Source organism: Arachis stenosperma, chromosome 7 (genome assembly GCF_014773155.1).
Source record: "Arachis stenosperma cultivar V10309 chromosome 7, arast.V10309.gnm1.PFL2, whole genome shotgun sequence".
NCBI lineage: Eukaryota > Viridiplantae > Streptophyta > Magnoliopsida > Fabales > Fabaceae > Arachis > Arachis stenosperma.
Window position 1 is genome coordinate 75,103,553 of NC_080383.1, and position 144,179 is coordinate 75,247,731.

The 144,179-nt window shown below is 34.4% G+C and overlaps 4 protein-coding genes across 6 annotated transcripts; 1 reads left to right on the plus strand and 3 right to left on the minus strand.

The window, feature by feature from the left end:
- Window positions 1-13,164: 13,164 nt before the first annotated feature.
- Window positions 13,165-17,622, minus strand: LOC130940944 (probable pre-mRNA-splicing factor ATP-dependent RNA helicase DEAH2). Of its 3 annotated transcripts, XM_057869240.1 has the most exons (7): window positions 17,058-17,618; window positions 16,331-16,533; window positions 15,120-16,204; window positions 14,587-14,712; window positions 14,259-14,497; window positions 14,013-14,131; window positions 13,165-13,689 (listed from the first exon to the last, which is right to left on the minus strand). In XM_057869240.1, exons 1-7 carry the CDS (start codon window positions 17,334-17,336, stop codon window positions 13,563-13,565), a joined length of 2,178 nt encoding a protein of 725 aa, XP_057725223.1. In that variant the 5' UTR covers window positions 17,337-17,618; the 3' UTR covers window positions 13,165-13,562. The 3 variants fall into 3 exon arrangements, 1 of the variants encoding a protein (XP_057725223.1); XR_009070463.1 differs by lacking the exons at window positions 13,165-13,689; window positions 14,013-14,131 and having other exon boundaries at window positions 14,375-14,497; window positions 14,587-14,813; window positions 17,058-17,622; XR_009070464.1 differs by lacking the exons at window positions 13,165-13,689; window positions 14,013-14,131 and having other exon boundaries at window positions 14,375-14,497; window positions 14,587-14,823; window positions 17,058-17,621.
- A 1,573-nt stretch (window positions 17,623-19,195) lies between these two features.
- On the plus strand, window positions 19,196-20,002 carry LOC130939945 (uncharacterized). The gene has a single exon (XM_057868005.1). It carries the CDS (start codon window positions 19,196-19,198, stop codon window positions 20,000-20,002), a length of 807 nt encoding a protein of 268 aa, XP_057723988.1.
- Window positions 20,003-35,849: 15,847 nt separating this feature from the next.
- On the minus strand, window positions 35,850-71,954 carry LOC130941843 (protein KINKY POLLEN-like). The gene is given in 24 exon segments (XM_057870459.1): window positions 35,850-36,239; window positions 36,423-36,777; window positions 42,992-43,159; window positions 43,248-43,394; window positions 43,868-43,954; window positions 44,041-44,145; window positions 46,632-46,704; window positions 47,595-47,734; window positions 48,698-48,925; window positions 49,421-49,673; window positions 50,639-50,757; window positions 51,696-52,046; window positions 57,588-57,685; window positions 57,765-59,754; window positions 61,210-63,309; window positions 64,121-64,387; window positions 66,009-66,086; window positions 66,190-66,360; window positions 68,380-68,593; window positions 69,414-69,676; window positions 69,920-69,985; window positions 69,987-70,211; window positions 70,654-70,765; window positions 71,688-71,954. Coding segments are annotated over 24 exon segments (7,833 nt in total). The 5' UTR covers window positions 71,759-71,954; the 3' UTR covers window positions 35,850-36,087.
- Window positions 71,955-84,234: 12,280 nt separating this feature from the next.
- Window positions 84,235-100,488, minus strand: LOC130940214 (E3 ubiquitin-protein ligase UPL1-like). Its single transcript, XM_057868288.1, has 17 exons — window positions 100,274-100,488; window positions 99,857-99,983; window positions 97,237-97,332; window positions 96,942-97,145; window positions 90,238-96,796; window positions 89,010-90,070; window positions 88,638-88,937; window positions 88,352-88,556; window positions 87,870-88,135; window positions 87,489-87,784; window positions 86,076-87,177; window positions 85,847-85,993; window positions 85,671-85,751; window positions 85,367-85,592; window positions 85,096-85,235; window positions 84,648-84,754; window positions 84,235-84,529 (listed from the first exon to the last, which is right to left on the minus strand). The coding sequence occupies exons 2-17, from the start codon at window positions 99,950-99,952 to the stop codon at window positions 84,427-84,429; spliced, it is 10,989 nt and encodes a 3,662-aa protein (XP_057724271.1). The 5' UTR covers window positions 99,953-99,983; window positions 100,274-100,488; the 3' UTR covers window positions 84,235-84,426.
- Window positions 100,489-144,179: the final 43,691 nt, after the last annotated feature.

Below are 144,179 nucleotides of genomic sequence, written 5' to 3' on the forward strand. Positions count from 1 at the left end.
TTGTTGAGCTTGGTTTGTAAATATAAAAGGTTCATCACTCTCTTGATTACCGATATGTATTAAATGTGAAAAGTTTACTAGTGTGAAACTCAAGTCATCTTTCTCAACTCCTCTACCTTTAGTTATGTCAACCCAATTATGTCAACCCAGTCACATTTAAATAAGACAACCTTAAATTCTTCAAAGTATTTTAACTCTATAATATATCAGTCAATCTTCCATAATAATTGATATTTCTCGACTTGGGAGCATTGCCACTTGCACTTGCATAGCTAATCACCTTTGAGACAACCATGACACCAGAATTTTATGTTGCCTTACACTCTTCATACTTCTTTGTTCGAAATCGATACCCATTGTTCAAATCAGAACCTTTGAATTGTCTTGCAATGTAACTTGGACCTCGTGAAAGGATTCTTATATCACTTTGGGTACCAAATGTGAGATCCAACTTGTTAATCTAACCAAAAAATAATATAGAAGCTATAAACTTTTGATAAAGTAACATGATATTAACAAAAAAATAATAATTAAATCCTTTTCTTACTTCATCCTTGAACCATTCATGAAATGAATTAAAATGCAAACGATCAAGTTGATGTGGAGAAAGGCGACGCTTGTGATATGTTCTCTTGATCTCATTAATATGTTCACTATACATGTAACCCATATATATGTCACTAATAATGTTATATATGGTAAACAATAAAGAGTGCTAGATGATCACTCACTTTCTATAATCTTCAACTACTTTAAAATCACAATTGAAGAACACATATCGATATATTTGCAACCATGTTTTATCATCCATTAGAAATGCTTCTTCTTTGCCACGTTTCTCAATAGAAGGAAAAAAGCATCCTTCTTGATCAACCTCATGCTCAATCTCCATTTTATTTTCTAGTGACCAATAAGATCTTGAATCCCCACCTTTCATATATAATGAGCAAAATGCCAAACACTCGTTTAAAATATATCCCTCTGTTATAGAATTTTTTGGACATGCTTGATTTTGAACATATGATTTTAAAGTGTTTAAGTACCTATAACATAAGTTAATGTTATTCTAATATATATGAAAATGGACTGAACCTGCAATTTAAATATAGTATATATAATTATTTGCACCTTTCTATTGGATACATCCAGCGATAATGGACTGGACCTACAATTTTAGCTTCAGTTGCTAAATGAATAACCAAATGTACCATAACTGTGAAAAATGATGGGAGAAAGAGCTTATCCATGTCACACAATATTAAGGCAATTTTCTCCTCAAGTGGTGTTAATTTTTTCACTTCAAGATTTTTACTGCATACTCCTCGAAAGAATGTGCACAATTCGATCAAAATAGAGCTCATCTTTTTATCTATTGTTCCTCGTAAAGCAAGTAGAAGAAGTTTTTGCATTATAACATGGAAATCATGATATTTTTGCCTTGATATTTTTTGTTTTCGAATGCAACGAGAGACGTTATATGCATAGCCATGTGGAAGCTTAACATTTTCTAGTACTTCATAAAACAACTTCTTTTCAACGGAAGACATTGAGAAATAAGGAGGAAGAAATGTCTTTTCATTAGCTCGTTGTTGAGGCCATAAGTTATGTCTTATATTCATCTCTTTTAAGTCCAATTGAGCCTTCAAGTTATCTTTTGACTTTTTACCAAGACCTAACAATGTATATATCAAGTTATCACACACATTTTTTTCTATGTGTATCACGTAAGGTTATGTCACACCAAATTTGTTTTCCAATAAGGGAGATTGAAAAAAAATGCTCCTCTTTCTCCATGTATTTTTTATCACCCCACTAACATCTTCACCAAGCTTACCAAGGAAAAAATATATGCCTTTAGTTTGTTCCAAAATTGATGACCCTGATATTGGATTAGGCGCAACTCTTGATTCTTTAGTCCCATCGAAAGATCTTGAATCATTTCGATATTTAGGATTAGACTTCAAGAAGCGTCAATGACCCATGTAGCAATACTTTTGACTTTTTGTGAGTCTTATAGAATGAGTGTTTATATTGCAAGAAGGTCAAGCAAATTCACCATAAGTGCACCAACCACATAAGTTATCATATGCTAGAAAATTATTTATTATCCACATGAGTGCTACTTTCATATTAAATGTCTTCTTATCAAAGGCATCATAGATTTCCACCCCAACATCCCATAATTCATTTAACTCTTCTATCAAAGATTGCAAGAAAACATCAAATATTATTTCTAGGCGTTGTTGGTCCAAGAATGAGTAACAACAAAATAAAAACTCTTGCTTCATGTACAACCATGGTGGAAGGTTATATGACATTAAAATTACTAGCCATGTGCTATATTTACTTTGCATTTTACTATATGGATTAAATTCATCAGCAGCTAATCCTAAACAAACATTGCGAAGATCTTTAGAAAATTCTTCATAAGAATTGTCTAAACTTTTTCACGCTTCAGAATCTGCAGGATGTCGCAAAGTTTCATCTTTATTGCGTTCGCCATGATGCCATCTCATCAATTTAGAAGTTCTTGAAGACATAAATAGTCTCTGCAACCTTGGTTTAAGGGAAAAATACCTTAGAACCTTAGCAGGAATTTTTTCTTATTGTTTTTTCACCTAGAAGCTCCACAAACTAAGCATTCGGTGATATTCTTATTAGCTAATTCATTCCTAAAAAATATACAATCGTTGGGACAAGCATGGATCATTTCATACTTCAAGCTCAATCCCTTAATAATCTTTTTAGTATTATAATAAGAACTAGGTAACTTCTCTCCATCGGGTAATACTTCCTTTAATAATCTTAACAACGCATTAAAAGACTTATTGCTCCATTTGAATAATTGCTTTAGATGGTAAAGTTGTAATAGAAAAGAAAGCTTGTTAAATTTCTTGCATGCAGGATATAATTCTTCATCTGTATCTTTTAGTAACTTGTCAAACATTTTTATTTCTGGATGAGATTCATTTCTTGACGCATGTCTGGTTCCAAAGTTTGGCTCCTCATCACCACTTTCTGAAGGGTCATTATCTATGCTCTGGGTAAAGCCATTATAAACATCCTCTATCATTTTTACCATATCATCATCCCTAAAAATTGCTTTTATACAATTAGTTTCTCCAATAGGAATAGGTGAGTTTAATAATTTTCCATGACAAAACCAAGTTTCATATGATGGCATAATACCATTAACCACAAGGTGACCATATGCCATTATCTGATTCACTAAATAGTTTAATACACATTTCTTGCAAAGACAAACAATTGATTCTCTATTACTATGATGAAAGGCATAGTCTAAAAATTTTTCTAATCCCTCTAGATACTCTTCACTAATTCTATCACATTGCATCTATCTTCTATTTCTAGAATTGTCCATGATCCTTCAATAGATATTTTATATCCTTATTAAAATAAATAAATTAAAAATATATAAGCATCAAACATCAAAGACTAGGAAATAAGGTAACCGATTCTAACATAGGTAAATAGAAAAGTTAGTTAATTATCACTGACCTTAAAATTGGTAAAAATCTGAATTGTGACTACTCAACTTTGACATAAGCTGTAGGTACAATAGCTGGTTTTTCTTTTTAATTAAGCTAGGGATTTCATCTCTTTTCTTTCTTTTTCTTTTACTCTTCAATCTGCAGAGTGTATATTAAAAATAATTATTGGTTTGTTTTGAATTCTAATGTGTATTTTGTTGCAACTATTAAAAATAATTATTGGTTTGTTTTGAATTCTAATGTGTATTTTGTTACAACACTAAGCTTTAGAATTGATAAAAAAAATAGTACATATATCTAAATGGAATGATATGGTATGAATGATGCATGATGTGATGATTTATATCTAAATACATATTACATATACATATACATATAATTATATAAAGGGTATGTGGATGAGAAAGACAAGATAAAAATGGAGTGAATACTTTACTGAATAGAGAGAGGGTTTGGATCTTCTTAGTGGAATCAGAATCTAAATTTCCAGCAAGTATTTTAAGTTCCTTAATGGATTCAATGAAAGAATTAGAGAAATAGAACAAGTGGCAGTTGCTAAGGAGAAAATATTATAAAGTATATGCACACATCAACACATAAGAAAAGTATGTATATTTATAATAACAATATGGTACACTTTTGAGTCAATATGGTGGCTTGTTCTTTTTGTGTTGACTATAACAGTTGTATTATTTTTATATTCTCCAATTTTTATTTAGGAAAAAACAGGACTAGTAGTGGTATCTGAGAAATTGCCCACTCATAAACCATAATCATAAAGCTAACAATTTTTCGAAGCACGCATCTATCTTGACCTTACCAAATTCATACATATTGAGAAGAATTTGTATTACATAATGCTATTTAATAATGTAATAAGGACTAGTTAAAATCTAATTGATATGAATTTGTGCTATGATAATAACTTGACACTTTGCCAAAGAATAGTAAAGTGACATAATTCATAGTGCAAATTAATGGAATTTATTTAGTCAATACGAGATGAAATATTATATATCACCTAGAAAGTTATGATCGTGTCTTTTAATTGAACAAAGAATGAAGGATATGTCTATTTTCCGATTTTCATTTTGCAGAAAGAAATTTATGGAGCTATTTATCATAGAAAGTATATAGAATCATGACTAAATAAATATATTATTTACTATTTTTTATTTTTTTCTATAAGAAAGAAAAAAAAGAAACCGCACAATCAGAATTTAGGAACATGCATGAACCTTTTATGAGCTAGGTATTATTTTTTCCTTTTCCAAAAAAAAGGGAAAAACAACAGGGAAAAAGTCCCAAACAATTTGCCCCTTTGGACTAAGAAAAATCTAGCATGGAATAGTATTAATCTAATTTGGAAGTAGTACAGGAAGGATGAAAAGTACTCAATTCAAAGCTACGACCTCAAATGTAATAATGCAATACCAAAACTAAAGCAATGATAATTTAATTCCCCTCCTTCGATGAATAAAACCAAAAGAAACACTTAATGAATAACTAATCCCAATAGAACACCTCAAAATACATCAGATCCAGCAATGAAATAAAACATGCAGTAAATAACCACGCTAATTATCAAAAATTGTAACTCAAAAGCAATACAAAAGGAATAATTATATTCAAGTAACAACATTTAGAAGCCAATAATAGTTGGAAGATCTCAAATATGTGCATGCACTTAAATGATTCTGATTAAGAATTCATGTTGTAGGGTTTAAAAAACTATGTAAACCTCATTGTACATATTACAATGAGTTAGGCACCAGAAAATCAATAGCAGATTAAGAGCAATAATTTGATCATAGATTAAAGTGGTGGCCAAATCGCAATCAAATTATGAACAACAAAATTGATTGACACAAGACATTAAAAAGAAAGAAAAAAACCACGTTAGTAACTCAAATAAAAAAATCTTGTATCTCAGACAGGTATTGATTTAATTTACCTATCTATCTATCATCGTCTATGATAAATAATATGAACTTATCATAGAAAAATGCTACTGACAAAACTATCACCATGAATACGCCAAATTCAAACATCACAATATAGTGGTAGTGTATCTAAAACCACAAATTCAAACAATAATTATATTAATCAAAACACAATATTCAAGCAATTAAACAAATGCAGAGACACAAATGAAGAGAAATTATGAAATTAGACTGAACTAATGAAGCAATTAAATACATTATCAATTTGAATAGTGAGAACAAAGAGAGTGTGCATTTTCACTTCAAACAAATGCAGAGACAAAAATAAAATCATAGGTAAAAGTAAAATAAAATTAAAAAGAGATGGATCAAAGTAAAGAGATGGAGTCAATGAAGGGCAAATGTGACATCAGAAGCAATAAAGGTTGGCAACTATGACGGCGAGGGAAACAACGACTACGACTGCGATGGCGAGGATAACAATGACTGCAACAGCAACGACAACACTGTTCGGTGTCTAGAACAGCGACGTAGATCTGAGTGGATCTAGCGCGGATTTGACCTATATTTGAGGCAGAGCATTAAAACAGGAAGAAAGATGCGCGTGTAGGATGATAGGCGGTGATCGTTGGCGATGGCAAGGACTGTGACGGCGGTGGTGGGTGGTTGTCAGTGCAAAAAGTTGAGATGGAGTGGATTTTCAGAGAGTGGGTTATTGGAGACAAGGGTTCTCTCTTTCTTCAATAGATTTGCAATTTAAGAAATTAAATAAAATATTATGATAAAATTTTAGTGGCAATTAAATAATTGTCAGTATTAATTAAAAAAATTAAAACTAAAAATAAAATAAATAATAATTTAGTAGCAATAATAATTATTGTCATTATAATATATAATAATAGTGTCAAATATAAATTGCCACTAAAATTTGTTTTTAAATATATGTAAAATGTCACCTAATGTTACTCTGTGGTACGACATTATTTAGTAACAAATCCGAAGTCACCACGAACTCGAAGTTTTTGCCGTTATTTCTCCAATTTTTTAAGATTAAGAACTATAGTTGGAGTTCAGCATGCCTTATACATATGTATCGTTCATTATCTCGGGCATCAATGTATGATTGCAAGAACATAGACGGTCTTCTGGCATTTCTCCTTGTGTAGGCCTGGATACGTATGCCATCAACTGGCTCATGATAAGCAGTATGAGCTTAAGGTTGACCTGACCCATAAGTCGAAATAGAAGAGGATGCTCCAAGATGGCTCAAAACGTGGAAAAAATTAATCTTAAATGAATTATTATACAATTTATCTAGTGTACTTGTGTAATATAATTTTGTATGCATTGTGTTATTTTATAGATGACTTTTATTGTTCTTTAATTTATGCGCAATATGAACATTGAAATAAATTTTTCAAAAAAACTACCTTTTTAATCCACAAATGTTTAAAACGCTGACAAAACTATCTATAAAATAATTACATTAATATATGTACTCATGAAAGATGAGATTTGTTTGACAAAAATATTCAAACAATACCATCCATTTTTATTCAAAGCTATAAATCTCTTCCCCTCACTTAAATTTCTAAAACTATACCATCCATTTTTATTCAAAGCTATAAATCTTAAAAATCTTCCATTTTCATCACCTTAATCAATTTTAACACCATAACAGCTACCATAACACCGTCATCACCATTATCATCATTGTTAGTTGTCACCGAAGAAAAAAAAGAGAAGTCTTCAAGTAAAAAACATTTTCCCAATTTGCAGAAAGCATAAGAATATGCTGCTCCCTGGCCCATTAGTTGAATTTCCAAATTCAATGCCAAATTGCTCCTTTAACTTAAAGAGGAAGGAAGGTCGAAGAATATGCTGCAAATCCAAAATTCGTGCTTCGATATGGTTCAAGCCAAAGAAGAAGGAGAGCGAGGAGAAATCATATCCGCGATGACCGTACGTCCAACTGGAGCAACAAAATTCTTGCTTCGATGGGGTTGAAGCCATAGAAGAAAGAGGACAAGGAGCCATCATCTCTGCCACTATACGTCCAAGTGGAGCAGATGCAACCATCCAATGACGATGGTGATGATAGTATTGGCGGTGGTGGTGTGATTATTGTTGTTATGGTGCTGATGATGAAAGGTTATTAAAGATTAAATTTACGATCTGGCAAAAAATGGGCGCAATAGTTTTAGAGATTGAAGTTGATGAAAGAGGTAAAGAATAATTTGGAAATTTTTTGTATTTTTTTAAAGGAGTCAAGGAAAATTTATTGTGAGTATTTTTGTCAAACAAATCTCATTTTTCATGGGTACAACACTGATTTCATTTTTTTATGGGTAGTTTTATTAGCATTCTAAACATTTGTGGATACAAAAGATAGTTTTTTCTTTTAGCAAAGCCGCATAACATGAATTAATACAACTAAGAGAATTGAACTACATGACTGAGAATACAACTAAACAAAAGGACTAAGAATACTGCTAAAACAACTAAAGAACTGAATATAAGACTAAATAAAGCGTTGTATATAATTGAAATGACAAATTTTCCTAATATAACAACAACAACAACAACAACAACAACAACAACAGATCAACGACCACAATAATAATAATATTTACAATAATCATAACAACATTGCCTATATTGGCAAACTCAGAAAACTCCGGTGTATGCATGACATCAAGATTCAAAGTATGCATGAAAGATGGCTCATTAGATGGATCCTGGCCTGCTATTGCATTTGCATTATCTGTTACATCTCCCTCAACCATTATATCATTATCTTCATCATCATCTTTAGTTGAGCCAACAATTTGATAATTGCCTTCAAACTCTTTATCGCTTTTAGTATTATAACCCGTCCAGTCTACGTTGGGTTCTGGAAAATCAATGTCAACGATTTTCTCGAACTCAACATATAACTCGATAATTGAGGCTTGTGCTCTAGTTTGATGGTAGATCGAAAATATTTGTTACATACTTGCTTCATCAACCATATGCATTATTTGAAATTGAACGAAACCACCAAATACTAACACACGTTGTTTGTACATGATATTTGTCATTCTGTTCAACGCTTAATGATCTACACTTTGAGAAGTACATTCTTAAATACTTCATATGTTATTACAAGAGGAATAACAATAACACATGGATCCTAATATAAAAGTTCACACCCTCACATGTATTAGGCAAAATTTGACAATTATAGTATATTTTTAAACTAACATAATCTTTCATTTTATACAGTAACCCACTCAAAAAATAAAAAAATAAAAAAATTCCTCATTCAAAATGTAGACCAAGACCTAGGGATGGCAATACTACTCGAACTCGTAGGTACCCACCCCCGCCCCTACCCGCTTGGGGCGGATTTTTAGCGGAGCGGGTTCTTGGGAGGGGAGGGGCGGGTCGGGTTTAGGTAATACCCGCACCTACCCGCCCCGCTATATATATAATTTTAATATATAATATGTATAATATATGTAAAATAATTAGTAAATGATTAATAATATTGTATCATATTTAAATTTTTACTTTAATTTATGTTATGTATGTGATGATAGTTATATAAATTTTGAAATTTAATTTTATTTATTGAATTTTAATAATTATAGGGGCGGGTAAGGGCGGGGCAGGTTAGGGTTCTACGTTTTAGTAGCCGCGGATAGAAGTGGGGCGGATTTTATGCGGGTTGTTGTACGGCAGGGCGGGGTCGGGTAAAGCAAAAACGCGCCCCTACCCGCCCCGTTGCCACCCCTACCAAGACCTTTCTCATTCTCAAAATGCAGAACAACACTGTCCTTCTTCTAAACGTGTTTAAGCACTAACACTATCATTCTTTTTATTTAGTTTTATATTTTTTATTTCTACGAAGACAAAACATCACTAATATTTTCACAAAATGTCATTACCTTTTTCACTTTTACTTTAATACGTCAATGACGTTTTGACTGGTTCTAATTTTTTAAATATTTTTAATTACAAAATGACAACACTGTTTTATTAACATATGATTTAAAAATATTTCACACAATATTTTTTCGGCACTGAACCATTAATGACATACTGAGATGGGTTGACAGCTGATAGCTGCCACACTAGACTCTTTTTCTGAAGCATACCTAAAACGGACTGTTAAGTGATTTGGACTTGGTAAAAGATGTTAGAGGTAGCGATGAGGGTGCTGAGGGGGCCTTCACATCAGCTCCGAAATAGTGGTGAGGGTGCTTGCAAAGATTTCTGGTATTTAAGTTAGTAAGAGTTTTAGACATGTTTAAGTAAATTAGAAAAATACATGGTTTAATTGGAGTATTTATATATGAGAGTGATGTCTCGTTCATCACTCCTGAATCTTCCATGTATGAGTAGTGGGTGATTTCTTCCTTTATTATTTAGAAATATGTTCCATGTTGAGGTATTAATGATCTGTAGCTAATACTTGGGATAGTGGTGGGAAACAAGGAGCCTTCTACGGTGAGGAAAGTATATTATGGTTCTTAAAGGACCAAGATTACTTTTTTAATTTAGAAAAAAAATTGGGGTCAATTTGAGACATAATAATATTGCTGGAGGGGCCTTTCGCTAACATTTTTTTTAAATGTTATCATTGTTATATACACGAAACTGAATTGAATTGTAGTGCGGGGACAAAAATATAGATATTAAAATCAATTTCGTTAAACATCATTAATTAAACTAAAAATATAACTCAGATTAAAAAATAAAAGGAATTAGTAAAAAGTTTTATTATTAAAATATTATTCACTATATTTAATTTATCAAAAACAAAATTTTTATTTTTCATAGTTCAAGTTAAAATATTTTGATTAGTTTATGGATAAATTATTATTCTAACTAATTTTACATTGATTAATTTTTATACACATTTAATAATAAAATTAATGACCATTGATAATACACTTACATTTATAATTTGAAACTAGAATTTTATATAAATATCAAAAAAATTAAACAATTATATCAAAAATATGTTCGTATGAAATAATAGAAATTTAATTTAAAAATTTTGTTCTTTCTTTTTCATTAAAATAATTACATTTTTTATGGTTTTTAAATAAATTTTAACACATGTTCAGAAACAATATTTTATGCATATATTTAACCGTGTATTATACAAAAAATATTTTTTTATTGCTAGTTCTAAGAATAAAAAATATACTCTAAATCAGTGAATTTATTAATTTATTTTAAAAATTTATATACAATATCTTTACATATAATATAATAAAAGTTTAAAAAATTAAACAGTAAAAATCATTAAATTGATGACAAAATAAACATATAACGTCATGGAGAAATAAAAAGTTAGATTAACACGTAAACTATAATTGTTTGAAGTAAAATTTACATTCGACAACCATAAAAAGATAGATAATAAAATTAGAAGATACATAGTGTCATAGAAAATTGTATAAAAAAAATAATGAGCTTATAATTGACATTTGGTTGTTTAGAAGATGATCATTATTGTGACAGTTCGTTATTTGTTCACCTAAACTTGAACAAATTAAATTTTAGAAATTAAATAAAAATAAATACTAATAAAAATATATAATCCACGTGATAAATTTTTATTCGTCCATCTTTTATATCGTACCAGTACATATAAATTAATAATCGTAACGAAATAATCACCTAATTTAAATAGTACCTTTCATATGGTAGTGACACATAATTTGCATTTGAATCATTTTTGAAAAATTATATTAATATTTTATATTGAGTCATTTATGATACTAGTTTTTATTTTTATTTATTGTATTTATACTTAAAATTAATTTTATTCTTATAATTAGACCCAATTCAAGTATATTCATTAGATAAATAAAAAAATAATATAATGTAATTGAATTATTTATTTCAAAATTTTAAATAATTAAATACATATAGCTGATTGTATATCTAATATATAAATCATATAAACCTATATTAATTATAATAACTTATTTAGAGCATTACATTGATAATAGTATTTTTGTATTATTTTATATTAAAGCATTAGTGCCGGACTTTTCCTATCACATAAAATCTACTGTATTATACCAGCCTCAGCCCAGTCCATTTTTAAATAGAAGTCCAAAATCTAACGGCATTTTACAAAGCCAACTCAGCACTCATTCATCTAATCCAATAGGCATGAATTGCAAATATAAGAAATTTCGGGACAGATTCTCTTATAAAAAACTTCACTGTACGGATGCAAGGAGGGCCACTAATTTCGAATATTCTCATGGGTGCTTAAAGAACCAGGATTAAGTTTCCTCACCATAGACAATTCCGGGAAACAATGACTTATTCTCCAAGTAGGATCCGCCACAGGTTGTGTGATACTCATTTTCTGATCAAGTCGAATAAATTAACTCGTCTTTTCTTGGACACTTCTTAGTTATATTGGGCCAACATATTGGTCTGAATAAGCTCATAAATAGTGGATCAGTTTGTCGTGGGCCATGATTTTAATATTTATGTCATGGTATGAACAATCATCTAACAGCTATTTGACGTAACAATTATAACTTTTGTTTTATCTCAATTTGCTTCCTACAAATCATCTAAAACCGTAATTCTAATTTTAATTGCCACCTCAGGTAGCTGTTAGAGAATTTAATTTGGTAGTCGTCAGTCTGTTACAACACGGCGTTAACAATTCTTTGATGGAAGCAGAGTCAGGAAGTAAAATGAGTCACAAATACCAAGTTAGAGGACCAAATTGAATAAATTAAATTTTTTAAAAGACCAAATTAAAGCGTAAGTATAATCTCACCATAAAAAAAAAAAAAAAAGAAAAAAGAAAAAATGGGAGGAAGATATTCTCCTCACCTTTAACACCATAAAATCTCGAGATTTAAAATTTCCAAACCGAAGCTAAACTTCCCCTCACTCGAACAATACAAGAAAAATACGAAGAGAGTAAAATTTTATTGAATTTTCTTCTAAAGAAATTGATATGATTGCGTAAAAGAGAATTAGATTTTTTTTTTAATCATAATGAAATCTTAATCGGAGGATGGATCACAAATTTGAGTCAGAAGAGGATGGTGAATAATGTGTTTTCTTACTATATTCTCTCTCTTCGTATCTTTCTGAGAAAAGAGAATGGAAGGGTGAAACATTTTTTTTCCTTTCACTTCTCCACGGGTCAATTAAAACATTCTGTTTTGATTTTTGTACAAAATGTTTATCCAATTCATTTCCCTTTTCTTTGTATCATTGGCAATATCTGTTCTTCAAACAATTTACTAAATGCAAATTTTCAGTTAATCCTCTGATTGTACTTATCAAATTAGACTGGTTAAACTAGATCTATGGATTTATGTTCTTAAGTTAAATTTAGTTTGAAAAGTAGCTCAAATAAATTAGCACGATTAATGGAGGTATAATAGCTATCTTAGCAAATTTTTTTAACTAAAACTTTCTCGGACAGCTAAAACTCCAGACATCTTGAAAGCACCATAACATTCAACAGGAAACATGAACTAATGTTTTCAACTCGTGCTCATCTTACAAGCTCAATTTATAATTTATGAAACTACTGGTAAAGTTAAAGATAACTTAAGCAGACTCGACTCACTTTTGGTTCTAGTACCAAAAGCATTTTGGATGGCTAAACAATCGGAATATCAAAACAAGATAAAAGACGAAAGAACGAACCTACGTGCTACAAGGGAACATTCAAATAAAACATGGCCATTTGAAATGGTACCTTTGGATCTACTTGCTTTTTCTGTACTTACTATAATATGAGTACCATTATGCAGGGTATTGGCATCGCATCCGAATTCAGACCTTTATCGGAATCTAACATCCAAAAAGAACAAAAATTGCAAATTTCAAAATACTGCTCAGGGTACAAACAAAACAAACACGACGAATACATATTACTACTCTAGCAAATAAATAATACAAGGAACTTGGGCAATTCTTCAACTTCTAACTCGTGAATGTGATAATGACAATAATTTCATTCCTCAGTAGTATTCGCCAACTTTTGCACAATGAAATCGATGTCAAATTGAAGGAGACAAAAAATCCAAATCCATGGTTAAAACGGTGTGGATGGGATAGGACTTCATTTCCTACTCCTGGCTTCATCTCTTTCTTTCTCTCGTTTCTTGTAAAGCCTCTCGAGAACACGCTTCGCTTCGCATTGAGGAAAATTTGACAAATCATAATAATGTGGGGCTACATCAACTAACCTGTCAGATAGCAATCCATCGTCGGGTTAAGTACATGTCAATGACATCAAACATAGTCTGACTGGAAGGTCAAAACACCATACAAGACAAACCAAATTCTTAGTTCCAATTTAGAAAAACAAACTGCAACTATCTTTGTCAGCTTCATAATTCAAAACCTTGAATTCTGACTTATGAAAGAATGTTAGTTCATGTAATTAATAGAAAAACTATTCTGCAAATTAGGATTTTTATCTAAGATAACACCCCCCCTTTCTCTTTCCCAAAAATAAAAGATGAAATGGCAGTACAAGAATAAAATTCAGAAACAGGAAAATTCTTACCATTCACCACGTATGTCTGTAACAGTTCTAATAAAATTCCGACTTGTAAGAACAAACTCATTATAGATGACCCATTCAGGTTTGTGATCCAGACAATTTGATGGGTGCAAGTGAACCACCTACAACAAGAACAAGTTATGTAATGAGTACAATCCACCAAGGTACTTCTAGCTATTTTGAAGACACAAAATTTAAGATGGTGAAAGAAAAACGTAAATGGAAAAATAGCAGGTCGTCTTTCCAAACCTGGTTGTCTTTCACAGTCAAGTAGTGTCCAGTTCGCTCCAGATGAGCTACCTGCATAAAATATCCCGCCAGCATAGCCTTTCTGATGTTGACGTAGTAGTCCCGACTATTGAAATCAGTGCTGCATAACTTCAGGTTAAACCTGGCCATGATACGGACTAGCTGTTGTCTAACGTTGTCGGCTGCTTTCAGTGCCCTATGATTAACGAAATTATCATAGCACCATGAAGGATCCTCATCTGAAAAGCCAATTTCGGTTATCACATCAGAGCATGTAACAAGCAAGAAATTGAAAACGAAACAGAACGCTAGCACATATAGCACTTACTGTTTTGTTTGTAGGCATGATATACATTCAATAGCGTGAGATGATCTCCATCAATGTGCCCAAATCTAGCTTTCGCTTCATCAGCAGCTTTCTGTGCCTCTCTAGGCCGGACAAAGCAATTGGGTACTAAAGAAAGAAATTGATTATCACAGAGGAGGCCCACGGAAGGTCAGCAGATGCATAGAGGCGAGACCACACGATTTTCTTCATGAGAGAATACTGAGAAACTGCAACTATCTGCATCAGCACTTACTTAGAATCCTATGGAGCATGCCAACCGGGGGCATGGAACCCAGAGAAGACAGTTGCTGATGGCTACCTAACAGGACACACTACCGACAGCTTTCATGTGCAAACTAAGCACACACGTAAGCAGTCAAACATCCCATCATATGCACAATATTATCACTGTGCATGAATGCTGGGCGTCCATTTCATAATGGAGCCCAACGCAGATACATTCCCTTTAACATTACGCGGGAGACTCTGGACAGACATGAAATAAGAAGTATATGTTAATATAAAAACAATACCTGATAGCATGGCAGAAACTGAAAGTATCTCATTTGAACAGTTGAATTCTGGACTGACAACGAGCATCTTTGACATCTGTGGGTCCAATGGAAATTCACTCATAATCTCACCCAGCTTTGTTAAGTTACCATCATCATCCAGTGCACCCAAGTAATTTAACACTTCCAGTGCCCGCATTAAGGTCTCTGGAGCAGGAGGGTCCATGAAATCAAAATGCACTAAATCATCTATGCCAAGTTTCTTCAAGGTGAGAACTGTGTTGGCAAGATTCGATCTCAAAATTTCAGGATATGTTTGTGGCTGAAGATCATTATGGAAACTTTTCTCAGTATAAAGTCTAAAACATTTCCCTGGTTGAGTTCTTCCAGCACGCCCAGACCTCTGGTGTGCACTAGCCTTTGATATTGGAGATACCAAGAGAGACTCAACACGGATGCGAGGGTTATAAACCTTCTGCTTAGCAAAGCCAGGGTCAATTACATAGACTATACCATCTATTGTTAGTGATGTTTCAGCTATGTTTGTTGACACCACAATCTTCCTTCCAGGGGGCCCACCCTCATTTACTGGAGGAGGAGCTGGCTCAAAAATCTTCTGCTGCATTGCTGGCGGAAGAGTAGAATACAGTGGAACCACTTTCACAGGGCCCACCTGATCTCCCATATTTGAAACTTCTTTCGTAATTTTGCGGCATGCATCCTCTATTTCTTCCTCACCGGTAAGGAAGACAAGTATATCTCCAGGAGGTTCACACATGTGTATCTGCACCACCGTCCTAATAGCAGCCTCCAAGTAGTCCCTTTCAGGTTCCTGGGTATAGAAAATCTCCACTGGATGTAACCTTCCAGGAACTTTCATAAGTGGAGCACCATTAAAATATCCCTGAAACTTTTCAGCTTCAAGAGTCGCACTCATCACGACCAACTTCAAGTCAGGTCTATTTTTAAGCACTTCCTTTAGAAGGCCAAATAGCACATCTGTGGCCAAAGTCCTTTCGTGTGCTTCATCAAGAACAATTACTTTATATCGTTCCAAAAGCGGATCAGCCATTGCCTCCCTCAGAAGCATACCATCTGTGAGATACCTGTAGGGTAACAAAAAGGCATAAACTTTTAGACTACACAAGTAACAAAAATAGCAGCATGATTAAAAAAAACTTTATATTCATATGAAGAAGAACAATAATTTCCTAGATATAAATAGAACATACTTCAAAACAGTTCTTGCGCTACTGCAATCTTCGAATCTGATGCTGTAACCAACCTCTTCTCCAATATTCACATCCATCTCTTCCGCCACACGCCGGGAGACAGACATTGCAGCCACCCTACGTGGCTGTGTGCATGCAACCATCATCTTTCTGCGTTTATCAGGGCTTTCTATATCAACAGCCTCCAAAACAAACTGGGGGATCTGCAAGCCAGAACAAAACAAAATAAAATAAAATAAAAAGAAAAAACTCATGCCAACAAGTAATGTAATAATGCTTTTAGTAATTGCACCTTGTCAAATTTTGTTCAGTTATATTTTTCAAACCTTTACCCAATTTCATAGCATATCATGAAAACTCGCTAAACAGTTGCTCCATATAGCGCCTGCAATTGCTAATAGCCTAATAATAACTTAGGAATCACCAATACTTCCAAATAGTCACCGTCTGTCAAAGAAGCAATACTTCCAAACGTGCCATAGATGCAATCTTCAAAAATCCTAATGCCTCTTAAATCCTAACTTAGTTTTGCCCCCTAAGATTTAAGTTCGTAATGACTACATAGTAATGCTTAAATATTATACAAGGCGCTCAAACAGGATTTTAATGTTAAGTACTAATTATTTATTACTAAATTATATGCTTAACCAATCATTTTGCTTTTATTTCCTCAACTACAATATATATTATATATGTAAACATTGAAAATCAAGAGAAAGCAACTAACCTGGGTGGTTTTACCACTGCCAGTTTCACCAACGAGGATGAGTGTCTGATTATTCTTCAACGCCTGCAGGAATTCCTCCTTCTGGTGCCATACTGGAAGCGTCTTCCTCTTCTCCAAGATCTCATAGTACCTCTGCGAGTAAGCCCTCCCATTCCACCGGTTTATGAGGCTGTTTCCTCCGACGGCGTTGGCGGCGCCGCCGTTCGGTTTCGCCATCTTAACGGCACCGTCATCAACCACATCGAACAGGCTCACCTTCCTCTTCCTCTCCGTACCCATCAAAACCCTAATCCTCTCAAAAACAAGGTGTATAATCTCTTCAGCAGCTATCACGAGTTACGGAATAATAATAATAACAACAATAGTAGTAAGTAGTGAAAATGGTTGATTTGGGAGCCGAATCGAAGGCTCTTGAAAGTTGAAACGGGATACCCTGCTAGAGAGCCCTCTACTAGAGTGTTCTTGGCCTTTTGCCCCCTCTTCGGTGCAGGGAAAAAGAATTAGGGTTTCAAGGTGGTTGTTCTTTTTATTTTGTTTCTGTTATGGGGAAAGTGAGGGGGAAAAAGAAAAAAAAAAGAAATTAAAATTAGAAATCACAGCAACTGAATGTTTTTTATTATTATTATTTTTGGTCAAGAATAAACCTATCAATCTGAATCGAAGCTTCGAGGGTTCCTTTTCGGTCATTAAACTTCGAGGTTGTTTAGATTTTGATGGAATGGGTTATGGACTCATGGAGTCTTGGGCTTGATGAATCGAAGCCAGCCCTCTATTTTTCCAAACCCTCCGCTAAGTTCTCGTCAAAAAAAAAAAAAAAAAACAAAAGAAAACGTCAAGTTCTATTTGTTACTACCCTGAAAAAAGAACTAATTTCGTAGGGAATTGTTTTTCTTTTTTTCCCCCTCTTTTGGTATCATAAAAGTATTTTTTATATAAATTAAATAAATGTTTTATTTACGATTATGTGTAATGTGTACTGTGTTTATCATTTTTTGCAATGTATATCTGACCATCCAAAATAAATAGAGAACTTAGTTGAATTGATCTCGGATGTATCCGAGATATTTTAAAAAAATGAACACAGGAGTTGTGCACAATTTCTTGTATCCTCAGCACTTAAAATATGAATGGAGGGCGTTTATATAAAGCGTGCATACGAGATCTCTTTTGCATTTGAAATTTTTCTAAAAATTCTTGCATATTTTGAGCATTTTTCTTCAACTCTTAAAAGTATTATGGTAGATTGTCATAGTACATTTGGGAGACATTAAATGAGACAGGACACATATGGTTTTTAAAAGCATAAACACCTTTTGAAAAAGTTTTTTCAGATTATTGAATTTTGAAGTTGGTATTTTTATCTTTTTTTTATCGAGTAAAAATTATTTTATTGTTTAGTTAGATTTACGTAAAATATTGATTAAAAATTTTAAATCAACTTGCATAGATTAGAATTTTCATGAAGCATGGTTAAAGAATTGAAGAAGCAAAGTTTTAGTTGAATACAATAATCATCAATTTGCTAGATGTTGCTAGAAGCTAACATATTGGAAGATTGAAGAACATTCAAGAGAGTAGTATAACTACAACATTCTACAACATTGAAGAAGTTCAAAATCAAATTGAATTGGAATTGAATGGAAGTTGCACTCATCACCTCCACACTAGAAGAATCATGAAGTGCATTGGAAGTTTCAAGATTGATGACTAAGCTTAATAAAGAATTTTCAAGATGTGCTAGAAATTACAAGAAGATTACTTATTTGAATAGTCAAAGTAAGAAGCAAAGTTGGATAAGTATATGTATCAAGAAGCTAGTAGAATCAAGAACTTTTAGTATAAAACTTTGCCTATATAAAGGCACATATGCCTTATGTATTTTGTGTGTTCCATGAAATGAAAAAAGATATGATTATGTGAAGTTCTTCTTTGTTCTATTATTTCATATGAGTGTTGGTGAAGTTGAGAGATGAAAAATATGATAGCGTCATTTATACGAGTGAGTGATCCTAGGGCCAATTGAAGTGTGGGTATTATACTTACATTTGGTATCAGAGCTGGTTAATCCAGCGTCTGGTGTTGGAGATTTTGTGAGGTGTGAGAGAGTTCTCACATAGTTGTTTATTCATAGAGTCGGTATGGCAAACACTTTTAACATTGTGTGGTCCGGTCCTAAGTTAGATGGAAAACTTGATTATAGTTATTGGGAGACTTTGATGTCTACCCATTTGAAGGCCCAGAACCTATGGAATTTCATTGAACCAGGATTGCAAGAAGGAGCAGATGCTGCCCAACAAAGGAGAGATCAATTGGCGCTATCTCAAATTCATCAAGGAGTAGATTATATGGTGTTTGACAAAATAGCAAATGCCAAAAGTGCAAAGGAAGCATGGAACACGTTGAAGCTGTCATACAAAGGCGTAGATAAAGCTCAAAAAGCAAAGCTACAGTCTTTGAGAAGAGAATATGAAAAGTATGAGATGTCTAGTTCAGAAACTGTTGAGCAATATTTTACTCGTGTTACAGACCTTGTCAATAAGATGAGAGTCTATGGAGAAGATATGCCCGATAGCAAAGTGGTGGAGAAAATTTTTCGCACCATGCCGATGAAGTATGACCATGTGGTGACTACGATACTAGAGTCCCATGATATGGATACTATGACGATTGCAGAGTTGCAAGGAACCATGGAAAGCCACATCAGTAGAATACTAGAGAAGTCAGAAAAATCAACCGATGAAGGCTTGAAAAGCCGAGTGAATTTCAACAACGTTGTAGAATCAAGCCGTACACAAGAAAGACGAGGTCGTGGTTTTAATTTTCAAAGTAGAGGTAGAGGAAGCTTCAGAGGTAGAGGTCGTGGCAATTACAACCAAGGAAGTTACAATAATTTTACACCACCTAATCAAGGAAGAGGTGGAACGAGTTTTAGGCCTATCAACTGAGGAAGAGGTCGAGGCAATTTTTATCAAGAAAGAACCAACTTCAATTGCTTTCATTGTGGAAAGTATGGACACAAAGCAGCAGATTGCAGATTCAAAATGGTGAATAACAATCAAGCACACGTTGCAGAAAATCAGCATCAAAATACTGATGACAATCCGGGTACTCAGACTTTATTTTTTACAAGTAATTCATGTGCTGAAGATGAAAATATATGGTACTTGGATAATGCTTGCAGTAATCATATGTCTGGTAGAAAAGAGTTATTTTCTTCATTAGATAATTCAGTTAAACTATTATTGAAGTTTGGTAATAGTACAAAGATCCCTATTGAAGGAAAAGGGAACATACCAGTTAGATTGAAAGATGGTTCTTTGAGTTATATTTCTGATGTTTTTTATGCTCCTGAACTCGATTACAATTTACTGAGTATGGGGCAATTATCTGAGAAGGGATATAAGATGATAACTTATCATGGATATTGCACTGTGTTTGACAACAACGGAAGGTTCATAGATAAAGCAAAGATGACTTCAAACAGAATGTTTCCATTAAAAATTCAACATGTTAATCCCTCTTACATGAGTTCTGTGATACTTGATGATAATTGGTTGTGGCATATGCGGTTTGGACATTTTCATTTTTCTGGCCTAAACTACCTGTCAAGAAAAGGACTTGTTTCTGGCCTACCATGGATTCATATTCCCAATTGTGTTTGTGAGATTTGTCAAATGGGAAAGAAGCACATAGATCCATTCCCTACAGGAAAGTCATGGAGAGCTAGAAGATTACTTGAAATTGTGCATTCAGATCTCTGTTCTGTAGAAGTTCCAAGTAATGGTGGTAGCAGGTACTTTATCACTTTTATTGATGAGTTTAGTAGATATACATCGGTATACTTTCTGAAGCAGAAATCAGAAGCATGTGATACCTTCAAGACATTCAAGGCGTTTGTCGAAAAACAAAGTGGCTATAAAATCTAAATTCTCATAACAGACAGAGGAACAGAATATCTTGCATGTTCAGAATACTTTAAGCAACACGGAATTCAACACCAACTAACAACTAGATATACTCCTCAACAAAATGGAGTTGCTAAAAGAAAAAATAGAACCATCATGGATATGGTCAGATGCATGCTCAAATCAAAACGAATGCCTAAAGAGTTTTGGGCAGAAGCAGTTGCAACAGCAGTACATATTTTAAATAGGTGTCCAACAAAGAGTGTTTGTGATAAAACACCAGAGGAAGCTTGGAGTGGAAAGCGGCCTTCCATCCATCATTTCAGAGTCTTTGGGTGTATTGCTTATGCCCACGTACCAGATCAATTAAGGAAGAAGTTAGATGACAAAGGCGAGAAGTGTATCTTTATTGGCTATAGCACAGACTCAAAAGCATACAAGTTGTACAATCCAGTATCAAAGAAAGTGATCATCAGCAGAGACGTGACATTCGACGAGAAAGACATATGGGACTGGAACACAAAGACAGAAAAGCATCCGATTATAATTTCAAATACATGTGATGATGAAGAAGAAAGACAACCTAATGCAACCGAGCAACCAGAATCATCTAGAAGACCTCAAAGAGAGAAGAGACTACCAGCTAGATTAGCAGATTATGAGGTTGGCAATGACAACGATCCATCCGATGAAGAAATCATAAATTTTGCTCTATTTTCATATTGTGAGCCGTTAAACTTTGAAGAAGCCTCTAGAGATAACAATTGGAAGAAAGTAATGGATGAGAAGATTCATGCCATTGAAAAGAATGACACATGGGAGCTTACAGATTTACCAGCAGATAAGAAGCCGATTGGAGTAAAGTGGGTTTACAAGACTAAGTACAAACCCAGTGGTGAAGTTGATCGTTTCAAAGCAAGATTAGTTGCTAAGGGATACAAACAAAAGCCAGGTATTGATTATTTTGAAGTATTTGCTCCTGTTGCTAGATTAGACACTATTCGTATAATTATTTCACTCTCGGCTCAAAACAAGTGGAAGATACATCAAATGGATGTTAAGTCTGCATTTCTAAATGGCACTTTAGAAGAAGAAGTATATGTTGAGTAACCTGCAGGATATGAAGTTCTTGGAAAGGAAGATAAAGTTTATAAATTGAAGAAAGCTTTGTACGGGTTAAAGCAAGCACCAAGAGTATGGTACAAGAAGATTGATTCTTATTTTACTCAGAATGGTTTCAAAAGATGTCCATTTGAACATACTCTTTATATCAAGTTCGTTGAACCTGGAGATATCTTGATCGTGTGTCTTTATGTTGATGATTTAATCTTTACTGGCAACAATTTGAAGATAATTGCAGAATTCAGGGAGGCTATGATAAAGCACTTTGAAATGACAGATATGGGTTTGATGTCTTACTTTCTTAGCATTGAAGTGGTTCAAAGAGATGATGATATTTTCATTTCTCAGAAGGAATATGCAAATGATATTTTGAAGAAATTTCAAATGGAACATTCAAAGCCAGTTTCTACTCCAGTCGAAGAGAAGTTCAAATTACTGAGAGAAGATAAAGGAGGAGCAGTAAATCATACATATTACAAAAGCTTGATTGGAAGTCTAAGGTACTTGACTGCGACTAGACCAGATATTGTGTTTGGAGTTGGTTTGCTTAGCAGATTCATGGAAGAACCTTGTACCAACCATTTGCAAGCGGCAAAAAGAATTCTTCGATATATCAAAGGTACTTTAAATGATGGAATTTATTATGAGAATACTAATGAAGTAAACCTTGTTGGCTACACTGATAGTGATTGGGCCGGAGATATAGAAACAAGAAAAAGTACTTCACGGTTTGTATTTCATCTTGGTTCTGGTGCAATTTCATAGTCGTCAAAGAAACAACCAGTAGTAGCACTATCTACAGCATAAGCAGAATATATAGCAGCAGCAAGTTGTGCAACACAAGCAGTTTGGCTAAGAAGAATTCTTGAGGAATTGAACGAGAAACAAAATACTCCAACAACAATATTTTGCGATAACAAGTCAGCTATTGCACTTTGCAAAAATTCAGTATTCCATGGAAGATCGAAGCATATTGATATTCGGGTTCATAAAATCAGAGAGTTGGTAAATGAGAAAGAAGTTGTGATCGAGTACTGTCCAACTGAAGAACAAGTTGCAGATATATTTACAAAGCCATTGAAGACTGAATTATTTTACAAATTGAAGAAGATGCTTGGAATGATTAATTCTGCAAGTTTGATTTAAGGGAGGCAATGTTGATTAAAAATTTTAAATCAACTTGCATAGATTAGAATTTTCATGAAGCATGGTTAAAGAATTGAAGAAGCAAAGTTTTAGTTGAATACAATAATCATCAATTTGCTAGATGTTGCTAGAAGCTAACATATTGGAAGATTGAAGATTTTTGAAGAACATTCAAGAGAGTAGTATAACTACAACATTCTACAACATTGAAGAAGTTCAAAATCAAATTGAATTGGAATTGAATGGAAGTTGCACTCATCACCTCCATACTAGAAGAATCATGAAGTGCATTGGAAGCTTCAACATTGATGACTAAGCTTAATAAAGAATTTTCAAGATGTGCTAGAAATTACAAGAAGATTACTTATTTGAATAGTCAAAGTAAGAAGCAAAGTTGGATAAGTATATGTATCAAGAAGCTAGTAGAATCATGAACTTTTAGTATAAAACTTTGCCTATATAAAGGCACATATGCCTTATGTATTTTGTGTGTTTCATGAAATGAAAAAAGATATGATTATGTGAAGTTCTTTTTTGTTCTATTATTTCATATGAGTGTTGGTGAAGTTGAGAGATGAAAAATATGATAGCGTCATTTATATGAGTGAGTGATCCTAAGGCCAATTGAAGTGTGAGTATTATACTTACATAAAATTTATTTAAAAGATTGTTAAATTAATTTATATATTTAGACCATAGAGTAAGTAACAATGACATTCAGGATATTTTTATTTAATTATTTAAAAACTATTAAATTAATATTTTTATTTAATTATATTTTAATTTACATTAAATAAGACCCATTAATAACTTAAATAACTTGGATATTTTGACTTAAATCATTTTAGTTGAAACACTTTAATATTATGACTTAGATCAAGATAATTTATTTAAATTAGTAAATTTTAGACATGTAATACTTAATAAAAAATTATTAAAATGTATTCTTACAGACATTTCAAATGCTCATGTCTTATTGTGTGAGCTTGTCCGTGTTAGTATCGGACGTCCTACTACCATATATTAGGAGACTAGGTTTGGCCATACAACTGTGCTTAGAGATTTTATGTTTAACAATTTTTTAGTCTCTACTTTTGTTCAGCAATAAAGATTCAAGACCCATAATCTTTATCTACTCTGGAGTGAGTGTACCAATACATTCGAAGATGTGGCATACTATCTTAGTTTGTGCACAAATAGTAAGCCAATTAGGAAGTGTATTAGAAATTTCCAACAATTCTTTTATCACATTACGTGGCAATAGGTTAAGGACCTGCTTGATACTAGACTTGCACTCCAGCTCGGTACTTGGTTATCTATTGATGATGATTGGGGGTTCTATTTAGGGACAAGTATGTCAATCTCGTCTCTCTATTGATGTTGATTGTGGAGGAAAAATGAACTGGGTACTCCCACCACTTGGAATCTCTAGTACATACTCATCCGAAAAACGTCCACTCTCACTAGAAGACCTGATTTCAGCAACATATTTTAAATCAAACTTACTCTTCTCCTCATCCACATGAACGTCAAACGTTATCCGCACATGGTCGTTACTTTAAATCCGGAATGTCCTTCTTCGAAACCCTTTATTTGACAGTGGTAATAAGAATCTATATCTGACATTTCTAATCTCCTTGGAACCAACTACACCTATATTCATTGATGCATCCGCATATTTAGTAGTTTTTCCTCTTAATTTCAGTCCAAAAGCTAATTATTCTTGTTATTTTTAGTAATCAATTCATGGTTTAATGCATATTATTTTGAGCGTGTGAATTTTTTTTGTTACAGGAGAATCTTGAAAGAAATCAAGTAAGGCAAGAATGGAAGTAGCTAAACAAGGGGAGTTTGTGTACATCACAGAGAGCTTCAAGGACAACCAAGCCTAGCACTCACAGGGAACTCCACCAACCTTGCGCCTTACATCCCTTTCCATGTGCCTCATGCAAACCATTGACCTCACTCCCAAGGCTACCTCTCCTTGTATGCGCCTCACGCCTCAGTCTATGTGCCTCACGCATCATCCAAGCACACTCCAGGGGCTGCTTTTTAACCTATGTGCCTCACGCTTCCTCAACTTGCACTTCACGCATGGTCCTATGCGCCTCACGTAGCATTATAGAGACCTCCAATTCTTGCTTGTTGGACATGTGCTTCACACAAGGTTTCATGCGTCTCATTCACGATCATGGGCCACCTTCCCAGGACTTGTGATTCTTTGCCAAATCTCCCTTAATCTCCAATTCTTTAAAGCATTTTAGTTGATGATTAAAACTTGAGCACAAGGCCCATGATTTGGAGTATTGATTGACAATTATGAAGAGTTATTTATAGCTTGACTTAGGATGAAAAACTATTGAAAGAACATTAATTAGTTTAGATTTGAATTCGTTTCAATTTGATTTGGTTTGAATTTTAAAATATTTAGGTTTAGAATTAGGGTTAGTATTTAAAGAGTAGGGAGACACTCACATGGGCTTCATCTCCTCTCCCTATCTGTTTTGACAATTCATAGTTTTTGTTTTTGCATCATGAGCAACTAATCTCTTTTGTTAAGGTTAGGAGCTCTGTTTATTTTTTTATGAATTATTAATCTAAGTGCTTTACTTTATTTGAGGTTTATGCTTTGATATATTTCATGATTAAATTTTTATTCTTCATCCCTAAAGATTTAACAAATAGCAGACAAATCACTAAAATATGCACATGGAAAAGTTGAGAATGTCTTGGTCAAAGTGAAAAAATTTTACTCCCAGCAGATTTTGTGATTCTTAACATGGAAGAGGATGAAAATGCCTCCATTATTCTAGGAAGACCATTTCTAGCCACTAGGAGAGCTCTCATTTATGTGAAAAAGAGTGAATTAATATTGAGAGTGCATGATGAGCACTTAGTTTTTCATGTTTTTAAAACCATGCATCATTCAAGTGAGAAAGAGAATTGCATGAAGGTTGAATCAAGTGACCCAAGCCACTAAAAAGAGAAGCTTTCAAGAAGAAGGTGTGAAAATTAGTAAAGCTAATTTTAGAAAATATATATAAATAAATAATAACTAAATAAAATGAAAGGTAATAAACAATCCTAGTTTATAACCTTAGAATTTTAATGGTTGAAAAAGAGAAAAATCATATACCTCTAATTGACAGATGGTTCATATTGAAGAGACTCACCTATAAATTGAGTTTTTCTTTAATTCATTTCAATCAAGTCATTCAGATAAAATAACATAATATTTCTTTGAGTAGTTTTTTCCTATATATATAGAGAGAGAAGTGTGTTCTCCTTTTGTCAAGAGAGAATGTTATTGTAATCTCCTTGTGATAGAGAGAAGTGGTAATTCTCAAATAAAGTTATTCAATTATTTCCATATTTTATACAAATTTCTAATTTTTTATCTCTATATTTTGCTGTGTCATTTGTCTGGTACCTAACAGTGGTATCAGAGGCAAAGGTTAGTGATTAATATATTTTTTTTCCGCTGCGAGTTACCGTCTAAAAAAATGGTAGCAAAATATGAAATTCCAAAATTCAGTGGGAGTAATTTTTCCATATGAAAATTGAAGACAAAAGTCATTATGAGAAAAGACAATTGCGTGACAGCAATTGAAAGTAGACCCACTGGAATTACAAATGAAAAATGAAAGGAAATGGACAACAATGTTGTTGCAAACTTACACTTGGCACTAGCTGATTCAGTTTTATCAAGTGTAGCAGAGAAAAAGACAGCAAAGAAAAATTGGGATGCTCTCACCAAATTATATGAAGTCAAGTCACTTTACAACAAGATATTCTTGAAGAGAAAACTTTATACTATTCGAATGAGTGAGTCCACATCGACAACGGATCACATCAACAATCTAAATACGCTATTTTTCCAACTATCATCGTTGGAATATACCATAGCAAAAAATGAACGTGCAGAGCTCTTACTTCAAAGTCTACCAGATTCATATGATCAACTTATCATTAACTTAACTAATAATGTTTTGACTGATTATCTTTCTTTTGATGACATGGCTGCTGCGGTTCTTGAAGAAGAATCTAGGAGAAAGAATAAGGAAGATAGATTAGAGAACTCAAAACAAACAGAGGCTTTGTTGATGACAAGAAGAAGATCAATGGAGCGTGGTTCCAATGGGAGTCAAAGTAGACCAAAGTCACAAAGTAAGAAGCAGGTCAAATGCTACAATTGTGGTAAGAAAGGACACTTCAAGAAAGATTGTTGGAATAAGAAGAATATAGAGAAGGTTCCAGAAGGATCAAGTTCTCAAGGATGTGTTGCGAGCACCTCTGATGATGGAGAAATCATGTATGGCGAAGCAACAATTGGTTCTAAAGGCAGCAAACAGCTCACTGATGTTTGGATTGTTGATTCAGGAGCAACATGGCACATGACTCCTCATCGTGATTAGTTTTGTACATATGAACCTGTCTTGGAAGGATCAGTGTTTATGGAAAATAATCATGCCTTAGAAATTGTTGAAATGGGTACTGTCAAAATAAAAATGTTTGATGGTTCTATTCGTTCATTTCAAGGGGTAAGACACGTGAAAGGCTTGAAGAAGAATTTGTTGTCGATTGGGCAATTGAATGAACTTGGTTGTAAGACCCATATTGAAGGTGGGATCTTGAAAGTTGTTAAAGGAGCTCTTGTAGTAATAAAAGCAGAAAAGATTGCAGTAAATCTATACATGCTTGTGGGAGAAACTTTGCAAGAGGTAGATGCATCAATTGCTTCAACAAGCCAAGAAGAAATGACGATGATATGGCATTGCAAACTAGGCCACATGTCAGAACAAGGCTTGAAGATTCTTGAAGAACGTAATCTCATTTCCAAGCTCAAATCAATAAACTTAATGTTTTGTAAGCACTGCGTTACAAGCAAACAACATAGATTGACGTTTGGTAGATCAACTGCTCGGAGCAAGCACATATTGGAGTTGATTTATTCTGATGTGTGGAAATCGTTGGAGATGTTCCTAGGAGGAGCAAAATATCTTGTATCATTTATTGATGATTACTCTAGGAGGCTACGGGTGTACCCGATTAAGAAAAAGTCAGACGTGTTTGCGATGTTCAAAGAGTTCAAAGCAAAGTTAGAACTTGGATCTGGAAAGAAGATCAAGTGTTTAAGGACAGATAATGGAGGAGAATATGTTGATGGTGATTTTCTAACATTTTGCAAGCAAGTAGGTATTCAACAACAATTCACAGTTACATATAAGTCTCAGCAAAATGGTGTAGCAGAACGAATGAATAGGACTCTCGTAGAAAAAGCACGAGCTATGTTGCAAACTGCAGGTTTAGCCAAGTTTTTTTTTTGGCAGAAGCTGTTAAAATCGCCTGTTATGTGATAAATCGGTCACCATCAACTGCAATTGGGTTAAAGACACCAATGGAGATGTGGCAAGGTAAGCCACCTAATTATTCTTCTTTACATATATTTGGTTGTCCTATGTACGTGATGTACAATTTCCAAGAAAGAACAAAGCTAGACCCAAAGTCTAGAAAATGTATATTCTTGGGTTATGCTGACGGAATTAAGGGGTATCGCCTGTGGGATCCCACTGCCCGCAAGGTAGTTGTCAGTAGAGATGTGATATTTGTAGAAGATGAATTGCAAAAAGAACAAAAAATGATAGCACTGTTAAAGAGATAACCACTGTTCAAATAGATGAAAAATGCAGAGAATGTGATCTTTCTGAAGCAGAACCACAGCACGAAGAACAAAAAGCAGAGGCTAATCACATAGAAGTTTGTCGATCCACTCGACAAAGAAGAACACCATCATGGCACTCAAATTATGTTTTGACAAACCATGATGCATATTGTCTTTTGACAGAAGATGGAGAGCCAACAACTTTTATGGAGGCTATGCGCAATCCAGACGCTTCTATGTAGATGATAGCAATGCAAGAAGAAATTGAGGCATTACATAGGAACCATACCTGGAAACTTGTTGAACTTCCAGCAGGTCAGAAAGCCATTGGTAACAAATGGGTTTACAAAGATCAAACGAGATAGTAATGATCATGTGGAACAATATCGTGCAAGATTGGCTGTCAAGGGATATGCTCAGAAAGAAGGTGTTGACTTCAATGAAATATTTTCTTCAGTGGTGAGACTAACTACTATTAGAGTAGTTTTGGCTATGTGTGCTGCATTTGATTTATATCTAGAGCAATTAGATGTAAAGACTGCTTTTCTTCATGGAGAACTTGAAGAAGAGATATATATGCTCCAACCAGAAGGTTTTGAAGAAAAAGAAAAAGAACTTGGTTTGCAGGTTAACTAAATCTTTGTACGATCTAAAGCAGGCGCCAAGGTGTTGGTACAAGAGATTTGATTCTTTCATTATTAGCCTTGGATACAACAGACTTAGTTCAGATCATTGTACCTATTACAAGAGGTCTAGTGATAATGATTTCATCATTCTGCTGTTGTATGTGGATGACATATTAGTGGTAGGTCCCAATAAAGATCAAATCCAAGAAATGAAGGCATAGTTGGCTAGGGAGTTTGATATGAAAGACTTGGGACCAGCAAACAAGATTTTAGGGATGTAAATTCACCGAGACAAAAAGGATAGGAAGATTTGGCTATCGCAAAAAATTATTTGAAGAAGATCTTGCAATACTTCAACATGCAAGAATGTAAGCCAATTTCAACCCCACTTCCTATGAATTTTAAATTATCCTCAAGTATGTGCCCTAGTAGTGAAGCAGAAAGGATGGAAATGACTCGAGTACCGTATGCATCAGTAGTGGGAAGCCTTATGTATGCCATGATCTGTACAAGGCCAGATATTGCTCAAGCAGTTGCGGTGGTAAGTCGATTTATGGCAGATTAAGGTAAAGAGCATTGGAATGTTGTTAAGAGAATCTTGAGATACATCAAAGGGACCTCGAATGTTGCATTATGTTTTAGAGGATCGGAATTCATTATCAATGGATATGTCGACTCAGACTTTGCAGGTGATCTTGATAAACAAAAATCTACTACAGGCTATGTGTTTACACTTGTAGGAGGAGCTGTGAGCTGGCTATCTAAATTACAGACTATTGTAGCTTTATCTACTACAGAAGATGAATATATGGCAGCTACACAAACATGCAAGGAAGCTATTTGGATCCAAAGATTGATAGAAGAACTCGGGCACAAACAACAGAAGATTTCTGTGTATTGTAACAGTCAGAGTGCCTTGCACATTGCAAGGAATCCTTCCTTTCATTCAAGAACAAAACACATTGGAGTACAATATCACTTTGTTCGGGAAGTAGTAGAAGAAGGAAGTGTTGATATGCAGAAGATTCACACTAAAGATAACCTAGCAGATGTCATGACAAAACCAATCAACACAGAAAAGTTTGAATGGTCTAGATCCTCATACGGCCTATGGAATACATGAGCAACGTGAATTTTAAAAATTTATCAAAATTAGCTTTAAGTGGGAGATTATGAAAATTGGTAAAGATAATTTTAGAAAATATATATAAATAAATAACAACTAAATAAAATGAAAGGTAATAAACAATCCTAGTTTATAACCTTAAAATTTTAATGGTTGAAAAAGAGAAGAATTATATACCTCTAATTGACGGATGGTTCATATTGAAGAGACTCACCTATATATATATATATATATATATATATATATATATATAGAGAGAGAGAGAGAGAGAGAGAGAGAGAAGTGTGTTCTCCTTTTATCAAGAGAGAGTGTTATTGTAATCTCCTTGTGATAGAGAGAAGTTATAATTCTCAAAGAAAGTTATTCAATTGTTTCCATATTTTATACAAATTTCTAATTTTTTATCTTTATATTTTGCTATGTCATTTGTCTGGTACCTAACAGAAGATGCCCAGAGAGTGGAGAAATAAGAAGATCCTTACTGAAGACTTCTCACCATGGGAGAAAGTGATGTTAGTTCACCATCTATTAAAGCCATATACAGTGAACAAAATCCTTTTTCTTGAGCATATTGAGCTAATATATGAAGACACAGGGAGAAGATTGATTCACAGTGAGAGGAGAGGAGTTGAAGCATTATGATCAACCTCTACCTTAATAAGAACCAATTGTCAAGCTAGTGACATTAAAAGAGCGCTTATTGGGAGACAATCCAACCGTCGGTACCCTTTTATTTTGTCTTTAGGTTCGTTTTATTTTGTTTTTAATTTCTTTTGTTTTATTTGAATAAGCTTTTGCATCACTTATTTGATTTTACTAGATAATCATGATTATTCATAACTCCATCACCATTGTTTTTTCTTTGTTGCTTGAGGACAAGCAACTATTCTAAGTTTGGTGTTGGAGGCTATGCTCTACATAGTCTAGAAGATGATGAAGAGGAAAGTAACTCTATTCTTAAGCTTTTATTTCTTATATCTTACATCTATTTTTGTTCTTAGTTAATAATCATGATTCATTCATATTTCATGCCACCTTACTTTTGAAATTGCTTACACCCAATATCTTTAAGCATGCAACAAAGAGTTTTTGAATAGAAAAAATTGAAGAAAATTTTTAAAATTTAGGGCAAGTAGGATTAAGAGAGGTAGAGATTTTGATAATATGATTGTGTAATGAGATTACATGTTTGTGAAAACTTGTATGGGAAGCTCTAAGACATGAAATAAAGTTTAGAGAAGTATTATGGAAGCTCTCAAAAATTAATAAAATCAAGAATCAACAAGAAAAAAAAAGGCCCAATGCTCTGAGTACTAATAGTTAGGAAGGTAAAAAAGAACCAATGCTCAATGAGTTATTTTTCTAGTTAAGTGCTTGTGGTGTTTTTGTGTCAAATAAATTTTGAGATAGAACATTTAGATTCAAAGCCAAGTGCAAATAACCCCCATAAGAGAGAAGCCAAAGACTATGAGCACCAGTGACTGGGAAGAATAAAAGAAGCACAGACTCAAAGAGTTATCCAATTAAGTGCTTGTGGTCAGTGACAGATCCAAAAAATTTTGATAGTGGGGGTAAAATATATATAATGTTATAATAATTTTTATAATAAAAATATTACGTTTACATAAAAAATTAGCTATAAAATAATCTATTATAAATTTGTGTATAAATATATATATCATTTAACTTATTTTTAATATATATTTTGTATTTCAAAATTTATATTTTAAGATTTATTTTGTACAAGTGATTATTTTATGTATATATAGCATAATTGTTGTTATAATTATATTTTGTTATTGTAAAATATGATTAAGTTTTAAAATATCTAATTACAAATTAAAATATTAAAATAGTAATTTAAATAATAACATATAATTTAAAATATAATTTTTTATATTTCATATTTTAATACCTTGACAATATAATTAAAATGTCTTTTTTTTATATGTCGTTAAACAATCATTTAAAACTCAACTTTCATACAATTAGCTCTTGATGATATTCATAGTTAAAAAAGTTCATTCAATTAATGTAGTTATTATGAAAAAATTAAAGCTAATTTCAAAAGAAGAAACACAAATGAATAGATAATATTCTTTCGAGTCGATTTCTAAGAAAGAACACCAATCTTATTTAGATTTAAAAAATTGATCATTATAATGGACATCTAATATGAAGTTCTCAAATTGGCTATTAAGTATCGAAAATTGAATAAAAAATTATTGTGGGGTCAAATTTAATAATTTAGTGGGGGCAAATAATAATAATAATAATAATTATTATTATTATTATTATTATTATTATTATTATTATTATTATTATATACTACTCAATAAAATTCCAAAGTATAGTGGGGGCGCGCGCTTGCCCCCACACCCACATGAGTGGATCCGTTCCTGCTTGTGGTGTTTCTGTATCGAGCAAAGTTTGAGACAAAACATTTAGAGTTACGGCTAGACTTAAAGTGCAAAACACCCAATAAAAGAAAAAGAGAAGCTAGCTTCAAGGTAAAAATATATAAAAGAGACCTCCATAATATCATTCTAATGGAATTCTTAAGTTTTAAAAGTAAGGTTAAATATGACATAGGAAGAGTAAAAAGTGATGTGAGGATAGAAAAATTATAAAATAACAATTTCACTAAAATATTTATATAGTAATATTAAAAGTTATCTACTATGCCAAGAGTTTATTGTGTTATTACTTAATTTTTTTATATATTATAATAAATTAACAAATAGATAGATAGATAAATACACAAATAGATTCTTACAAATAAAATTTAATTTTCAAATAAAATATGCCATATTAGAATTTAGATAATTGATATGAATTAAAATTTTTATATATATTTTTTTGTAGAATTAGATAGTTTAGTATATGAAACCATGAGATTAATGTTAAATTGATTATATAGATACTATTCTCTATGATATTATAAATGTAGTTCTAAAATAGATGTTTTTTCTATGTTGTTGAAATGGAGAACATGACAATTTTATATAAAGCTTAAATCTTATATGTCATTCATCCATTCTAATACTATTTTGGACTCTCTTTTAATATATTATAATAGATAGATATTAAAAGTGAGTAAAATGAGATCATAAAATAACTATAATTCATTTACACCTATTAAAGATAAAAATATAAACATAAAAAACATAGAGTAACTAAAGGAAATAATTGTCAAGATAGTAAGATGGAAAAAAAATTCTAAGTCATAATACAAAGAAAAAAAGTAGGCTATGCCACCTTAGAGAAAAATATAATGTGGCACAATAGAAAAATCATAGGTATTTGAGATTGATTCTCAGACTATCTTGGTTTCTCTTTATATTTATTATAAATACATAAATTGATAAATAGGTTGTTTTGGTTTTTTCTTTTATATATTATAAATATACATGTTCATACGGATGGGATCGGAATTCACTTTCTCATATACCAACTTGTGTAAATTTTAGGAGTTAAATTCTTTGTTAACAGTGAATTTTCCTTTCTTTTCCCCTATTTTTATTTAAACTAGAATGAGACCCGCGCATTGCGCAGATGATAAATTAATAATAGTATATAATAAATATTAAAAATAGCTATATTTTGTATAATTAAATTAAATATATGTAAATTAAAGTTAAATTTAAAGGTGCTTTGTTTAAAATAATTTGTAGTACAAAAAATTTAGATATAGAGTTATACAAAGTGACATTTTTATTTGGTGATTTGATTTTTGTATTTGTTTTAGTTGATGGACTTAGTCTTCTTATGTGTCGCTCATCTTCCTTTTTCTTTATTGGTTATTGTTAGAGTTGTTGCTTTCTTCATTCCGTCGTAGGTTCTTGTGAATACATGTTATTTATGAATTGTTGAGTTGTATGCACTTTCTATTATGTTGTTTGTTCCATTTTGCAGGTATGTTTTTCTCCGGAAGATGTATTTTGAATTTGTATAATTTTTTTTTCTTAATCTCTTGATGTAGTTTTTCAATGACATCTATAATAAAAAGAACAAAAATGTGTAGATTTTTTTGAATAAATTATTTTTAATAAGAATAATTAAAATAATATAAAATAAAATTACCTGTTAGTATTTTTTTTTGACCCACTCTGTCAGACAATGTCTCAAGTGATGCAAATTTAAAATAATCTTGGAAAATATTCAAAATTGGATCTTTATTGCTTTCGTTGTATCTTTACTTGACCTATACAAATCATTTGCATCTTCTATTTTTAAATTTTTTATAGTATAGACTTTTTCTTCTTGTGACAAATGTTTGAATTTGTTCATCATATTTCTCTTCACAATTATATGAAGATGTGTTCCTTTCAATATTAATAAATCATAGTTAATAATTAGTTAAAAAGAAACAATGAATAGCATATTAAAAGAAGTATAATTTTAACGATATTAAAATACAATTATATATAAAGTATTATAAAATAATATAAAAAGTATAAAAAGTAAAAATAATTAAAGTATTTTTTCGTAAATTCAATTTAAAAATATAATAAATATGTTTATTTTATACTTTTTCATCTAATATAATCATTTCTAAGCAAAGAGACTCTTCTTCATTTGTGGGTGTTAATATTTCCCATAGATGAACCACGCGAACTTTGATAAACCAATTGTCTTTTCGTTTGGTGATATTGTCCAAAGAATGATGCTCCATTGAGTAAGTTTGAGATGTTGTGTAGTTCAAAAATAAATTTTTTATGCTAAATTTGATATCATTTAAAGGAATAGTGATAAAAAACTTATATAAGTAGTTTAAATAGTATGGAATTTGGATATTTGTAACGTAAAATTTATTATGATTATTAATATTATTATTACATTTGTAATATGAATGTTTATTATATTTAATGAGTTATTTATAGAGATTAACAAATTAATTATTGGAGTTATAAATTTATCGTATTGTTTATAACAGTGAGATATAATAAATCTATCGATATGGATTGAATGTCTTTGTAGATTACAAATTTGATTACAATTTTTTGTATATTTTATTTTTTTTGCTGATTTGGAAATAATAGTTAATTTGACAAAAACTGAATGGTTGATTCTAATATTTTAGCAAGTAAGCGATATTGCTCACATGTCATTAATAGAAAGAAAAAGATGGTTTAAAAGTAAAGTGGGTAAACAGAAGCTACGTGAATATTAAGCTGCCAAAATTGCATATATATTGAGAAGCTACGTGAATATGCAACCAGAAGAGATGATCACAAAGTTGTTGATGAACAGCAAGTAATGGTAGATGTTAAGAAATGGTATGAACTATGAATACAAGTAGTTCAATGAAGAATAATCCAAAATTTGAGTCCATAGTATTCTTTCAACAAGTTCATCCTCTGAATATGCATGCTGATTGTGAATGATCAAACGCATTGTGCTTCTTGCTTAGATGAAAATTAAGACTTTCCATTTAGGTAACTTAGAGCTTGTTCAATTCACTTAATGCTTCATAGGCTTCAGATGCACTTGAGGAATCACTGTCATATGCTAATGATGAGTCAATCACTTGTTGAGGAGATGTTGATGTTTGCAATGCTGATGCTGGTGGAAATGATTCTTTCGAGAATGAAGCTGTAAAAGATTGGCAATATTTCAATCATTAAACTTATCAACAAAGTAGAATTTTAACATGAAAATCATCTATGAAAACTTCTATCCCATTTTCATGCCCTGATCGAGCATACCGGAAAGTCTAAGTAGTAAAAAGAAAGAAAAAAAATATTAAATAGTAGGAAAAAGACATGAGAATAAAACCTTTGTGTCCTTTAGCTTGGAGCTTTTGAGTGTGTCGCTTAATAAGCTTTTTAGCTTTCACAATCGTAAGCTGCCTAGCAAATGTAGAAGCTTCAGCTTCATTTTCACTGACATCTGATCCCTGTGCCTCTTGTTCTCCTTCACCTTTCTTTGTCTTGTTCACAAATGCCTTTGCTTTTTTCTTTTGAGTGTGGAATAGACCTTTAATGGATGTTACAAATCCATCACCTGCTCCATCAGCTGGACGCGGAAAACCTGACTGGTCAGATTTTACTGCTGAATTGTCTTTGTCCCTTATCTCTGGACCACTAGCTGCACTGGGCTGAATTTGACCTTTGTCTTTAAATTTCTTAACCTGCATGACCCATTTACCAAAAGGCATAAAAATGTATTTAGTACAATGTTAGAAAATGGTAAATATTACCATAAAATAAATCTAGACTTTTCTTAATAGGAATACACCATTTTAAATGGGATCACAAGAAAGAGTTTTGGCAATAGAATGTTTTCTGATGTTGCAATGGTTGGTGTGAATAACATAAATATCAAGAGTATATGGCTACTGAAGGGTGTTTGGTAAGAGAATGATATCGCTTATGAAAATACAAAAACTACCCTCATCTCCATCCACCATTACTCTACGGGTCACCTAACCCACCATGTCTACTACCAATTGTCAAGTATTCTTCTAAATATACTTGAAACATTACTGGAAACTTCATCCACCTATCAAATGTAAAACTCAGATAAATATTGAATAATTAATTAATAAGTTAATTATAAGTAAAAATGGTTTAGAATAAAAATTCGAGGAGTGCTACACATACAAGTCTTTTTGACTTACAAGTCTTACAAGTTACTAGGCCTTTTAATGCGTTATTCAACGTTTCCTGTTTTCAAAGCGCTACACTCAGAACGGTTCTTCTTCTTCTTCTTCTTCGTTTTTTTTTTCCGATTTTCATGGTTTCTGAAATCAAGCTTTGAAATCATTTTGAAGAAGAAGAAGCAGCAGAAGATGAGGAGAAAGAAAAAGAGTTCTGAATTATGCAACGAATTTTGGGTGTATTTCTTAAATCCTTTGGGTGTATTTTTCGTAATCTTTTGGGTGTATTTCTGTAATCCTTTTGAAGATAATGGAATTTCAGAAATACACCAAAACGATTACAGAAGTACACCCAAAATGATTACAGAAATACACCCAAAGGATTACAGAAATACACCCAAACGGTTACAGGAATTCACCCAAACGATTATAGAAATACACCCAAAGAATTACAGAAAATACACCCAAAAGATTACAAAACTACACCCAAAGGATTTAAAGAAATACACCCAAAATTCGTTGAAGTACATCTTATGCATAATTCAGAACTCTTTCTCTTTCTCCTCCACATCTTCTGCTGCTTTTTCTTATTCAAAAACAATTTCACCATGAAAAATCGAAAAAAAAAGGAGAAAACAGAGAGAAAAGAACGTAAATGAAGAAGAAGAGGAAGACGAGGAAGAAGAACGTGCAGAAATGAAAGAAAAGGAGAAGAAGAAGAGTAAGAGGAAGAAGAACGTGCAGCAAGAAGAAGAAGAAGGAGAAAGAGAAGGCAAGAAACGAAAGAAAAGAATAAGGAGAAGACGAAGAGGAAGAAGAATGGTTTGAAGCGCGTTTTGAGCGTTAGTTTTAATTGAACTTGTAAGGCTTACAAGCCTTAATCGCTTGTATGCGAAGAATTACTCTAAAAACTCGGACTCTTATTTTAAAGATTTTGGTTTAAGGTGGAGCCAACAGTTTAAAATTGCAAACGGACTCATGTTGGGCTCAAACCTATAATATATAAACCCTTCACTTAACCCATTTCAGCACACTCCCCCTTCATTAACTCAAATACATTCAGCACAAAGAAGGAAGAGAAGAAGATAGTGGTGCCCTAAATATTATTATTCAGCACTTCACTAAAATCCACATAACTTTCAAATTGTAGCTCTGATTGATGACCCATTTACGGTTACGCGTTCGTCTCGACTCCCTCTTCGATTCTATTTAAATATTGTGGTAAGGAACTTCGAAATCCTTGCTCCATTTTTCATTTCTCTTCAATTTCGCGTTTTGGGTTGAGGTGTTGAGAAAATTTTGATTTTTGATATTTAGGGGAGGTTCAATCTTGAGTTCTAATGGAGTTTCAATCCAAGGTTACGTGAGATGAGGTAAGGAATTTCAATCTCCCAAAATTTTCCACTATATGCGAAAACCTAGACTTGAACTATGAGGAATTTATGTGATTAGATGAATTATGAATTGTTTGGCTTGAATTTGGCACGGAGAAAATTTGCTTGGCGTGGGACCGGTATGGGATTGAGTTGAGAATCATCATTGGTGAGGATTTTAGTAGGGCTTGGACAAGTTGGAGTTGGAATTGCCGGAGAAAAGATTTTCCAAGGTTGAGACTGCCGTCAAAGAAGGTACGGGTTTTAGTTTTGGGTAGACATTATGTAAGGTTATGTGAAAATCTAAGTTAAATGCCCCTACGATATTGTTGAATATTGATGGATATTGTGTGAATGATTAATATTGATTGATGATTGAATGATAATATGTTGTGGTATGAAATTGAGAAATTGAGGTTTGATTAGCCATGTATATGTGTGTGATTGAATTTGGATGTTAGTTGTGCTTGGATTGCATAACATGGCTAATGATATGAAAAATTAGGCCGAAGGCCGTGATTGGGTGAAGTGCACCCTTATGGTAAGTTATGAGCCTCATTTAAATTGTTGGAAAGGTAAAATTGTATTGTGATTGTGAATTGGTTTGGTTATAATTTTGAGTGAAAATTGATGAAAGATCGAAAATGGTTAATTGATGGGAATTTGATGGCTTTAGGCCTTGAATAGTTAGGATGAGACTTGAGAATTGATGATTTAGTATAGAGGGTGTTTGAAGGTTGGATTATGTTGGTTTTGAAATAAAATAAATTGAGAAATAACCAAAATGAGCATTATGTAGAATTTGGTAAAACAGAATTTTGACCAACTTTGACGGACCATAACTTGGTGTTCGGAGTTTGGAATTGAGTGAAACATGTCTAAGAGCTTTAAAACCGTCCATGAACGGAAGAAAAACGATTTTTGTAGCAAAAATTATGAACGTTTGAAAATTGGGGTTAAAATTGAATTGTGCAGAGTTTGCAGAACTTGGGACAGTAGCAAGTTCCGCGCGTACGCATGCATGGTTCGTACACATGACCCTAGATTTGTGTGTATGCACGAATGTGAATTTTTGCGAAACCAGACTCAGGTTCCGTGCGTACGCATTAGGCATGCGTATGCACAACTACCCAGTTTTGGCCAAAATGCTATTTTTGAACTATTTAACATTCCCAATATGTTTATAATCCCCTTTAACCTCCATATGGAGTCGAATAACTAACTGATAAGCCTTGAATATACTAGGGAGTGATATGATAGATTAAATTGAACTATTCCTGGATAAACACTTAGTTAACTAAATGAAATATTGCGGGAATGGTGGTTTGTCCTGAGGCTAATTTTTTTTATATTGATTAAATATATGTGTAATACATTGTTGTTGGAAGATTAGGTGTTTTTTTTATATGGTGTTTTATTCAAATCGGAGAGTCCGATTTGTTTAAAAAAAAAAGACTACAAATCGGAGGGTCCGATCTTTTTGAAAAAAAATAAACTACAAATCGGAGGGTCCAATTTGTATTTGATATTTTTTTATTTTTAAAAATAAAGATCGGACGGTCTGATTTCAGCATTAATTTTTTTTATTTTCGAAATCACAAATCGTACTGTCTGATTTGTGATTGTTTGTTTAAAAAATAAAACAAATTGGAGGCACCGATTTGTAGCTCCCATAGCAATGTCAAACACTTCTCTTCTCACATCATCCTGAGATACACTCTTCTCTCTCTCACACAAAAAAGAAAAAGCGTTGTCCTGACTGCGGTGAGGACGGTGATCACATTCTGCTCGTGGAATAATGAGATTAAAGTAGCTAATAAATGAATAGGGTTATGTTAGGTTGAATCTTCCAAGACTGGATGGAATTGTCAACTGGCTTAAGACATGATATTGATTTCTTGCCGGACAAGGACGGTGGTATCATCCCGCTTGCTAAGTGCGTAAACTACTATGCGGGGATGGTGGTTGTATCCTGCCTGCGGTGAAAATGGTGGTGTTATCCACTCACGTGATAATGAAATTGGTAATTGATAAAAGATGGGGTTAATAAATCTAATAAGTTGTGAAATTGATTAAAGTTAATGACTATTGACTAATTGCCTGAGTAAGATGCAAGGGTTATTGTTTGTCCTACTTGCTTTGGGTTAAGTAGGGATGGTGGCCTTGTTCCCCCCCCCCCCCCCCCCAAATGAAGACGATGGTGTTATCCCGCTCATAAAAGAACGAAATTGAATATTTGATAAAGAGTTAGGGTTAATGAACTTAATAACTTGTGAAATTGCTAAAAGACATTGATATCGATTGATTGTGGCCTAAATAGCAAGATTGGCCAGAACAGTGGTTTGTCCCACTTGCGTGGCAAAGTCTGGGTGTTATCCCGCTTGCGTGGCAAAGTTTGAGTGCTATCCCGCTTGTGTGTTTGAGAATGACAATCATTTTTTATTGGCAAGGATGGTAGTCTTATCCCGCTTGCGTATTGGTTTGGCACCGGCACCGGCACCGGCATCAGGCAAGGACGGTGGTTGTATCTCGCTTGTTCGTGTTTGCTGTGTCGTTATGAGGATGGTGATTTTGTCCCACCCACGGTAAGGACGGTGGCGTTGTCTCGCTCACAAATTACACAAGTTGAGGATGAAAGATTCCCTCTTTTGATGTGATAGAAAAGTTGAGGATGAAGGATTCTCTCTCTTGTATCATGACTGTGATGAGATTTGATGTTGAGCACGATCTCGTGAGGACGGCGATACGTAACTCTCACTTGAGATAATGTGCGTGAGGCTCAGTGAGGACGACGATACGTAATCCCCACTTGAGACCTAAAAGTGGGTTTTCCATGATGAGGGCGATATGTAACACTCATGGAGGGGACAAATCTCGAAGTGGGGATGACGATACGTAATGCCCAGTTGAATCAATGAGTACGGCTCAGTAAGAAGGGCGATACGTAACGCTCACTTGAGACTGGAAGAATGTGTTTTGTAGATGTAGGAAAATTGGAAAGGCACTCTCCTTTGTATTAATTCTCCCACATCTCTCTCTGATTACAAGGTGAAAAGGCACACTCTTTCGATGTGGAAAGGTACACTTCTTCATAATTTCTCCAGGAGAATGTAAAAAAGCACTCTCCTTTATTTATGTTCCTCCTGGGGATGTGCAACCGAGAGATAATATCCGGATTAGCTAATGAGTGTGTCAGGTTCTGACTTATAGCCCATGGAACAGGCATGTATAATGTGCATTTTTTGCTATTATTTGAGTGTGCATATTTGTTTGGTTTGCCTAACTGTATATTTCTGTTAATTACTAATTGAAATACTTGCTGTACTTGTTCTCTACTTGTGTTTGCTTTGTACTACATACTGTTTTTGTATGATTTCGCTGTTGAGACATGAGACTTGTGATTAATGATGATTATGACTATAGAAATGAATGAGATCGATGATAGTTCAGAAAATGTTAAGCATAGCGAATTAATCCCGTATTAATTAATGTTTGTGATTAAAATTATTGAAATGAATGCTGGACCAAACAATTGTGGTATTGGGATTTGGATAGTAATATATAAGAAATGGTTGAAAATAAAGGTGGATATGGAACTGAGATTTAGTAACTTAACCATGTTTGGATTAGAAAGAACCCTAGGCTTGAACCTTGTGGGTTTCGAGACTAGGATTAACTAGCGGGTTCATGTAGTTTTACATAGTCTCTATTTAGAATTATTACTCTACTAAGAACCTTCGAGTTCTCACCCATTGTCGAAATTGTCGATTTTTCAGATAACAGGACGTGACGCATCCTACTAAGAGTGCGGGACTTGTTGGTGAAGTGAAGAAGACTTTAATTTTAAAGTTTATCCTGTACTTAACATATTTCTCCACTGTTAAACATGTATTTGTATACTTTTCTCTTAGAGGTTTTATTTTGGAGAAACATGATGTAATTTGCACTCTTTCGATTTCTATTATGTTCTAACCGGCCTTTTCTTTGTAAATCGAGACTATTACTATTCATGTATCTAACTCTAGATCATATATATATATATATATATATATATATATATTTGTTGTTTTTGAACGCGAAGTTTTCTCGCTTTAACGTTTCGAGGGTGATAATGGTTGTCGCTTTGGTTTATCTTTCTTTCATAGGCTCCTAGTTAAACTATATTCCTTCAAATACTACATATGTTTCTTTGTTTTTAGGTGTCGTAATGTCTCGCCACCTTTGACTTACGACTGCAGCGTGAGGCCTTGTGTGATAAGGTGTTATATCAAACGCTTTAAAAAGCACATGACCGAAAATCACGTTCCGAAGATCAAAACCAATTTTTCTACCAAACATGTTATCAAGATAGACTAAAAGAAGGAAAAAATCACCTGCATTCCAGTCACAGATTTCAAGACTCCCCAGATGACATGCTTCTTAACTCGTGAGAAGAGTCTTTGCCAACTCCCAACAAACTCTACCCGATGAAATTGATCCATTAGTAATCTCAGATCACTTACGGCGAATCTTGACCCTTCATATGTAACCGATAACTCAACCTACAAGAAAGAATGCAAGATAACAAGTGACCAGATGGAAGATGGCAAGTGACAACTTCTTTTCAAACTGCGTCCAACAACCACCAACCTGGCTAATCTTGATTTCATGAAACACCATCATCTTTTTTGGCTTCTTCTCGTCACTAGGCTTAGAACCTTTAGTTTTGCTTTTAGGTGCCTCATCCTCACTAGAGTCGGCCAATATTTCTTCCTTTGTATTTTTAGCTTTGGATGCCTACAAGCACGTTACCAAAGTCCTTATGACAAATCTACCATGCAAAAACATATAAACTTGGATAATAGAAAAAACATGAGAAAAGAAGCTAAAACCTTCCTTAGTTACCCCAACGATGTAGATTAAATTAGCATTACCTACAATGTTGCATAGATATGGGCGTGGTACTTGTACTAGGTGTATGAGAATGTAAATTTTGCAGAAAAATAGGTATAAGTATGCGAGCATAACTCTAACAAAAAAGATAATTAAATCATAAATCAAGTATAGTTTGCAACATTTAATGTTTCATGAAGATTAATTTATATTTAGATATATTTTTTTCAATATAATATTTGATCAACAAGTATGCAAGTATCCATATTAGGTAGATACTAGTATCAATGGCCTTTAAGATACCCATATTTCAGACCCTAATTATATTAACATTATTACTTGAGAGACACGAACCGGACATTTTATTAAATAGTCACCTGAGTTGAATCGGCTTGGGCTGAGGATGAGGTATCACCTTTCTTTGCACGCCTTGCACCAGCTGTCGCTGAAACCTTCCAAACCTCCTGTACGGATAATCATTATTAACTGGTGACAAACCATGAATTTTATTAATGTTGGTGAGATAAAGTTTGCAAGATCCTTAACTAACCTTTCGACGTTGAGAATCACGTTGTTCTTCTTCTGGAAAGAAATACCCCCACATCATTGTGTACATTGTCTCTGTTAAATGGATCTTAAGGGGGTAGATATCTACCTATAATGTAAAAGTAAACTAGAGTTAGTAAACAAACTGCAAGAGTCAAGTTCAACAAAATGTCTCATAAATAACAATTTTGATTGAAATGCTTTTGTACTCAATAGATTCTCAATTCTAGACACAACAAATGAATGGAATATTCTAGGGAATGCAAAAGTTATCAATTAGTCATTTCTTTACCAATAGCTATTAGAGCAATTCATATTGCAACAATTATTGTACGCTTCTCATCCCATCCCATCCCACCCTCCTCAACAAAAACGCCAAAGTGATGGAAATTACATCTGCATGAGAAAAAGCTTTTCCATGCAATAGCAAATGACAAGGAGAGATATGGGTGTACCTTTTTCTATGTTTCCTTGAAAGGAAAACCATCTTAAGCCTCTATTAGGAAAGATCAATGAAAATTTTAAAATTGTAGTTGATTTGCTAATAAGTTACTAAATCTATTAGGATTAGTTCCTAATAAGTTACTAAATCTATTTGCTACACATAAGTGAGTAGTTTAAAGCAAGAGATAATGATAAGTTAAGGAAAGTGAAGAATGATATTAGTTGGTTATAACTGATACAATGTACGAAACCAAACAATAAAATAAATGGTAAGTTACACTCACACTACTTAAAGCTTATCAAAATTACACACCACCCTCTATTTGACTAGTATACATTCACCTCCCCTTTATTGCATCATCAAATTGAAATTGCATTAAAAATAGGTTGAAAAAAAGTCACTTTTAACCCGACAATCTCTCTATGCATATAAAACTCATCGAGAAAGCAGAAGAATCACAAAAACTTTGTTTCTTTTAACATTATTATGAAGGGCATTTTTATCATTCTAATTGAATAAAACAAAATAAAATAAAAAGAATATTTATACACATGTGACAAGCATGTGTATAAGGATCTGTTAGTTAAATCAACATCAAGGGATGTAAGTGTATTATTTGGTTGTGCAATTTGTGTAAAACAAGGGAGGTGAATGAATACTGGTCAATTTACCGTAGAAAATAAATCATTTAGGTTCAGGGTTGCCAAAGTACTTTTTCAACCGGTGTCGATAATGTATTTTGTTTCGTTTTGTTTGAGCTTTATCTTCAAATACAAGACATTGATTAAGGTAGGATCCATCACAAGGAGTTACAATAATTAAACTGGAACAAACTTGGATTCATTGAAAAGGAGAAATCAGGCAGCATAACTTTCATGTTGGTCATCTTAGCTAGTTCTTGAGGATTCTAGGCAAAATTTGCCGAAGAAAACTGGTAGCAATAATGTTACAAATCATGATATCTTTCCACTAATGGGACCATAACAGTTAGCAGAGTCCATTTGAGGTGGTTGGAATGTCTTTTGAAAGCTAATAAAAATTATAATTTTGCCAAAAAAAAAAGGGTGCAAAACAGTAGTTCCAGAACCACTTATCCAACAATTCTCTCCATTTGCAAGCTTGTGAATTCTCTATTTCAACAATTCTCTCCATGCCAGGATTCCTAAAACTTACCCAAGTGGGGTTAGCAGCGGACAGTTTTGCAGAATGCAGCATTAGAGTTTATTATTAGGATTTAACTCTTAGGGATACTCTCATTCTCTCATCTTTAAGTAATAGACTTGAACAAAATGATTAAAACAACATAGCAGTGATAGATGGATCGAAGACAGAAGCACGACGAGGTGATCATTGAGGCAGCAGATGCTAGAGGAGGCAGTGGATGTGTAGTGGAAACGACTGTGGATGAATAGTGTAGCAAACTTAGGGAAAAGAACAAAAATGTAGAAAATGCAAGAGATGAAAAGTGGTTGGATGGAGAAAATAAGACTAGGTTTGGAAAGAGGACAGCAAGGTCATATTTAAAACTCTTTGCTATGATTTAATTTTATCCTGATTCTTAACACATGTAAAGTACATTATCTTAGTAGGAATCTTCTAGACTCTCAATCATATGATGATAATGCTCAAGTGAGCATCTAATGAACTCATTATAAAGTCAACCAACAATGTTTGTGAAGTTTGCGATAAATCAACTTAGGATAGATAGTGGTGTATTTATTCCCTCCAGCTCCATATGGTATGTGTAAGAATAACTCGTAAGGCTTATCTTATGAAGACTTGTTAGAAAGAACATGACCGTGTAGTTTATAACTAGCCATAGACCATATTAACAGGCTCCTATGGGTTCAGGTAAAGGATTTATGATGTTCTAAGGTGTATTAAGTTATGTGTATATTCATATATGAAGTGTTCATCTATATTACTAGGACTTGATTGTGGATGATAGATGTTTTGGATGCTTCAAAACTGAATGCTTATATGTGGTTAATTTATAATGTTGTGATTTGTTGATGATGTGGAACCATTTAATGTGTTAGATATATTGATAACTAACAGAATTTATGACTCAAAAATAATTATGTTACCAATCTGTTCATTTAATCTATCTCTAGTATTCTAAAACAAAAGAACCTGAAGGAAACACTTACCTGAAAAAGTTCAAAGGGAGCTTTTCCATCCTTCGGTTGTCCTTGTCTTGCATCAAGCCTAAGCATCACTTTTCTGGTGGAAGCAAACATACAATATCAACATTCGAAAATAAGGAAAACATGAAAAATAAGGCATTGGAATTTTATTTGTTATTGTTTATACCTAAGTGGATTCTAAGAAAATATATAAAGATATTCCTTGAATTGCTTGTGTTAATTTGGAAGTTCATTAAGCCCTTTATGTACAACTAGAAAATGATTGTAGTAATACTGTAATGTTTACTACAAATATATTACAATTATCTGTGCACATGAACTTATAGGTTAATGAGCACATTTTATTAATATCTATTTATGTTTCAACTCTTAATCTAATTCTATAACAGAATTCAAATGTTTCAATTGTTTAAAATGTTGAGGAAATGTTTACACAAGTACCAATTGTGAAGGTCAAGCAAACTTTAATGGCAAATCATTTTTCTATCATCATATTCAGCTTTTTATAGATATGTAGCTGGATATAATTACCAAGAATGTCCCCAAAAGTGAAAGTAACATATAAAAGATAACAACAGAAGTATTCATTCTCTAGAGAGCTTGGATTTGTGAAAATAGTTTTATCCAGGCTTAAGAGATGGTAAAGAAAATAGAAACATTAGAAAAATTATCAAATAAACATGTTGGAAAAGCTCTATTACATTGATTTTGGATTCTTTATTTTTTGTTATGATTTTTGCATAAGTATGCCTTATATTCCTTACTTTCTCTAATTATGGCTCTTTATTCCAAGACAATACTTTTCAATTATTAAAAATTAAGTTATATCAAATGACTAAGATAATTACTGGAATGACAAAAGTAATACTGCAACAACTAAATTTTGCCCCAGTAAAATAGTATACCCTAGAAAGTTGTCTTGTAAGCACCAATAGGTACAAGAAAATTCCAGAGAAGAGTACATACTTTCCCCATTCAGACGGAGGATTCCAAGCTGCCAAAACTGTATCAGACTTGGCATTAGCCAGACAATTTCTGAAAACAAAGTATTTTGTTGTGAAATGAGAAATGCCCACATCCTTGAAATCCCGGTCAAAGTCGTAAATCTAAGTGGTTAGCAGAAAAAAGAAATCGAATTAGCATATTCTTGAAAATTCAGACAAAAAAAAAAAGAATTTTGGAAGTTAGAAAACAAGGACATGAAAATAAGGGAAGATCTGTGTAAGTATACTACTGTCCCTTTCCCTCATAACAATCAAGAATAAGAAATTACAGTAGCTTAGGTTTTGTAGTCCACTTAAGGAAGTTGAATGAGAAAATTCAAATCTTTTTGCATTTAAAATTTCTTTAATACATGTACATATAAAGCAAGACTTTAAGGATATGTTTAGAAGATTTTGATACAATGGGAAGGAGAAGACATTAACAGGATGGTAGAAAAACAAAGAAAAAGGAATGGATTTCCTTATTTGATTATGCAATAAAAAAATGGATGACTTCTTTCAACAGTTACATCCTCTTGTTCAACCCTCCCTTCCCCTCCATTGAGTTCCCAATTTGGAGGCTTAGAAAAATGAAACCGTTGAGTGGAGAGGGACACATTGTCCCTTCTTGGCCATCCCACCACATTCACTAAAGTGTCTTGTAATCATAGTTCATTTAAATCTAGCCAGTTATACCACTTATCCCATTGCAACTCTTCTATTGTGTAAACTTATCTTGAAACTCATTAATTCCTCGTTATTTGATAGAATGCGGTTTCCACTTTAACCACATTCTATATATGGTGAGGTGATGAGTCTCCAAATGAGTACACACAAAATAAGTTGTTCTATCAATATTCTAGTTGACTTATCACCATAGGATGAAGAGTGTCTCTTCCTTTATTTTCACCCAATCTTATTATAATAAAGTGATGAGTGCAAATGAGCACACTAAAGAAGAGTCATTCAATCATTAACCTATTTCCATTTGATATTATGATAGAAGTTCATATTTCAAAAATATTTTTCAGTGAACAAACTAAATTATAGAATGAGACACATTAAAGCTTGCAGAAAAGAACTTACCAGGTCATTGATCTCAACTTCAGCAAAGGATTTACCATGAATAAGCATGCTCCAAACAACTTTATTAATTTGCAAAGATAAGTGCATGGCATGGGAGGGACTTTTGCTCTTTTTTTCCTTTTCCATTAGTTGCAATTGGGCAGCTTTTTGCAGAGCAACTCTTAGAGATGCATATGCTTCCTTCCTTGCTTTCTTTGCAACTACAAGTTCTTTTCTCAATTCTTGGATCTGCCAGCAGTATAGGACTACTTCGATTACAAATGAAAATTTGTTCTTCACAAAAATATGCACAAGTACATATGTTGTCAAGATTCAAATTATTATTCCCTATGATTGACAATATTTGTCACTTTAATCATATGTATACTAATAAAGAAATTCAAAATCAAGAATTGATTACAAAATTATATATCAAAATAACTTTATTTAAAAATTTATTTATTTATGATATTTTATTATTTGTTGTCTTCAACATTTTGTGGAGACTAAAGGTAAAAAATACTTAATAAATATTAAATTAAAACATTAGATTATCAAATATATTTAACAAAGAAAAATTCTTTAAAATGATAATTACTATACGTCTATACCATATGGAATAATAAGATCTGTAAAACAAATTTAGTGAATAGAAAAAGCCTAAATTTAAAAAACACACATTTATAATTAGAGTCGAGCTACCAGGTCACGGAATTCTATGGATTATTGATAAGATTTACTTACCAACAAAGGTATCCCACCATCTATCATCCAGCACTCATCTTCCTTTTCTAGACTCTGGTCACCAATATTGTCGCACCAAAGAGATAATTTCCCTATATCATCAATAAGCAACCTCTGTTTTCTCTCTACCACTTCAAGATTGATTTTTTCAAGTTCAACCTCTTCAATCCCATCAGGAACCACCTCATCTGCTGCTTCCTCTTCCACAATATCATCATCTTCAACAGAAAGTGACAGGCTACTCTTTTGAGGCCTAAATTGTGTACAATAATATACTCAATTTTTTTTAAGAAACTTTTCATATAAATAGAAAATATCTTGAATTTTATTTAAAGGAAAAAGAGCATCAAAATATATATAATTACATAACTAATCTACCCAGGTTATGTATTATTAAATATCAAACCCATCAATAAGAAGCATATTTCACAAAAAATAACATAGTAAATGAACAATAGAGGAAATCAATATAAAAGTAAATTCAAAGAGGAATTTTGTAGTGTCCTCAAACATCGAGGACTGCAAAAAGAAAACATGACACAAATATGTAACAGGTGACGTAAAGTAACCCCAAAAAATAATAGTGATCCTAGCTACACAGCACATATAAGTTTCAACAACCAAATTTTATGGTACCATTAAGTTTGACACAGTAATAAAAGATATAAACATACATCAGTATGTAAAGTAGGTAAACAGATAGAGAAACATCACATAGAATACTTTGAAAATTTGATACATCTTTTGATCAATAATTTGTATTTAAATACATTAATTCAAAAGTGAATTACCAATAATTTGGTGCATAGTTTTTTTACTGTGGCAAGCAAAAAAAATTCTTATATGAAACTAGAGCATATTTAATGCATGCTCTAGGGATATTCAAACCATTTTATTTATAGTATCAAAAGTTATATAAAAAATAAGAATGAGTTCCTATGAATTAAATACAATAAGAATGAGTACCTAAAGCACAAACTAAACATGCTATAAGAGTATACAATATTAATTAAACATAGAAAGGATCAAAGAGTATAAAGGTAGAGAGAGATTCTTGCAGACAAAAACATCCTTAGACATACTCACAATGAAAGTGGATTCTATTAACGTTATTCAAGGTTTTAAACACTCCCCCAAAACTTTTATGTGAGTAGCCCAATGATGATTGCTAAACATGTGTCCAGATAAGAAATTTTTTGACATAGAAATGGATCATACTTTGGAATGCGTGCAAAAAGAAGATTGCTTAGTACATCCATCATGACTTGAAATTGGCGAGATGTCATTATTGCTGTTATATTGTGAGAATTGAATTTAACCTCTTTCAAGGGCTTCACCTGCAGCAAGGATGCAAAACTTGTCAACAAATTATGGACATAATTTTTTTACTTGATTAAATACTATTTGACAACTATTATCCATCGAGGTTAATTTTTCTAGTTAAGTTCTTACACAATTCCTACATGAAAGCTTATTACAAGTTTGTTAGTTGGGTCACAAGCATATATCTGTCTTTATGCATGGAAGGGGAGTATTATAAGTCTCTTATTGTGCTAGGCTCACTCAATTCAATTGGATATCTTATTTGGGAAACAACACGAAATGAGACACTTGATTATGGAAGACAACATTTGATTGACAAGAATGTCATCGAGGAAGATTTAAGGGTTCCTTGAAGTGAACAAGCAAGGTACGAGTATATTGCATATGAATTCCAGTCCAGTTCAATTTAAATTATAGTGTTACATATGTATATATACGAATTTAGATCCTCTAAATTTTGAATTTTTACTTTAGACGATAAAGTGTGATCTCTCACCTTGAATGGTTTATTTTTCATATTTTTTCTTGGTTCCACTTATAAAATAAATGGTGAGAGATCACACTTTACTCTCTAAAGTGAAATTCAAAATTTAGAGGATCCAAATCCCATTTTATCTTGCAAGAATTATTAAAAGATGCATGATATACATACGATCAATTCTAAGATATATGTACACGTTACCAGAGTAAAGGCCTAATTTGGTCAATTAAGTTGCAAGCCTGTTTCGTTTCGGTCCATAAAATTTCAAAAAAAAAAAAAAGATTCATTTATGCCATGTGGTGTGCATGCCACATGGCACACTAATGTGTCAATTAATACGACAAGTCAAAAAAATTGTAATGGTTACCTAATGATTACCCGTTTAGAATAAATTAACTTATGAAATGTAACCTAAGGAACTATAACCCTTGAAATTTCAGGTATTTAATATCTAGGTGGGGAAAAAGGTACCTTGAGTTCGTTTGTACATCCTTTGTGCCTGGTGTATTGAAAGTACATATCGCAAGGCATAAAAACTCTCTCAAGAAGAGCACCTGTACGCATTACTTTTGGAGAACCTCTAAGAATTTTTGGAAGCCATTGTACTCCAGCACCAAGATCAACATCTGTTGGCGCAACATGGGCCTGCACATGCTCCAACATAACAGACATCTCCGTTCTTTTCCAAGCAATTTCAGGTACAACAGTAGGCAGTTCTTTAGTGCTAAGTTGTTGCTCAATCATTTCCTGACCAACTTGAAGGACCGATTGAAATGATTGGGCCAAGACACGACCACTAACAGCAGCAAGTAAAAATCTACCCTGAAAAGTTATGATACGAATTAGTCTTCTAGGATTGATTTCCCTATTCTTCTATATTTTCTTCTATATTTCAGGATTTGTTTATTCATTTCTTCAGTAGTTTAGGAATAGGATAATAGATATTATAAAAAAGGCTTATGGGATGTAATATACAATATAATGTACTGTCTACAAAATATACTATATCAACTTTGATATTAATCATCTTTACTCTTTTTTTTCTTCATTTGCTACCTACAATTTATAATCTTAACATGGTCTATTGGTCATCCTCAATGACTTATATATCCACTATTCTATAGTAAAGTTTCTTATAATTTAGAAATCTTTTATTGTTCCTCCATTGGTATTCTTTGATACTTATCTTGAATATATCTTTCTTATCACTCATATTGCAATGGAAAGAATGATTTCTTCCAAAAGCTTTTACTAGGTATAAGCACATTAATGATTTCATACTTTAACACATCCCTTGGAAAAAAGAAAACAACCTGCGGGCTAAAAGCTTGGATTTTTTTTATGAAAAATTGAATATATTACACGAACCAAATTCAAATAGATCTTAAAATAACAAAAAAGCAGAGTTGGCTGCTACTTCTAAAAGATCTTTCGAAATAATAAAAAAAAAAGAGAAAATATATATCGTTTTAGTATCAGTTGTTGTTGTTTCACTCAATCCTCACACACTCTCACTCACTGTTCTGCAATGTATTGCAGATCTCACACTCGAACTGTTGTATGTTCAGAGAAAAAGAGAGAGAGAGTTGAACACTAGAGAACTGAAGAAGCAAAAAGAAAAAAAACTACACTCTAACACTATTCAATAAACTGTTAAATACAATAACAGAAAGAAAAGGAAACTAACCACTCACTCCACTACCTTAAGAATAGGACTCCACTTCTTTAAAACTAGAAACTAGCTGAATAAAAAAAACTAACTTGCCTCTGAGGCCACTAATAACTTTGACCCTATTAACTGAATCATACACATAAGCATAAAACAGAAATAAATAAATATCAGGTCCTAATACATTATCTAACATTTCTCCTCCTTGGATTAGAGACCTGGACACATTCCAACTTCATGAATCAATTGACTAAATCGACTAACAGCAAGAGGCTTGGTGAAGACATCAGCTATCTGATTATCTGTCTTGCAATACTTCAGCTCCACCTCTTCCTCCTGTTGTGCTTCACGCAGATAATAGAATCTCAGCTTGAAGTGTTTAGTCTTGCCATGAAAGACTAGATTCTGAGCAATTGCAATTGCAGCTTGATTGTCCACATACAACACAGTTGATCTTTTCTCTTGCAGCCCCAAATCACAGAGTAACTTCCTGAGCCATACTGCATGCTTTGCAGCTGCAGTTGCAGCCACAAATTCAGCTTCAGCTGTAGACTGTGCTACAACTTCCTGCTTCTTTGAGCTCCAGGAAAAACAACCTGATCCAAGTGAAAAACAGAAACCCGTTGTGCTTTTCATGTCTTCCACCGAACCACCCCAGTCACTATCTACAAAACCAACCAGCTTCATCTCAGGAACTGCTTTGAATTTCACACCATAACTTTGAGTCCCCTTTAGATATCTCAACACCCTTTTTGCTGCAGTAAGATGTTCCTTAGCTGCACAATGAAGGAACCTCGATAGAATACTCACTGCATACTGAATGTCAGGCCTAGTAGCTGTTAAATACATTAGACAGCCTACTAGACTTCTGTACTCATTCTCATGCTCAGAATTCTGCACATTACTCTTGCTTAACTTCTCTTTCTGATTAACAGGAGTAGTGACTGTCTTGCATTCTCCCATTTCAAACCTCTTTAGGACCTCTCTGATGTACTTTTTCTGACAGATGAATATCTCACCTTCTTTTTGCTGAATCTCCATGCCAAGAAAGTAAGACATTCTCCCCAAATCTGTCATCTCAAACTGCTTCATCAGTCCTACCTTCAGCTTCACTATCTCACTCTCCTCCTCTCCTGTAACAAGCAGATCATCGACATAGATAGACACCACCACAAGGCCTCTCTCACTCTGTTTGTAGTACAGAGTGACTTCACTTAGACTCTTTTGGAACCCAAGCTGATGCAGATAACAATCAATTTTGCTATACCAAGCCCTGGGAGCTTGTTTCAGCCCATACAAGGCTTTCCTCAGCTTATACACTTTGTCTTCATGGCCTTTAACAACAAATCCTTCTGGTTGGTCTACATAGATGTCCTCAGATAGGTCACCATTTAGGAAAGCTGATTTCACATCCAGCTGATAGATGGTCCACCTTTTCTGTGCAGCAACAGCTAGTAGCAATCTGATGGTATCCATGCGAGCAACCGGAGCAAAAGTTTCAGAGTAGTCCACCCCACTCACTTGAGCATATCCCTTCACAACCAACCTGGCTTTATACTTGTTCACAGTGCCATTTGGGTTCAATTTTGTCTTAAAAACCCATTTGACACCTATAGTCTTCTTGTGATCAGGCTTAGATACAAGTTGCCATGTGTTGTTCTTGTTGATCATGCTCAGTTCTTCTTTCATAGCTGAGGCCCACTCCACACTTTCTTTTGCTTCCTCAACTGTTCCTGGTTCTAGGAGAGCCACATTACATCTGGCATAGACCTCTGCCAGTGGTCTTGTACCTCGCATAGGCAAATGATCAATCAATTCATCTTCAATCAGCTCACACTCATTCTGTAGATCTGCTTCCTCATTTAACTCATCCTCATTCTGCACATTAGCTTCAACTACAATATTGTCAGCCATTTTCTTTTCAAATACTGCCCTCTCCCAATTTTTATCTTCACAAAAAATCACATCTCTACTCACAGTAATCTTTTGTGCATCAGGACAATACACTCTATAGGCTTTAGACTGAGAACTATACCCTACAAAGATACCAGCCTCACCTCTATGATCAAGCTTGTCTCTACTGATTGAAGGAGTTAAGTAATAGCATAGACAACCAAATGTTCTTAGTCCACTAACCTTTGGTTTGTACCCGTGCCATGCCTCGAATGATGTCTGCTTGTTGAGAGCTTTGGTTGGTAACCTATTCAACAAGAAGACAGCAGTATTTACTGCTTCTGCCCAGAAGCTCTTGGGTAGTTGTTTGCCTTGTAGCATACATCTTCCCATCTCCACAATGCTTCTATTTTTCCTTTCACTCACCCCATTTTGTTGGGGAGTATAAGGAACTGTAAACTGCTGCTTTATGCCAGAATCCTCACAGATGGCTTTGAACCTTTTTGAGGTATACTCACCACCATTATCACTCCTCACTGTCTTTATTTTACAATTTGCTTCATTCTCCACCTCTTGTTTGAACCTCAGAAATACTTCATCAACTTCTGACTTTTGTTTGAGAAAGTAGACCCAGCAAAATCTTGTGCAGTCATCAATGAAGGTCACAAAGTACTTGCTTTTGTTCAGTGACTCCTCAGGCATAGGCCCACAAACATCTGAGTGAACCAGTTGAAGCTTCTTCTTGGCCCTCCATCTTGTTTTCTGGAATGGCTTCCTTACTAGCTTCCCTTGCAGACATACTTCACAATCAGACACTTCACTTCCCAACTGAGGCAAGTCTTCAACTAAACCATGCCTCTGCATAAACTGCAATCCCTTATAGTGAAAGTGACCCAACCTTCTATGCCACAACTCCTCCTGACCCTGCACACATGCCATAGCTTTGCTCTCTTTGCTTGCAGGATCGAATGCAAATGTTTTGTTCTGCATAGGGATCCTAAACAAGAGTTTGCCCTCCTCATCTGCAATAGCACATTCATTCTTATCAAACACAATCTTCATGCCCTTCTCAACTAACTGTCCCACACTCAGAAGATTCTGATCTATCTTGGGAGCATAGTAGACATCAGACATCAGCTTGATTCCTCCAGGGCCTTCAAGTAACACATTGCCTCTTCCTTCAACCTCTAGATGATCACCATTCCCAATTCTCACTCTAGTATTGACTGATCTGTCAATATTAGTGAAAATTGCCTCATTTCCTGACATGTGATTGGAACAGCCACTGTCCACCAGCCATCCATCACGTGAGACTTGAGACACAAAGCCTGAAGCAGCAAACAATTGCTCCACTTCACCTGCAGCTGCTTGAGCCTCTCCTTGTTGAGAGCTCTTTTCTTTGCAGATTCTCTCTATGTGCCCCATCTTCCCACACTTCCTGCAGACTACATTTGGTCTTCTCCAACACCTAAAGAAAGGATGACCTTTCTTTCCACAGTGTTTGCAGGCTTCATCACTCCTTTTCCTCACTTGTGCATCACTTGAACTAAAACTGGTCTGTTGAGCACCAAACTGCTTGCCTTGCTTCTTCTTCTCACCACTTCCATGCTTCACCCTAGCCTGCATTGCACCTTCAACTGGCTCATCTCCTCTCCTCAGTACCCTCCTTTGTTCTTGTGCTTGAAGAGCACTAACTGCTTCAGCAAATGGCATCTCTGAGATTTCTCTTGTGTTCTCAAGAGATGCTATAGTAGCTTCAAATCTTTCAGGTACAGAACACAGGAGTTTCTCGACAAGTCTTTCCTCTCCAAGATCAGTACCCAACAGTGCCAATTTATTGGTTAAGTCTAGGAGTTTATTAGCAAATTCTTGAACTGATTCATTTTCCCTCATCTGCACTCTTTCTAGCTCCCTTTTAAGGTTCATTGCTTTCATTCCTTTAATCTTCTTATTGCCCTCATATTCTTTCTTCAAAAAATCCCAAATATCTTTTGCAGATTCTAGACTCATAATCCTATTAAAAATAATAGGAGTAACAGCAGCATAGAGACTAGATCTTGCTTTGGCTTTTCTAGTCACACGTTCTTTGTAGAGCTTTTGTTGATTTGCAGTTGGATTGACAACCAATGGAGGCACCACGTAGTCATCCTCCACTGCCTCCCACAGATCAGCTCCTTCAAGGAATGCTTTCATCCTCACTTGCCAGACATGATAATTGCTCCCATCAAGGATTGGAGGAGCAATGCCTGCTAGCCCAATAGTTGTTGATGAAGCTTCCATCACCACAGCCCTTAAGATACTTAAGGCTCTGATACCAATTTGTTGTTGTTTCACTCAATCCTCACACACTCTCACTCACTGTTCTGCAATGTATTGCAGATCTCACACTCGAACTGTTGTATGTTCAGAGAAAAAGAGAGAGAGAGTTGAACACTAGAGAACTGAAGAAGCAAAAAGAAAAAAAACTACACTCTAACACTATTCAATAAACTGTTAAATACAATAACAGAAAGAAAAGGAAACTAACCACTCACTCCACTACCTTAAGAATAGGACTCCACTTCCTTAAAACTAGAAACTAGCTGAATAAAAAAAACTAACTTGCCTCTGAGGCCACTAATAACTTTGACCCTATTAACTGAATCATACACATAAGCATAAAATAGAAATAAATAAATATCAGGTCCTAATACATTATCTAACATCAGTTAAGGTTTCTAGTCATGGGAATGAATTTTCCTCAGGCAAACCTATTTTTGCCATTTAACTCAATTCAAAATGCATAAATAATTGAGACTTACATTTGCATCCTCTGAGTGCAGATTAAATTGTGGCTCAATAACATTCACCATGAAATGTCGAGTCCCTTCTGTTGAATCTTCTGTATTTTCCTTTTTTGCTGGAAATAAATGAATTAGTGAAATAACATAATTACTCAAGCAAATGGTGATCAGCAATATATATATATATATACTTACCAGATGTCAAGTTGTCCACCTTAGTCAAATCTGGTGGATTTGGAAGTGATCCAGAAGTCTCAGTGGTTTGAAAAGAGGAAGAGTCTGATATATTACTAGCGGGAGGGCATTTAGAAATCTCATCTTGACGGTTTTCTTGAACTCTATCATCCCTATTAGTTTTATTTCCAATCGCAGCATCATGATGGGTTTCAGCTTCTGATTCTTTACTGCTTTCAACTACTCCAACTGCATCTTGCTGGGTTTTTGCTCCATTATTTTGTTGGTTTTCAGCCCCCTGATCTTGTTGGTTTGCATTAGTACTCACATCATGTTGTTTGGTTTTCTCAAGAAGCTTTCTCCGCGCATACTGTCGAGATGGAGAAGGTTTGGAAGGTGCAGCAGCTTTAGCTAGACAAGCAATCCAGGAGCAAACAGCATCTCTGTTTTCAATGTTCCATAAAATCTTAAGGCAATACACAAACACACGACGACAATTGTCATCTATTATCACACTGTAACCATCATCATCGCTTGGGTCAGACTGCTCATGCTCATCACTTTCAATTCTTTTTTCAGGTTGACCCCGAACATTGGTTGGCTGAACATATTTTTTTCCTGCTTCTTGCCAGGCTAGTAATCTAGCAGGATCAATCTTTGGAGACTGCCTCCTTATAATGAAGTAATCACAAGATAATATGAACCCGTCATCATTATTCTTTTGTACGACAATGTCACCTTCTTTAGAGTTAGCTTTGTCCTTAGATGCAGCTGAAGGTTGAGAAGTTTTTGGTATTATGTTTAGTAATTTAGCAATGCTAGTAGAGTTTTCTTTATCTATAAAAGCTTTGGGCATGTGTAAGTCGACACCTTCATAAACAATTGACAGAAGGTCACGAAAGCTTTCAAAATTATACTTCTGCCTACCCCTACTAAAACATACTTCAAACTTCATCTTATTCATCGTGAGGGTTAGTCCTTTAGCCAGATCATCGTCATGGAAAGGGATGTTCTTTATGCAAGTTGGTGTGGAATCTATACGGATCATAAATTCAGTCATCACTTTATCCATTGCAAGATTACCAGATCTAAGAATCCTTGGAACTCCAAAACGAGGGAAACGAGAGAACAAACGTAACTTATGCGGAGGGAGGTACATCACATTACCAAATTTGACAAGCCATGCAAGATCATGAGCACCAAGTTTGATAATTGTGTAAGCAGGTGAAACATTATGAGAAGGACGAGTATCTGATCCAGCCATTGAGGATGAGGATTGTTTCTCAAACGAAGGAAGAAAGGAGCTGAAATATATGTCCATCCGAAGGGACCAATTGGTGGATCTAAATGGGTCAAATACTTTCTCCCGAGTCTTTCCCTCAGCTGGAAGTGCAAATAAGAAATGATTCATGGGGTCCCCAGAGTCACAATCCCAATCCATTCTAACATCAAGAATAAAGAATGGAGCTTCCAAAAATGCACCAGACACACCTGCTGGAATTTCAGAACCTTGCTTACTTGCCAAGTTTTCCAAACTGCTCACTAGAACCTTGAAATCTTTGGCAGAAGCATAAATTTTACCATCTGACTGATGAATTTCCATAGAGCTTGTTACAATTTCAAGTTTATCAAGCTTTTCATAAGGATTTGAAGTTGCCAAAAGATGAAATTTTGTTTCAGATAATGTTAAAGAGACTTTTCCGTGGATATAGTTTCTCATGTCATCCCACCACGGTAAACTCTTCTCTTTTTTTGGTGGCAAAATAAGTGGACCAGGTTTTATGACACTTAGATTAGCCCTTCGCATTACTACTGTGAAAGCATAACTAATATCAGCGAAAACGGGTTCATAACCCACACCAAATGACACTTCACCCTTTTGAAAATGTATTGGCAAATTTAAATATGACTTCATTGGTGGAGTAGTACCAGTAAGTGATCGAAGCATGGAAACCTTTCTCCATTTTCCAACATAAACATCCTGAAGCATTTGAGGTTGAAAGAAGGTTGCCTAGTTGAAACAATAGAAACATGATCAGATTGAATATCAAGTAGACAATCTCCCAACTGAAAATCATATTGAGTTAAAGTGGTAGTAAACTTATTTCTTTTCAGTTGCAAGTAATATGAAACAATATTTTATTTTCATATTTATTACATAATTAGGATCCTTTATCATGGATCCTTCTTCCAAAAGTTTACGAAAGAACAAGAACAGGTTTTATATCTAACATGCCCACTCATTTAAGTCCTATAAGTTTGAAGTGCAAATCATGCACAAATATGTCGTATATTCTGTAGTATTTTAAATTTTATTTAAAAGTTTCAAATAAAAAGTTACACTATAAAATATTGGCAGCTAAACATATCAATTTATTAGCAAATTTGTACTAATTTTTGTGAGGGTTCAATTGAGCACTAATGGTTATGTGGACAAAAAGACAATGGTTAAACTAGCTAGTATCTTGTTTTTTTAGTTAATTAATTATTTTTTCATATTTCATAACCATTATTATTCCAACAAGACATAATTTCTTTATAACTAAATATCAAGCTCCAATATTTATCCCTATATAATTCATTTATCAATTATCAATTATACAATTTCTAAGATTAAAAATGTGCCATTAAATATTGACACTTTTATATTTCAAGTTGGTGTTCTCTTGCTCTACATTATTTTGTCTGAGGCTCCAAAAAATAGAGACTACTACTATTTTTCCATAACCGTCAATTGGCCTCATTAGTGATCCCTAATGTAATTAAGGAAGTGCATTCTACAATAGCAATAGCATGATATTTAAAGTTCATATCTAGATAGAATTCCAAGTTAATAAGCTAAAGGTAAATAAATACTCAAACTTTTTGTCAATTAAGAGTATGTTGTTTGTAATTTTGAGTGTCTATTTAATCGCAACCATAATAATATCACAAAAAAAGGAATGCTAGATAAAGAGATTATTTGCGAAGGAAAAGGAAAGTAGCTAATGAATATAGTGAACACTATAATGAAAAAGAGTAAACATAAAAACGATATACTAAAATGGAACAATTTTCAAATATTATTACAAGTTTATATGGTTTTGATAAAGTTTGAATATAAATTATTTATCTTTGTTTTTCCTATTGTTGCTTCTTTTATTTATCATAAATAAATAGTATTTTTAATTTAGTTATGTAGTCATTTACTTCTAAGTATTCTAACTATATTTTTGAAATTATTTTTATATCTACTTGTGAGATATACAGATCCCCCAATCACATTTTATTTTGAAGGATGAGAATGGTATGAACTGAATTTTGGACCATTTATTATAGAAGTTCCAATTTGTAAAACACCATAAGCTAGTAGTTGAAATAGCATTAAAAGAACCTATTAAACCTTAACTTGATGGTAAAAATATGAAATCAACTTAATGAAAAAGATATAAAGAATGATGAAAGAAATCAGGATTGTCAATATTACCTGCTGAGCTAAGACAACGCTGCCTTCACATCTGCCAGAACTTCCAGAGAAAAGAGGATATGTGTAATCACGAATCTGGGCGACAAGAGAAGCAGTGCGTAAGACAATGTTTGCTCCAAACATTCGCGAAAATGGTATATTATGTTTAAGAATGATAGGATCAAGCTTCTTTAGAAGTTCAATCATCCCATCTTCTCCACCATCAATTTTTGTCAAGGTTACATCTAAGTCTGATGCAGATAACGTCAAAAGAGAAATCCTTGAAGCACTCGGTTTGAAACCAACTTGAAAGCCAGCATCTTTATAAGCACCTGAACCTTCTGATAACACTAGGCTCTGACATGCCTGATAATATTGTTGGAATGATTGTTTATAAATTTCTTCCCTCATAGAATTAATAGTTGAAGAGTCACTTGCATTAACTTCAATATCATTACCATCAACATTCTTTCCTTGAGAAGAATTAACAGTAGTAGTATCATCATTATTAGATTTCGACCCTTGATTGGCCTTTGATACAAATTCATCTAGGAAGTTCATCCGAACAGCTAGCTCACCCACTTCCCTTTTTAGCAGATGATAATGTTCATCGAGCCATCCTTGGATAGGTTCTTCCTCAATATCAAAAGTTAGCTTGCGTATGAAAAGCTTTAGGCATCCAAACTTTACCCCTGAACTAGGTTTCTTGACTTTAGAACTCTCTTTCTTCACAGGGAAAATTATACTAGTCTTAGCAGCAATTATCAGCTTCAAAGCTCTCAACATATCCTCAAGAGCGTCATCAATAGCTCGAAGTTGCAGTCTATATGGCATACAAATTTGGATATCAAGTCCTTGAATTACCCAATCCAAGGTTGGGCCAATAGATGAACTAATAGATTTACTAGGAATTCGTGAAATTTGCATTCGACTACTCTTGATGATTCTAGCCCCATTAAAACCAAACATAAGTCCTTCGAGGAGCACTCCTATGCGAGCATTCTCAGAGAAAATTGATTGCACCTTAACTGTTGCTTCAACTCCATCTCCCAACCCAGCAGATATATTTAGCATTTCTACATCAACTGCAAAAATTTGTTCTTTCTTCTTCTTCTTCTCAACATGTCTTGGTTCTGGTATTGGAGCATCTTTAGCTTTAGACAAATCTTCAACATTCTCATTACCTTGCTCCTGAAGCTTGCTATTATGCATTACAGATTTCAATCGAAGAACAAAATCCATCAGTGATATTTGTAAATCGGGCTCCCACCTCACAGTAATGTCAGTAACACTAAAAAGTGACCTGGTACTATTCTCTTTAACGCCACCTGAGCGTTGTAGAAACTTGGCATTCTGCATATCAAATAAAGCCACCTTTGTCACTGGCCTATCATTTTCCTCTATGTATTCCTCATAATTGGATCGAGTCCTTTCAAGTTCTATTTGAGTGGATTGTTTTTCCTTATTTAAACACAACTTTGTATGAACAATTTCAAGAGAGATAGAGTACTTAAGCTTTGGGTATTCACTATTGGACATTACGCTTGCAGTGCGCAGGGTACCATCAGCTGATTCGGTTATTACAATCCTACCACCTTGTGAACCATAATTGACTCGCTTGGGATCTGGAATAACTGCATTTTCCAATTCGGTCTCCCCAAATATATACAGTGAACATTGTTCCAGATTGCATTTCACCAATTTAGCTCCCTTTCCAGACGGAGGTTTTGGTGGAGGAGGTTTTGTGATCTGAGTTGATTTCTTCTTTGAAGCAGATAAGCTTTTTAATAATGCTTGCAAGGGCATTGCTACTGCTATTAATGGTTCTACACGCTTTACAGATACAACAACTCGCACATTATTTATAGTAACTGATAAACTTTGCATACCCTTAGAACTGTCTTCTTCGGAGGATTTTGTGTCCATTTTGTCCCAGTCCAAACTAACCTTTGTAATTTGCATAATGGAGCCAGAGTTTGTTTCCATGCCAAGAAAGCTTTCTTCCAGGCACTTTTTATATTCATCATCCAAGCTAAGATTTATTTCACCAAGTTCAAAGTGTACAGTAGTCCCCATATGTGAAATGTTGTTTGCAACTAGATGTGATGATTGTAAGCAACCCTAGATTTTGAAAATAGTAAATGGATGCTTGCCAATGAATGTTTTGACAAAATCTTTAAGCTAACAAATATGGCTAAAACGTATTAAAAGATAACTTCATCCAAAACAGCATATCTTGAATAAACATTAGTGGAGATTTAAGGAGCTAAATAAATGTAAAAAAAAAAATCAAACACAAACCACCGAGTAACTTAATTTCCTACAATAAAAATTATCAACTAATGCCCTTTAAAGAACACTAAAATCCAGCAACAGAAAATGATCTTTGGAGCTTGAAAATGTAGAGAAATACATGAAAAGGAAAACAACAACTGCAATAAGCTCACAATAATAGAAAATGATCCTTTGGCTATATCGTGTTATGTTGAATAAGCCCTTGCTTGTTGGAGTAAATAAACTAGAAACACTATTTATATAGTTATTATTAGAAAATATATACATATGCACGCATACTTTCATGATTAAGTATACTTGTCTATCTAAGACTTCATGTTTCTAATGCCACACATTAAACACATGCTCAATAAACTTAGATTCATGAATTGTTCTCAACAAAACTCAAATTATATCTGTGTACCCGATGCATGAATTGTTCTCAATAATACTTGATCCGAATCTTTTTTATTTCTTAAACAAGTCATTTAATTCAGGACTGACCAACGCACCCAAGACATCCAAAAAGTCATATTTGAAATGAAATTGGTTGTTAATTACAAAATGTGAGAAATCTAATAATTTTCAAGATAATGTTTCAACATTTAAAAAGTTTCTATTTTATGAAATAGTGATAACCATGTTCATAAGCACTCACATTGTACGCCGGAGATCCGGCCATATCAGAAAGCATTATTGTCACCTCAGGAACTGACACCGTACATTTCCACTTGATAGCCATTTTATCAGTAGATTTTGGTTTTGGTTTTGGTTTTGGTTTTACAACAGAAGAATCTTCTTGAAGAACCATTCTTTTCTTCTTGGACAAATGGAGAAGCAACCAATGCCTTAACCTGTTAGTTAGGATATTGCATTGAAAACCTTCGAGACTAATTTCAATTTCAGCTCTAATAGGTGACAATGACTGAAAAAAAAAAAAAAACAAAAGAACCAAATTGAAGGATCAGTGTACCCAAAAACTACAAAGAATCGTAAATCTACAATATATAATATACATTGAACAACACCACAACACATAGAACCCAAAAGGGAAAAGTTGCAAGAATTAGATTACACATGTACTTTTGTTTACAAATAGAACAATAATATGTATTATTAAAAAGGAAAGGGTATTCAAAGATATGAAGGATGAATGATCCTAGTTAAAAAAATTAGCAAAACAAGAACCTATAGAAAGAAAGACACGCAAAAAACAATCAGAAAAATAAATATCCCCCTAAAGTGATCATGCTCCATGATTTGGAATCACATATTTTATAGTTTCCTTATTAGAATGCTTTTCATTAAAACCAAGAGAGTTATGCTCCAGTCAAATACCCCCATTTTTTGTCTTTCTTCCTTCTAAGAAAACCAATGAGGCTAGTCAGCAAGAACTAGTCTGTACTTTATGGCAATAGAGTAGTTAAATGCAAAATATGAAATCTTTTGATAAAGTTAGAATCCTCTAAGTAAAAATGAGTGAGAGGATTTATAAACCTCACAATCCTTTTTTTTTTGTGTGTTATAAAGTTTAAATAAGCTCTTGTCTGTTACTATTAAACATAAGTTATAATTTATAAAAGACTAAAATATGCTAATTTCAAAGCAGTTAGTGGATGATTATAAAATAAACATAGTAGATCGATCAAAACTTGAATAAACATAATGGAAATTAAGTAGTAGTACTTTCGTGATAATTAGTTTATTCATTTTGATTTGTAATTAATTATGTACATATATAAATTTTAAAAGGTAAGCATCTGTTTACTCTCATTGTAAATTTTGTTTAGTTATACAGTAAAATAACTTTTAGTGTTGGATTATACATCAATAAAGTGGTAAGATGAAAATTAAATAGCTTCCAAATTTTATAAAATTTTAAATTGATCTATGTGGTCAAATATCTTAACTTAAATATTAGATTGATAAAACTCACAATTCTTGGAAAAAAACAGAACAAAAGTTATTTAATGGTACAAGTTAACAAGACTTGCACTTAATGTAATTGTAAGCTAATCCTGACCCTTGGTAAAATATGCTTATGGAAATTATAATGTTTTTCATTCAATTTAGAGAGACTAATAGATACTTACTGAAGGCAATCCATGTGAATAGATCAACTTTTCTAATCTTGTAACATTCAAATATTAGATTTCTATCACATTAATCCATAACCATAACTAATATGGTAAAAATATTATTTACATGAATAATGTGATAATTGTTTTCAATTAATTTAGGGCCAATTTTATGACTAACATTGTTGGAAGACTAATATTGTGAACAAAATTTTATTAGGGACTAAACTATGGTTTTGTTATGAAGTATATTTCATACCAAAAGGACTATATTGAATCCTACCGTTAATGGGAGAGCCATTTTAGTCGATGACCTATAAGTACTTTTGTAGATGTTCAAAGAGCCTAGAAGCATACTCTCACCTTGGTAGGAATTTCATGTGCTTCTACTTAATAGATTGATTAAACACAAAAAAGTACCATTTTTGCAAGCACAGAAGATGCTTATGTGGAGTGCAAATTACTTGCCTGTACTGGAACATACACAAAAAATATTAGATCCAGCTTGGATATCTCCAACATTGAAGAACCAGCTTCTCTAAGTAGCTGTAGTATCAATCGTACAAAAGAAAACTGTTAGCCAGAAACAAGATGAAAAGAGAAAAATCATATCACAAGAACTTTAATAATTAATAAACATACTCCATACATGAATTTCACTAAACACCAGTTGGACATCAACTTGTGTGATCTCGCCAACATCCTCAATGGATCGAAATTTGTTGATGTTCAATTGGATACTCGTGATACTATTTTCAACTAAAATACCATGTTCCCGATGGGTAAATTTTACATCCACTTTTGGCAGGTTGAAGCTGACCTATCAATGACATTATAATTCAATAATTGACATTAAAATTATTTTAAGAACCACTATATATAATTTTTTAAAACAAAAATTGATAGATGGTAAAGCAAACAAGTGTTTTTACTTTCAAGGGGGTCTAAAATTGCCAAATTAAATTAACGAAATAAACAAAAGCAAGATACCAAGGCATGAGTTATTAGGTAAAGGTATGCACATGCCTTTATATTTAAACACATCCCAATTGCAAAAGCTTATTAGGCATGAAGTACCAAAGGCCAAGAACTATCTTCCCTAGTTTAGATATTTAACTTTTATTTAGAAGAACTAGGGGAACAAGAACCCAACTCAGGACTACTTAATCATAAAGGCTCTAATATCTTGGCCAAGATTTATTTTGAGTAGCTTGCAAGAATTCACATTTTTCCCTAAGCAAAATCAGTGTTTAAAAAGGAAATGTCTCTTGTTTTGGGGGAAATTAGACAACCATAAAAATTAGAGTTATCCACAGCATGGCAACTAATAAAGAATGTATTCACATTGTCTATGTATAATGTCTTTTAAAGTTTTTGAATCAAGATTGATCACGAAATGGCCTCAAACATAGAAAAAATTGACTTAATTTGCCTAAAGAAGACACTTATAGATGGATAGAAGAAGTATAATGTTTGAGCAAGTTGTCAAAAGGCCAAAAAAAAATTACCCATGCAATTCAACATAAAAGAAGGGCAAAAAACAGAAAAGAAAATCGAAGTCTATGGAATTGTTTGTCATAAACAAGAAAACTTTTTAATGAGAAAAAACGGTTAGGAGTTTAATAGTTTATTTATTCTACTATTTGGAACGACAAAAACAAGAAGGGAAGAACCAAAGAAAAGGCGCAAATTCCATAAAATAGTTACACCCGCATTCAGGCTTATATGTGAGTAGATAGAATAGAAAAAAACAAAACCATACTAAGAGTCAAGCCAAAGAACCTAAGAGAGACAATGTTCGGCATTTTCAAAAATACAGAGCCAACACAATACAACTAGGAAAAAAATGTTTAGTTAGAAGAAGGGACAACCGACAACACATATTTTCAAAAAGTACAACTTTGTAACTAGTTGAGATTTCTAACCAAATAGTCTATGTGTTATTTACCCTTTCTGAAAAACATGATGAGCTACTACTAGATATAATAATATGGTGAAACTAAATAACCTATAAAACATCTAGCATATTTTGAAAGAGGGACTATATCAAAAAGATGTTTATGGTGAAAAGACCGAAGACTTGTCTCAAGCTAAGAAAAGATATCCAAAACATGATATCTACATTTTAAATGCAAGAACAAACTAAAAAGAACTATTAATGAATCAAAGCCTCTAATATCAACATATTTAAAAGTAAGGTTCCTCTAAGACTTTTTACTATTTCCCTATGTTAAACATGTTAAACTTTTATGTATAACAAATCATTTGGGTGTGAGAATTATACTACAACCAAAGCTATATAGCAGACTTCCACAAACAATTAGCTTCTTTTCTTTTCCTATAACTTGTAATGATAGAATAATCTATGGTTATAAGGCAAACCCAACACTCACTTCAAGATACCAACTAAATTTTACTTTTAATAAATGGAAAAAGAAGAGTACAAAAAATTATCATAGATTTAAATAAAAAATATGAATTAATGATTGTCCACAGGGAGGATAATACATTTTCCAGCTCTCTAATCTCTAGATATTTTGGCAAGGTATATAATAATGAAATATTTAAACATGAATGATAATTAAAGAAATTGTTAAAGTAAGGATAGTTGCAGTAAAATGCACCTCATATATTATATATTGATGTATTCTCTAGGATTTTAATATGTTTTTATTATCTGAGGATAGTTGCAAGAATTCTACCTCACATAAACAGAGTTGTTTATCAAACTTATATATATTTTCTTCTAGTATATAAGGCTTAGAAATGCACATCGTGATTTAAAAAAAAATGCAAAAAGGTAACCAAATAAGTATAAAAAAAAAAATCAAAACCAAACCTTCTCAGGAAATTTAGAAATGTTGGCCGCAAGTTTTTGCTGCTTACTTAATGGCTCTGGTGTGCTTATAGAATCTTCACCTGGTGTTGTACTTATATCAGGGGTAGAGTGAGATTCCAAAGAACTCTTTTTCTTAACCAGAATCCCCTCATTCAAATTCACCATGATCTCTCCAATAGAAATATCCACATTCTTAATAATTGTACCTACTTCACTGTCTCCAAAGGATAAAAGAAAGAGAATAGTTAAGGAGCAATGGATGGATAAAATGAAATATTAAGAAAAAAGAAAAATTAAAGAATTTAAATATAAAATCAAATAAGCTCACTACAATGGCAACATCTGAAAAAGGTGGACTTTGTTTTTTTAATCAGTAGCACTCAAACTGGTACTCATTGGTGTATGCAATTCTAGCCAATATGAGGTGTTTCAAAACATGCTCATCCTCTTGAAAAAGCACTCAAAATTCATTTGCTAACAAATTGAAACTCCCAAGAATATGAAGTACTTAAAAACCATATTAGATGACCCCAAGACTAAAATATGAAGCTCCCATCAATATTTATCTTGACAACAAAATCAACAACTAGCATTGTTCATAGTCAGAATCCATTGCAATATAACAAAACCAAGGATATTGAGATTGATTGATACTTTATCAAGTAAAACATTTTCATATTAGAATTGACAAATGACTTGACTTAATGTCTTCTCACAAAAATAGTTTAAAGACTTGCAAACTAAGAATAATATATCTCAGAAAATATATGATAACAATATTTAAACCAAAGTTCAGGCAAACAATCATCAAGTAAATTAATGTTTATTAGGTAATAGTTTCTCTATGTTATATGTTGTAGACCCTTGTAGAACATTTATTTGAAAATAAAAACTATTACTTTTTCCCTTAGATCTCCTTTCATATCAACTTGTTCTTGTCTTACACACAAGTCCACTTCCTCTTTTTCATCCACATATCCAAGAAGTGAAAGATTAATATTTTCTATTAAAAAGTATATCGGAAAGAATAGTACCTATTATGATCAAATTCACATGAAACGTTGAATTTTTCACACATAAAAGAACCAGAAGACTTTTCTGCAGCTGTAGCAGATGCTTGGTTAGGAGCAATGTACCCTTTTCTTGTAGGATTGGACAATTGATCACCCATTTGAGGCCCATGAATACGAACACCAATGGGCAAAATGTTTACCCTAACAAACAATTTTGTTTCAGACCCTTGATCTTTAGATATATCCACATTCAACTCCCTTATCTCAAGTGCAAATTTAGGTGTCTGTGTCATTTAAAAGAGACTCTGAGTGACCCAAAGACAAGTGTCTAAAAAGGTCTAAATAAAAAAGATACAAGCAAGTTTAAATATAAAAGTAGACATGATATTTTAAAATTTTGTTTTACCTGGCAAAGAAAATAATTCTACTAATAAATGTTAATATATACACACAGCAGTATTAAAAATACTACAGCCAACATGAATTTGGGCAAACTAAAAGAAAATTGTAATGATATAAATGCATACCTTTAGAACTATATCTGTCACACAAACAGACAAATATTTGGCAATGTTGCTTATCATTATCCACTTTTTATTCCCCTTTCCCCTTTCCCTTTCCCTTGCTTGAACTACGAGCACGGGACTTCTGAGTTTTCTTCTTTGCAGGGCTTTTAATAGAAGGTCTTGTAACAACTTCTAACTTGCATATTGATAGTTGCAATTTTGGATCCAAAGAACTAACACCCGCAACATGTTCGACCAAGGAATGACGCAAGATGATTTTAATTTCACTAACATATACAGATTCCACAGCACCCTGTTCATGTCATAAATCAACATAATAATGCATCAGATTTTGTAGACACAATTCTTGTTCAAAAAAAAGGTAAAATAAAATAAACATGATAAATCATTAGAATAAAAGAAGCATAATTTAGGATTTGGAGAATAATCAAAACAAATCAATTGAGCCAAGCGTCTCATAATAAGGATGAACATTGCACAATACTCCATGTATGAATAAATTTGGGAAGGGATAATTAGAAGTTTAGAACCACTTTCAGTGGTAGGATAATTATGCATCATAGCTTTTTCACCAAAGATTTGATAGCCTAGGAAATATTACATTTCAGATGAAACTTGGAGAGATTAGAGGAAAATGTTATTTAATTTCTTCAGTCAATATACATCAATTACCCTTGGCATCAAAATTTGTTACTATGATAATAAGCTAGTGAGTTAAGGCGAAGAAGAATAACCTTATTAAACCTCACGACAATGTCTCTTATACGATTACATCCACCAACTCGAAATCCAACTCTTGCACCCAAAATCTTACTCACAATCCAAACCGAGAATGCACAAACAAATCTGCAGTGGATGCATCGTCATAATCAGGTAACAACATGATTCTTTCATGAAACACTAATTATAATATAAACAAAATAATGACATTCGAACGTTTAATATTAAACCTTGAAGCCTAGTATGTAAATTGAAGCATAACTATTTAAGAAAATAAAGAAATTCCCAGGCCTACATGATCGATTAGTCATGATTCATGAATCTCTATGAACTTTAAAGACTCTTGTACAAGAAATTTGATACATGAAAATGGAAGACTTTATGAAGGACAATGTTCAGACAACTTAATAAAACAAGCAATGATCCCTATTAATTAAACACATGGCTGCTCAACCTCCTTGTCAAATTCTTCTTTTTCCAACAAAACCAGTCTTTCAAATCTTCAGAATTTTGTCCAACTATCAAGAGAAAAAAAAATTACTTTGTAGAGAAAAGAACACTTTGTCACTCAATGTAAATCTTGTTAAGCCATGGGAAGACCAAAGTAACCCAGATATCTACTGCAATGAGTTTAGTAAAGAGTCTTATGCATGTAAATTTTACACATCCATTTTCATTTTTCCATATGCAATATCTTCACTTTCCATCAATCCAAACTTTGATTCCCAACAACTAACCACAATCTTTCCCTTCAATTGTAGGAAGTCTCTTCAACAAGAAAAAAGGACCACCATTAAGCCTAAAAATCACATGGGTTTTCCTTCCCATAATCCATTTCATGCCAATGAGGAACAATCATTGCTTACACACATGCACACTTACTAGCAACCAATTTATCAGTTCAATTGATTCCCAATTTTAAAACGTGCAACAAGAATTTGAATTTAATTCAATCCATTAAAAATTTGTAAACCTTGCATTCATAGCACAAAGGCATAAAAAAGTAACAATAACTAAAAAAATTAAAACATTGTTTGGGAGTACTTACAAAAACGTGAAAAACGCTGTAAAACAAAATGAGAAGAACGCAATCACGAAATTAGCAGGAGTAACTTCCATTTTTGCCGAAAGGGAAAAATCATGTGTCTATTGATGAAAGGAGAAGAAGAAACACTTAAAATTGAAGTGCTTAGAATTTGTTTGAAAAGAAGGGATTGCGTATGAGGAAAGGGGATTGAGTCTTGAAAAGCGTGGCGTTAGGAGAGCGTTGCAGTGTTATGGTTAAGATCCGATCCATTAGGTGGTTGATGATCAGAGGACATGAAAAAGAAGCATATGCATATTCATGCTGCTATCATACTTGTCTTTTGGTAGTGCATGAGAAACAAAATGTAAATTAAGATGATGTGCGACACGTGTACGCCGTACATTGTGTGGCTGTTTCATTTTTCTTTTTTTTTTTTTTTTTTCTTTTCAAGATGTGTGTAATAACTAATAACTTCTAGTTACAAGAGTAAGATTGTTCAAGATAATAATTTGGTCTCCTAAATCAATAATCTTGTGTTTAAATTTTAGAAATTAAAAAAATTAATATTTTAGTAAGTTTTATTTTGATCAAATTATATATTGTCGTGTTTCTAAAGTAGTTATTTTAAAATTTAATGCATAAATAATTATCCAAAAATAATTTATAAATGATTGTGAAAAAAAATTATTATCGGTGTATTTAATTTAATAAAAATGTTAAAGAACTAAATCTTTTGTTTTTTTTACATGATCGTAGTTGTCGTTTTCATTATTATCAATATTTTCTCCTCTTTTTCTTCGTCTTCCCTTTTTTTTTTTTGCTTTTTCATCTTCTCATATATATATATAAAATGTATAACGTGAAAATATATTTATAGTCATTTAGTTTTAATGGTTAAGATTAAACATACCTAATAAATGATACTAAAAATGTATTTATTGAATTCATGACAATACATTTAAATATAAAGTCATTGTACTTGTAGTTATTATTTTTAATTTTATTAAAATATATCTAATAAATATATTAAATAATTAATTTTATATAACTATAAAAAAATGATTAAAAAATGTACACATAAATGCAATGCGATTATTAGAAGTATATTTGTGAGCCTGCTATACATCTATGTAACCATGTAATCAAGTTGGCCTAAACCCAAAACAACTAACGCGCTTCCAATCTCATTAAAAAAAAGTGACTTCCACGCGCCCCATACAAACGAAACAACTACTTCATTTGCGCTTCATTATGAAAAAAATGTTCCTTATTCTTCAACACACACGAAACCGCTCTGTCTCTTCGAATCTCTCTCAAAATCACTCAAACTTCAGTCATATTCTCTGCAAAAACCACTACTGCAGCAGAATCGCGAGAAGATTTGGCAAGAAACAACCAAGAAAGAACGAAAACAGCATCATAGACTACCAAAGGTATGAGAAAAATTACTGTTCATCTGAAATCTTCCAATGTCGCATTTCTCTTAGTTGCATTTTAGGTTTATTGGATTATTTTTCTTTGTTTAGTAGATCGAACTATTGTGAATGCATTTCTACAATATAACTAGGGTTTGGAATGAAATTTATTGTTGTTTTCATTCAGTTTAGTAGACAGTGTAACTACGCTTTGAAATTGGTTGTTACTATGTTCAGTACTTCTTTTTCATAGAAAAATACTATTCTTGATGATTAAAAGTTGAAAACGATTTATTCTTGACATGAACATTGTTCGGTTCGATGGCATTCTTGAAATACTGTGATTGAATTTTTACAGTAGTATAACTAGGGTTTTGGAATAAAATTTGTGAATATTTTTAAATTTGGCCAAATGAATTTTATTCGGTTCGTTGGCTTCATTTTGCTTTGTTCATTGTTTAAGATTATTGTGATAGCATGCAGCAACAATTTCCTAGCTGTTTCATTATTTATCATGTTTGATTTTGTGCATGAATGAGTTTTGCTTCGGTGGCCTGTGGCATTTTAATTGACTTGACTAAGATATACATGCTTGTGCTTATTGGTGTATTGAGTGAAGTATTGACCAAACTTTTTTCTTACAGCAAAACAGAACAATACAATGGCAACAATGAAGGAGAAGTCGCACTATAACGTAAGCACATTAAATATATTTATTCGCTTTCATTCGAATAATATCTATTTTGTATTATAAATATATCCTCACATTCTGTTTCAAAACTTGCAGAAAATTCATTATTGCAGATGCCAAACAAAGACAATGGTAATAGTGTATAGAGATATGACTCAAGAAAAGAAAGATATAGTGGAAGAAATGGGATTTGGTGTCCTAGCACATGTCCCAGAAATGAATGTCTCTCATGCTCTGTTAAGAGAATTGATTTATTACTTTGATGAAGAGAAAGGATGCTTGAAAACTCTCCAGGACAGAATATAAATAACTCCTAGAAAAGTAGCAGCTGCCCTCAGCATAACCAACGGAGGTAATACACTTTCTACTTACTGCTTATTTTCAGTTCATTGGTTTACAGAAAATTAAACTGAGCTTTTTTAACTGATTTTTGCTACTAAAATATTGTAGGGAATCATTTTGATGATAAGGTTAATTACAACAACCTGAATCCAGAAGACAAGGAATGTGCTAGATATGAGCGTAGAAGGGGAGGAGAATTGGAAAAAATTCAAGAGGACTTTTGTTGTCTTCATACAAAAGTGCTTCTTGCTGTCCATAACGGTAAGTGTGGCATCTCCAATCCATAAGCCACCGATCTTTCATGTGGACAACATTCGGGAGTGGGATTGGGCAAAACATATGCTCAACTTCTTGATAAAAGGAGTTGAAAACAAGAGAAAGGGGAGGAAACAGTTTGTTGATGGCTGTGTTTTTGTGTTGATGTTGATATACTTTCACGAAACCAAGTTCCCTCATCCGTTCGCACCTGATGCTCCCCCAGCACCTTGGGTGGCCTATTGGACAAAGCAAATGATGCTTGAACGGATTTCTAGAGAAGCAATAGAACCATTGGTAAATACTCTACTAAAATTCCCCCTTAAATTTGGTTTCAAACGCTTTTAAAATACTCTACTAACTAAATAAACTTCTGTTTTAGGTTATAATTAATTTATTTGTACTACTGGCAACTATTCACCATATGAACCTTTTTCGGTTCAGTGGGCTCGCTCCCTTTGCTTCACCTGATTGTTACTGTGTTCAATTGAGTTCTTGTGCATGCAAAAATGTTTCTTTGATCATTAAATAATTATCATGTTTTATGGCTTTTTATTCAGCACATTAGTATTATTCGGTAAAGTGGGTTGCTCACATTGATTAAATGATTTTTATTGTATTTCTCATTAAATAATTGAGTCCTTATTTTTAGTTTAGGGACTTCTGTACAAAAAAGAAAAAAAGAATGAAAAATTAGAAACAAGGAAGTTGGATAAAAAAGAAAAAGGAAAGAAAATAAAAAAGAAAATTGTCGATCTGGATATTTCTTCGGAAGAAGAAATATTTTCCGAATCTGAATCTCAATCTGAATTCGACAAAACACTACTGGCAAATAGAGCAAGACAAAAGAAGGTGCTTGTTGAGAAGGATTCACAATCAACAAGTGAAACTGAAAGCATTTTCATGGATTCAAAAAGCAAAAGTGAATCTAAAAACCAGTAAGTTTAATATTCATATTGATTTCATTTAACTTGTATTTGCTTAAATTTTTTCTTATACACTTGTTCTTATGTATTGCAGAGAAGAAAAAATCGAAAAAATCGAAACAAAGAAAAGAAAACAACCACCGAAGGTGGTTAAAAAATAAACCAAAAAAAAGGAAGCTTATGCCAACAGATTCAGAGAGCACAAGCAAATCTGAAAGCCAGTAAGTATTGTTCAGCAAATGAATTTCTTTCGGTTCGGTGGTCTTCCAATTTTCGGTTTTGCCTTTTAATTGTTTTTGGTTCGGTGGTGTCTATCAATTTGGTTGAATTGATTGTTATTTTCTTGTTCTTGCTTATATTTTTCTCGGTTATAAATTCGATGTGTTTGTCTGTCTTGCAGAGAAAAAAAATTGAGAAAACACCCATAATAAAAAGAAAACAACCACAAAGGGTGGCAAAATAACAAACCAAATCTGACAAGGAGTAAGTTTCTCGAATCAAATTTTCTTTTACTGATACTTTCATTTTAGGTGTATTGATACTTATTTTTATGAACTTTCAGAATTAAACAAGCAAAAGACAATACTGCAGAAAGAAGAAGGCAAGCGTTGGACATGATAAGAGAAAAGAGATAAAAAAAAAAAAGAAAAAATGATGGAGCTCAGTCAAGACACATTGCTCCGGATCAGTTTGCCTCAACAGAAGTACGAAATGAATCCTCTCAGACGTAAGATTCAATTTCTTATACCAAGTTCTTTTCCTTTCTTTGCTTACTTTCGCTAGAACCTTTTGTAATTCCTCTAGATTCAATTAATAATATTTATTTATCTTGGTTAGACTATCAACTGTAAATCTGGGAAGCTGCGCACTGTTTGTAAATGCCCAAGACAATACCAGGTTCGTTGCACTCTTTACTTTCGGTTCGATGGTTTTCAAAAATGAATTTAATGTGTTTTTAGACCTCTACTTTTAATCTTGGTTTCTAATTTTAATTTGTATCTTTTTTTTAGGAAAAATGCCTCAGAATCTACGGTAAAATATTTTAGAAAAAAGAAAGAAAGACTTTAAAAAGTCCACCAGTGAAAGTTAAAAATATTTTTGTTACTCTATCAGATTTAGATAATTAAATTTTGTTTAATTAATCTCACGGAAAATGTGTTTAAATGTCACTAGCGCTACACCCAATTCTAAGCTACAAATCATTCCGGTTCAACAAGAAACTCATTCTGAACCTTTGAAGATGTGAGCTTTTCAATGTGCGGATTCTAATTATTCAACATTAACTTCTTCCTTGTTTACATTCATTAGAAATTCTCTTGCATTGTCTCTTCCAAGTTCTCTTCAGGAAGAGTTAATCAATGATGAATTTATCTATGTCTCTCCCAAAAGTCAAACACAACAAACCTCTGATAAAGAGTAAGTTTATAAATATTTATTCACCACATGAATCTTGTTCGGTTCTGTGGGCTTGGTAATTTTAAATCATTACTGAAATATTTGCTATTTAATGTAGCATCCCTACAAAACAACAACCTGAATTGTAAGTTTTACCATTATTCACCACATTGGTTAATTTAGGTTCAATGGATTTGGTTATTTTAAATAACTTGATAGATAGTGTGTTCATGATTTAGGGTTATTTTAAATCACTTCAACATCTATTAATGCAGCAGCCCTTTGGAACCACAACATCAGCCCAGCAAAGAAGCAACAGTAAAGCAATCGAAAGAAGAAGTAGATGTTAATGTGTAAGTTTTACTACTTATACAAATCCCAATAATTTCACTTCACTACATGTTTTAATTGTAAGTTTTATCTTTTCTGTTTCTTACAGCTGCCCTCCAAAACCTAAAAAGCAGGCTGTTGAGATATCTTCACCGAGGAAAATAGAGCCAAAACCTGCGTTGTCTCTTACGAGTTCTGTTATTGAAGAATTATTGAAAGATGACTATTTCTATAAAATTTATGATGATGCGTAAGTTGCACATAAAAGTTCCTTTTATTAATTTTAATGGGTTGTTTTTGAATTGTTATCTGTTTAATGCAGCAGCCCTGTCGAAGAAGAACAGCAACCTAGCCAAAGGGAAGATGATATGCCTTCCTTTAATCTTGGGATAAGTCCACCAACATCTCATCCAACTGATCCCTCTGAGCCGCCTGATTCACAGCTTGAAGTCCTGTCAGAGGCAGTGGTAGATGCTGGAGTGACGACAGCACTAAAGTTTGTTGAAGCAACAACTTCCGAGCCATCCTTGCCAGCTACTGTAGTTTTAAAAACTCCAGAAAAAAAATAAAAATCTCAAAGGAGTTGATCAAAAAGTGTTATCATTGGATGACACATATAAAAAAGACAAAAGATAGTAGCAACGAATATGATGCAACATGAGGTGCTTTATGAGGAGTTAAGAGAATATTTCATGTCTATAATACCCAAAGAACAAGTGCATGCCTCAGTAAATTCTTTTCCAATTGCTTTAACAATAACAATTTTTCTAAACACTCTTATACAGTATATCTCATAACTTTTCTTCGTGTAGGTTATCAGTATACATAGCATAATTCTCAACCAAATCAAAGTTTGGCGGTATCAGGAACAAATATACATTGTGCTGCTGGATATTGTGGTAAGCTAAATTTCTTATTCACTGTTGATTCCTGTTCATTTATTTTTTTTAATAAACTAGAACAAATTCAATTTATTATAGCAACAATAATAAACCTAATTCTCTGCATTATAATTATTAGATTCGATTTGATCCAATCGAATTACACAATCTAAATTGAATATCTTTAAAATTTTTTGATAAAAAACAAATATTCCTAACTTTTTGTTTTGCAGACATTTAAATTTCTAAAAAATTAAAAGTACAATTAAATCTCTAAAAGAAATTTGAGTTTATTGTTATTGTTATAAAAAAACAAATTTGATTCTAATTTATTAACAAATTAAAAAATAACCAGTTTATTAATACATCTAATAATAATGCGACACATAAACATCTTTACAAAAAAACGTTTTACGTGTCTTTATAGAAGCATCCCCTTCTATATATAGTACTTGATATAGTTACAAGAAAGTTAAGCTTACATCACCACAACACTATAATCTCATATATAAATTTCAATTTAGTTTCAATTCACAAAAATCATCACTCTTCATTTCTCTCATCTCATACTTCTGAATTTCTTCATAATATCTCTTTTATTTTTGAGTTAGCGTAAATTTTATATATGTGTTTTTTTATTTACTTTTTAATATGATATTATATCATAAAATTACTTAATTTAAATATTTAAATTAAAAGAAAAATAGATAAATAATTATATATCTATCAATATTAAATTTGTATGATTTTCTTTGTGTATAGTCATTTTTTTCTTTTTTGTTTTTTATATTCAATTTTTTTAAGAATAACAAAAACCAAATTTTAAATTTTTTTGTCATAAAATTTTAATATCATACTATAAAATTATTTGTATTAAAATTTTAAATTGATAAATAAAAATATATAAATAATTATATTTTTAACATTCACAATTTACTAATTGTACGCACTCATTATGGCGTGCAGTCAAATAATTACATAAACTGGTGTTATATTATGAATAATACAGATATCAGGTATGATAGTTAAAATTGAATATATAGATATAATGATAGTATATATCAATTTCAAAATGGTAATTTTTTAATATAAAAATCTTATAAAACCATTTTTAATAAAGTTTTGGATGCGATTCTTCTAAAATTTTATATAAATAGACTAATTAATTATATATAATTTTTTATTTTTTTTTTGAAAATAGATTCTAAGATCAAGTTACATTATTATACAATATCATTATCATTGTTATCATCATCACCGCTAATCGAATATTTATTGTTTTAATTTTATTATTTTATTTATTTGATTTTGTATGTAATATTTTAAATATATTTTCGTTATACCATTATTTGAAGCTAATGTTGGGATTTTTTATTTTTAAATTAAATAATAATATAATTTACCGATATATATAAATTGTAGAATAATTACTTAAATAAATAATGCACCACATTTCGGATGCTGTGAGGATAATTAAATTATAACCGTATTTTTCATATTGAGATTTTGGATTATGACGCAACGAAAGTTTAATGTATTCTGGATACTCCCGAAATACGTTTCACGTGGACAAAATGGATATTGAATACTTGAAATGCATTTAAAATTGATTAGAATTTAGAGTCACAGTATCTAACCAATTTGGATTGGTCGAGTGGTCAGCTCACTCGTCCGCTTAAGCAAGTGTCGGAAGTTTGAACCCTGCCTTGCGCATGCAGCAACCCATTGGCCAACGGCAAATCCTTAAATGGAGCTCAGATCCGCAACGGATTAGTCCTTAACCTGTCGAATTAGGAGATACCGTTTGGGTAAACAAAAAAAAGAGTCATAGTATCTAAAATAAACTCAAACACAAAAACTGAAACAACACTTAAAATATAGTCAACGACGAATTAAGACCACAGTATCCGAAATATGATTAAAATAGTATAAAATAATTTACTTACATTAAAATTAATCTATTAAAAGAATTGAATTCAAACTTTTATTAATGATGTAGCAACTTAGCATCCTAAAAATAATACTAAAGTATAAATAGTTACTTGGTTTTATTATTTAAATATAAAAAAATATAGTGATTTTTTTTTCTTTTCCATTTTGGTAGGAATTGGAGTGCTCTACTGTTTCTGACTTTCTTGTATTAGTGATGGGCGCCAACCGTTCAACGTGGCCAACATCACATTCACATATTCATTCACGTAAAAAAATTTTGTTCTTTTTTTTAATTATTATAATAAAAATATTATTTGTACATTAAAATTAGTTATTAAATTATCCATCAATATATTTATGTATAAATATATATGTAATTTAATTTATTTTTAATATGTATTTATATTTTAATATATATTTTATACAATAACTAATTTTAGTGACTGATTTTAATGTACACATAGCATAATAATTACTATATATAATCATAATCATAATCACTGTTCATCAACGATATCCCAAAGTAGTGGGGATAGGTATAAAAAATTTAGTTCTAAAATAAAAAATATTTTATAATATGATTTGGATCAATTTATAAAATAAAAATTGATATAATTTATTGCTATTTAGATCAAATTAAATTGATTTATCTGTAATTATTTTAATTTCAGAATTTTTTATTTTGTCTAACTGATTAAAAGTGTACATTAAAATTAGAAGTGGTTATTAATTTTACTTTAATTCTAAGTGTCAATAATTTGGATTAAAATTAGATTAATAGATTTTAACTGTCTACTAATTTTAATATTTTTAAAATTAGTATAATTTATTATAATTTAAATAGTATTTATTTAATTTTTATTTATCAATTTAATTAATTTTTATTTAAAAATATCAATTTAAAATTATTTTTGAATTTGGACTCATTTAAAATTTAAGTGAAATTGTATCTACATGTATCTGAATACTGTGATCCTAATTTCTATTTTGACGGTATCTCTGATCATGTGACTTAAATTAATTTTTCAATAATGCATCTTGGGTGTTCAGTAACTATAAGACTTCAAATTTTAAAAAATTAAATGTAGAAAATAGTAAATCACTCTACATTTACTTTTCAAAAATTCAGGAATCTTACAGTAATTATTTTTTGGCCTACAATATATACTGAATGCACCCAAAATATATTATATTTTGGTTGCGTTATAGTTTGGAATCTACCCGATATATGATTATAATTTAATTATTTTCACGGTATTCAAGATGTGATATATTATTTACTTAAGTAATTATTATGTAGTTTATGTATATCGATAAATTATATAATTAATTAATTTAAAAATAAAAAAACCCCTAATGTAGGGCATACAATTCGTTAAGGGAAATAACTCACGCATCAATTTTAAGTTGGTATGTCATTGCCACCTGGCAATATATACTAGTAATGTACTAATGTTATGTCAAACAATGTTAGCAACTAAGGAAAAGTAATTTAAAATGCAATTATAAATTAAAAACAATAAAATACTAAAATTAAAAGTGAAATAAAATATAAACACCAAACAAAAAATACTTTTTCCATTTATTGATATTCTCTCTTTTTCATGAATAAAGTGTAATTTATTAAAAAAAATCTTAAGTTGAATTATGTGAGAGAAAACTAATAGTCAAAATTAATCATTTTTTATCTTAATGATCTATTTTTACACTTTGTGTAGTTACACATTTGAGTAATATGAATAGTTTTGTACAATTATATACCTCATATATATCTACTATTAACACCAGAAAATTATACTACGTATTTAAAATGCATTAAAAAATTGACAATATATTTTCGAAAAACAAAATCAATAATTCAAAAGTTAACGCAATACCCCAAAAAAATAGCAAACAAAAAGGAAATGCCAATTCTTTTAAAGAAATCACTACTATCAATATACAATTTTTTAAATTTGTTGTAATAGAGTCAAATAATTTTTTAAAATTCAAATATATTAAGATTAACCTCTTAAAACATCTTGAAATAATGCATTCAAAATATACAGTAATTGTCATAAAGTATAATTTAATTTTCTCCACATTTATCAATGAAGAATTAATATATTGTTTAAACAAGTAGTCAATTAATTATTGACTCTTCATCTTTTATCTTCAGAATCAAATAATTCTATTTTGAATTAAAATTTAATGAATTTATTTATTTTGTGTCAGGCATATATTAAAATTATAAATTAAAAAAAATTATTAAAAATATAAAATTTAAATTTTTAATATATTTATTTTATATTTATTCAATAAAAAAATTAAAATTTTTTATTAATAATAAATTTATTATGCCTCCTAACTAAATCCAAAACTTACAAATAAAAGTAGTCAAAATTTCTCGACATTACAGTTTTCAAACTATGAGCACAAATTAATTTCACAATTTACGATGTTTTAAATTGCATTATTAGAAATAAATTATCAGTCTCTTTAGCTTCTGTGGATTTAAACTTCTCATCAAAATAGTGTATATATATATCTGTCCACAACAATCATAATTCGTCAAAGAGTGAAACAAGAAGGGAGAGAGTAAGAGAGAGATAATTATTCAGACATCAATGGCTCTTTCTGCTAGTAAAAATATTTTCATACTATGGCTTCTTGTTCTTCTTGTTCAATTATTATTATGCAAGGGCGAATTGATGCCAAAAATACATGTGACTATCCAAAATTACATGGAAGGGCATGAAAGCTTAATAGTCCACTGCAAATCCAAAGATGATGATCTTGGAGCGAGGCTTGTGAAGTATATGGATACATATGAGTTTGAATTTAGAGTTAATTTTTTTGGTGGCACACTTTTTTTTTGTAGTTTCCGATGGCCAGGTGTGTGCCATTGGTTCGAAATATATAATGAAGATAGGGATTGGAAAAAGTGTAAACAATGTATTTATAGAATATCTAAGAATGGACTTTCTAGATGTGTATCAGATAATACAGATATTTGGTATCCATGGAATTCAGATGAATGTTGATTTTTTTTTTTTTTTTTACATGTATTTTGGGTGATGGATTTACAAGAACACTACCAATAAATAAGTTTGACGTTGTTTGACGTTGATGATGATGATATATGTGTTAGAAAATCTTATTTGTTCCTTTAAAATAAAGCCGATAATTTTCTATATAAGTGTCTTTCTTATCCTCTCGTGGTAAAGTTTTAAGAATGTACGCTCAAATTAATTTTTAAAGAATCTTGAATTGAAAGCTTTGTTGTTAGTAAATTTTTACTTTTAATAAATTCTCAAGAATTAAAACTTATTTGAATATTTAACAAGATGAAAAATAAAGGAGTCTAAAATTAAAATATTATATATAATCACGATTAATAATTTTTTTAATTAAAAAATACTAATAAATATTTGTTATATAAAAAAGTTATTTTCGTTCTTATCATTTTTTTATTTTGGATTCGATAAAATATAAAAATTATTTATTTTTTTAGTTAATTTATTTTATTGAGTATTATTGTGATAGTAAGTTATATTTTTATGTTTTATATCATAAAAAAATATATTATAAAAATAATTTAAATAAGTTGTTCTAATAACTTTATTATATGCATTTAAAACATGTTCATAAATAAAATATATACAATATTAATCGTTTTAATGAATTTTTACCTAATAGGTTATAATTTTAATTATCATAAAAAATAAAAAATTTTAAAATAACTTACTTTCATGTATGTATTATAATATATAAAATTTTTGTTATTATAAATATTAAAATATTTTCATATGGTAATAGGTGTAAAAATTAAAAGAAAATATTTAAAAAGAGAAAAAATGTTTAAATTTTTGAAAATTTAAAATTTTATTTAATTAAAAAATAATTGACAATAATATCTTTTTCAATTTAAAGATTGTAATTTGTTTTTGAGTTTAATAATTTAATTATTTATATAACACAATTACTTATTCTATTTTTTAAATAAATAAAATTATATAATATACAATAACTTTCAGTTTATTCACATATCAACAAAGAACCTCCGTGATTCATAGAAGTGATAGAAGTATTATACTTCATTCTGTATCGTAATCATGACTGCAATTTGGAGATTGAAACTCAATTTTATATTCTACGTCTGTTTTAGTCCACTGTAGAATCTATCATAGTTTGGTAACTTTGTAGTTAAGATTTTGCAATCCAATCAAAAATTCCGGCTTATTGAAAGATTTAAAAGGCGCAAGATCTTGCCCAAATGGTACTATTCATTATGCAATACGCATGAAGATCGCAACATAATACCAATCACCTGTAATATTCATTCTTCATCATTGCTGCTTTGGATCGAAATTGCTAAGTGAAAGTGATAACTAATTTAGTAATTGCGGAAGAAACCGTATGTACTTTGAAAACTACCAAAAGGAATTTCCATTGAAAATATACGACTGTACAGCATATTAACATGTTGTGAACTTTCAAAAAGAAAAAAAAAATGTCAACCCCCTGTACCACTCAATTCTATTTAATAGAGTTCCTAACCTAAAATGTAATACACAGTATTTTCTCCCCAATCAATACCCCAAGAGAAAAAACTTAACCAAATCCAAATCCCTCATTTGCTTCATGTATCGCAAGCAATAACCTCTCTTCCAAATGTTCTTTAGATGGATACTCTGGCAGATCTAGTTGATTAAAACTGCGCCCAGAAAGCATACGCGTTACTTGAACTCACAGATAATGATCAATCAAGTGAAAGAGTATGGCATTTAACTTCAAAAATAGCAGTTAACATAGATAGGGGGAAAAAGATTTACCATGTGTGAGCAGAAGGTAGGTGATCTGGGCTTCCATATGCTTTGTGTATTTGAAACTTCTGAGAGCCTGATATTCCTTGGAGAGCGCTGAAGCCTTCCAAAGGCACCTGAAACATTGGTAGCTAAAATGAGATTCCAAAACTACTGCAAAAATCATTTACTTGTCATAGACTAGGACACAACCAAAAGGAAATGAATATTTGACCAGCTTAAATTCACCGGACCAAAATGACCATGTTCCCCACACAATCGGGATTTCTAAAGGATGACAGATACTCTACTGCAGTTACAAATTATATACGAACTACCCTCAACAAAAAATGTAGTGTGGGGAAAAAAAAAATCTTAAATCATGAACTAAGCTTAACAGAGTGTAGCTACTAGCTAGAATTCTCCTCTAAAATTTAATTAACATCTCAGTGGCTTCAAACCTCTGGTAGCAACATACCTTGGATGTTCCTGTCACAAACTGCAACAGCCTAGCCTTGTCTTCCTTGCTGAAACCTTGAACAACCTCCCAAAACCATTGGATAATTGGCGATGCAGCACTATAGCCAGAATAGTCTGTGTTGGCTCTCAAGTCATCCACTGAAATAAAAAGCAAAACTATTTGTTAAATTTTCCCTTCCATAATCAATACATCCAATTATATGAGGAGGAGGAGGAGGAGGAGGAAGGAGAAGGAGGGGAGAGGGGGGGGGATATAACAGACGACTCACAGTCAATATCAGGAAGTCCACTGATCAATAATTCCAGCTCTTTGTCATTGAATATAGATATCAACTCCTTGGGAATTAATTCATAAAATCCTTCCAAAAAAGCATTTATTTGAGGTCGAATAGCAGTTGTCAATCGATGCTCAGCAACCAGATCAACATATTGATGCTTGTTCTCCTCAGTAACTTTGATATTCCGTCCACCAGGAATCAACTCATAGTCACTCACCTAGACATGCTCATCATGATTAGAATAACTCCCAATCCAATGCACCATCTCAAAAAAGTGTAAAAGAAAAGAAAATACCTGTGTCCGTTCATACAAGATCAATTTTTCTTCATCGGCATCAATGCTGAAAGTAAGATCCAGATCATCGCTGATATAATTCTGCAATCAGATCACAAACACAAGATATTAGTCACACACATTCACAATGACGACATCAGTGAGAACATTGATGTGAACAATAATAATAAACTTGCCTCAAGCATCCATTTCAAATTTTTGAAATAGTCGGGATCAATGGCTTCAATATCATGATATGTAACTTTGACACCAAGCATGTGCTTGTAGAATGACCGAGTAAAATGCACATCCAAGAGCTGGCCATCAAATAATGCTTTTCCAACCTGGATAAGGCAGAACGGAATAAGAAAGGATAGGATGACTTGCATCAAAGGGAAGTCAATATGCACTTGAAGAAATACTAACCACCCTGCCAACAAATTTGAAATAAGATAAATGTTCGGTTTGGTAAACAGAGTTTGGGTTTGGCTGAAATGTTGATTCATTGCCCACTGTGGTAAAAAGCAATGCTCCTCTGTCAAAAATAACTCTGGACAACAATTGATACCATTCCCTTGTAAGCCCACCGGCATCAATGCCTTCCTCTCCTTGGAAATGAACAGTCAATCTTCCCTTTAAATCATGAGTCGACCGCATGCGAAGCTGGTTATAAGAATCTTCTAGAACATATGCCCTTCTTACTGAAATTCTTAAAGGACTGTGGTGATGGTCATGCTGATGCTTAATCTTTGATCGGAAATGGGACCGTTTGTTGTCAAAATCGATAAATCTTGGTACCTTCAGCATGAGCGAGAAAGATTTTTCAAGTAAGCCAGGATTTTGCCTTATAAAAGCATTTAGTAGTTTCCTATGCTTTTCTGAGAACCTGACAAAAGCTGCATGTTTCTCATCTGCTTTCACAGCTGGCCCAGATGCCTTCTGCTGCGTGGCAGATGTGCTGGCATACTCAACATCAGAAATAACCGGAATCGTTGAGTCATTACCAACATCAGGCTGTGCAGGATGCAACTTCTCACAAACAACAAAGAAAGATTCTATGTAAGGCAAGATATTTTGAGAGCCCGCAGGAAGCGGAGGCATCACACCAGATGGTTTAGACACACATGGTCTAGAAGGGGTGAAAAAGTCGGATGCAGAATCTGAGTATGATTCTATCTTGCTTATACAACAGCTCAGCTCTTGCCATAAGGGCTCTAATGCTGAATTAATCTCCCAAACCTCAGAAAGGGCAGAGGATGAAACCCTATCAATCTCTTTCTCAGTCAACAAAGTTACAAGGGAACTCAATGCTTGCAGAACTCTCAAAATAGCAGCTCCATCAGAAGAAGATGTACTAAGAAGAGCTTTCAATGCTTCACTGAATAGACGTAGTTCGTCCATTGCGGATGAAGTCAACTTTTGAACTGCTTCTGACAGCTGCGTGACAAATAGCTGACAGTGAGTAGGAGCAATCGCCACCAATTTCTTCATTACATCAGCAACAACAGTGTATGCATTATCCGACAACCTGGGAGAAATAGATAAAATATCTTAGTTCATCAATCAAAATGTTGCACAATAACAAGAAATTAATCTGGTCAAGTGATGACTGGTATGAACTGCATCATTGCTACAAACAAAGGTATGCACAAGACAACCTACAAAACTAAGTGGATTAAAAAATTAGAAGAGAGCAGGATAGTTCATCACCCCTACACCTTGACCTAAGCTGGGATCTCCCAGTGAGTGTGATGATACTAGGTACACAAAACCTAAGCATACTGACAATACCCCTGGAGTAGAAATGACACAGAAAGAACATTAGGTGCATAAATATACCCTTCTTGTGCAAGCAATGAGCACAGTAGCCGGAGTTCTTCTTGTGGCAGATTACTCAATACTATCTGGGACTCACTTTCTGCACTATTACTGGAAGTAGTGGGTTTGGCAGAATCTTCAACTTTATTGGATGCATCAACCCCCGAGGACATAACACCAGAATCAGTATTTACATCTGTCTCTACTGCAGAAATCTGTGGAGCTGCAGGAAGCTTGGATGTAGGGATCAGGGATTTGTCAGTTGAACTTGGCTTGCCTCCAGCACTATCAACGATAACATCCAGTAAACGTAACAGCTGAGAACACACAGCAAATCATGTCAGCATTGTCAACAGGAGCATGAGACTGAATTGAGTGTCAAATATAGAAAAAAAACATCACCTGCTCAAGGTGAGCTATACTCCTCAAATAAAGTGGTTGGTTCAAGAGACGCAAAAGCATTGCAATAGATACGTAACCTTCATTACTTTTATCTACATCTTCCACAACCATCACAGCCTTCCCACGTGCGTCACTTGCATTATCTTGTTCTTTAATTGCAGGATAAGGGAGCCTTTGCTGAAGCAAAATTTTTGCCACATATGGATGATTTCGAGCAAGATTAGTGAGTGTTTCAAGTATTCGCCGAGACAGCAATGGGGGAACTCCTATGAAACCAAACAATATTGAAGACATCATTAGATGCATTCACTATGAAAAATGTTCAGAATAGATGTATTGGCAACATGAAAATTGTTTGAGTTACAGCTTAATTAGAAAGATTCATAATAATGCGCACCCACAAGAAATGACTGTTACAGGATGAAAATAATGGATATTACTAAAAAGAAGCAACTATTAACAAGATTATCAAGCATTCTTACCATCAAAAGATTGAGGACGAGAGTACATTACATTGCTATGACAACCATATAATCTATATGGTGGCTCAACTGCACTAAAATAATTAGCAGGCCTCTTAACATCGAGCATTAGAATGTCCATCAGAATTTGGACAAGAGAGGTTCTTGTTTCGCAATGGGCACAAAGATTTAAAAGAAGCTTCTGTAGTTGACCTTTATAGAGTGGCTGCAAAAGTCAACACATGTTACGCATGAGGCAAGTAAGAAGGAAAGCTTTGAGGGGTATCTTCCTATCAAACATTAATACCTGGACTATACGGAACAAACGAATCATGGCATGCAAAGCTTCCGTATCAACTAGAGGTACTCCATCAGCTTCAACAACCTTAGCACCACTGGACCGGCGTGATGAGGTGTTTCCACCAACACCGTCCGGACCAGAGCCAATACCTTCACGTCTAGAAGTCTCACCTCTACGACTTCTTGGATACATGCCAAACAAGGTACGACTATAACGGTGTGCGTACCTCTCGCGCAACATATTTGCCTCCGCAACAAGAGCAGGTGTAAGATTGGCAAGAATAGTATCAGGAGAAGTTAACAGAACCTGAAGAAAACACAGAAGAAAATTTTAGAAACAACCTCACTTATATATAAAGAGGTTGATAAATGAACTTGCCTCTTCTCGTAAATCAGAAGGGAATGTTGCAATTATCGAAACCGTGTCCATTTCTACAGGTTGGCCTTCCAATTCCTGAGATTGATGCATCCTCTGTGCTTGCTGTTGAGCTAGAACCTCTGCTCGAATATCTGCAGGAAGAGCTGCAAGAAACTCTGGATCGATATCCCCATTGTTTTGAGGCTCAGGATTTGATGTTTGTGCCACTTGACCTTGCTGAGCTGATAGGACTTCAGCGCGCAGCTCCTCAGGAAGAGCATCCAGAAAAGCAGGATCTATTGCACCTGAGCCAGCATCACTATTGACCTGCTGCTCTGATGATGGACCTTCTTGGTCTGCATCTCGACTAGAATTTTCAGAGACTTCAGTAACACTATGAAGGGATGCATCTCTACCACCTGCAGGAGATGAATGACTCAAAGGCATATTTGCTCTTCTTGTGCGCACAACCTGTGAATCTCCAACTATTCGATCAGCAGAAACCTGCCTTTCTCCACCATCGTCATGGCCATCAGCACTTCCAATCTCAACATCTAGACTGCGAAGGCTTTCACCAAAAGTTGCCCCACTACCACTACTCTCTTGGCTCACAGCTTCAACATCCCTCACAGGTCCCTCATTATGCTCAAATTGCATCTCAACTGCTTGTGACTGAGTGCCAGATGCATTTTCTTGCTGAGATGCAGTTCCTACAGGTCTGGTATCAGCATTGCTGCTGTCATCATTTGTTGAAGGAGCCAAAGTAACAACTTCCTGAATTGCATTACTTTCAACAGGGACATTTGTTGGTGCACCTCCTGAATCTTGTGCATGGCTGACTTCAACTTTACTAGGAGCACCTCCTCCTTCAGTTCTGTTCTTATTGGATGACTTTTCAGGGCTAGGACGCCTTAATTGAGAGACAAGCAAATCCTCAAGGCCAGGTGGAACAACCCCAGTACTTGAACCACCACTCTGCTGGTTACCGTCAGTCCACAAGTTCAACCGCTGTCCATTGCGGCCACTCCTCAGTGATCGAAATATATTATCCAACCCTGTTGAGTTGTTCTCCATTAAATTATCTGCAAGTTTTAACAAAATACCAAACAATCTAAGGTGTTATTTTAAAACATCAAAAGCCTCTTTTACTGAACATAGTATGAACAAAGTAAAAATAGCTACTGGAATATAAATACACACAAACAGAAAATTAACTAGTTCTTAATAATAGATTTATGAATAAATCAACCTGATTGCCCTGTTGATGGATGGAATGCAGTATGTTCAACTAAAAGCGGATGGCGAGAAGGCGTTCCAGCATCACCAGTTCTACCCAAAAGACTGTAAATTGAAGTTGTCCTTCCCCGTCTAGATCCGAAAACTTCAACTGGCATCACATGAAAAGCTTCATTTGGAAAATTATTCTCCCTGCCAAATACTTCAATATGATCAAAAACATTAATTCCATTAATACTCTCATCAAGTCGCAGTATAACACCATCCTCATCTTCCTCATCCTCTTCATCCTCCTCCTCCATCACTTCATCATCAAACTCATCATCGTCAATCTCATGATCATCTTGGTCTGTATCAGGATGTGGCAAGTGATGTACTTCATCTTCCATATCGTTATGTTCCTCATCATCTTCCTCATCTTCATCTGCATCCTCACCATCGTCTCCAGACATTTCATCATCCTCATCATCTTCATCAATATTTTCTTGACCATGAGTTTGAGTTTCAAATCGTAACCCTGCATTTTCCAATCCATTCTCAAGACCTCTTGCATCTTCAGCATTGTCATGCATGTAATCATCCTCATTAGTAGGAGCATAGCTTCCGTCAAGATCTTGATCATGTTCCATATCATCAGTAACAGCTTCAGACCCACCATAAGACTGAATTGCATTGTAAGACCCACGGTCACATCCTTGAAGGGAATCACTATTGGCTTGAGATGTCATTTCCATGGACTGAGGCATCTCACCAGTATTATCCTCTCTTCCAGGTTGATTATGATCAGAAGGTTTTGTAGTACCATCACCCTTCCCCGTATTAGAATCAACTGACTGTACATGTTCCTTGGAGACCAACTCAAGAGCTTTAATAATGCCAGTGGCAACTTTGGATGAATCAGCATGGTCCAAGTCCAAAACTTGAAGAGTTCGAGTGAATGACTTAACTAGACCAGCATCAATAAAAGTGGCAGAGGCCTCTGCTGAGATGCATGAACCAGAAGGTGTTCGAGAAGCCAAAACATCATTAAGTAGATCCATAAAAACCTGAATTTCATTGCCTGGTGGCTTAACACCATTACATGACTCAACAAATTCGTTGATGATACAACTAATCTCACTAAATACCCTCTTTCTTGCCTCTGCAGAACGAGCACAGGCAGCCACCAAAAACTGGTTTGCCCTGGTGGCCAGTTTCTGTCTCCAATCACCATCAACCTTATTATCCTTCTTGGAACTTCGAGAGTGTGGAAGAAAATTGTGAAGAATATGATGGAATATTCCACCAATGCTTAAACCAGCAGGACTCTTTTGATAACTGCCCCTAATGGTGCTCATCTCAGCATCCCGTCGAAGTAGAACATGAACAGATGATGAATACATCAGTAATATCTCTGTTAAAAGCTTCAGAATAAAGACAACTTTAGCAAGGGATGCAGAAGCTTCCTGACTACTGGTTTCATTCGCCTCAGACATGGTAGCAACAGCTTTTCCTTTTCCCTTGCCTGTAGAGACATCGATGTCCATGTCACTTGAGGTTGAAGGCACAAGATGTACATTTGGGGCAATGTCATCCTTTCTCGGAGGAACAAAAGTGCATACAGAATCAAGAAGTTGTTCTACCACATTAATAAAACTTTGAGGAGGCTTTTTATGACTTTTTACACTCTTAGAATTGGAGTCATGAATTTTGCCATGGCCAGAAGCTGCTGTGTTTGAATATCCCAAACCAACCTTCCCATCACTATTCTGCACTTTGTCTTTTTCCAATGATTTATCCTTCTCTTTTTCTTTCTCCTTAATTTTGTCTTTATCTCGATCCTTCAACAAAACAACATAAGGTCTTTCACCTACCATTTCAACTTGGCACACAGATTTTGCAGCTTGCATGAAAATTGCTGGGTCTCGGGAAATTACAGAGGATAAGTTTGAAAGGAAATTGCGAGGATTGGCCCTTCCATTTGGATGCCGGTTAGATGCAACTACAAGACTATGTTTTATCTCAGATTCCATTGCTTGCTGAAGTGTTTGGGGATCCTCAAGTACATGGCGCACAATACTAGCAGCAACATTATCAAATCCAGGGAAGAGGCTACTTGTTGGCAGAGAAAGAAGTAAACTTAAACCACCAGCATCTAAAAAGGTAAGAGCTACAGAATGATTCCTTGTAAGATTGGAACAAAGCAGCAGAACGGAATGCATGGTGTCTGAGGGAAGTTGGTTCTTCATACAACTGCAAGCAACCTCAACAAGTCTCTTCTGCTCATTTATATCTGCATACTTTGTAGAGAGTCCCAATGCAGACTGCAACTTGTTTTGCCTATCTTCATCGATCGTAAGTGATGTCTGCTGGTTATTCACAGCATCCTTCTTCAACTGCTCAGTAATGTCAGAATTCAACTTCTGATCCAGTTGCAACAACCTGTCTAATGCTAGAAAAGCAGCTGTAACCCATTTTGGCACCTGCTTTTTGTCCGTACTGTCAAGACTAGATTCCCACTGGCAGAGTAAATCTGAGGCAATTTTTATCAAACCACTCTTCGAAGCAGCTTCACGTGCCACAGCATCTTCATTAAGAATTAAAGCAAGAACATGAAAAAGAGCTGCCAGCATGGTGTTATTTCCGTTACTAGAAACCAAGCCACATTCCTTGATCCGGTCAACAATAAAAGTGATGACATCAGATCTATATTTACCATCATCCTGAGAACATATCATGACAAACAAGTCACGAACAGGAAAAGCAAGCGGCTCCTTCAAAAGCAGTTTTGCACAAGTAGACAATAACTCATCAACAGGAGGAAGTTGGACAGTCTCTTCCTCAAGCTGTTGAGAATTATCATGTCCTGCAGCATCCTTTGTTTCGGATTCCGAGTTTCCAAGGGACATGGCAAGTGCACGGGCAAGTTCATCATCTTCTTGTGTCTCCTCCTGATGGGTGAACAACCACTCCATAGCCAACTCCACACTATTTGACCCAACTTGCCTCAAAGCTTCCTCAGCTCTAGATCTAGAAAATCCCATCTCCACAATGGTTGAAATGGTTGCTTCATTAGGAGGCGGTCCGGTAACACGAGCACTCCCACTGTTATTTACATTTTTTACTTCAACGCCTGAATATACATGCCGAATGATAGAGATAATGGTTGCAATAAATTCATGACTACAATCGACAAACTGGGGATGAGTCCAAACAGGAAGCACGGTCTTTAACACCGTTGACTGGAGGACCTTAACAAAAGTCTCAGCATCACGTGGGAAAGGTGCATCACCATTTGTAAGAGGCTGTGCAAGCAAATGCTTTGTGAAAGATGATAATACATAAGAGGAGGTCACAAGATGGTCCATCAATTTACCATAACTTGCTAAAGAACCATAAATCCACGAATTATCAGTGTCTTCCTTGTCATCTAGCTTTGCATTTGCATCATCAGTATCCATAGGCGAGGCAGGAGCCCTATTAACTGTAAAAAGCAGCTGACTGGTAGCTTCAAATGTGGTCAACACAGATTGAATAACTCCGCGTCCATACAAGCAATTCAGAAGAACAGGATTGCATGATTCTGGCCTCTCCATCAGAAAAGTATCCAAAAATTCTATCACTTTCCCCAAATACCGACACTTGGCAGATATGGAGGCTTCGGTTCCCGAAATATTTCCATGGCCACCAAAATTCATGTGATCGAGAGCAATAGATGCAAAAGTAGAAGCCACTGACTTTGAAGCTGGGCTTACATTCACAATATCATCACGTCGACGCGAAGGTAGCAGCATTACTTTTCCTAGCTCCTGGAACAAATGGGTAATATGAAATGAAAGTGATTTAACCATGTCACAACAGGTGCTATAATATGGCCTCTGCTTGTCAGATTCCTTCTTATTAGTAGTCCCAGAATTATCATCTGAATGATGCAACTGATTAGAAGTAGTTGACCGCATGCTTGAAGGCCCAACAGAAATTGATCTGTGTTGAGAACCAGGGGAACGACCCAAATCTCGATACAGGTTTATGAGGTCAAAAAATTGGGATTCAATACTCCATCCTGATGTCCTCCTTCTCAGTAATGGATCAAGAAACTGTCTGAAAGAATTGAATCGTTGTTCTTCAGTTTCATTTGCATCTGCCTCTGTTTGTTGTGACCCAGAAGAACAAGCACCATCTTCCTCAGTCTGAGTCTTTGTATTCTCAAGCAGGGCAATTTGCCACAGAACTTCACGGTGCACATGTCCAATGTCTTCCAGAACATCCTTACTTCCATTTCCGAATTCAGTAAGCAATGCAGTCACCCAACGATTGTCTTTTGATGCAGCAAGAAAGAGAAGAAACTCAACAAGGAAGAGTGAGGAAAATATGCCATTATCGGGTGTTATCCTTGGATCCAGCAACAAAGGTTCAGAAGCTGCACCAAACCCAGCTAGTGCTTTCTTCATGTGTTCTCTAAGGGAGGAACAGAAGGCACGTGCAAGAGGAGAAGAATGATGTTGAGCAAACCCCTTAAAAACCATGGTGCTATGTAAAGCAATAGACATGCCATCTGACGATTGTGCAATAGTAGGTCGCAATAACAACTTCAATAGAGCATCAATTCCAGATTTTTCCACAAATAATCGGCATGTTTCAGAATTTTCCATAGTCCTGTGAACCAGTACCATCAAATGAAAAACACATAGCTGAATAAACTGCTCATCACTTATTCCTTCAGCGGCTGAATCTTCTTCTGTGCCAACAAGGCAACAATGGCCTTCATTTTCTTTGGCTTCTGAATCCGTCTCCATTGCGGTATCATCATTAGCTTTTCTTGAAGGTCCTGCACCATTTCCCTCTCCAAGTGATGCAATCTTATGAATGATTTCAATGATAATGTCAACACCAGCACTTCTCAATGAAGATACATGACGGAGAAGTTCCTCAATGGAATTTGCCAGCGGAACAATAGCCTCATTCATGGCCAAGACATACCTTTTACTAGTGAAAATGTCAACAAGGAATCGCAAAGATGAAGATTCTCTCACAGCTTCTAACCCTTTAGCATTAAGACAAATGGCCCCAAGACCATTTGGGATGCATGTCAAAGCCTTTGATGAAGGAAGTATTCCAGATCTAATTGATGACAAAAATGCATCAGGTAGACCCATTTCATGAAGAGCAGAAAAACATGTTGGATCTTTGTGTATTATTTCGCTCATAACAGTTACAGCTGAATAATAAATGTCACCCCCAAACTTATCTACATTCCCAAATATCAAAACCAGAGTTGCAGGTAGTGAGCTGTCCTGAGAATGTTGGGATCTAGTAGAGTTCACAGGTGCATATGTTGCAGAACCAAGTGCCTTGAGGGAGACCTTTATGAGCCGTTTCTGGGCATACAATTGATCAGCATTATGTCTGGAGCTTTCACCAGTGAGCATCATATCATCACCATTTTCTCCAACCAAACCAATGACCCTCTGTACCTCCTTCTGTAATCTTTGGGCCAATAACTCAATACCACCCAACTCTTTAAACAAAGATACAGCTGAGCCACTATAATCCATAAGCTTCTGAAGGGTTTTCACAGCAAAACAGACTAGATGAATGTGTGAGGGATCAGAATCCTCCAGCAAAGGCAAGAAAGTAGGTACCATGCCTGAACCCCTAACATTACTCCCAGAAGTTGAGGTTGAAACAACATGTAGAAGATAGAATTGGAGAAGTGCCTCAACAAAGGCAAGGGAAGATGGATCATTAGAACTCTTCAATTGCAAAATAGCCCTCTGGAGCACATTCAGCAGTATCATTCTGTTCCCACCAGCAAAACTGATACTAGATCCACTGAGAATCCGAGCTCGTTCATGTGATGATGTATAGGCAGCTAACTGAGCTCCTAACGCAAGCATTGCTAGTGTTCTAATAGATCCAGATATAGTTTCCTCAGATCGTACAATTCTGATCAATTCATTTGTATATTCTGGTTCATTAGCAAAAAAGGACACAAGCTCATCATGAGCATCTCCAGATTGAACTAACACAATGAAAGACAGTAGGCAGATCCTGCTGTAAAGCCTGCATATTCTAGGAGATCGAAAAGCCCGAGCATATCTAATTCTAGTAAGCAATGAAAATCTAAGCTCTGCAGGAACATTATATTGTTCAATGTGTTGCTTCATCAGAGATAAATCATCTTCTTTGCACAAGTGTAAATCTGGCTTGTGTATAACTCTCAATGCAGGGGGAGATGGATCTTCACTGTCTTCCTTGCTTGGAACACTGGGTCCATGCAATTCAAAATAAAGTGTAGAACCAATGCGGTAATTGGCTTGGTTAGAGCCACTCTCCACATCAGAAGGAAACAAGGACAGTGCCTCATCTTGAGCTTTCTCATTTGCCGTAACACAAGAGTACAACCCCAGGCCCTCCTCCTTGCTTCCCCATCCCTGTGCTAGGGACAATAGATAGCTGTTCACCGAACCACAGCCAACCATCTTTGCACTTCCATGAAGCTTCGAGGGATTTATTTTTACAAAAGCTGAAAGAGTTTCTAACGCAGCAATAAGAATCTCAGGATCTGTTGATGCTAGTAAAAGCTTGAAATGCTGAAAGGGAAAAGAGAAAATATTAGATTTTAGAAGGGAAAATTTTTCTGATAAAGTATGAACCACTACACTATGAGACAGGGGAAGGAAACAATGAGAATATATTTAATTAAGAACAAATACAGGCATAATTTCTGCAACTAACCTCTAAACCATCAAATGAACTCTTGTTTGGACAATTCTCTAAAATTATCTGCATTACGCGTAATATTTGCAGAATTGCATGTTTTGGGAATGCGCTGTCATCTTCTAGATTACCTGACAGCGTCAAGTCATTTCTACATGACAAATATGTCTTGAAGTATGTATCAAAATGAAGTAGCAACGGTCTCCAATGATGAAAGTTCCCCTGGATGAAAAACAGCATATATATAAGAGACTGGAAGAAAAGGGGACAAGAACAAACCATAGTTAATGCAGCAAAGCTATTCCAGTATTACCTTGTTGTACTCCCACCGAAAACCTGAGAGCGGTATAGCTATATCTTGTAATGGGCATTGGATGACCTTGTCAATGAATGCTTTTACCTTTGGGGGCTGAAACCAATCAATCACAACTTTAGATGATGTTACATGGGTAAGGATAAAAATGACAACACGTGTATGCATAGAGTTATCCATGTCATTCCAACTATGAATATGCACCCGAATCCATCCAAGAATGCAAGCAAATCTAAACATACTTATTCATGTATGTATGTTGTCTGTGATAATCAATTTTGACAAAGGAACAATTCTATTTTAATTAAAAAAATAAATAAATAAATAAATAACTCATCACATACCAAAACCCTATCAACAATTTTTCACGCACATGCAAATAGAGCACCAAAATTTAAATGGACCACCTAAATACCTTGTCACTAAAAACAAACACTGCCACTAAAAAAGTGCATGCAATAAGAGAAGTAAACTTACTCTCAACTCCCTCCTTTTATTTTCTCCGCCTCATTATGCTACAGTTCTCTTTACTCTAAATAATGAACATCATTTACGAAACATTTTTCTTTTTCTTTAATAAAAATTTACACAAGTACGGTTTTACCGTATTTTGTAGGAAATAAGAATAGCAAATTGTTTTCTATGAACACATATATGACAAAATGCATTTCATTAAAAGTTTGCATCTCTCTACATCTTACATTATATAATATATACTGTGACAACTGTTACCAAAACCTAAGATTCAATAACATGAAATAATACCCTAAACTGCATGAGATGCACATACACAAAACAGAGAAATGCATTTCATATTTTCATCGATTTAAAAGACACTCATGAAAATAAGGACAGCTGAGCCTAAGCAATAGTTTTCAACCATTCTATGATTGCCAATTTGTGGCAAAAGAAATAATACATCAAAGCCGAAGCAGTATCAATGATTAATTACTAACAATAATGAAAGTATATGTTTAAGAAAGTCGTTACCATAAGGCAAAGATCATATAATGATTACACTGTCACTAGCGAATGGCTAATAAAATTGGCAGCTGGTAAATTCCAGAAATAAAATGGATCCTAATTGAATTTCAAGGAAACATACTTATAAAATCACCATTTATTACAATAATTTTTCCAGTATTGTAATTTATAGTACACCAGCTTTCACTAACCATAAGAAATGGAAGCTACTATGCTTCAGTTATCTGCTTTGTATAGTAATTACCTCATAGTTATATTATATTTACTATCTACTATATATAATGGGGATTGGGGTGAGGTTTGGTGCACAATTTTTGTTCATAAAATATCCTTCATCATGTATATCCATAAAATATATATAAAAATATATTTTTTATTTCTAAAAATTGAACCCAAGACCTCTTAGCTAGAGTGCAGGATTCATGTTGACCAATCTCACATTTATTAATATTATACATATTTAATAAATAAAACGGTGGACGAAAAGGCACATGTGCCTATTAATACACTAGTCTACTAAAATGAGAATTGAGAGTTTTGGTGCACAAATTCTTTTTTCCCCCCAAAACATATCCTTATTATTCATAGAACACATTTTGCTATTCCTAAGAACTTTTAACAAGAGAACAAAATCCTTACCATATCAACTGATCCCATATTTTTTATTGTTGCACACATTTAATTAATTTAATAAAATGGTGGATTAATAGACACAAAACATGCCTATTAATCCCACTAGTACAGTAGTACACTAGTACAATGTTATGGAATAAGCAAAAACAATTCAAAATTTTGAAATGTTAAATACATCCCAAAATAATATATACGAAGCATTGGTAATTAGTTCAGGTTAACCCTCATTCAGTCAATTCAGTCAATCTGTGACCAAACTCAGGTAACTCAATTTGTTGTACCAAACACCACAAACAGAATATACACTACAAGAAATGGCTAGTGCTACAATCAACAAAGTACACCACATGCTTGATTTGACAAAGCAGCGTTTCCCGGCTGCCAATCTCATGACAAGCCAGTAAATCATTTTGGCAATTATATAAACCATTGTCAATTATAAATATGTATCTTCATCAAAATGAAAAAGCATTTTTGAAGAAGCTACAAACTTTGCCTTCTCACCAAAGGAAAGAACAAGTCAATTTATTCCAGAACAAGCAAGCCACATTTTCCCCCAAAAGATAATCCAAATGATTCATTAGTTTTACTGGCCATGTCAATTACTATGATGCCGCATATTCATTTATTTAACATCACAAGCAAAGCACTCAGGAACCTTGCTTTAAAATAAAATTAAAAAAAATTACCGGAGAAGAAGAAAGAAATAAAGGGCATGAGAATTTCAGGGTGACAACAGACAAGTACTTTTGTCAAATGCAAATAACAAGAGAACGCAAATAACAACATATTCTAAGACCTCTTAACAAAAGAGTCCTCCAACAGTTAAACACAAATAAACAAAACAACTGAAAAACATCTAGACACACAAAAGGAGGGGAAAGAAAAACCTTAATTGGGGTTTACAACTAATTACAAATTACCCAGCAGTTAACAAAGTGATCACGTTAAACCCTAATCACGAAAACACAAAACGGTGCGTTTTGAGAAAGAGAGAACTCACAGGCTCAGAGTCCAACTTCACGGAGGGGCCAATGGCGCCCTCGGCAGAGAGCAGTTGCCGCAGCCTCGACGGCCAACTGGATCTTAGGGTTGTCATCTCACCTCAACTCTACTCTGAACTACACTGCCTGAAAAAAAATCAAATTAAATTAAAATTAACAAAATAAATTATCAGATTATTAACAGCTAAAATCCAAAGCTTTGTACAATAGATTAGATTAACATAAACCGGTTCCAGAAAGCAAATACCCTAATCAGAAATTCATAACTAAAACAACTTATTAACGAAAGCAAAACGAAATTGAAATAAAAGAAACCGATCAAACTTGTGATATCAATTAAAATACATATACCTGTTGGAGATTGGAATATTGTGTAAACAGAAAATTAAAGGAAGAAAATAAAAGGTAAGAGGTACCTGAGAGAGATGAGAGAAAAGGGGGATGTGTGAATACACATCCGAAGTGCGAAGAGAAAAGAAGAGAAGAAGACGCGAGACAAACTACGAAGCGAAACGAAACCCCAACAGAGAGAGAAGGATTGAGAAACGCGGTGTGGTATTTGCTGTGTTGGGTGTGAGTCTCAGAAAATTTTACTCGTTTTCTTTCCACACGGATGTGTGTGTGCTGGTAAAGGGGGAGAAAAGTGTGTTATATAGGCAGTGAGAACTGAGGCGGAGGAGTCATTTCTACTGCTATGTCTCTGGAAAAAAATAAAAAATTAAAAAATTTGTTGCTTTTACCTTGAGTTGGCACCTAGGTTTTTCTAGTATTCCAACGTAGATATATAGATATACTTTAAGATTGGTTATGTTGGGAATTAGAATTCATTTTAGAGTTAAATTTATTTTTTATTTTAAAATAACTAAAAATAAATCATTTAAATTTTTTTGAAATTTACAACTTTTATGTTTCTTTTATTTATAAATCAGACTAAAAAAAAATTAATTTCTAAATCAATTTTTACTTTTAAATTTAATATGTCAAATATTAAAAATATCTTTATTTATAATTAATACAATAATTTTGTCAAGAATAAAATAATAAAAAATCATTCATATAAAATTTATTTTAAATTAAAAAATTAAATTTTATTCTATTAATATATTAAATTATTTTAAATCATAAAATTAAATTTTAAATAAAAATAATTTTTTTTTAAAGATAGAAAATTTTTTTCTCATATTAAATAATTTTCAAACGAACTCTTTTTCAATGCTTTCATTTCTATTAGAAATTTTAAATATACCAATAATCGATCATTTTTAATCCAAAATGATATTACTAATTTTTTTTCTAAATAAAAGATTATGAGTAAAGTACTAAAATTTGTCATAAAGGATAGAATTGTATTTGCTGATCTTATTATATATTTTTTTTTGGTGACTTGATCTTATTATATTTGAGTTAGTTAAAAATTAATTAAAAATTATTAAATTATAATTTTAATTTACTTTTGATATAATATTTTATGATTTATGTTTGCAAACAAACCTTTTCCATTTAATTGTCACACAAAGAGAAAGAGAGGAAACAATTATAAGGGGAACAAAACACAGAAATTCAATTTAACGAGCTGTCTTAAACCAAATTCTGATTATAGAATATTTAAAATTGATATGCGTGTATTTGTGTGTATATGCATACATCCAAAAACACATAAATAAGAAATTTAAAGTTTTTATTGTATTTTAAAAAAGTATTATGATCAATCTAATAGTAATAAATGTGAAATAAATATCTCTTTAAAGATAACAATTTAATTGTACCTTAAAACCCTAATAAATTCAAGTTTTTGTTATTTTTTGTTTATAATTCTCAACGATTTTAGAGATATATTTGTTGAAAATGGTTCAAGAATAAAATACTATTGTTAAGGTCTTGAATAAAAAGTTTGTCAAATTAATTTTTTTTATGGAACAAGTTTAAACGTTGAAATGACAAGATAATGTTTCTTCTTTTGGTTCTTAATCTTGCATATGTGGTCGATCTAAAAGATTATACCAATTATCAATGCCGCCAAAAATGTCCCAAAGGAAGAGAAGAAAAATATTATTAAATTAAACAAAAAATATAATGAAGATAACTTTGCATGTCAAGATCATATTTTCAATATTTTATCCAACTGGTTTTATAATCTTTACATGTCAATTTAATCATCATTAGAGATTTGAATATCTTTAGTAGAAAAGTATAACACTGAGTGACAAAAAATAGATAAGTTCATTATGCTAAAATATTTTAGATTTGTCGTAGTTGATGTTACACCTATTATTCATGAATATTATCGTTTCCACAAGAAATGACGTTACATAAAAAATGTAAAGTTTTGAAGAAAATTGCACAAAAGGTTAACTTAGTGAAAGAGAATGACTTAGTTATACAGAAAAAATATAAAGTACGGATATTCGTTTGTGATAGAGCTTAACATAGTAACAAAAGAAAAATCACTTGAATGTGATTAGACTATGGATTACTTTTTATGTTTGTAATAATTGCAACTAATTCAAAACATTAAAAAAATAAACAAAAGAGAGGTTAGACTGAGTAATAACAATTCAACCAAAGTTTATAATAAAAAAATGTGGAACTAAACTTCACATATGAAAAGAAATTAAGTTTGATTAATGAACTTTATATTTCAGATTTAAAGAAGAATTTGGAATATGTAAGTTTCTTATGTAAAAAATGATTTAAAGTTGAAATAAAATTCGATAAAAATGATCTTACTTAAGAATAATGTATTTACATAGAAAGAATATTATACTAAAAGCATGTTCAAACTTAGTATTAATAATGAGGTAAATTTTTTTATATGTTATCAATTTTTGTGATTTATGATATAATAGATTAGCACACTTAAATTATAAGTCATATTTATCTTAATAATAAAGATTTTAACAAGAAATATGATATTCGCATACAATTCAAAATTATTAAGATACTATTTTTCTAAAGTTGAAAGGAACAAACATTTATCATAATTAACTCATAGTGATATTTGAGAATTAAATGTCAATATTACTAGAGAAAAAAATGTATTTTTTAACTTTTATTGATTGTTCTAGATTATATATGTGTTTACTTAGAAATAAATATGAAGCTTTTGAAATGTTTAAAAACTATAAAATAAAAATTAGAAAACATGCATAATAAAAAATAAAAATCCTATGTATTGATAGAGGTGGAGAATATTTTTTTAATGAATTTGATAACTTTTGTGAATTACATGGTATTATGCATAAATTCTCAACTCCATATACTTTGCAACAAAATAGTTGACAGAAATATGATTTTGTCTTACAATTTATGGGATGAGATATTATTGACAATACGTCATATTTATAATAGGATACTATCAAGATATAAAAAGAATTTTCTTTATGAAATATGAAAAATAAGAAAAATCTAATTTGAATTACTTGAAAATGTGACATGTTTAGCCTTTTTCAAATTCCTAATAAAAAAATTAAATTGGGCCAAGAATTATAAAAGACACTTTTATAAGATATGATCAAATAATATTTTTATTGACAAATAATAAACGAGTTTTTTTAGACTATATGATTACTTGGTCAAAATTTAACCAATAAAATTTTTTACCAATATACTTAAATTAATTAAACTGCACAAAAATATTTTAGAGATATTTTGGAAATGAGATAACATATTATGTCAGTATTATTAATGAGAAAAGAGTTTCAAGTTTAATTTTAATGAATAACTTTTCTAAAGTTAAGAGAAATTCAATTTAGATTAAAGTTATTTTTCAATACACTAAAATTCAGAGGATGAAGAATAAAACTCATTTCTTGAATAAAATATCAATGCATTAATCAAAATAGCAGCACAATAATATTAATCCATCAAAATAAATAGAATTCCTAACCTTTACAATGGAAGTGTAGTTGCTCATAGTGCAGAGAAATTCTAATTGTGTAAAAAAATAAAAATTAAAAAAATGCGAAAGAGGAGAAGAGACGATGCAGGGCAAATCTCTCCTCCTTTTATATCTTTCATCTTAATTGATTCATAAATTAAAGTAAAACCTAATCATATAATTTCTTATTTTCTATTTGAATTTAAAATAATATAATAAATTCGATGTTGATTGCGTGACGGATGTAGAACCCAGGGCTTGGAGAGCTACCGACGCTAAATGCCAGTGATATGGCGTTTAACGCCACCCTTTCCGAGACGATTTGTGTGCGTTCCTAGTCCAGCGCTAAACGTTGATGGTGTGCCGTTTAGTTCCAACATACTCGAGAAGAATGAGAAGTTTTCTTGGTCCAGCACTAAACGTCGGTGATGTGACATTTAGCACCAACATGGCAGAGAGAATGTGAAGAATTTAAGTCCAGTACTAAACGCCGGGAGAGTTGTGTTTAGCGCTACAATGCATAAGAGCGTTATGAGAGCTTTATGTCCGGCACTAGTGTTTAATGCCACAATGTCAGAGAGGGTTGTGAGAGCTCCCCTCTTGTTTTTCTTCTTCTTAATCTTTGCCAAATCTTCATCCAATGCTACCTTAAATCATTAGAAGACCACAAAAACTCAAATCATTAGAAGACCACAAAAACTCAAAGTAGCATTGATTAAGGCCTCATTATTTTTTTATCATAAATTCATATATTTTATATTTGTCTTTTTATACTAAGTCAAATCAGTCTCAGATCTTCAAAAGATTTCTGTGGACTTATCTTTTCAAATATTTACTTCTTAATTCACATAAAATCTTTTAATTACTTTTCTTTGGAAACTTTTTCAAATTATTTTGAAAAGTCACTTTTTGTTTTTCAAAATTTTTTTTATTACAGTTATTTATTGTAAACTGCTCATCTTTCTCACCTCATTTTTTTATTATTTTCAAAAATTACATTCATAGTGTTCCTTAAATGAGATAGAAGGTGGCTACTCGTAGAGGCTCTTTTATAAACCGTCCTCCCAAAACTCAAACATACACCCACATACATATTCACATTCACATTCACTCTTGCTCCTTTTCACATTTCTCATCTATTCCCAAAACCATGGCTCGAACAAAGAACATTTCTCGCCGTCCCACTATAGGATCTCTAAACACTGGAACTTCTCAAGCTAATGTGACCAAGGACAAGAAACCTATGACAGAGGAAGATCCTCCACTGTCTCCTCTTCCTCATCAATCCTCCTCTCGTTCTAGAGGATGCTCTACCTTCCAAGGTCTATCAAATCGTTCAAACCGAGGTAGCCGTCGTCCTATGTTTCAAATTTCATTTTGGAAATCTTCCACACTCGTTTCAATCCCTTTTATTTTTTCTCTAGTATGAATTTTGAGTTTCACAAGGCTGTAGTGGCTAATGTTTTCTTATTTAGATGTATTAGCTAAAAAAAGGTTTAAACTTTGTGGATAACATTATTTTTCAAGACTAAGAACATCTTTTCAAAATTCAATAACTATTGTATCCTGAGTTGGTTCTTGAGTTTTATGCCAACATATTTTATCATGAAGAAAACATCCACTCATATGTAAAGGGCCGTGAATTTTTTTTTTAACAAAGATGCTATTAGTAAAGCCCTAGGTTATTATGACCTAGGTGTTAATATTTACACTTTTAGAAAATAGGATGATGATATTGGTATTTCACACCAAGAGGTACTGACCAACATATGTGTGAATATTTCTCTCATAGATGATGTTACTCCTAATCATTAGTCTCTAGGTCCTATTAGAGCCCAGCTGCACCGCATCATTATTCATATTCTATTGCCCTAAAGCGATTCTTATCAAAGAGTCACATTTTGTGACACCTTAGTTCTCTATGCCATTCTAAACAAAGTTAATTTTTTTTGCATATTTGGCGATGCGTCACATGTTTGACTACATTAGAAGCGATAAAAATATTTTTTTATCATATGACATATTTTTAACTTGCATTTTCGAATACTTTAGTGTTGATTTCACTAATGAGAAATAAGAGAATAGAACCTCTTATCTGAAACACGGTGGTGCAATAAAAAAATCAAAAGAAAAATGGACTGCTGTGGTGTGGGATGGGATCGAACTCCGGCTTTTCGGGTAGCTAACTCTCCGGTTTGGAATTCCTAGCCTGATGCTTTATAGTGGGACTAAGTCCTCTCGAATGAAACCTGGTTTCGACCCGAAGCGATAGGTTTGGTCTACCACAGTAATGAAACACTGAAAAAAACACTATTATGAAAAAAAGATGAAGATGAAAGCATTACTCCATCCTCGGCTGCGAGTACATCTTCCTCCCACAAGTATTTGATTAATGGAGTGGTCAAGAATGTTCTATAAGAGTTTGTCAATATGACCAAACACCTCGTCAAATCCAGCAAAAAAGCAAAAAAATTGGCGGTCCAAAATGGAAATTCTCTGAGAAAGTCTCAGGGTCGAATTGAAGTACTTCTAAAGTACTTGGGAGAAGAACTGATTCAATCTTACCAAGAGGATGAAGAGCCCTTGGGAACCGAAGATGAGGGATCTAATGTCTAGAGAATTGTTTCTATTGATGCTAATTAAAAACTGTTTCTTTTATATTTTGATCTTTTGATACACTTTCTTCATAGCTGGATGACTGTAATTTGACTAGTCAGATTGAACTTTGAACTGTATAGTTTGTGTCTAACAAAATATTTTATGCAAGGACATTGTTACTTTGGTTTCATTTTAACTTTTTTTATGACAAAAGAGGGAGTAAAAATGAAAAATGAATTGATAAATGCATTGCTATGATGATTTGTAGTATAGGCTGGGTTAATATGTTAGATGAATTAGTTGAATTAGTAGACCAAGTTATTTTGTAAATTTGTGGATGATAGGTTAATTTTTTATGTTTGGCATTATCATTGGCTAGAGTTTTTGTACATACATTGTTATTTTAATGACGATTAAAGGTTTAGAAAAAGCACACATTAAGGGGATCAATCAGAATAAAAGAAAGGGGGAGACTAACATGAAATTGGATTATCAAAGGTAAGTATCATAAACTCTTCTCACCTCTTTTAATTATAATTCATTTTCTTAAAGAATGTTTGTCATGAGTTTGAGAAGAATAATAATAATTATTTGATTATCATAAAATATTATTGGTTGGGGTAAAAGCCCAAAATTTTTTGTAATGTGTGTGATTGTTGTGCAGAAAAATAAAATACAATCAAAACAGATCCAAGTCCATTGCTAGCACTCACATCCTCTCTTTTAGCCCATAACTAATATGTAAAATTCACTTGCCAATACTCATTTCTCTCCTTTGGCCGGTGACCAATGTGTAGAACCCACAATCCAAAGTTGATAAGATGTTTCACAAGTTAAATGATATGTTTAAAAGTGGGTTTAAGCAAAATAAAAAAGTTAATCACCTAGTTTGATCATTGAAAAGGAAAAAGAGGAAAAAAAATCAAAGTTGGATGCAAAAGAAAAAAATCAAATTTGATTTAGTACAGGAGTAAATCAAAGAAGCTAAGTTACCATCTTTGTGCAACCAATCTAGCTTGTTGAAACTACCATTATCTCAGCTGCACATTTTCGAGTAAGAAGAAGAAAATGGAGGTTATTTTTCTCTGTTGTAAATCAAATGTCACAATTGAAACTTGGAGTCAAATAATGGATCAATGGTTCAGATCTTTGAAGTCAAAAGAAAAGGAAGAAAGCGAAATAGTTAGGTTAGAATCCAAGCCAACTCTACTATCCATGAAAATTCGCTGATGTCCCATCTCTTCTCTGCGTCTCTACTCTGATTTCTGGGAAAGACGATGAATTCAAAAGAACTCTACTATTCAGAATCGGTATCCTCACCAAGCTTAAGTTTTGGAAGCTTTACTCTTATATAAAAGAGTAAACAACCAGAAATTGAACCAAAGAAAGTGAGTACACTGTTTGGGTCTTTATAGCTTTCAAACTATACCTTCTTTTTCTTGATAGTTTTACATTAAAAATATGTTCTTCAGTTTTATCTTTCTTTGTTTCAATCAATGAAAAAAGGTAAAATGTGAGGTATTAGTAAAAGTCATTGAGAGAAAAGGCAAAGAGAGAAATCTTGGAGAAAAGTCAGAGATTATGTTAATCTCTTTTGTAATTGTTTCTATTTTGTATTCATGAGCTTGAGAGGTTTTCCTTACTAAGTTAGGTGAGCACTTAGTGTTGAGAGTCTAGGAAGTGAACCTAGCCAAACCAAGTTTGGGTAAAAGTTTAGTTTGTCCCTAATAGGATTAGGTTGAATCCTTGGAAATTGGTGTGTGCAAATCTGTGAAAAAGATAATGGAAATTCTATCACAACTACTGGATGTAGGTCACATTGCACAATATGGTTGAACCATGATATATGGTTGTGTTTTCTCCTATCTGCTCTTTCTGCTTTGCTCATTATGAGATAAAATAAAATTGTCTCTTACTTAATCAACTTCACAGAAGTCACTGCAATACAGAGTGTTAACTTCTCATCATTGTTTTGTTCCTGATTCATTCAGTGAGAGACAAATTGAATTTATTTTCTGCATAATCAATGTTACAGACTTTATAGCAGCCTTGTTTAAATCCTAGTTTGAAGTTTAAAGTTTCAGGTTTAAAAGAGGCCATAAATCCAACCCTCCTTTCTCTATGCTATATATTGAGAACCTTCATCCATGTATTTGAACTTCCTCCAAACCAACATCGTTACCAACTTGGGCGTCAAATAAATTAGGAATTCGAGTCTCCATATCCACACTTTGGGCCTCCACTTCCACATCAACATCATTAGTGTTACCACCACCAACATTGTAAGGTCCCACATCGGTTGGGGAGGGGAACGAAGCATGTCTTATAAGGGTGTGGATACCTCTCCCTAGCATGACGCATTTTAATGAGTGAGTATGGGAGGGCTTCGGCTATCGTCCCTATCGTCAAAGGCAAAACCGTGAGGCCTTGTGTGCCAAAGCGGATAATATCGTGCTAGCGGGTGGTCTGGGCTGTTACAAACATCTAAATAACCATCCTCATAGGAAAAATCATCCCGCTCTGATATCTTATACACTATAAACAAGTCAACAACATCCTTTTCAATTCCAACATGCACCGTAGCCATTACATCTGCATTAGTCTTCAATAGTCTCAACTCTTCATCTACACTCAACCCACAATCTTTGTACCACAACATAGTAATATTATCTTAAAGATATCCTAACTTCTCTAACAAGTCATAAACTTCTATTATTCCCCATTTATCACAATATGTTAAATCCACCATTATTTCTTTACCCTTTAAATGCTGTCAAACTTTCTGAACATTATTAAAAGTTCATCTATGATGAATCTTGATGTTAAAATGGTTTATATCTGACATGCATTTCAAACCCTATGTTTAGAACATTAACTAAAAAATATAAACAAATAGAGCAAAAATAGAAACAAAAATGTTCAAGTATAAAAATTAGAACAATAACATTAACTCTAGATTCAAAAATAGAACAATATTTTAAAAGAGTTAAAGTAAAATAGAGCACACCATCTCAAAAAAAAGTAGCATTTAAAATGAAAAAAAGATGCATTTAAAAAATAATATTTTAAAATACCGAGAATTTTTAAAAACAGAACATCAGCGATGGTTGCTAAACCTTAAAAATTATAGGTCTTCACAACCCTTTCAATAAATAGGAGTCAAACACACATGAAAAATCCTAAACCCTATCATAAACAACCCCAAATTCAATGAAAAAATAAAAAAATAAAAAATAAAAAATGAAAACGATGAAACGAGAATTAGGAGAGAAGCTTACCGCTGACGTGTTGTTTTTGTCAGAAAACACGTGCCATCGCCGATCTGGCTGAAGCCTTCGATACACTTGATTTAATGGCTAACTTTAAAATTTAAGTATACATGGAGCATTTTCAATTTTAAAAATTATTAATTGAAGATTGGTTTATTATTTACTTTTTGTTAAGAGACAAATTTAATTCAATATTTATTCTAATTATTTTGACTAATGTATAATATAATGCATGGTAGTTAAAATTTGTTATCTCAATGGAATCATTAGAATTCGAATTCCACCATTAAAAAATTATATTTATCAAGCTTGATGTGACTAAATTCTACCGTTTGTATAGGTCTCAAAACAAAATTTTATAGTTGATTAATAAAATAAATTATTTTATATAAATATTTTGCACAATATTTTTTTTTGTTTTTCACATTAGTCTAATAGACTAAAAACAGATTTACTATCACTATATATAAATTTTATTTAAAAATTTATTATTGATTAATAAATTATTACATACATAAAATAAAATTTAAATTTTCGTCACTTACACAAATGAGTTAATATGCATGCAATAATAGTATATAACTAGTCTATTAAGTGTATTATCTAAATTTATTAATATTTTTAATTAAACTTTTTTATTTTAAAACGAATTATAATTATAAGCATACAATTAGATACCACTACACCAAATTAACAAATTTAATAATAGTTACACTTATTTTATAATTTTTTTTAAAGTGTCTCTATTAAATAAAATTATAATATTTATCTATATAAATTTTTTCCTGTCAGAAATTAGATATTTGAATGATAAAATTACAATTTATATCCCTCACTTTTAAAATAAGAATTTTACCTAATCTTTGTATATTCTTAATCGTTAATGATAGTTTTATTTTTTATTTTTACTAAACTAAATTTTATATTAGAGAACGTGTTTGATTATTCATATTTATCTAAGATATGTATATTCAGAAATTATCCCATTCTTTACTTAATTATTCACGAATATATTAGTTTTTGCCCTACATCCAAATTTGTAGATATGTACCTATTCTACCCCTCTCTGCCCCACTCTAAATTTATAGGAATCTATTTTTTCTTTCTTTAGAAAAATTTGTAATATTAAAACAAACAAATTGAACTAAACTAATTGATAAAATTCTAAAGGTGATTAAATTCTACAAAAATATAATTAATTACAAAGATAATTCTATAAATTATTCACTACAATGCATAGTATATAGATATTTTTACAATATATCAAAATAACTTTTAAAAATATTAAAATACTCTAAAGGAGATTTATTTGTTCCATTAGTTTACAAAATAACTGATATATTAGAAAATTTGTAATATAATTTTTAAGGAATTTGTATAATGGAGAAAAGAAGTATACTGAATTAGTATTGTTACTATTGAATAGTATGAATGAAAAGGAATGCAAGCACAGAACATTTCCCTACTTTGAGCGAGGGTGATACTCTAAGAGTCCAACTCTCTAATGGCCAAATGATAATTCTCTACCTCCATTACTGATGCTACTTTTACCTTATATCAATCATTCTCATAGACAATCGTAACTAACTTTTCCACGTAGGCATTCTAGAAGTAATTTGTTACATCACATAATCTTGGTGCCAATGCAAACTAGTGTTTCTTGATTCTAGGACCCAACGTCTCTGGCCCATGATTCTCTTCTTTTTTCTTTCTGCAAATTCCTTGTTGGGCTGTCCTCTTCAACGTCTTCAACATCTTTAATTGATTCCTCTTCAGCTGGGCCTTGTTGGTTTGGATTTGGAATTGCATCAATTATCCCCCCTCTACTATGACCTTGTCCTCAAGGTCCATATCTTGAAACTACCTGCTAAATTCAACCATATCCACCCACGTGGTCTCATGGTGAGGAACTCTTTCCCAATCAACAAGGAGTTCAGTTCGAGGTCGGAGTGGAGACAACACGACTCGCTATGATGGCGGCTGGGAGCGGCTGAAGGAAAGACGGTAATTCAGCTGCTGGGGGCGCTGACAATGGCGGAGGACCATGGAAGGGCTTCGGCACTGACACATGGAAGACTGGAAGAAGGGCACACGACTCCGGAAACTCCAACCGGTAAGCCACATTCCCTACCTTCTGAATGACATTGTAGGGACCATAATATCTCTTCCATAGTTTATTATGTGGTTCCAATTGGATAGGGAGCACTGCCTATAGGGTTTAATCTTAAGTAAAACCCAATCCCCAAGGTGAAATTCCATGTCCTTTCTATGTGAATCAGCTCGCTTCTTCATTTTATTTTGAGCCCTTTGGATAAAGTAAGTCAGTTCCTTATTCAAAACTTCCCTCACTTTTAACATCGTATCCACCTTTATCACACTCGTAGTTTCTGAGGAGTAACCAGGGAGCACACTCATGAAAAATCCAAATAAAACTTTATTCGGAGTTATGTTAATGGTAGAATGGTAGGAGCCATTGTAACAGAATTATGCCTATGATAAATAGGAGTTCTATTGTTTTGGATAGGTGTGTGTGAACACTCGTAGGTACTGCTCAAGTGTTCGATTAATGACCTTTATCTGGCCATCACTCTGAGGGTGATATGCAGAGCTATAAAGAAACTTAGTCCCACTGAATTCAAATAAACTCTTCCAAAATTGACTCAAGAAAATCGGACTCAATCCAAAACAATAGTAACAGGAAACTCATGTAATCGTACTACTAGATTGATGAATACCTATGCCACATTCTTGGCTGTAAACCCAGGTTTCAGAGCATTGAAATGACCCACTTTGTTGAAATGGTCCACCACCACTAAGATCCTGGTAAACCTGCCGACTTAGGGAGTTGCACAATAAAATTCATGGAAATATCGACCCATGGTCTAACCAGAATTGGTAAGGGCTGTAGTAAGCCTTGGGACTTGGCAGGGATGTACTTAATGACTTGGCATTCTTGACAGTGCTCAACAAATCTGTGGACTTGGCCTCGCATTTCAAGCCAAAAAAATGACTCCCCTAGGTCTTTGTAAGTCTTGAGAATTCTCCCATGTCCGCCCCTAAGTGATAAGTGAAACTCTTGCAACAATAATTCCCTCATCCTTTTGAAATCGGGAACCCAAACTCGCCTTTGATACATCAAAAGGCCCTCTTTAACTGTATAATCTGGCCCAATTTCCCTGCTTTCAACTTATGATGGAGCCACAGCATGGCTGGATCAGTCTGATTCTCTTCCAATAATTCCTCCATCCGTGTGAGATGGACTGAGGTGAAAGCCGTGAATTCATGAGCTATAGCTGTCTCTGGGTGCCTGAACAGTACGACTGCCACCTGGTTTTGTTTTTCCGGTTGGTATCCTATGTCAAAATCATACATCAGTAATTTGTGCAAATAAAATTGTTGTTTAGGGGGTCAATACAACATGTTTTAACAGCTCTTTTAGGCCCTGGTGATCAATTTTTACTGTGAATTTTCTGCCTAATAGGTAATGACGCCATTTGGAAACTGCCTGAGTAATGGCATATAACTCTCGAATATAAGCAGAAGACATAGCCAACTTCGGATTTAATTTCTTGCTAAAGTAGGTTAAAGGGTGCCCATTCTAGGATAGGACAACACCTATCCCAGTGTTATAAGCATATGTCTCAACAGTAAACGTCTGAGAAAAATCCAGAAGGGATAACGCCGATGTATGAGTCATGGCTGTCTTCAATTTGTCAAATGCCATGTCTGCTTCAGCACCCCAATGAAAACTATTTTTCTTCAGCAATTTAGTGAGTGGATGAGCCCGTTGGATATAGCCCAAAACAAATTTTTGATAATAACCTGTTAACCTAAGAAAACCCCTTAATTGCTTAAGGGAAGTTGGCTTCGGCCAAGCATGTATTACCTCAATCTTAGAAAGGTCAACTTTGATTCCCATAGAGCACATAACATGTCCCAAATAATCAACCTGATTGTGATCAAAAGAACATTTAGAAGCTTTAGCATATATAGATCATGAGTACATAGGATAGCAAGAGTAGTTTTGAGATTCTTCAAATGATCCGCCCATGTGCAGCTGTAGATGAGATTATCATCAAAGAAAACCGCGATAAATTTTCATAGGTAAGGTTGAAAAATCCGATTCATGGTAGCTTGGAATGTAGAAGGGACATTGGTAAGGCCGAACGGCATTACCACAAACTCATAGTGACCCAAATGAGTTCGAAAGGTTGTCATGTGAACTGAATTTTTATTCATTCTGATTTGGTGGTAGCCCGACCACAGATCAATCTTAGAAAAATATTCGGCACCAAGGAGTTCATCAAGTATCTATTCTATAGTTGGTATAGGAAATTTGTCCTTAACCATAATTGCGTTGAGAGCCCTATAATCAACGCAAAAGCGCCAACCACCATCCTTCTTTTTTACCAAAAGCACCAGGTTAGAGAATGCACTATGGCTTTCTCTAATCACACACTAGTTTCAATCATCTCCGCGATCAACCGCTCCATCTCCTCTTTCTAAAATTGAGGATATTTGTAAGGATGCACCTTAACTGGCTAGGCACCCGGTATGAGCTCAATTTTATGGTCAATCTTCCTAGTGGGAGGGAGTTGTGTAGGTTCCTCAAAAAGCTTGTTGGAGTTCTTCTAAAAGCTGCTGAATATCTGCAGGCGCTGTTGGTCTGCTGATGGTATCCCCCTCAATCATTCTCAGGTGATAGAATATAATAATGACTTCATTCGTCAGCAATTTTTGCAGCATTTTATTACTGAGCCCTTTCAGTTGCAATAGCCTTTTTCCTTGTAACTTCACCTTCAAATCATGCACTAAAAACTCCATAGTCAACAAACCATAATGAGTAGTGACATAACCAAGACCCATTAGCCATTGGACACCTAGAACCAAATCTGCACCTTGCAAGTTCAACATATACGTGCTGATGTTGAACTTGTAGCCTTGGAGAATAAAGGCAATTTTCTCACACTGTGCCTGATAGCCAATACTATCTCTATTTTCCACTAGTACTTGTAAAGGAGTCACATCACGCATGAAAATTGCAAGTCTCTGAGCCACACTGGTTTTAACAAAATTATGGGTACTGCCCCCATCAATCAACACCATCAGGAGCTGGCCATTATATGTTCCTTTCAACCTAAAAGTATTGGGTTGGTACTGGCCCACCATAGCGTTGAAGCTAATCTTAGGTTGCACCAGTTCAATAATTACCGGTTGTTCTGGTCCTTCAATAATTACCTTCTCTACTGGTGGTTCCCTCAACAGTTCCTACATTGCATCCTCTCCAATTAACAGATGTAGTGTGATTTTACAGCGATGGAGGGTGACCATTTATCCTCACAATAATGTCATAATCCTTTAGATCTCTTTAGCTTAACCTCCTCTGCTGATAAGTGTTTGTAACGGGTGTTTAGGTTGTGTTTAGGTTGTGGTTGAGCTTGACGCTGCAAGAGTTTTTATAGGATTGGGTGTGTGTTTTGTTGTTGGAATTCGGTTAGATGGTAGAGTTGGGATACTGAAGTATGTATTGGTGTTTCGATTGTCAGGGGTTGTGTATGGTTTTAGCTTTTAGTTGAATGTGTAGCGTTCATAGCATGCTTTTGTTCATGCAATTTGGCTAAGGCTACCGCAGTATCATAATCTTAAGGCTTAGCTATCATCAACTCGTATTTGAGATACTCCTACAAGCCAACAATAAATAAAGATACCAACCATTCCTCACTCTAACCAGTCACTTGAGTTGATAATTCCTTAAATTGGGTGTGATATTCTACCATCGCAGTTTGTTTCAGCTCCTTAAGAGCTGCTTTTGGGTCACAGAAATAATTTTGTCCAAAACGTATTAATAATGCATCCAAGAAAGATTCATATAAAACCCAAAAAAATTAGTAAATAATTAGCTAATAAACTAATTATTAATATAAGAAATTAGGAAATAAAATTTTATAGTTTAGTGGGGTAGAGCTTATTAAAACAAAAATTTTGACACTAATTTTAAAGAATTTGGCTGAAGATTTGACCGAACCGATTGAACCGGACCCAAGTAGGTCCAAGCCCACATTTAATCCCTATGTATATAAGCAAGCCTCAGCTCTCTCTTTCCAGTTCATTCATTCATTCCACCGTGGGAAGAAGAGAAAGGGTGGAAGCCAAGACCTAAACCCCCATTTCCTCTCCAATTTTCAAATCCTTTTAACTTTTAATCCGAAACTCTGATTGACGAGCCGTCAGCGACCATGTGTTCGTCTCAGAATCCTCTACAAAACCCACAAGACAATTTGGTAAGAAACTTGAGCTTTCTATCCCAGATCTTCTCATCTCAGTTTTGAAATTTGTTGAGCCTTGGTGTTGATTTAGTGAGGTATATGTGATATTAGATTAAATTATATATTTTGGAGGCAAATCGATAGAATCGGTGGTCAATTGAAGGTGTTAGAAGCTTGAGGTCAGACAATTGTTGCTGAATTTTTGTTTGAAAGAGGTTTGGAGCTTTGGGTATTTGCAGAACGACGATAATTTGTGGTATTCCGTGCATTAGTGAGAAATCGGCCAAGGTATGGTGTCGGTTTCTCCTATTTAACATGTAAAGTCTCGTAAAAACATAGGTTAGATGACTATAAGATAGGTTGGAATGTATGTTTATGTTAATGATGAGATTGGAGATGACTGTCTATGGCCAGAATGGTCGAGATTTGTGTGTGGCTAAAATGGTCGAGATGACAAGGTTTGGGTGCGATCCCGCTTGCGTGTTAACTTGAAAATGTGTTCGGATGACAAGTTGAGGATAGAAGTTCCCTCTCTTGTCGTGATGAGGGTATGGGAAAAGTGAAAAGACACTCTCCTTTGTAATGTTTTTCCCACATTCTTTTCTAGTTGCAAGGTGGAAAGGCACACTCCTTCGATGTGAAAAGACACTCTCCTTTGTTTATGATCCTCATAGAGATGCACAACCTAGAGACAAATGTCCAGGTTAACTGCCAGATGTGTCAGGTTCTGGTAGTTTAACTGACACGTGAGCTCACGACCAGTAGGTTAGGCATGCATCATGTTGCATTTGTTTGCTTTGTTTGGGTGTGCATAAATGTTTTGGTTTGCCTATCTGATAAATTTTGTTTAACTGATAACTACGATACTTGCTGTAACTGTTATTTAAATGTGTTTGCTTTGTATTTGCTTGTGTTTGTGATTGTCTTTCTATTTTGAGTACCTTGGTGGTGGACGGGTGATAATGTTGATTTTATTTAAAATGGGCCAAAGGCCGGGTTGAGTTTATTTGGGCTGGAGGCCGAGCTGATTTGATTTGGGCCATAGGACATGACTGGTTGGGTTAGTGGTAAGGGGTTAGAGTTGAATGAGACAGTAAGTGGATTGTAATTTGAGAGATTAAGTTAAGATTGAGTTAGAACCTTAAGAATCTTAGATATCTACCCCTACTTATGGTTTCTGTTTTAGTTCCTTAAGAATTATAATATGAGTGTTGGTGTTTTAGGATTACCTCTGGCTTTCCCGAGACCTTATTTATTATATTTGTGGGCACCTTAACCATATTGAGAACTCCTAGTTCTCATCCCATACAATATTGTTATTTTTTAGATGCAGGTCGAGATATACCTCGGTGAGCGTCTAGAGTTCCCTCTGCAAGCGAAGTTGGTTATCCTGGGATTACTGTGTTTTATTTTATGCTTTGTATATATATATGTGTATAGATTCTCTACCCTTGTATTTTGTATTTTGTCCCTCATAGAGGTTGACTTGGAGAAACAGGTGTTTTGTCATATATTTGGGATTACTCTTTCGAGTTATATATATGTATATATATATGTATATATTTGCTTTGGCCGGTTCTAGCTTTGCAAGCCGAGTCAGAAGCCTTGCTATATGTATCTTTGAAATTTTTCTCTCATACTTATTGCTTACGCGAGTGATGCGATTTTCTGTTTAAAACTTTGCTTAACTTTTCTTCACAGTCTTCTAGATAAAATTCCTTTCAACTATTATTATTATTATTATTATTATTATTATTATTATTATTATTATTATTATTATATTTTTACTTTTAGAGGTCGTAATACCTTGCCACCTCAGCTTTATGACTTAAGCATAAGACTCTGTGTAGTAGGGTGTTACAAGTCACAAGTAGGGGTGGCAGTGGGGCGGGTAGGGGCGGGTTTTTGTCCTACCCGACCCCGCCCCGCCATCCAGTTACTTATGAACTACCCGCCCCGTCACTACCCGCGGGTAGTAAACTGTAGTACCCGAACCTGCCCCTGCGGGTACCCGCCCCACCCCTATAAAAATTAAATAATATTTTAATTTTTACATATTCATATATAAATTAAGACAAAAACTTAAATTTATAGATAAATTAAAATACAAACATAAAATTCATACAATGTCATTAGCTCAAATAACTTGAAATTAAAAAAAAAAAACTAGTGTTAGATCACTACAAATTTAATACCATAATAAAGAAATTACAATATTAGATATAAAAGAGTCTTCAATCCTTATTCTTGATCATTTTCAACATCTTTATCATCATTAAAAATTCACAAATCAAGATTTAAACCTGAAAATCAAAAGGGATAATAATTAACAAAATGTATTTCCTCTCTTGCTTTAATTTTACAGTTTAATACATGATTGATGCTACAAAATGTATATCTAAAATCAAATTTACTCTACTATAATCTAAAATAAATAATTGCCAGTAATAGAATAAACATGCTGTTTGCCATTTACCACTTCAAGTCCCAGGGGCTTAGTCTTAGGCTTATTTGCCTATCCTTTCCGATCAAAAATAAATAAATTAAATAAAATGAAACAACGAATGTGTTGTATAGAAATATACCAAATAACAGAATCTAGTGTACAAGAATTAGATAAAATTGAAAACATGCAACTTCCCATATACCATTGCAAATAATTTCACAACTGATCAATCAAAAGATCTACTTCCATTCCAAATTGATGGTCATTTTAACTAATTTTGGTATCATAAATCAATACATCTAACACTCTGAACAGTTTTAAGAAATAATTAATCATAAAAAATCAATGAAAATTCATGCAGTAACAAATTCATGCTTAAATAAATTAGGACAAAACTGTAGCTCAAATTAAAATTAGGGAACATTGTAAACCCTAAATAAAAATTACTAAAAAAAGTAGTGATTCACAAAATCACAGTGGACTCACAGCGACGGACTCACAGGGTACGGCGAAAGACTCACGCGATGGCGACAGACTGACGGCGACGAAGGATGGAGGACGGAGGACGTCGGCTAAGTTTTGCACTCAGACGGAGGATGGCGGTAGCGAAGCTCAGCTCAGCTGCTCTCGGACGGAGGGTACTGCGATGGACTCACAACGACGAAGGATGGAAGACAGAGGACGGAGGCTAAGTTCTGCGCTCGGACAAAGGATGTTGGCGGCGAAACGCTGCTCAGCTGCTCTGGGATGGAGGACGGAGGATAGAGGCAAGAACGACGATAGCCGGTGAGTAGATATTGGAGAAGAAGAAGGCAAGAAGCTCGATGCTCTATTGCTCTCAGCCTCAGCCTCCCACTGGTTTTTGGAATCTGGAGAAGGAGAAGAGAAGAATAGTTTTAGGGTTTCAAAGTTGTATTTGAGAGTGACTGAGGCACACCCACACCCACACTCTACACAAAAAAGTTGTTTATATATTTTTTGTATTTAATAATATTTATTAATTTTTATATATTTATATTATATGTTTTATTTTATATTATAATATATAATATATACTCCGGGGCGGGTAGGGGCGGGTTCACCCTAACCCCGACCCCGCCCCGCCCCGCCAGCGAACCTGTCCCGATAAAACCCTCCCCGATCGGGTAGGGGTGGGGCGGGTACCCGCGGGTTCGGGTACTCCTGCCACCCCTAGTCACAAGTATGTCGAATATCATTTTTCACTAACCAACGATACCAGGAATAGGCAGGACCAGTTAAATGGAAAGAAAGCATTTTGATTCTCATCTCCTCAGGCACACTAAACCATCCAAAATATTCTTGCACCTTGAAAACCCACTCCTCAACCCTTTCACCATAAAAAATAGGTAGTTCGACACGCATACCTCTATTTTCTGAGTGAAAGTGATTAAAATGATGATGATGCTGCTTGTTGTTGTTCTCAACGTTAGAATCAGAATCCTCTTTTCTAATAATTTTCTTTTTCTTCTTGGAATCAACTAACATTCCTTTAATTTCTTTCAGGGATTCTTTCATAGAGTGCAAGCAGTCATTAGTATCAGAAACATTGCTGTTAATCTCAATCTAACCCCGCTGTAAGGCTGCAATTTCCGTTTAAGATCTTCGGAGTTCATCGGTATCCACCATCTCTCAACGAGAGCATCAATGATAGATTAAAAAATTTGTAATAGAATTTTAAGGAATTTTTATAATGAGAAAAGGAAGTATACTGAATTAGTATTGTGTTACTATTGAATAATATGAATGAAAAGGAATGCAAGCACACAACATTTTCATGCTTCGAGTGAGGGTGATACTCCAAGAGTCTAACTCTCTAATGGCCAAATGATAATTCTCTACCTCTACTGCTGATGCTATTTTTACTATATATCAATCATTTTCATAGGCAATCGTAACTAACTTTGTCACATAGGTATTCTAGAAGCAATTTGTTACATCACATAATCTTAGTACCAAACTGGACATTTTTTGATTCTAGGATCCAACATCTCTGACCTATGACTCTCTTCTTTTTCTTTCTACAAATTTTTTGTTGGGTTGTCCTCTTCAATATCTTCAAAATTGATTCCTTTTTAGCTAGGCCTTGTTGATTTGGATTTGAAATCGCATCAATAACCTTACTAAAAAAAATTTATTTACAAAACATCAAAATAATCTTACTAAAGGAAATTTAAATGATCATAAAACATAAAAATTTATTTATTCCATTAATCTTTATCAGACATTTATTTGTGAGCCTTACCATTAAAACTATCTTTAAAACAACAAAAAAAAAATCATTTTTTCTTAAACACCTTTAACTGCATTTGCAATTATTAAAGTACATATATTAACATGTAAAAAAATTAATGCATCTAAAAGCTAAAAGAATCTTTTAAAATTATACCAAATAAAAAAGTGGTGAATCTTTAACATCTAAAAAATTAGGATGCATTTAGTTTACGTTTTTATTTTTTGTTTTTATTTTCAGTATTTTTTATTTTCTAAATTTTTTAAAAGAAAAAATAAAAATAATGAAAACAATAAAATCTTATTTTATATTTTCACTTACTGTTTTCACTTTTTTTTTCATAAAATTCAAAAAATAAAGAACACTAAAAATAAAAACAAAAAAAATGAAAATACAAATTAAATATACCCTAAAATTTTCACTAAGTTTAATATCATTATTTATCCCAAATATGTTTCCAGCTACAAACAATACAAAATATGACAAATAACAAACAAATATATAAATATAAATAGAAGTGAAAATTAGGTTGTATTACCTTTATTATTTATCCGCCAATAATTAATTTTGAGAGCATATTAAAATTTCAATAATTTTTAGATGCAAAATATTTTACTGAGGAGCTATCACCAACCTACCGCCGCCTATGCTAAAAGGAACACAAATTAATTTTATTATGGAAAGTGATTTGGAGTAGGACGGCGTTATGGAGAGAAGGGGAGCTTTACTTGAGTGTGGTGTCAGCAATGTACAAAAAAAAACCGTGCGAATTGGCCCTCACCAAATCGGACCATGCGAGTTGTTGGAGGAACACGGACCCTCCGAGTTGTGGTAGCACAAGCCACGTATCGCATGCTAGTGGCTCCCCAGCGACGGTGCCCCTTTAATCCCACAACTCAAACTTCTTGCATGCGTACCCTCACTTTCCCTTCCTTGCTTCCTTTCCCACCCAGTTTGAATACCTCCATTTTTTTCCTCCATGAAAGCTTGCGGTTGCTTCTTCCATTTGTTTATAATGAAAATTTGTTTTACAATGGAAATTTGGTGTTTTTTAAAATTATGGGAGGTACACAAATCGGACGGTCCGATTTGTGTTGAAAAAAATTTTAAAAATTTGGAGTACACAAATTGGACGGTCCGATTTGTACTCCGTACGTTAAATCATCCCACATTTTAGAAAAATACCACAATAAATCACAATTTAAAAAAACACTACCATTGTTAATCTAATATTAAAAATAAAAAAGTGGACAGAAAGATGTTATTTTAAAATAAACATATAATAATGAAAATGGACCATCCGATTTTATTCTGCGAAAATTAAAAACAATTTTTTCATGCACAACTCGGACCCAACGAGTTGTTGAACTTAATTTAAAAAACAACTAATAACCAGAATGGATCCTCCGATTTTATTTACATAAATTAAAAAAAATTATACATGTATAAATCGCATGGTTCGATAAGCTTTATTTGAATTTCACGTATAAAACGGACCCTCCGATTTGCTAACAAAATTATAAAAACAATGAAATCGGATGGTCCGACTTCTTAGCATCATCTCTAAGAAAAAGCTGTCTCACATATTGGTATAGCACCTCTATGATCTATAACCCAATATAACACATTCACATATTTCATAACAAAAAAAATCAGCCTAAAAGAAAACTAAGAAACAATAGTAGAAATTGAAATGACTAAGAAGTCCACTGTAGTTGCTTAAAAAGTTGGGTATTTGTATTCATTTAGTTTCTTCTAAAGCAGAATATCAAAATTAGGAGTATTCCTTAACAAATAAAAGAGTTTTTTTTTAAATAATTATCTAACTCAACAGTTCTACCCATTAAAATTTTAGTTTTATTCATGTCTATCGTTAGCATATCAAATTTCTCAAATATAGGTTTAATTATTACATTAATTTCTATAATTTTATTAATTTATAATTATACTTATACATATATTTTTTCAATTGAATTTATTCACAATTTTTAATTTTATAATTTAATTTTTATTGTAATACTCTAACTTTTAGTATTTCATGATCGTACTAAAAGTCCGTACACTACTAATCTCTATTCCTTTAATTATATACTATCTTTATTTAATATTGAACCTTCGTGAATACGAACAGAAACTTTAATTAAAAAAGTTTTTACTTTTAATCACTTAATCACAAAAATATATATATCCACGTAGCATTATATACATAGACTTACTCAAAGATCCTCAAATAATGCTACGTATTCACGAAGGCTCAATATTAATGCTACGTAAATATATAATGCTATGTGGATATATACATTGTATTTGAGGATCTTTGAGCAAGTCTATTGTTACGATGGGTAACCGGAGATTAATAAGATGGATGGCTTTGGTTGGCCCAATCGTCCGCGGATGGTGGCTTCCGAGCTGGTTTGCACGTTGGAGCCTCCTTCCGACTTGCGCTCGTGAGTGAATGGGGGGTGGTACCTGCAAAGACACTCCGATGCCTAAGTTAGCAAGGGTGTGAGCAGGTCTAGAGAATATTGGACTTAGAGATACCTGAGGGGTGTCAGTGTATTTATAGTGGTGAGCCAATAACCACCGTTGGAGTAGTGCCATATCTTTAGGATGTTAACCGTCCCATTATCTTAGGGAGGTTAAGATATGGCTTTATGAAGCGGTTAGAGAGATTTTAGGGGCGGTTACACTTTTGAATGAGTGTTTATCTGCCAACTAATCTCGTGCCCGACTTCTTTAGAGTAGGTCGTGGTCAACACCGACTTCTTATATGAAGGCCGGTGCTTAGCTAGGCCTAATTCTTCGGATCAGGCCTTTTATTTGGACCTGGGCCCTTATTATTGGGCCATGGTATGAACAGTGCCCCTACTTGAGTCCAAGATTCCTTTAGGGCTTGGGTTCAAGTATTTAACTCGGGTTCGTAGCCGACTTTCTCGGAGGAAACACGGGTTTTTAAACCGATGTGATTTTCGCGACCTTTTGTTTCTGACAGTTACGTCTATTCAAGCGTCGTGTCCGTTAGGGATGCACTTAGGGATTGATGGCTTTGGTAACGGTGCACTCTCATTAATGACTGCTCCGTTTTTACCATTATGCCCCTTAGCATGTTTTATAAATACTTTCCCTTTCTTTCATTTTTCCGTTTCTGCAATCTTTCAAATTTCTTCTTTCTTCGTTCGTGCTGCATTCTTGTGTTTGAAGTCTTCTGCTTCTTTCAACCTCCACCTTTTCAGATAAAGGTTAGCTTTTCTTCTTTTATGATACGCCTTGTGTTTGCATGCTTTTATTTTGCGGGTAGATAGGTTGGTTTGTAGATTTTGGCTTCGTGTCTCCTCCCTTTAGAGACCGTGTTTTTTTATTTTTCTTTTTTTTTTTTGTAGGTTTCTGTCACCTTTTATAAGAAAAAAGAAAATGGCTTCTGTAGATGTTCTTTCTTAGTGGGTTGATGTTACGGTCCTGGGGGAGGAACCCTTGGTCGATGCTGAGTTTATTACTCATCTTCGTACTCACCACAGGGTTTGTACTTCGGAGGAGGACGAGCCAAAATATGAGTTGGTAATCCCGGGTCCGGAAGACCGGGTTTGTTTTGGGAGGGCCAATGAGGCGGCCCCTCATTTTTTCTTTATGTATGAATGTATGATCACCCGCTTGGGTGTTTTTCTTCCTTTTTCAGATTTTGAAATATCTGTTTTACACCACTGTCGAGTTGCCCCTACCCAACTTCACCCCAACTCTTGGGGTTTCTTGAAAATTTATCAGTTTATTAGCCATGCTTTGGACTTTCCGACCTCTTTGAGGATTTTCTTCTTTCTTTTTCATATGACTAAGCCCTTTAGTGGGCTAAACAATAAACAACAATGGGTTTCCTTCCGAGCCATACAAGGTCGGAGAATTTTTACCCTTTTTGACGAGTCCTTCCATGACTTTAAAAATTACTTTTTCAAAGTGCAAGCTGTAGAGGGTCACCACCCTTTTTTCCTGGACGACAACTCCTTTCCTCGCTTTCCTTTATACTGGCTGGAGGCTTCTCCTTGTGAAAAGTACAGCCTAGACGACCTGGACGAAGTGGAGGCGGCTATTGTGGGGTTTTCCCGAGAAGTGTGGGGGAGGGCCCCATACTTGGACACTAGGAAATTCCTCCAGGGGTCGCCGACCTTTGTTCAGTCGCAACTAGGTAGTATACGTATTCCTTATTTCCGACTTGTATCTGCCGACTTTCGGTTTGCCGACTTGTAATCTTTACTATTTGTTTCTTTTGCAGACATGGCAAGGAAGAATGCTCAGGAATCTTACCAGAGAGTTCAGGAAGCTAAGGCAAAGTCCCGGGCCAGGGCAGGTGGTGCCAGGGCAGTCATCTCTCCTCCTCCTCCTCCTCCTCCTCCTCCTCCTCCTCCCCAAAACGTGGGGACTCCCTCTCAGCCTATTGTGATTTCTTCAACTTTATCTCGGCCACTCCCTTCCGCCCGACTTCTTCCTGAGCCGGAGAAGAAGAAGCGCAAGACTTTAGAGTCTGGCTCTTCTTTTGATGGTGGGGTTAAGGCGGATGCTCTCGCATTCGTCCGAAAGAACATCTATCCTCATATAAGTATGGATGATGTTTCTGTTCGAAACCACCTCACCGCTCTGGCTGAGGAGAGTTTTAGGGCGACGGGTGTTTGTGGGAAGCTTTTGGACATTTTTGAGAAGACTCCTCTCAGCTCTTTGGGGGTAACCTCGAAGGTTGAAGAGTTGGAGGGGAGGCTTCTTTCTTACCAGGACCACGAGAGGGAGTTGAAGGAGGAGGTAGCTAAACTGAGGGCGGAGAGAGATAGCCTTCGGGAGAAGGAGAGCAAGCTGCGGGCCCAATGCAACATGGAGGCGAACTTGAGGAAGACAGCACAGGAGAGTTATCAGAGTTTATTTCAAGATCTTGTGTCTGTGAAGAAGGATTTGCTGAATTCTCGGAATGCGTACGCCGAGTTGGAGGACTCTATCGCTGATGGTGCCGAGGAGTCTTGGAGGATTTTCCTGGAGCAAGTCAGAGTTATCGCTCCCGACTTGGATCTTTCTCCTTTACATCCTGATAAAGTTGTCATTGATGGTGCTATCGTGGATCCTCCTGTCCCCGTGATTGTTTCCGAGTCATAATTGAAGACTCGGGGGCAGAGGATCATTGAGTCCCCTCCTCGTTCTAAGGACGCTCCGAGTTCTTCAGTTATTCCTCCGACTTCCTCTTCCTCTCCTGTGGGTGCTTCTCTTCCTGGTCCTGATGGCGCTCTTCCCGATTCTGGTGGTGGTGATCCGTCTACTCCTCTGAAAAAATAACTTCTTTATGGCTATATGGGGGCTCGGCCTGTGAGTCCCCCCTTTTTTAAACTCTTTTATTTCTTGTTGGTTGGTTGAACAATTTCTTTTGGCCTTTTAAGGTCGTAAACAAAATATTTTATAAGTACCCTTTTTTAATAAGGGTTTAAGTTACCTTATGTGCGTATGCCTTTTTGATTTTCTGAATTCCCCTTGACCTTTTCTTGAAAACCTTTCTTTTTGGCTTTGTTTGTTTTTCTGAGCTTTTTGTTTAAGGACTTTTGGGACAGCCTTTAAACTTCTTTCTAGGTTTTCCTATCTCTTTTCGTTATCCCTCATACTCAACTTTGTTTTAGCGAGTTCTTATGACTTAGGTTATTTTTGCGATGCGTTTTTCTTCTACTCGGTCTTACACTCCGATTTATGGATCGAAGTGTTCCCGAGCTTTCCTACTCGGGATCTCGTTTCGACTTATGAGTCGAATTTGTTCCCGAGTTTTTACGATCGACTCATATAACCTCTTTACACCGACTTGTACCTCGTCGTTTTATCCTGACGACCACTTAGGTCGATTCATGGGATTTTCACGTTTTGTCGAGCTTAAGTCGGCGCGTTTCGTAGAAAGACAAAAAATAAAAAATGAAAAGGATTTTATAAGAGATATCGTAGATGAAAAAAAGATCTTTATTAATCGGGGAGGTACCTTTTTTGATACTAAGGGTTTTGATAATCTATTTCCCTTAGCCTCTACTATGATGCCTCGTTAAAAACCCTTCTCCAGAAAAAACCCTTTTGGGAAAAAATCATGAAGTTGGGAAAAGAGTACATCAGGGAGTAGAGTTCGCTTTTAACTATAGTACCTTTTCATGTTACAAGCATGCCACGACCTCGGGAGCAAGGTGCCGTTCAGGTCGATTATTTTATAATAACCTTTTCCTAAAACTTCATTGACTTTGTATGGTCCCTTCCAATTTGCGGCGAGCTTGCCTTCTCCTGATTTGTTGACTCCAATGTCGTTTCTGATTAAGACCAAATCATCTGGAGCAAATGTTCTTCGAATGACTTTCTTGTTATACCTTGTAGTCATCCTTTGCTTTAACGCTGCTTCTCTTATCTGGGCATTTTCTCGGACTTCGGGGAGCAAGTCGAGCTCCTCTTTGTGCCCCTGTATGTTTCCGATCTCGTCGTGGAGAATTACCCTTGGGCTTTGCTCATTGATTTCTATTGGTATCATTGCCTCCGCACCATAGACTAGTCGGAAGGGTGTTTCTCCAGTGGCGGACTGGGGTGTTGTCCTGTAAGCCCATAGCACTTGAGGGAGCTCTTCAGCCCAAGCTCCTTTTGCTTCTTGTAGTCTCTTCTTTAGTTCTGCCAGTATGACTTTGTTGGCTGCCTCGGCTTGCCCATTGGCTTGTGGGTGCTCCACCGAGGTGAACTGATGTTTGATTTTCATACTGGCTACTAAGCTTTTGAATGTAGCATCGGTAAACTGGGTTCCATTATCCGTAGTAATGGAATAAGGTATCCCATATCTTGTGATGATGTTTTTGTAGAGGAACCTCCGACTTCTTTGAGCGGTGATAGTGGCCAATGGTTCTGCTTCTATCCACTTTGTGAAGTAATCTATCCCCACGATCAGGTATTTGACTTGTCCTGGCGCTTGGGGAAAAGGACCTAACAAATCCATTCCCCATTTTGCAAAAGGCCATGGAGAAGTGATACTGATGAGCTCTTCTGGTGGAGCTACATGGAAATTTGCATGCATCTGACATGGTTGACACTTTTTCACAAATTCTGTGGCGTCTTTCTGCAAGGTCGGCCAATAGAATCCGGCTCGGATTACTTTCCTGGCTAGTGACCTTGCTCCGAGATGGTTTCCGTAGATCCCACTATGTACTTCCTCCAACACCTCGTCAGTTCTTGAGGTCGGTACACACTTTAATAGTGGTGTTGATATCCCCCTTCTGTAGAGGATATTTCTCACCAAGGTGTAGTGTTGTGCTTCCCTTCGGATCTTTTTGGCTTCTTTCTCCTCTTTAGGGAGGATGTCGAATTTCATGTATTCAACTAGGGGGTTCATCCATCCGAGGTTTAAACCGACTACCTCAAGTACTTCTTGTTTATCTTTTATTACTGAGGGTTCCTGGAGGGTTTCTTGGATCAGACTTCTGTTGTTCCCTCCTGATTTGGTACTTGCTAACTTGGATAGGGCGTCTGCTCTGCTGTTCAGATCCCGAGTTATGTGTTTGACCTCGGTTTCTGCAAAGCGCCCAAGGTATTCTAAAGTTTTTTCCAAGTACCTCTTCATATTTGGGTCCTTTGCCTGATACTCTCCACTTATTTGGGAGGTCACCACTTGCGAGTCGCTGTATATCATCACCTTTGTAGCGCTGACTTCTTCTGCTAGTTTTAGCCCAGCAATCAAGGCTTCATATTCTGCCTGATTATTTGAGGCTGGGAATTCAAATTTTAGAGAAACCTCTATCTGGTTTCCTCTTTCATCTACCAATATTATGCCTGCGCCGCTTCCCGTTTTGTTGGAGGATCCATCTACATAGAGTTCCCATGTAGTTGGTTTTTCCTCTTGATCCCCTGCGTATTCTGCAACGAAGTCGGCGAGGCATTGAGCTTTGATCGCTGTCCGAGTTTCATATCTTAAGTCGAACTCGGAGAGTTCTATTGCCCATTGAACCATTCTCCCTGCAACATCCGTTTTTTGGAGGATTTGCTTCATGGGTTGGTTCGTACGGACTCTTATGGTGTGAGCTTGAAAGTAAGGCCGTAACCTTCGCGAGGCTACTACCAAGGAGTAAGCAAACTTTTCTAGTTTGTGGTACCTTAGTTCGGGGCCTTGTAGAACTTTACTGATGAAGTAGACTGGATGTTGTCCGACCTCGTCTTCTTTTATCAGGGCTGACGAGACAGCCTTGTTTGCTACGGACAAGTATAGGACGAGGTCTTTCCCAGGTACGGGTCGGGTTAGAATAGGAGGTTGGCTTAAAAACTTTTTGAACTCCTGGAATGCCTCCTCGCATTCAGGAGTCCATTCGAACTGGCATCCCTTTCTTAATAAGGAGAATAGTGGCAGGGATTTCAATGCCGAACCTGCTAAAAATCTGGAGAGAGCTGCAAGTCGGCCGTTTAGCTGCTGGACTTCTCTCAAACAAGTCGGGCTTTTCATTTCTAGGATGGCTCTACACTTGTCGGGATTAGCTTCGATCCCTCTTTGTGTTAGCATAAACCCTAGAAATTTCCCTGCTTCCACCGCGAAGGCGCATTTTGCGGGGTTTAGTCTCATCCCGTGCAGCCTTATGGTGTCAAAGACTTGAGAGAGGTCTGATAAGAGGTCGGCTTCTTTCTTGGTCTTTACCAGCATGTCATCGACGTATACTTCCATTAGACTCCCCAGATGAGGGGAAAACACTTTATTCATCAACCTTTGATATGTGGCCCCTGCATTCTTTAATCCGAATGGCATGACCACGTAGCAGAAATTAGCTCTGGGTGTGATGAATGATGTTTTCTCCTGGTCAGGTTCGTACATCGGGATTTGATTATATCCCGAGTAGGCATCCATAAATGATAAGTATTGGTACCCCGAGCTAGAGTCTACTAGGGTATCAATACTTGGCAAGGGATAAGGGTCCTTAGGACATGCCTTATTTAAGTCGGTGTAGTCGACACACATTCTCCATTTGCCATTCTGTTTTTTGACTAGCACTACATTGGCTAGCCATGTTGGGTACTTGACTTCTCTGATGAAGCCAGCTTCCAGGAGCGCCTGTACTTGTTCTTCCACTATTAGGGCTCGTTTTGGGCCGAGCTTGCGTCTTCTTTGTTGTACAGGTCGGGATCCTGGATAAACCGAGAGCTTGTGGGACATGAGCTCGGGGTCAATCCCGGGCATGTCAGAGGCCTTCCAGGCGAAGAGGTCGGAATTATCTCTTAGGAGCCTAGTCAACCCTTGTTTTAGAGTTTCCCCTAGGTTGGCTCCTATATGGGTGTTCTTCCCTTCCTCTTTACCAACCTGTATCTCCTCGGTTTTTCCTCCCGGTTGTGGTCGCAGCTCTTCTCTGGCCCTTGCGCCACCGAGCTCTATTGTGTTAACTTCTCTGCCCTTTTCCCTTAGGTTTAGGCTTTCATTGTAGCACTTCCTTGCTAACTTTTGATCTCCCCTTACCGTTGCTATTCCCGCTGAGGTCGGGAATTTCATGCAGAGGTGAGGAGTAGATACCACTGCTCTGAGTCGATTGAGGGTAGCTCTGCCGATTAGAGCATTATATGCTGACCCCACATCGATGACTATGAAGTCTATACTCAGAGTCTTTGATTTTTTCCCTTTTCCAAAAGTAGTGTGAAGGGGTAAAAATCCTAGTGGTTTTATTGGCGTGTCCCCTAGTCCGTATAGGGTGTCGGGATAAGCTCTTAATTCTTTCTCATTTAACCCTAGCTTGTCGAAGGCGGGCTTAAAAAGGATGTCCGCTGAGCTTCCTTGGTCTACTAGGGTTCTGTGGAGATGGGCATTGGCTAGAATCATAGTTATTACCACTGGATCATCATGTCCAGGGATTATTCCTTGCCCATCTTCTTTAGTGAATGAAATGGTAGGGAGGTCGGAGGACTCTTCTCCGACCTGATAAACTCTTTTGAGATGTCTTTTGCGAGAGGATTTGGTAAGTCCCCCTCTCGCGAACCCTCCTGAGATCATATGGATATGTCTCTCTGGTGTCTGCGGTGGTGGGTCTTTTCTATCCATGTCGTCTCGCTTTCTTTTTCCGTGACCGTCCGACCTTTCTATGAGATATCTATCAAGCCGACCTTCTCTAGCCAGCTTTTCTATCACATTTTTAAGGTCGTAACAGTCGTTTGTGGAGTGACCATATATCTTATGGTACTCGCAATAATCGTTGCGGCTTCCCCCTTTTTTATTTTTAATGGGTCTAGGGGGTGGCAATCTCTCAATGTTACAAATCTCTCTATATACGTCCACTATAGAGACTTTCAGAGGAGTATAAGAGTGATATTTTCTTGGCCTTTCGAGACCAAGTTCTTCCTTTTTCTTGGTTTCCCTTTCCCTCTCCTTTGTTGAGGGAGGGGGTCCGGGTCGCCAACTCAGGTCTCTTAATTTGGCGTTTTCCTCCATGTTGATGTACTTTTCAGCTCTTTCCTGTACATCACTCAAGAAGGTGGGGTGTCTTTTGGATACGGACTGCGAGAAAGGACCTTCCCTAAGTCCATTGACTAACCCCATTATTACTGCTTCGGTGGGTAGGTCTTGAATCTCCAAACATGCTTTGTTGAACCTTTCCATATAGGTTCGTAAAGATTCCCCGACCTCCTGTTTTATTCCCAGGAGGCTCGGTGCATGTTTCACTTTGTCTTTCTGGATTGAGAACCTCATCAAAAACTTCCTCGAGAGGTCTTCAAAACTAGTAACCGACCTCGGGGGAGGCTATCGAACCACTTCATCGCTGCTTTCGATAGAGTGGTCGGGAAGGCCTTGCATCGTGTAGCGTCGGAAGCGTAAGCTAGGTACATCCGACTTTTGAAGTTGCTCAGGTGATGCTTCGGATCCGTGGTCCCGTCATAGAGGTCCATGTCAGGGCTTTTGAAGTTTCTCAGAACTTTAGCCCTCATGATGTCCTCGCTGAAGGGATCCTCCCCACCTAAAGGTGGTTCTTCGTGTTCATCGCGGGAGTTGCGACTTTTGAGGGAGGATTCCAACTGTAAGAGCTTTCTTTCTAACTCTTTTCGTCGTTCCATCTCCTCTTTTAGGCTCTTTTCAGTTTCCTTTTGTCGTTCTCGCTCCTGCTCTAATTGTTCCAGGCGGCTGTGGACTAATCCCATGAGTTCAGTTACATGGGGTGGTCCTTCTTTTTCTGATTCGCGCCCTTCTGAGGAGTTCACCTTCGGATTCTTTATTATGTAAGTGCCTTCCCTGTGTTGATTATCGATTTCTTGGTGGAGGGTGAGGTCCACATCGTTGTTGCCTGTGTCCAGATTCTCTTGTTCAGAGTCTGTCTCCACATGGCCTTCTTCGTGGGATCTATCTGCCATCGTTGGATGATCTCTCAGGTCCCCGGCAACGGCGCCAATGTTACGATGGGTAACCGGAGATTAATAAGATGGATGGCTTTGGTTGGCCCAATCGTCCGCGGATGGTGGCTTCCGAGCTGGTTTGCACGTTGGAGCCTCCTTCCGACTTGTGCTTGTGAGTGAATAGGGGGTGGTACCTGCAAAGACACTCCGATGCCTAAGTTAGCAAGGGTGTGAGCAGGTCTAGAGAGTATTGGGCTTAGAGATACCTGAGGGGTGTCAGTATATTTATAGTGGTGAGCCAATAACCACTGTTGGAGTAGTGCCATATCTTTAGGATGTTAACCGTCCCATTATCTTAGGGAGGTTAAGATATGGCTTTATGAAGCGGTTAGAGAGATTTTAGGGGCGGTTACACTTTTGAATGAGTGTTTATCTGCCAACTAATCTCATGCCCGACTTCTTTAGAGTAGGTCGTGGTCAACACCGACTTCTTATATGAAGGCCGGTGCTTAGCTAGGCCTAATTCTTCGGATCAGGCATTTTATTTGGACCTGGGCCCTTATTATTGGGCCATGGTATGAACATCTATGTATATAATGCTACGTGAATATATATATTTTTGTGATTAAGTGATTAAAACTAAAAACTTTTCGTTTCCTCAATTAAAGTTTCGGTTCGTATTCACGAATGCTCAATATTAAATAAACATAGTATATAATTAAAGGAATAGAGATTAGTAGCGCATAGACTTTTAGTACGATCATGAGGTACTAAAAGTTAGGGTGTTACATTTATCAATACAAAAAATGTTAGAATTAAAAAAATATTTTTTTATAAATTAGAGATACTCACACTTAAAGTTTAATTATATTTTTAATCACAAATAAAAAAATATTTTGCCAATTTTAATATTTTTAATACAAAAAAATTAATTATAAAATAAAAAATAATATAAAAATTTAATTACATATTTAATAAAATTATAAAAATTAATAAAAAAATTAAACCTCAAATCTATTACCCCACGTTATAAATTAGATTGTGTAGAAAAATTATTCTCATTATTTTCACTTGTACCAATCTTATTTTATACTCATTAATCAAATCATTGTACAATTTGAGAATCTTTTCAACTTCAAACACATATTCTTTATTCAGATATAAATCCAATAAAAACCATCTTATATGGAGAATTTAAAATAGATGTAACACTCATCAAACTGTGAACTACATCCCAATATATTTCAAATACTCCAACATAAATGCCACCATCCTCCTTATTGTGTCAATTGAAAATTACAATCACTCCATCAGTGATAATTTAACCTCATACATTTAAGAAAAATACAAATTAATAATGGAATACTTAGTTCAATCATCTCATTTAATACAAAAAAAACTTTTAGAGTAATTCTAATGAATCAATTTTAAGTATCACTCTTGATTTTATAATAATTAAAATTATTTGAAATTAAATTTTATATTGAGTATCATCTTTAAAATAATACTAATATCAGTTAAAAGATATGGTATTATTTTAAAGAAAAATCAATAATATATTGTCACTTGTATAATCTATTAAACCCATTAAATAAACATTTTAATATTGTTAGTTGCAACAAACATTCAATCCAAATATACTCGAATAAATTAATGTACTTAAATAATTGTACTTTTATATTTTATTACTCTATACTTTTATTTTCTTTTTATCAATTTAGTAGAATCATTAAATCAATTTAACCTAAGTTCTTTTTTAATTATTTACAAAATTTTAATTTTTTTCAATTTTAATACACAAAATTCTCAATCCTCATCTTCACAAAATCCTAATTTTAAAATAATTAAAAAATAATTTAAGTTTAAATTAAAATAAACAAAGTATCAGAGTAAAAATCTCACATTGAACTTCAAATCAAGTTTTATGATATATGATCCTACAACTATTCTAAAATCAAGCATTGAAAATGCAGATGTTCTTAGTGTCAATTTTTTAGTGATAATAACATAATAGTTATTATATAGTTTATTTAACTTATGTTTTTGCGGCAATTATATATTTGTCATTATTATAATATGTTATAATGGTAACTATATATTTTTTGCAGCTACTAAAAAGTTTTTTACTGATAATTATATAATTATAGCTAAAATCTTTTAACGACAAAATATAAGACAATTAACGTCTAATTACCGATAAATATTGTAATTACCGTACCACACAGAGCTTTACATCTAGGATGTAATACAGAGGTGGTGTGGTATTACGACCTCTAAAATAAAATGTATATAATAATATATAACAAAGATTATAGTATACTAGGAGCCTTGAAAAATGGATTAAGCGAAATTCGTAAAATAAAAAGCGCAACACTTAGAACACGGAATTACTTGCGAGCTAAGAAACCTAGCGGTTATAGAATTGAATAAGCGAAAGAGTGAGTAGAGAGCCAAGAATACAGCATAACTAGCTCCTGACTTAGCCTGCAAAGCCAAGGAGGCTGGCCAGAGAATATTTACATACATATACAAGTATCCCAAAACACCCAAAATATAAAAAAATGCCCTAATCTATTGTAACCTCTATGAGAAACAAAATAAATAAGTTTCTTGGAGAGCAAGCTAAGTACATAGGTACATATATATATATATATATATATATATATATATATATATAGACACACACACACACACAAATAGAAACCCAAAAATACACCGGGGGACTACTCCGCTTCAATGATCCAGACACCTAGCGAGGAGCCTCTCGACCTGCATCTGAAATCAACAACACATTATGTGGGTGAGAATAGGAGCTTCTCAGTATGGTAAAGGTGTCACGCGCATAATAAATAAGGTCTTGGGAATGCCAGAGGAAATCCTAGAACTCCGTCATACAATTGTAAAACTTAACTACTAAACGGAAACCACAAATAGGGGTAGGTAATCTAAACCTTCCTAAACTTACTCAACTTTAAACCTAACATAACACCAAACCATTTCACCCTTCCTCCATCCCTCCGTCATCCATAATTCAGCAGAGACAAGCAACCAAACAAGTTCACCAACAAGTAATAAGCAAATAATGCAAGTAGCAAGTATAACAAGTAGCAGGATGAATATATTCAGTTAGGCAAACTCAAGAAATGCATAGCAATCAAAACAAACAAATGCACATGATGCATGCCTGTCCTATGGCTGATGATGCTCATCTGTCGGTTATTCAGCCAACTCGACAAGTCCGAAAACCTTAGACTATCCCCTGTCGTGCATCCCCATGAGTCTATACATAGATTTTACATTTATTTATCATTTAAATCACTCAATGGGGACTATCCATATCCGGGAGTTTATACATGCCCGGTCACTCTTACGACGTAAGGCCAACAGAGTATCAAGTTTCAACTTGGAACACGTGGTAGCAAGCCACGGTTCTTACCCAGAAAAACTCGTATCTCAGATATCATTCTTTAATATTTCATAGTCATCCATTACTTACTCATCATGTCATTGCACTTTTATACATAACTCATCATAACTCGGAGCAAGTGAGGTAAAACCACAACCCCTGCGTCTACTCGGGGAGCCTCTATACTAACCAACCTGGGACAAGTGGACAAAACCACAACTCTTGTGTTTACCAGGAGGTACGTTCTCATATGCTCAGGAGGAACAAAGGAGGGGATCCTAACCTCTCACCATCTCGCTGGGGGCGATTTTACAATATTAGGAGGAACAGAGAAGGGGATCCTCGCCTTCCACCATCTCCTGAGGTCGCACTATCGGGAAAGAGTGCTCAGGTGAAATATTTATCCCTTTCATTAGCCAGTTATATATATATAATATATATATATATATATATATATATATATAATATATATATATATATATACCTATCTTCTTCACACTTAATTCATCACCTTTTCAACTTTACTTCACCCCCAAGTTACCTTATTTTTCTAGCTTCAACTAGCTACTGGACTTAGCACTATACCTTAAGTCTAAAAGGAAGAAAAATGGAGGTTTAGAAGTAAAAATTTGATTTAAAATTCCAAAATTCAGTTTTGTAGCAAACAGGGGCCACGCGCACGCGTAGTGAGAATAGCACGTCACGTGTACATGTGAGTCATGTGCATGCGTGATCATGCACATTGGCCTTTCACGCGCACGCATGGCTACTCGCGCATGCGTCATTAAAATGTCACGCCACGCGTACGCGTGGATGAACGTTTTTCCAAAAAAGATGGCAAATTGCCCAAAAAGCTGCTAAAACCCAGTTTTGATATTCTGCAAATACAGTTTTCACCCTAAATTTCAATTGTCCATAACTTTCTCTACAAAATTTTGTTTTTCATGAAATATATATCGTTCAAAAGTTTGCAAAACCACCTTTCATTTGAGACAAGCCACATTTCCATCCAAAATTTGAGGAGTAAGTTATGGACTTCCAAAGTTTATCCAAAATCAATTTTTAACCAAAACCACATTTTTCTTTCAAACCTCACCTCCACCCAATTTAACATACCACAACGATCAACGTAATCAACCTTTAACCATAACACAACAATTCTAGCAACCTTAGCTTAATAACATCATATTCCACCCAATTTACCAATTTAGCCACAAACCACATATTATTACACATACTCCTTCTTACCATTTTCATACAATTCTTCAATCCTCATTACAACATTAATTATCAAGTCAATGCTAACAAGTCCAAATTATATCATTCACTATCTCAACCCTAGCATTACTTTGCCACAATCATCACCCTTCATTCACCACCAACATACAAGCATATACACATACATACATTTAATTTCCATTATTAATTACTCAACACAATACCATATCAACATCACAAACACTCATCATTCAACACATTTATTCATTTCAACTTATCCTATAGTGTTCTAGCCTAAGTTTTCACAAAATCTTATATGTTAAACGCACGAAACCTAAACTATACCTTGGCCGATCACTATCTTCAGTCCAAGGCAGCCACCCAGGTCACAATACAGCCCCTCAAACTCAAAGAAACCAGCCCCAATTTAAGATTCAATCACCAACAAGCCTCCAAACGCTCACTTTTCAATTCCAATGCATGTATATAAACTTAATTCACACCTAATACACATATATACTCCAAATTCAGATTTTACATAATGAAATCAAAATTGGATTAGGGTTTGAGTGATCCTTACCATACCCACATGCGTAGCAACTCAAACCCAATAAGCTCCGCAAGCTAAATCGAATCTAGAACACCAAAATTGAACAATTTTTAACATAATTATTCTTGAATTTTCGAAATTAGGGAAAGCTGGCTGAGAAGAAAATAGTGAGTTACCTAGCAAATTGTTCCATGAGTTTTATAGAGCTCGTAGCAATGAACGCGTAGTCGCAAACGGTTCGTCAATCGGAGCTCTGAATAAAAAGTTATTGAGAAATCAAATTTTAGGTGAGGGTTTGGAAGCTTCAGCGTTCTCCCTCTCTTTGCCGAGCTCTCCAACGTTTTTGATGATGAATGGGGAAGAAAATGATTCTGTCCCCTTTTCATTATGGGTCTGGTTGGACCTACGGGCCCGGTTTGGGCCTCGGTTCAACCGGTTTGTTCATCAGGTCCAATTTTGGGCCTAATTTTTTGAAATTTGTATCAAAATTTTCGTTTTGAAGAGTTCTATCCTATTTTGATATTAGTTGTGTATTTTTAATTTTCTTAATTAAAGTTTAATTTATTAACTGATTATTCGCTAATTTTACGGGATTTACAAATATATTAGCGGTTATTTTTATTGCACTAAATAAAATAAATAATCGCTAAAGTGTTTTTTCTAATAATGATTACTCACAAGTCTTAAGACTTTTGATAAGTGTTAATAGTTCTTTTTTATTTTTAAAGAAGTTTTCAAACATGAAACAAATTACTTTTTTTTTACGTTTTTAATGGTTTCATTTACAACATAAGTTAGGCTCGTTTAACTAAAATTCAACTCGGCGCAATCCACTTTCACCCAGTTGAACACAGCTAAAAAGTATCAACTATTTCATGCGTCCATAAATTATAACTACCAATCAGTTAGCAAAAAGTTACTCATCAAATATATTAAAAATATGTAAAATAACTCATATAAATATGTTCTTGTGAGAGTCACCTGGATTGACCTCGGCTAGAGGAGTTGACCCCGAGCTTTTGCCTTTAACACCAAACTATAAGTTGGGATGAGCCGAGCTCTTCGTCCAGAGAGATATCATGTTGTGGAGAGTGTGAACAAAGGAGGAGTATACATGCAAAAGGCACTCCGATCTTAAGTTAGTATATTGAATTCAACGTGTCCTTTTTTAGATAGAATATCACACCTTTATAGGTGGAGTAAAATAGATCGGTTACATTTCCGTTGATCTATTGAACTAAAGAGCAATGATTAGGTTTTAATAGGCGATGATGTTTGATTGGATGTTTTGATTTCAGGATATAGTCTATTGAGCCTGGTTGTAATGTATGATGCCGAACTATAACGTAACTTGCCGAGTTATGATTTGTAATGCCAAATTATGATGTCGGATTTGTAATAGCTGGATCATAGCCCCCAAGCTTAGCCTGGAAAAGTGTTTTAATGAAGCAGGTTGAGCTTTGAATGAAGCATAAGTCGGCCATTGAGTAGGTGCATAACTCGGCAATTGGGTTAGACCTGGAGACCCCAGTTCAAAATACTTTATTAAAAACATTTATTAATATTAATTGAATAGTAAAAGTAATAGTTTTTAATGAAGAGAGAGAGAGAAGTAATGATGGCATTAAGGGGCTTGTCATTTCCAATGCTTCCTTAAACGGTTGATGTGACTGATTAGTGGGTGTAGTAGAGCTTAACCGGTGGTGTAACTCAGTAACTCTTGGGTAACTGCGTTGGAATACCAATAGTGTTGCTTCTAAATCTTTTGTGTCATTTGAGATAAAAATTGTTTGTGAAGGTTCCAGAGAAAAGAATGAGTAAAAGAGGTACGTGGTAGCTTTTCTCCTTCTAATTTATGCATCTTTGAGTTTCTATTCTTCTCGTTCTGCTTCTGTTATTTGCTAATGGGGTTTGAGAGAGAGAAAAGAGAGAGGATAGATTGATCTTATGATTGGGTGAATGAAGACATGAGGAAATGTCCATCCCTGTTCCTAGATGAAGGTGCCGTGAAGGAAATAGACAAGAATAAGATCGTAAGGGGTGGTTTTGGGGTTCGGTTGGAGTTGCTTCCCTGTACCTCCAGTGACCGTGTGTTTCACAGGGAGAAGGGTTTGAGTATTTTTACATGTACAGTAGTGTATTGGAAGAGTTGAGGGTGAAGCTTCCATTTATTAATTTCGAATGTCAGGTGCTTAAGTAATTGAACTGTACACCGTCCCAACTCCATCCACATGGCTGGACGTTTCTTTGTAGTTTTAAGATTTTGATGGAGTTTTTGGAGGAGACACCCTCGGTGCAGTTGTTTTTCTCTCTATTTCAAGTTAAGGGTGTTTGGAAAGGTGGATGGGTGAACTTGAATAGTTTGCCTAGGTGTGCTATTTTTAAACTTTATAAGTCGTCCTTTAAAAACTTTAAGGAGATGTATGTGAAGGTTACTAATGCAGAGGGAGATTTCTTGTTTTATATGGATGAGCATTTGGGGAAAAAGTTTCCTCTTTGGTGGTTCTTGAAGCCTCAGAATATTCTAGGGCCATAAACTGTTAGTGCAAGGGATGAATGCATCATTGAGTATTTGGTGGAGGTTGTTGATCGAAAAGAGTTGATTTCAGTTTTTTATTTACTCTAACGGGAGGAAAATAGGCAGGCAGTTATAGAGTATTTTGGTGAGGTGTTTGTATTTTGTTGTTTTTGAATACTGTGGTGTGAATGACATCGAAGTATTATGTGAACTGTTTGATTTTGTTTGCTTTTAGGTGGAAAATATTCCGGGCTATCTGCAGCGACCCTTAGGGCTTGGACTAAAAGTAAAAATGTGGAAAAAAAAAGAGGTCGACATCTAAGCTTGAGAAGGCTACTGTTGCTGGGGAGGTTAATCAACCTCGGCCGAAGAGGACAAAAGTGATTCTGAGAAAAAGGAAGTCGGATGTTGTAACACCCTGTTACCATAAGCCTTACCTCTAGCCGTAAGGCAAAGAATAACAAAGTGTCACGACAGTTCTAATGCTTATAATATATAATATATGTCTCTCTCTCTCTCTCTCTCTCTCTCTCTCTCTCTCTCTCTCTCTCTCTCTCTCTCTATATATATATATATATATATATATATATATATATATATATATATATATATAACTAGAAGCCCGATGAAGGAATAAAGTACAAAGTCATGTAAAGTGAAAATACAAAACGCGAAGCATTCACACACGATAACTAAACGCATAAGCACAAACAGGACAAGACATAGTACATATAAACCTTATAGATAGCTCCAGGATACATAACTAAAGTGCCGAGTTTTTTCGACTTCACCTGGCAAGATCCCTGTCCGAAGATAGTTTATGTATGGTGTTCTCCAATCTGCATCCTGTGTGACACTTAGAACTTCTGTTAAATCTATACTGGGTTTAATTAACGTAGATTGGTAAAGGGAGGAGTTGGTTGTTTGTGTGCTGGCGAGCTTAAATTGAATATCAGCTCGGCTATTATTCTCCCGAGGTATGTGTTGAATGTCACATTTATAAAATTTTGAAAGTAAGGTTTGAACAATGGCAAGATATTTTGATAATAAAGGATCCTTTACCTGGTATAAATCGTTTACCTACTGGACCATGAGCAGGGAATCACAATACACCTTGAGTTCGGCAATGTTTAGATCGGCGGCAAGTTTGAGGCCGGCAATAAGAGCTTCGTACTCACTCTAATTGTTACTTGCCTTGAAGAAAAAGTGTAGCAATTGCTCGATGGCGTTACCATTTCCATCTTCAAGTATGATTCCAGCTCCACACCCTTGTGGATTAGAAGAAACATCTACGTATAAAGACCATTGGGTTGAATCTTCGGTTGTGTCTGGGACTGTAAATTCAGCAATGAAGTCTACAGAATATTGAGATTTGATCGGCCCTCATCCCTGATACCGAATATCAAACTCGGAGAGCTCAATCGACCATTTTACTAGTCGTCCCGCTAATTTTGGCTTTTGAAGCACTTGCCCCAAGGGTTGATCTGTTCGAACATATATTACATGGCTTTGAAAATATGGCCGAAGTCTTCATGCCGAAAATATCAGAGCTAAAGCCAGCTTTTCGATCTTCGGATAACGAAGTTTGGCATTTTGTAGGGTCTTGCTGATGAAATAGATTGGCAGTTGCTGCTTTTGCCTTTCTGCAATAAGAACAGAGCTTATGGCCTAGTCAGTGATAGATAAATATAGATAAAACGGTTCCCCTTGAAGTGGTGTTTGTAAAACAGGTGGTTTTGAAATAGTTTCTTTTATGGTTGTGAAAACTTATTCACATTCATCAGTCCAATCAAAAGCTTTTTTATTTTTTAATGTTTTGAAAAAATAGAAAGATTTAGAAGCTAGGCAAGGGAGGAATCTAGAGAGCGCGGCAAGACTTCCTGTCAGTTGTTGGACTTCTTTGATAATTTGTGGGCTCGTCATCTCCAAGACAGCTCGACATTTATCAGGATTTGCCGCAATTCCTTGGTTGGTAAGCATGAAATCGAGGAACTTGCCACTTTGTATACCAAAGGCACACTTCTCAGGGTTTAACTACATGTTATATTTTCAGATTTGGTGGAATATTTCTGCGAGGTCATCAATGTGATTGTCGCCGAGCTTTGTTTTGGCTACCATATCGTCTACATAGACTTCAATGTTTCTGTCGATCTGTCAAGCGAATACCTTGTCCATAAGGCATTGATTTCTTGCACCTCCATTCTTAAGACCAAATGGCATAACTTTATAACAGTAATTTCCATATTCAGTAATAAAAGCAGTCTTATTCTGATCAGATGGATGCATTAGGATCTGGTTGTAACCAAAGTATGCATCCATAAAGATCAGTTTTTCATAACCTGAAGCATTGTCGACTAAACAGTTAATAGATGGCAAGGGATAAGAGTCTTTTGGGTATGCTTTGTTGAGATCGGTGAAATCAACACACATGCGCCATTTACCATTGTGTTTCTTTACCATGACAACATTTGCCATTCCATGTTGTGAATCTGATCTCTTATATGAAGCCAGCATTGATTAACTTCTTGGTTTCCTCCAGAGAGGTTTGTTTTTGCTTGAGGCCGAGGTTTCTCTTCTTCTGTGCGATAGGTCGGATAGATGGGTCTAATACCATCTTATGAGAAATTACAAAAGGGTCAATGCCTGGCATATCTGCAAGGGTCCAAGCAAATAAATTGGTATTTTGTTGTAAAAATGTTTGAAATGAGGTTTTCTCTTCCGAGCTTAGTGTAGATCCGATGTATGTGAATTTGTCCGAGCTATCTGCAAAAAAGACTTTTGTTGGGGTTGTTCGCTTGAGAGCTTCCACCCTTGGATCGAGGTCGGCCAAAACTGGGAGTTCTTGATTGCTGATGTTGTGTACATGTGCTTGGACACTTTGGTTGGGTTTCTTGAAACTATTGTTGTAACATTGTCTGGCATCACGAGCATCACTGTGAATGGTTGCGATGGTATCATCTTGCAAAGGAAACTTGACACAAAGATGAATTGGGGAGACAATTGCGCCGAACTTATTTAAAAAAGGTCGGACAAGTTTCAAATTATAAGGGTTGAAACAGTCAACTACTAAATATTGAATATCCGAAGTTTTTTTGTAATGGAGCCTCACCGAGTGTGGTTTGTAACCACACAGATCTGAATACCAGGACCCTTTCACCTAAAAAGCTGACCAGATCTCCAGTAGAAGGTTGGAGCATGTTGTTGCTTAGTTTCATCTTCTGGAAAGTGGCATAGAATAGAACGTCAGCACTGCTCCCGGGTCAAGTAGTACCTTTTTTACCAGGAGATCTCCAAGTTGGATGGAGATTACCACAAGATCGTCCAGATTTGTTGTAGTTGTATTGAAGTCAGAAGCTTGAAATGTCATCTGAGGAAAGTGTGAAGGCGGTTGAGGATTGTGTGGACTTGATTCTATTGATAACATAGCTCGGTAAGAATGTTTCCTTGCCGAGCTTGTTGCGCCGCCACCTGCGAAACCTCCAGAAATATAGTTAATGACTCATCTTGGTTATTCGGGGTGACTTGTGCTCGCCTTTTCTCTTTCTCGGCTATGTTGTCCTGCCGAGTTGTGATTGTGTTCGGCAGTGGCGCGTCGTTGCATATGGCCTCCGATGAATTTGTCGAGGTGGCCCTGTCAAGCTAGTCGCTCTAGGATATCTTTGGCGATGACACACTCATCAGTAGTATGGTTGTGCTTCTGATGAAAAGTACAATACTTTGATTTGTCTGGACTCCTCGAGTCTGGATAGTTGCCGGCCTTCCATGGAGGTTTGGTTAAATTGGAATTGAGGATCTCCTTAATGATGCCGTCGCGCTTTGTATTGAACTGAGTATATGATTCATAACGGGGAGTTGGCTTGAAAGTTTTCTTGCTATCTCGTGCTTTATCGTCTTTCTGTACCGGGGTCTCTTTGTTTTCCGAGCTTGTCAGAGTTCTTTAATGTCAATCTGCCCTTTCGCCTTTTCACAGAACTCGGCCATAGTTTTAGGTTTGGCCACAGCAATAACTTCCTAGAATTTTTCTGGTTGGAGTCCTCTTTTGATGGCGTGCAATTCCACTTCAGGGTGGAGATCTAGTATACTCATAGCCACCTTTGTGAAGCGCGTCATGTAATCTTTTAGGATTTTATGCTGGCATTGTTTGATTGTGTCCAAGTAATCAGAATCATGTAGGTAGATAGCTGATCCAGCAAAATGCTCCTCGAACAGCTTTGACAGGTCTAAAAAACGAGAAATAGAATCTGCAGGCAAAGAACAAAACCAATCAAGTGTAGGACCGTCTAAATAAGATGGAAAATAACGACATAAAACTTTATCGGATGCACCATTTACTATCATTATGGATGTGAACTTTTTGATGTATTTCTTTGGATCGCCTAACCCGTCGTATGGGGTTAATTAAGGTGGTTGGTAGGGTAAACCTTCTGGGCAGCACGAAGTTCATCACCTTGGCCGTGATGGCTCAGGAGAGTCGTCGGGCTTGCCATTTTCGTTCCGAACCTCTTCATTCCGAGTAGTTTCGGAGACATGCGTTGGATCAGACTGATGTTCGGCTTCTTCGGTCCGCTCTTGACGTCCGTCATTGTTTTCAATCCGAGCAT

What these genes read in the sequence shown, in the direction of transcription:
- LOC130940944 (XM_057869240.1), bottom strand. Translation starts at nt 17,336, where the DNA reads ATGGGTACGGAGAGGAAGAGGAAGGTGAGCCTGTTCGATGTGGTTGAT. An exon ending in AGCGCAAGAACTGTTTTGAA is followed by an intron (nt 16,205 to 16,330) that starts GTATGTTCTATT and finishes GTTACCCTACAG; the next exon opens with GTATCTCACAGATGGTATGC. An exon ending in TCATGCCTACAAACAAAACA is followed by an intron (nt 14,498 to 14,586) that starts GTAAGTGCTATA and finishes TTGGCTTTTCAG; the next exon opens with ATGAGGATCCTTCATGGTGC.
- LOC130939945 (XM_057868005.1), top strand. Translation starts at nt 19,196, where the DNA reads ATGGCAAACACTTTTAACATTGTGTGGTCCGGTCCTAAGTTAGATGGA.
- LOC130940214 (XM_057868288.1), bottom strand. Translation starts at nt 99,952, where the DNA reads ATGACAACCCTAAGATCCAGTTGGCCGTCGAGGCTGCGGCAACTGCTC. An exon ending in TGAAGTTGGACTCTGAGCCT is followed by an intron (nt 97,333 to 99,856) that starts GTGAGTTCTCTC and finishes GATTGGTTTCAG; the next exon opens with CCCCCAAAGGTAAAAGCATT. An exon ending in TCTTGTATGAACGGACACAG is followed by an intron (nt 85,593 to 85,670) that starts GTATTTTCTTTT and finishes GAGCATGTCTAG; the next exon opens with GTGAGTGACTATGAGTTGAT.